This window comes from Gavia stellata, chromosome Z (assembly GCF_030936135.1).
Source record: "Gavia stellata isolate bGavSte3 chromosome Z, bGavSte3.hap2, whole genome shotgun sequence".
NCBI lineage: Eukaryota > Metazoa > Chordata > Aves > Gaviiformes > Gaviidae > Gavia > Gavia stellata.
In genome coordinates, this window is record NC_082637.1 from 51,310,321 (window position 1) to 51,454,499 (window position 144,179).

The 144,179-nt window shown below is 40.4% G+C and overlaps 2 protein-coding genes across 3 annotated transcripts in view; both read right to left on the minus strand.

Annotated features, from left to right (window-relative positions):
* Positions 1–13,767: 13,767 nt before the first annotated feature.
* On the minus strand, positions 13,768–98,247 carry CDC42SE2 (CDC42 small effector 2). Of its 2 annotated transcripts, none has more exons than XM_059833812.1 (5): positions 98,232–98,247; positions 48,957–49,279; positions 20,764–20,865; positions 16,148–16,265; positions 13,768–15,699 (listed from the first exon to the last, which is right to left on the minus strand). In XM_059833812.1, exons 2-4 carry the CDS (start codon positions 49,008–49,010, stop codon positions 16,167–16,169), a joined length of 255 nt encoding a protein of 84 aa, XP_059689795.1. In that variant the 5' UTR covers positions 49,011–49,279; positions 98,232–98,247; the 3' UTR covers positions 13,768–15,699; positions 16,148–16,166. The 2 variants fall into 2 exon arrangements, with proteins under 2 accessions (XP_059689795.1, XP_059689794.1); XM_059833811.1 differs by lacking the exon at positions 98,232–98,247 and adding an exon at positions 85,445–85,479.
* Positions 98,248–131,972: 33,725 nt separating this feature from the next.
* The window catches only part of LYRM7 (LYR motif containing 7), a 14,200-nt gene continuing 1,993 nt past the window's right edge, over positions 131,973–144,179 (minus strand). Inside the window, exons 2-5 of the mRNA XM_059834133.1 lie at positions 142,844–142,916; positions 142,117–142,187; positions 139,577–139,658; positions 131,973–132,615 (exon numbers count right to left, since the gene is read on the minus strand). Coding sequence (XP_059690116.1) covers positions 132,539–132,615; positions 139,577–139,658; positions 142,117–142,187; positions 142,844–142,916 — 303 coding nt within the window. The 3' untranslated portion in view covers positions 131,973–132,538. The remainder of the gene's footprint in view (positions 132,616–139,576; positions 139,659–142,116; positions 142,188–142,843; positions 142,917–144,179) is intronic.

A 144,179-nucleotide genomic window follows, 5' to 3' on the forward strand; every position in this document is an offset into this window, starting at 1 on the left:
TAGGTATTTCTTTGGTTTGGTCTTCAGAGATTTGGGACAGTCTTAAGGGACACGCAGAAGAGCTTTTGTGTTTCTGAGGTGGTAGTTAACTTAGGGCAGCAAAATGCTTCTTCTCAGTGTGTCTGGTGGGAAATGGGTAGGTCACGGGCTCTGGCTGGAAGTGGTGTTAAAATGCCCAAGAGCAAGGCTCACAGCTAAGAAGCAAGGAGACACAGTGCAACAGGAGGTGGGGTTGCCAGCAGAAAACCATGAGCACCGCCAGTTAGGATCTGCAGTTTCAGCTGAAGCAAAAAAGTACAGCAAACAGTAAGATGGCACATATGGCACTGTGTTTTAACCTTTAGAGGGGACGTTGTTGTCTGCTGCCTTTTTTGCCTCTCCTGTGAGCTGAAGGCTCCGAGAGTATCATCACAGAGCTACTTATGGTGGGTTGCTAAAATCTGACTGCTCAGAAGAGGGGCTCAGAAGAGGGGCTCACAGTGTAGATGGGAGCACAGGGGGAGTCCCAGGTTCACTCAGCTCAACTGAGCCAACCATTTTAAGCTGATTTGTAGCAGCGAGAAGCTTAACAAGTGTTCAGGATCTAGTGGATAAGCAATGTTATGCTGGGTTTTTTTCTTCACATACGTGATTTTTCAGGACTTTAGACCTTTTAAAGACTGACAGCCAAATGCTTAGTGAGAAATGGGGTTGCCCTAAGTTTGACATCTGAGATAACCCTCACTGAAGCTGCAGAGTGTTCTGCAATGGCCAGAAAGCAAAGTCAAGGGGGGAAAAAAGGCATACAGTGTTTTATTATTTTTGTCTAGATTCATGTGTTTCTATTTTTCTCTTACTTGGAATAAGAAACCTATACACTACGTCAGTGTGCTTCTCACTAGTTCGTGTCGCCTTCCTCTGGAGACACATGTAGAGGACGAAGGGCAGCAGCACACTGCAGAGACTTACACAGCGACTCACACCGCCACTCGCAGTGTGCCAGGAGACCTCAGAACCCTTGTACACTGCTTTGCTAGGTGAAGTCACCAATATACTCTCAGAGGGAGGTCAGCTGTTAGCCGGTATGAATGGGGGTAGCAGACACCTTACACCACCTGTTCTGTGCAGTGTCTTGAAGAAAGCAAGGCTTGGCACTCACCAGTCCACCTTGTGTGAAAGAGGATAATGCCCACCACATTTTTCAAATAAGCTCTCAGGCGTAAGGGAGAGATTAATACCAGGGATGTGCTGGGTTTACGTGGCAAGGTTTTGATAGCAGGGGGACTGCAGGCATGGTTTCTGTGAGAAGATGCCAGAAGCTGTCCCCATGTCAGACAGAGCCAGCTCCAGCTGGCTCGGAGGTGGACCTACTACGGGCCAAAGCTGAGCCCATCAGCAACAGTGGTAGCACCTCTGTGATAACGTGTTTAAGAAAGGGTAAAAAAACCCACTGTGCAATAGCAGCTGGGAGAGAGGAGTGAGAACATGTGAGAGAAACAACGATGCAGACGCTAAGGTCAGTAAGGAAGGAGGCAGAGGAGGTGCTCCAGGCACCGGAGCAGAGATTCCCCTGCAGCCCATGCTGAAGACCATGGTGACACAGGTTGTCCCCCTGCAGCCCACGGAAGTCCACAGCGGAGCAGATATCCACACTGCAGCCTCTGGAGGACCCCGTGCCCAAGTAGGTAGACATGCCCTGAAGGACACTGTGACCCTGTGGAGACTCCATGCAAAAGCAGGGGCCCGGCAGCAGCTGTGGCCCCATGGGGGACCCACGCTGGAGCAGTCTATTCCTGAAGACTGCACCCCGTGGAAATGACCCATGCTGGAGCAGTTCGTGAAGAACTGCAGCCCATGGGAAGGACTCACGCTGGAGAAGTTCATGGAAGACTGTCTCCCATGAGTCAACCCCACATTGGAGCAGGGAAAGAGAGCAAAGAGAAAGGAGCATCAGAGACAACGTGTGATGAACTGACTGCAATCCCCATTCCCCATGCCCCTGCACTGGTCAGGGGGAGGAGGTAGAGAAATGGAGAGTGAAACTGAGCCTGAGAATAAGGGAGGGGTGGGGGGAATGTGTTTTTACGTTTGCTCTTATTTCTCATTATCCTACCCTGTTAAATTAGCAATAAATTAAATTAATTTCCCCAAGTCGAGTCTGTTTTGCCCATGACAGTAATTGCTGAGGGATCTCCCTGTCCTTATTTCAACCCATGAGCTTTTCATAGTATTTTCTCCCCCTATCCTATTGGGAGGGGGAGTGATAAGGCAGCTTGGTGGGCACCTGGCAGCCAACCAAGGTTAACGCACTGTAACTGGCAGACACAAGGGTCAAGTGCAGTAGGAATGGAGCAGGACTAGAAAACTGGTTTTCAGAGTAATGGATCCTCAGACTACGTGGCAAGGTGAAAGGCAAGTTGATTAGGAAATCTGAGTTGCACAAAGGCTCCTGCAATGGACTAAATCTTTCAGTTCATCAGCAGGCATCACTGCATCATTCAACTTAGTCACTTCTGCACCAAAACACAGTCCTTTGCCCCTTCTGAAGGAGGCTGCTGCAGAGTTCAAAGCCAGTTATGAGTTTTCCATGAGCGACAACAAGCTCATATCACTTAGCCTACCGTCTTCCTTGAGTCCTGGCGCTGACAGCTACCTGCCAGCTGAGGCTTTGCACACTGCCATGTTTTCATCAGCCCAGAAGGACTAGACGTCTGCCCCATAAATGTTCCTTCCTTCAAGGACCAGCCATGGGACCACTCCAAAGACTTTTCCTGTTTTCCTCTATCTAGGTTTACCTGACCAAAGAAAGCTAGTGGAACCTGGAAGTGCAGAAGCTGCTGAATTTTCCTTTTCTCAGTCCCAGGAGCTGCTGCCTAAGCCTGCTTGGTTTTGTGGGCTTTTCTACTGAGTCCTGTGCCCAGCCTCCGAGCAGCTGGGCAGCCAGACTGTGGGTCTGGCTTTTAAGAGAAGTGCTGATCTGGCAGCACACACCTTTTTGTGCACTTTTGCCTCCAGGCAGGCTGGGATTTTTCTGCTGCTTCCCATAACCCGTGAATGCAAAGATCAAATCCACTTGCTGATTAAAGAAGCACAATCAATCAAAATCAATATTCACTTTGCATTTAACCACAGGAGCAAAATGGCAAGACCTGAAGCATTCAGCTCAAATGCGGACATGGTGCTATACTCACAATAGCATTCCTCCATTAATCACCCTGTCTGCAAGGAAAACAGATGGTATGTTTTTGACACCTCTATTCTCAGAGATAAGGGCTCAAGATGGTATAACATCAGAGTGACAATGTTGTGTCATTGGGCCTGACTAAGGGGGCGTCTTAGTGTTGTAAACCACCTCTCTGACGATCACATGCAGGCACACACACAGACAAAGAGATATTAGTTGAAACCATGCGAGGTTGCACAGTCAGAGACCTCTGCGTCTTGCAAAGAGCTGGTATACCAGGTCAGCGTGTGTGAGCAAAATGCCAGATCAGCAGTCTGGTGGACAGAGGTCTCAGTTACAGCAGGCCTGACTGCAGCAGCTTCCCTTCCGCTCTCCTCCCCACTTTCCTTGGAGGTGTTTCTTATAAAAACTAGAGGAAAAATAATTATCCCATCTATCTATGCAAGTTCCTTAGTCTTTCCTCTTGTGGTTTGGTGTTTCTTCCATCATGCCAAGATGTTAGTAACAGAACTGTCTCTCTGCAGCAGATTGGCAGAGGACAGATCTTGTTCCCATGTCCCATCAAATGAACATTTGTGATAGAAGTGACTAAAACCTGTACCTGAAGCTGTATTAGAAGTGAAAGCTTCTCCCTCTGTTCACCCAGGCAACCCTAACTGTAAAGTAAAAGCAAAGTAAAAGTAAGTTGCAGTGAACTCCGATCACAGAATTACAGAATCATTAAGGTTTGAAAAGACCTGTAAGATCAAGTCCAACCATCAACCCAACACCACCATGCCCACTAAACCATGTCCCGCAATGCCACGTCCACACGTTCCTTGAACACCTCCAGCGATGGTGACTCCACCACCTCCGTGGGACGCCAGTTCCAGTGTTTCACCACTCTCTCAGTAAAGAAATTTTTCCTAATATCCAGCCTAAACCTCCCCTGGCACAACTTGAGGCCATTTCCTCTTGTCCTGTCACTCGTCACTTGGGAGAAGAGGCCAACACCCACCTCTCTGCAACCTCCTTTCAGGTAATTGTAGAGGGCGATGAGGTCTCCCCTCAGCCTCCTCTTCTCCAGACTGAACAACCCCAGCTCCCTCAGCCGCTCCTCATCAGACTTGTGCTCCAGACCCCTCACCAGCTTCGTCGCCCTTCTCTGGACACACTCCAGCACCTCAATGTCCTTCTTGTAGTGAGGGGCCCAAAACTGAACACAGTATTCGAGGTGCGGCCTCACCAGCACCGAGTACAGAGGCACGATCACCTCCCTACTCCTGCTGGACACACTATTTCTGATACAGGCCAGGATGCCGTTGGCCTTCTTGGCCACCTGGGCACACTGCTGCCTCATATTCAGCCGACTGTCGACCAACACCCCCAGGTCCTTTTCTGCAGGGCAGCTTTCCAGCCACTTGTCCCCAAGCCTGTAGCGTTGCATGGGGTTGTTGTGACCCAAGTGCAGGACCCGGCACTTGGCCTTGTTGAACCTCATACAATTGGCCTGGGCCCATCCATCCAGCCTGTCCAGATGCCTCTGCAGAGCCTTCCCACCCTCAAGCAGATCAACACTCCCACCCAACTTGATTTCGTCTGCAAACTTGCTGAGGGAGCACTCTATCCCCTCATCCAGATCATCGATAAAGATACTAAACCAGAGTGGTCCCAAAACTGAGCCCTGGGGGACTCCACTTGTGACCGGCCGCCAGCTGGGTTTCACTCCATTCACCACAACTCTCTGGGCTCGGCCATCCAGCCAGTTTTTAACCCAGCGAAGAGTGCACCTGTCTAAGCCACGAGTCACCAGCTTCTCCAGGAGAATACTGTGGGAGACAGTGTCGAAGGCTTTACTGAAGTCCAGGCAGACAACGTCAACAGCCTTCCCCTCACCCACTAGAGGGGTCACCTGGTCATAGAAGGAGATCAGGTTGGTCAAGCAGGACCTGCCCTTCATGAACCCGTGCTGGCTGGGCCTGATCCCTTGGTTATCCTGCACGTGCCCTGTGAGCGCCCTCAAGATGAACCCCTCCATAATCTTCCCCGGCACCGAGGTCAGGCTGACAGGCCTGTAGGTGCCTGGATCCTCCTTCCAGCCCTTCTTGTAGATGGGCATCACGTTGGCAAGCCTCCAGTCGTCCGGGACTTCCCTCGTTAACCAGGACTGTTGATAAATGATGGAGAGCGGCTTGGCAAGCTCCTCCGCCAGCTCCCTCAACACGCTTGGGTGGATGCCATCAGGCCCCATAGAATTCTGAGAGTCCACATGGCATAGCAGGTCATTAACTGCTGCCTCCTGGATCATGGGGAGTTTCTTTTGCTCTCCATCCTTGTCTTCCAGCTCAGGGAGTTGAATACCCTGAGGATGCCTGTTTTGGCTATTAAAGACTGAGGCAAAGAAGGCATTAAGTACCTCAGCCTTTTCCTCATCCTTCGTGACGATGTTCCCTCCCGCATCTAGTAAAGGAGGGAGATTCTCCTTGGCTCTCTTTTTGTTGCCAATGTATTTATAGAAACATTTTTTATTACCCCTTACGACCATGGCCAGACTGAGCTCTAGTTGGGCTTTTGCCTTTCTCATTCCCTCTCTGTATGACCTAATGAGATCCTCATACTCTTCTTCAGTCGCCTGCCCCTTCTTCCAAAGGTGATAAACTCTCCTTTTTTTCCTGAGTCCCAGCAACAGCTCTCCTTTCAGCCAGGCCGGTCGTCTTACCCGCCGGCTCTTCTTATGGCACATGGGGACTGCCTGCTCCTGCACCTTTAAGACTTCTGTCCTGAAGAAGGTCCAGTCTTCCTGGACCCCTTTGCCCTTCAGGACCCTCTCTGAAGGGACCCTCTCAACCCATGTCCTGAACAGGCCTGATGAGACAAGTTGTCCTATCCTGGCTTAGTTCCTGCAGTCCTTGTTCAAATAAATTATTTCATTAAAACAAATGAGGCTTTCTGATAAGACTGCTATGACCCTTATTACTTTTCTCAGAAGATCTGTTTTTTCTTACCTTGTAGTAATTGCTTGAAGCAGTAGGTAACTCTCTTGTTATTTGCTGCTTCTGAAGCAGTCTTAGCTTTCTGGGTACAGAACACAGGCAAAGGACAGGGCAATTAGTTTATTAAAAAAGTTATTAGCTGATTTATATAATTAGTAATAAAAAATAAATTAGTTTTTCTTTTTCAAGTGTCTATTATACCTTGTGTGCTTGTGCACCGCACTAGAAAGCTCTGAAGTGACCTTTCAATAAGTATTACTGACTGAAGATAGGAGGAGGCCTGGGATGCCAGTCATTTGATGCAATGCTACAAAAGCGAAATGTGGCACTGCTGTTATCCTTTAGATGGTGTTAGCCCCCGACCAAATATCAAAAGACTGCTTATGCTACTTCAAGAGCATTCTAAGAGATGTTTAGGGGCAATTTTCCTATGATGTTTGTTATTTCAAGCCTCACTTAAATTCATTAGCTCCTGCTGCATATTCTTGATAATCCATGTAAATGTGGCTATGATGCCATTTGTGATGGGAGGATTAAGACTGACCTCAAGTGGGAAACAAGCAATATCAGTAGCACATAAAGTCTTAAGAAATAGTTCTCAGAAGCCCAAAACCTTAAGTAGTACCCAGTGAAGGAATAAAAATGCAGACGATGTTGTGTACCAGAAATTTGGGCAAAAGGTTGTGCAGAGGAAAAAGCAAGGCAATGAAATCCTGAACCATGCAAATGAATTCTTAGTTTTGCAAAATCCTTTAAACTCTTTGCAGCCCTCGAATTCTGAATCCTCCTGGCCTGATTAGCAAAGGCCATTTTTATTCGCAGGCTCATTTATGGTCAGAAGATTGGATCATCGGATTCTCAACTGGGAAATAGTCCAGTGTTCTGTGAAACTGGCTTCACCTTTGGACAATGAGCTATCTAAATCAACTGTGCATCCACGGAGGCCAGTGCCCACTTTCCAATTATTGAGATATTTATTGCAACTTTTTAAGCATCTCCTAATGTGAACATCAAGATTACTAATATTGGGGTGGGGTGGGGGGTGGGGTTTATGGGCCCTATGGCACGGTTTATCGGATAGTACTGTGGAAATTTCTTACTTACAGAGAAGCTTAAATTTAGAAGGCATGTCAGTCCCGTGGAGGATTTTTCTTCATGGGTGTGGATAGCTTTCCTCGGTGGGAAAGCTATCCAAATGAGCAACTGCACATATTTGATCACAGTTTTCCAAGCAGTGACAGCACTGATTATTGTATTGGTAATAACCAGCTCCAGTCGCCCTTCCATTAGCTGACTGGGCTGGCATAACCCTGCTAAATGGGGGCAGGAAGGAGGAGGACCTGACTTCTTTGCACAGAGTTAGCTAAGTGCCCTTACTTAGAGAATCTGATTCGAGAAGGGTGTTCTTAACTCTGTGCAATACTATGCAAATTTGCACTTAGTAAGGTAGTAGTGCTGCCCAGGAATGTGATGCAAATGACTTGTTCAGTTTGGGGTGAGGCCAGGGCTGTCACAGCTGCCGCTGGAGAAGGGCAGCTGCTGCGGTTGCACGTGTTTGAGCGAGTCTTGCCGTGGGCAGACCCCGCTGGCTCACACAGAAGCTGAGCTGAGGGCACTGCGCTTGCGGCAAGCTTTACCTGCCGGTGGTGGTTGCAACACAAGCCACCCCTGACAAAAACAGTCGCTGTGGAACCTTGGGTTGGGACAAAATGTCTGTCCTACCAGCGCTGCGCTGGCTCCGCATTGCTGCTGGATGGATGTTTGAAGTGATGCTGTGCAGGAGGCAGGTGGATGTCTCACACAGCGGCTGAGAAGTGCCTCGTGCCCCAGAAACTGTTAGGCACTCATTCTTAGAGAAGAAATCATTATGTCTCATTATAGCATGTACATTGGGGACAGTATGGGCCACTGCATATATGTAGGTCAGAACAGTTTAATTTTGCTTTAAAAGTGTTTGGGTATGCAAGTGTGTTTTAAGAGGCTGAAAATCCTATTGTTGTAGTAAGCAGCCGTCTTGATTTAACTTTGCAGTTCTAGGTTTTACAAAGCTGTTGCATTAGCCACAGTGTTTCCTCCTGTCACACATTTCCAGCCCTTTGGTTGTGGTTCAGAGAATGAGTGAGGAAGCTCTTAACCAAAGCATGGCATGGCAATTTAATTCGCACCCAAGGACTGGGCTGGGTGCATTTTGGCAGTCTCTGAGGAAAACAGCATCTGTGCAATCACGGATAGATGTGAACAGGTAGAAGTGGGTGGTTCTAGTAAATAAATACTGGGACTTGGACCTGTAGCAGCAATACCATCCTGCTGTTGTCCAGCTACAGCAAATGGGTTTCGAAACAGGCTTCTGAATGTTTTTTTAAGAGATGTTGAGCTGCATGGGTACCCATTGCACCATCCTATGTATGTCCACATTAAGAAAAAGTTTGCATTTAATACAGACTTTGAAAATTGTCAAAAAGAGTCTCATTTCCCAGCTCTGTTCACCATGCAGCCCTGTTCTCCTGGGCTGCTCCTACCCCGCCTGTTAAAACAGATCCTGCTTATGCCAGCTGGAAACCAAATGTCTGCTGTAACTTACAGAAAGAGTAAGTGGCTTGGAACCTACTACCTAAAACAGTGAAAAATGAACAAGCCTTGCTGCACTGGGCTCTGGTTTTGTGGCTGTCGCCAATAGCTCCTTCTTGAAAAGAGCACCATGGGGAATTGGCCTGGGTACAGTGCTTGGACACCTATCAAAGTTTACCCTCTTCCCCACTTACCCTCCTTTCTTTTCACTCACCCACTGTTAATATCTGCCCTCCCCGCAGTCCTCCATCCTTCCAAACCCGGAGTGTTCCTCACTGAAATGAGATTGTGGATTCCTTATTTCTGCCTTCTGAAATGTTTTTCTCCTTTATGGACATGAATCAAAATGCTGCACAATGCCCCCACATCCATGCATTATCTCTGCTGCTTAAAGCATACACCATATACGAGATGATTGTTACTGCTCCACGAGGTGAAATTGTGACAAGTGGAAAAAACTACGGAGTGCCAAAATGTACATTAGCATTAACCACCTGGAAAGTGTAGTCTTCTCCAAGGATTATGATTCTTTGCATGTTTTATTGCTACTGTAAATATGATTTCCTAAGGAAAACTGTTTCAGAATAGCCATTCTCTAGAATAGTAATTTCTCTAGTGTTGCCACATTTCATGAAATCTGAGGACTTCAAAATCAATTCCAAGTAATACTAATTTTCCTCCTAGAGGTGATGTTTTAAGAACTGGCCTTGCATAACAGCCTCCCTCACACATTTGGTGAGGGATTCTGGTGAGTGACAGCAGGTGGAAAAGGTAAACCCCAGCTCCTGTGTGGTGCCTGAGTGCTCCTCACACCATTGCTGTATCAAAAGGAGTCATTCATCTGAGCTTCCCACCAGGAAATGCACAAATGCAAAATATGTTTATATTGCCCAGCAGATATTTCAAATCAATTATAACCTACAACAGCTGAGAGATTTATAAACCAAACCTCTGTTGCACTGAAGGCATAGCATGGGTGAAACAAAGCACATTCCTGGGAAACAATTGCTCGTGACTCTGACAGGCAGAGCACTGGTAGAAGACCAGCACTCCCTGAATGCTGATGTCAATATATACAGCTATCGCACTGCTCAGCATTTTGAGGAAAAATGACACGTATCCACAGTAGGTGGCTCGCTGTTTCATGCTGAAACATCTCCTACCCTCAAAGTCAGTGTTGGACTGATAAAGTTTATCATGACCCTTGCATATACCAACACCTTCTTGAACTGTTGGAAAATCAGAGTAAGCTAATTTCAGTGTTACGCACCAGATCTCCAGTGCTGCTCTGTGCATGTGTCATGGCATACCAGGAGTGTCTTCTACTGCAAGCCAAGTCCAGAAGTGAAGCATCCACTTCACTTGAAAGAACGGATAAACCAAACAAACACTCCACTTTTATTTTCTGCTAATAGGTTCTGTTACTGTCTTGTGTCTAAAAACAGATCATCAAATTTTTGGAAAAAAAGACAGATTTGGCTGTAGACAATCCATGCCATGAAAACCTCCCACAAATGCTTAAATAACTATGTTGTAATGAATGTGCCTTTTGTATGACAGCTCAATCATTCATAAATGTAGTTATAGCACTCTGCATCACATTTAAGTAAGCAAGCTTGGTATTCAGCACATTATTGCCAACTTGACCAGCACTCTGCGTTTTCTGGGCTTAATAGGAAACCTGCTTGAAGTCTGAACTCGTAATTTCTATTAGCTTGTGTGAAGGCAAAAAGTCATGTATTGTGTAGTGGTGATACATGGAATTAGCACTGATGGCAGAAATGAATCATATTGCCTGAGGTGGGCTGACTCTTGATGATGATGTAGTTGACCATTTGGCAATGTGTTCAATATGCTCTGTACCCCCAAACCAAACTGAATAACCTGGGCAAAGCTGGTGAGCCCAACAGATGGCAATAGAGTTCCCAGAAAGTGGAAGTAGCTTTTCATTAAGCGTATTCACAGCTCCAGCTGTGGCTAAGCTTCGTCACTAGGCTGAATGTTCTGTGGTTTAATTCAGAAAACTTGATGCTTTTCTACAGTCAGGTTAAGCTACTGATGTTCCCTGTAACAGATTATTTCTGATCCCATGCCCCTCACTCCCATACTTACTCAGGATAAGCATGAAGAAACTGATCCAGGTTAAAACCAACCAATTTGGCCAAAAACCCCAACCTTTACTAAAGGTCAGTACCCAATACTTGGTCAGCTGAGCAGCCAAATCAGTGTCAGTGCTAGCACGGACTGTGAGAGTAAGTAGATGCCACCAGTCCCACTCAGTTTTACTGGTATGCCTTTGAAGTACTTCTACTAATCATTGGCAGAGCCAGGACATCATTTTCCATAAGCTTTAATGCCACAGTCACTGTATATGGATCTACAGTCAAGACTACATCATTATTATTTGGGATGCTAAATACAAGTAAGTATTTGTCCATTTATTGAGTAGTGCACATTTTTAAATAATTTATAGCTGATTTAATAATGTTAAGTGATGAGGTGCACATATATGAGCACTTTGCTTCATGCCATGAATACAGTGAAAGCAAATGGGTTTTCTTCTTCTGAAATACTGAAGAGCACAAGCAATTCTTCATTACATAAACTTTTTAAATATGTTCACCAAAATACTGTTTTCATATCTGTCAATATTGCATAAGGTAGGACATATATCAAGAGCAAGAAGGATGTTTTACTGTGTTTTGTCTGGTCATGTGTTTTGTTGATTTTCAAGGAATCTAGCCAGAGCTATACATTCACAGCGATGATTCAAGAAATAGAGCTTGCACATAGAGAGTGTTATTTGCTCAAGTTCACAATAACTTCCAGTTACATTGGCTTATTGTGTCTATGCAGAGAGATTGCTCCTAATCACCTAACTGCAAACACTGAAAGAACCATCTAAAATTTACCTATTGCTACTTCAATGCACAGATTTTTGCCAGCAGGAAATGGTTAAATTTTCATTACATCTCGTTCTGGGGAATCTTGCTCACTGCTTGGCAATTTCCTCACTTAGTATCTCTTAGCTTCCCAGTGGCAAATGTTGCATGTGCCATGGGTCTCAGGCAGGTGAACTTCTTCAGAAATAAGGTAGTGCTGTGCTGATTATCATTTTTACAGCTTCTTGCCATTAGTAGATTAGTTTTATAAGGAATTTGTAGCCTGTGGCTGCAACCAGCATGTTTTTATAGACTTAATACAAAAGAAGCCTCAAACTCTCATCCCAGATACTGAGCCTAAAACGTCAACTCTGAAAAGTGTTTTGTGGCCCAAGGTAACTGTTTGTGACCATGGAATTGCATTGTACCACTAAATCTGCAATTTAGCCCAGATTTCATCATTCTATCATGTTAACAACTGCTTTTAAGGAATAAGAAAATGTTAAAGAGTAACTCATGCATAATAAAATATGTATAATTGTGCATAGTCTTCTGTGATTAGCTGTGATCACAGAAAAAGGGATATGGAATAAGGAATGGGAATTTTACTGTTGAAATTCAAATAAATGCAATATTCCCAAACTGCAAAATCCAGGATTACAACCAGTGTGAAATCCTCACCGAAAGCTTTTGATCTGTGGAAATGTGTACTACCCAGGCCTCTTCCAAACTATTTTCACAAATGCAAAAACCTGATAAAACTTTCCTTGGGAAACCCTATACTGCTTCCTACTAGTTTCAGAAGGGGACATAGTACTTTTTTTTTTTTTTTGAGGCATATAAAGGTATAGAGATCTATGAAGATGAAGATTAGGAAATACAATAAAGTGCTGAAGATCTATAGAATCCTTACGAAGCTGAAAAATCACTCTCCATTGTCTAAGAAGGGGCCCTATTCACATGCATACACACAAAATAGGAACAGATTTAAAAATTAGGCTTTGAAAATCAATATTGTATTTAATTGACTCTTCCTGCCCCGCCCCACCCCCCCCCGCTAAAAAAAGACAAGGAATACTGAAACCAGAACAACTGTGTTGTGATAAGGCATGTATTGTACTTGGTAAGAATGTGTCATTGTGTATACAGGGCAAGATTTCCTAACAACTTAAGTTTCTGGATTGGAAGGGTGGGTTTTTTTCGGTATATTAAATCATGGCAAAGTACAAACCTACTTGGGACCAAGACTATGTTCAGAGACTTGGTTGCTAATGCAGTACCTTCTCACTCAAAAACTAAAAAAGGCACAAAAGGGATGAATTGACTCATACAACTGCTTTAGGCAGCTAAACAGACTAAAGACTAAGTGTAAACAGGCTGGCTCCTTCTCCGAGAGGTCAAAACCCTTTATTTTTATAGATGGTTATATTCAAACATCTGCTCTTCAAGACAAACCTTTGTAGACAGTACTAAGCTTCTATAACCTCAACAATTAAAAGAACCCTCTAGCTGACTGATATCTCATGGTTATCTTGATCTTTCTTTCCCTTTAGAATTATCTTTTTTCCCAAACTGGCAATTTCAAGAACTTGCCATGAGCTAAATAATTCATTATCAGTCTTTAAAACAATTTAGCATGAAGTTTAATGTAGTAAATTAGTGCTTAAGGAATTAACTTTGAGAGTGTCAAATATAAAAATTAATTGAGCCAAATACAGAGTAGACAATGTTGTACCTTACAGGTGTGTATTTAATGCAGACGTGCATATTATGATGGTTAGTTGTACCATTAAGTTTTCTACTGATCACCACAGTAATCTGCATCACAATCAAGAAAGTAACACACATACCAGCTGCAATCAAAAGGAAAGAAATCCTGTATATGAAGGTTTCCAATGTGTTTTTTAAGAAACCTTCCCTTGAAGATCCTTGCAGAAGCCCCTGCTATACACACTACATCACTGCAACAAATCTGCTAATAAAATTATGGTTTAATCCACTTGGCAACAGAAGGGTCAAGTGGCATGAAAAAACCTCAAGCCTGCAAATTACTTATTGACACTAATAAGTTACTCTTAGGACAATTTTGACCACAAATTCGTCCGTAGGCTGCAAGTGTTTCTCTAATGCAAATGTAACTTATGAAAGAGAAAAAGGGTAAGCCACCAACTGAAAGAAAACATTTATTGAATCAAAGTCAATACTTTCCTTTTAATATCTACAAGCCAACACTGAACTGACTTTATTCAAGAATGAACACAATGTACAAAAAAAGGTATGTCTGTTATAAAAATATGTCAATTTTTTTTCCTAGCTATTGAGCTGGAAACATTTTGACAAGTGCAAGATAGGTTTGGCAAGAAAGTTTAAGCCGCTATGACCAATGACAAAGTTTAAATAATTTTGTAACCATAGTATATTTAAGACTCATTGATAAAGTGGCATTGGAAATGTCGACCCCCCCCCCAAAAAAAATGTATCACTGCACTGCCATGCATTTATGCATTCAGACAACTGAACATCTTGATTTTTTGTCATCACAAATCAGTACCTTTATCAGTAAGGACTATCCAACCTAATTCGAACTATTCAACCAGATAATTCACACCCCTCACAGGAATACAACATAGGGAAGGCAAACTACCTCCATGGCCCTGTATTTTGTGTCTTGTTTGTCAACCGATAGAGAAGAGTAGGTAGGTTCATACATGTTTAAATCAACATGACAGCTGTTGCAACGTGAAATCAGGGAATGGATGGAAAAACAATAAAGAATCATTTATGACAGCAATCTATATTTATGAACCCATGCATGCTTATGTATAAAAATGGATCTGACTAGGCTCAGTTATGCCTTATTTGTTTGGATAGATTTTTTTCACATAAAAGTTTAACTCAACCAGGACTCAAATAATTGACTTCTCAAACCACCACCAAGTAGGAAAAAAAGGAACCATTTACAGAGATAATCTGAAAACAGTGCAATAGTAAAATTCAATTTCACAACGTGTGAAAGAAACATGCTTTGGAACCTGAGCAAAAGGCATTTTACTGACTTACTAAAAAGTCACCCTGTATGTTGTTTTCATTGGCATCTGTTCTGCCAGATTAGTATGTTGCTCTTAGCAACTTCCATGGCCCCTAAATATTTAGAACACAGAAACTGCCAACTACTTAGAGAGGTCTACTAAACTTTTCAGCTAATATTGCAGGCAGTCTGACATGCTGCTACTGGAAATGACCATACAGCCTAAAATTAAGAAAAATTGTAGAAAGAAAAAGAAGCAGCCAAACCTGATGCTTTTCTTTTTTAAATAGACTAAAGCGCTTCCACAACACTTAAGATACGGTACTACACTGGTTTACAGTCTCAAGGTCAGCTCTTTCAAAATAAATATACTGAACATTTACAACAAATGCCTCATGAATGCAAGCTCTCTCTTTATTATTTCAAGACCAGTTGGATAAAAATTAAAATAAAGACATAACTCTGAAGCAGCTAAGTTACAAGTCCTTTTTCAGAAACAGGCATGACTTGGTGCCACAGCAAAATTTTTCACCAGTCTGTAGTAAGCAATTTTTTTTTTTTCTTCTAGCACCAAGCAGGCCACCATACAAAGCAACCTCACAAAGCATGCGGTCATCTACTCTGCTGATTTTGTATGAAGTAATCATTTGTGCTTGCAGGTCCCAGACCTTTCAAAAATAGGTATGAACAATAGATGATTGAAGACACTAATGGAAACTCACTCATTTCTGAATTACTTCAGTGGAGAAAAGAGTTAAAAGACTAAAAAGCAACAAAACGTTGCACATTAGTATTTTTGAGGGATGAGGGAAGCTTTGATTTGCCTTAAAACAAACAAAAAGCTAAAAACAATCCTAAACAGCTCTATGTCCATGATACTGGTAGAGGCCAACGTGTGCATGCCACTGAAAGGCACGATCGGACCAATCTGATAAATGGCATCATCAGAGCAGAACAGCAACTTTTCACTGGAATAATCACAAAGGGTGAACAATGAGCCATCACTTCTCTCATCATGAGCACAGAAAGCAGTCACCAAGGCAAAAGAGGGGACACAGGAAAGAAGATACAGGAACTCACATAAACCTGGAAGACAGAAAACACACATTAAACTGAGTTTTGAACATTTGAGTGACCATTTTCCTACTGTTACATTGCTATTCATTGATTTAACACCGTACATATTATGTTTAAATAGATGGAACTGTTGAAAAATGGTACCCTAATCATATCACAAAATTCTTCTGAAATTTGTTATACAACTAACTTCACTTGCAAAGATTTGCCTACAATATTATCCTAGGTATATCATATAAAACAGGCTTATGGACAGACTGATATAGTCAGGACAATCTCTTGTTCATTGTGTAAAAAAATTAACATGCTTACATGATACTGAATTTTTTACTCAGAAAAAAATTTTAAAATTGGGCATCATAAAGGCACAGCTATTTAAAGGGAGCTAATTATGAAGTAGTATGACTGTTCTTCCTACTACTCAAACAGTGCCTAAAAAGCAGAATGTAATACTTACTGGAAAGGTTTCCCCAAGGTTATCCTGCCTTTGTATCTACAAGCTGCATCTGAACATTTGCAGACATGCCACCTCCATAGCCTCCCTTGGACTGCATTTGGTTCTGAATTGAGCTAACCTGGAGACAAAATGGAAAGAGGGCAGAGAAAACAAGAAAGGCAGTTAGTGAGCTATGGCATCTTCTTGCTTCCAGTTTTATTTCTTGTTTAGGTTTGGTTTTCAAGTGCTCCTTTACCATTAAAGCTACATTACTTTTGCATGAGGACATGTGCAGCATAGGTTTGCTGGAATTTTCACTTCCGCAGGCAGCTCAGCAGGAGAGATGGAAGAACTGGTGCTGAGGCAGAAGTTTTTCCTCTCTCCCAAAGAAAACTGGCTGATTCAGGCTTTCAATGACCCTCTTGATTACTCAAAAAAAATTAATCAAATCTCTTACTGGTATCCAACCCCACTCCATCCTACAAGCTGTAATTTATCTTGTCATATGGAAAATGTTCTTTGCCAAGTATGATAAGCCAGAGAAGTTGACACCGTTAGGTTAAAAACATAATTGACAACTTAGAAAATATCTGGATAGTATCTGCACTGTATGGCTAGCTTTAGATAATTAAAAAAGGACCTTCTAAACCAAAAAGGAGCTTTTGCTTTGTGGAAGATTTTGTATCTATCTATTTACGTCACAGCATACACTGCTTTCCTTAATTGCTACTATTGCTTTAAATGGCAGGGCATTTATTGTTTATATCATACTCAATCTATCAACATCCCTGGAAATAGCTTATTTGAAGGTATTTTTAGCCTGATGCAAACAAATACATAAAGAACCCACACACACACAAAGACATGCACATCCCTCTATGGCTTTCATTGCCTTTATCAACAAAAAGGAAAGAAATCCGTAGTTCTTTCCTGCTTGTGTTGCATGAGTCAAAATAATCATCTCCAAGTGCCTGCAGGAAGACAACTCCAACCTTAAAGGTTTGGCCTTTTAACCCAGAGCTTACATAACAAGTACACAATGAGCACAAAATAACGTATTCATTCAAGGCTACAGCTTCTGAAATTGAACTTGCAGCAAAGCCTATGCCTGCAGGGCACCACTTGCAATTATTACATGTATGCTCCTTCATAGCGACCTCAAAACATCACTAGAGAGCTGTATTAAAACAGCACTGGAGAAATATTTCCAAGTAGCTTGCACGATATTGTCCCTCTCTACAAAGACAAAAGAAGTATATTCTTTTCCACAGCAAAGTAAAACACATGCACACACATAAAATGCATCAGCACAACTCTTTTTTTCACACTGGTTTGAGAAACAGGGTGTAAGAAAGACCCTGTTTTAGGATCTGTCTTCACCAGTATGGCGTATTGCAGTGCTGTGCAAAAGATCTGATTTTTATGTATTTAAGTAGCGCAATGTAAAACCATTTTCCACCTTGGCACTTCGCTCAAATACAGCTGCAGCAAAGCAATGTTATATTCACATTTTTCTTCAGGGAAAAGTGTTCAGAGCCAATACTCTAGTGGGTCTGACATCAGAGACTACAAACTCAGTAAGGAAGTGTGGAGAAGTGCAACCACATTCATGGGGTGGTGTTTAAGAACCTTCACATTTCACCAAGCTGATCATCATCTTCACCAAGGATCTTCTGTTGCTCATTGCAACAAAAGGAGTTTGAATTTAATCTTTTTTTCCTCAGAAAATAGTTTATCTACATGTAAACATATTCACAAGAATGACTTGAGGATGGCACTAATTTCACCTAAATGAACCCTGCCTCTAGTGAAAGAGAGCTAGAAAAATATCTCCAGGCCATGTCACCTTCCAGCCTGACAACTTGCCTACATGACTCTGAAATTCCAGAGAACAGAAATTGCAAGGCTAAAGTGTAAATTTTTATGAGTACTTCTAAACGTTAGAATGATTTCTCCGGTACTTGAGTCACACGTGTAGATGTTTGTGTTAGTGGGTAAGGAAGTTTCAGTCTGAAATGCAGAGGCTGTTATATCTAGAGCAAATTAAACTTGACTGCATTAACAGTTCAGTGGCTATTTTGTATATGAAAACTTACACAGGAGACATACAACGTTAAAAACACTGAGCAAAAATTGTAGGCTTATTGTAGGTGGTATTCCTTCTGAAGCATCCTCCTTTTGAGGCAGTCTGAGCTACAAGAACAAGCACCATGAAACGCAATTATTTTTTTCTTTCCCAAAGATGCCATTACCTTCCTTTGATGATACATAACAGCAAGGTTCTTCTCTCTTATGTCTAATTTAGATAGGATAAGGATTTAAAAATTTTGGAAGGGGAAAAGGATTGCACCAATTAAAGATCATACAATCTGTCGTGACGCTTATCTATCTCATTGATTTCCTCCCTTTTAGAATTAGGAAATAGCACAGATGGTGCTTGAGAAAGAAACAAGGGAAAACTAAGAAAAGGATGGAATAAATTAAATCAAAGGCTAAACTGAGGAATATGAAGCAGAAGAAAAAAGTGAGAGATTTCAGCATGCAATATGAAGGTAAAATAAGAAACTAAGTGATGGGCATGAGAAAGAAACAGTGCACAGAGGGCTTCTACTGTTTTAAGTGCACCTTTGACAAAAGAGCAAGGCGCTCTATAGAGAAGGCAAACAAAAAAGCAGAATATTTCACTAGTCAGAAAACTACTGTACTCAGAATCATAAGGATATGTAATGAAGAACAATGCTGATGAAAAAAGGCACAGAGCAGATAGTGGATGAAGAACCAAATTTATATGGGAAAAGCTAATGAAGTTGCAGAAGGTCTTCCTAAGGTATTCAGAAGAGAGAATGCACAAGGAGGTTCATGAAGGAGTGTAACGTCCATGCTATAAAGGAAATTAAGCAGCAGAAAAACATGTGGAGGTTAACAGTGTAATCTTGGAATTTACACTGTGAAGAATAAACAAGGAGACTGGATGAAATATTACCACCGTAAGTCACCACAGAAGAGGCAGGAAAATAAGCAGTGTGAAAAAGTAGAGATTTGTGCTTCTGAAGAGCAAGAGGAAGAAAGGATTATTTTCTGCATGTGGATCCTTTCTGGCTGGGATCAGAAAAATCACTCTGGCCACTGATGCAGCACATTATCCAAATGAAAAAAAAAGTAAGAGATAGATATAGCCAGTTATGAGCATTCAAAATGAAAAAGTCCATGTACAGAGACCATAATGATAACCTACTATCTGGAGATGAATTGGATATTATGCAAGACAAAGGTGAGAGCAAGCAGGGGGAAAGTCTGAGGTGAAAGAGCAAAGCTTCAGGCCATCACCTCACATAAGGCAGCTCAGCTGTGAGAATGAGGAAGGTTCTCACAGGAAGGACAACAAACATTTAAAAAGCAAAAGCCATGCTTTAAAAAAAATAAAGAAAACTCACTTTATTATCACTTTATTATTTCAATTTATAATGGCTTTAAATGTTATGTAATATATTGCATTAAATAAGTACTTAAGTGTAACTTAATTTTATCAAGTTGAAGCTATGTTTGTCCATTTAACTTGTTTACAGATGTTTTAGTACAAATCACTTCCAATCCATTATGTTGTTTCTGGGAAAATGCTTGCCATGTCAGATTTTCTAGCTTTGTCCTTCCCCAATATGTACTGAGTTACAAAAGTTTTTGTCTGATCTCAATAAGCTGTAAACTAGTTGAAACTACAAATGACCTCACTTGCCTACATTAAAAGTGTTTCTTTCCTTTACAGCTCTGGTCTCTATTCTGATACCTCTGACAGAACTCCTTCTTCTCTGTCAAGAAGTATTTTTCAGCATTTTAATCTGAAAACATTTTTTTTCCTTTAAAGAGGACTATTAATGTCCAGAAGTATTTTTCATCTTTATCTATGTACAACCCTTTTCTAGACTGCATATTATCAACCTTAAAAACAGATTGACATTTCATATAAATATGAAGCTGTACAAAAGAAATCTATCCTCATAAGCTGATTTTCACTATCTATCTTAGCCTCTGTTTTTCACTTTCAGAGAGAGAAAAATATTTATTGCTCCTGTCATCTACAGGAAGCCACAAAACCTTGCCTGTGACATCATTGCTTGCTCTGGAAATAATTCACACTGCAAATAGGACTACAGAGTATAGAAAAACCTCAACAAGGACATCCAAAAATATTTGTGTGCACCATAAACCAAGGTAAGTTAGAGTTCTACATGAGCTATATTTAAAATAGCTTAAAGCATTTAAAGAAAGAGACATAGTAAATTTTAAGATACTTTAAAATCTTTTCTCTAAAATATTCTAGTATATTTTCAAATATAGCTCTATTTTAGTTCATACATACCATCAGAACAACTTTTTAAAGAGTATTCTACACATAGCCTGTACAATTTATACAGCATCTACTAGGTATTGTCAATAAATATAGGAATTTTTAAAATTATAGTCCATAATCTTGAATGCAAGTGTTTAGTACTTGGAATTAAGATGCTAGCAGATTATTCTTCAGTTTTACAGACATTCTTTCTTACAGTTGAAAGACTCATTGCTTCGGCCACAATATACATATACAGTGTTCCTGTATTCAGTCTAAGATGAAATATTCTTCAGCTGCTCATGCTTACCGAATTCATTCCACTGAATAAGTCTCCTGATCCTACATGAGCTGTGTGAACAAAGTTTGTTGGCTCCCCAATCATGCTTCGGTCAATTCGCCGACGTCTTTTCTGAAAGGAAGGTAAAGAAACCATCTAACTGCGAGTCATTGAAAAGGCAAAACCAATTGTGTGTCATAAATTTAAAAGTTAACTGTCCATAGGATATTTCATACACTGTAAGACATTTTCATAGAGTCAAAAAGCAGAGTCCAAATTCCCAGGTTAACCAAGACATTGATAATACTGTCCTTTGTTTTCACTTGGAGGATCTACAGCAGATCATTAGACCCGCACTGATACGACTCCTAACATTCAGGCCAACAAAACATTTGTAAATAACCTTACAACATTCCACGATTTATTAAGCAATATTTACAATGTTTCATACAGTAACTTCTGCCTATACCTGTACTTAAATCATGATGTAACAGATCAAATTTGAGGTTTAGTCATTCAAAACAAGAATTAAGGATCAAAGAGCATTAGTATAGTTTATGAAACCACTAACTTCCAGAACTTCTTATTTGCATGCCGTGGGAACTTACGTCACCATTTGTAATATACTTCATGGTGATGTTCAGAACAATGCTGTGAGTTTGATGAAGGTTATTCACAGACATAAAGATACTGAACCCCATCTATTCAGGTAACTTCCAGTCTGCGTGGTTGTAGAGTGTGAGCTGAAGGGGTGCAGTGTGACAGGAAGGCAGGATGCCAGATTAGGGGCTCCAATTCCTGTGCCCTGAGACAGAAGGCAAGAATTGCTTAACCTCTGCCTCCCCTTTCTCAGAGTCACAGCTTCATTTTTTATTAATGTAATAACAGGCAAATGAAAAATTGGAGGCAGTAAGGATTTCCTCTAACTAAAGCTGCTTTGCTCCAGCTAAGCATGGGATCTAAAGGAATGAAACAAGAAAACTCTATCTTCATTTCTTAGGCCAGAGCCAGGGAGCTTACACAGAGCAAACCATGCAGCGTGCGGTCACTGTACACCCATAGCCTGTATTTGAAAAAAAACCAACCAATAGCCATGAAGCACAGTATGAATATCTCAATTTAAAGTGTGTCATACAAAATACAGTGTAATAGCTAAGAAACTACTTGAGCTCAATTAAAAGCTTCCCATCATCTTGAAGTCCACTCAGTCTCATTTTTAAAGGGATCTCCATTTCTAATCTGCAATAAGATCATAAGACCACCCAAACTCGAGACGCAAAGGTACATGCCTCACGAGTGGGCTAGCTGCTATTGAAACACAGCTACAAATTAAATCTTTATGAATCAGAGCCCGCAACTATGAGAATACATCATGGTGTTTAGCCAGCAAGTACAAAACACATTTAATCCTTTCCTGTACCTTTTCCCTATTACTAAAACCAGATTTCAGTAGGTTTCAGTACCTTACTGCATCATGTTAATAGCCGGGGTGAGGAGAAACACACAAAAACGCTCCCACAGAAATAGCAAAACAAAATGGCCCGACCTATGCCAAAACTATTACTGAATTCTCTACTCCCAACAAATTTGACAACATCAAACAAATAAAATAATCATAGCTATAAAAACATCTTCATGTAGTTTGAGGGCTTTCACAGAGAAAATGTATGTGGAAATTAACCAAAATGTCTCAAGTACAGAAAACATTTCAGTAGAGTTCATAGAGCCATAAATAGCCACAACAGAATTTATTACCCTGTCCCATCAATGCATTAATATTTCAATCTGAAAGTCAAGCTCACTTATACATACAGCAAATGATTTCTTAAGTTATGCATTATATCAGCTAGTAAAGCATACGTGACTAACTTGGGGGGAGAGACCCCACACCAGGTTTATGCTTCCATTGGATAAGAACTGCTCATCTGACATGTTCAGGACAAGGCGCATTTCCACCAGGTGTGATGATTATTTTAAATGCATGTTGCTGTATTTACACAATATACTATTATAATATGCTGCAACTCTGACACAGAAAGAAGCTCTACAGAGCAATATGAAACACACCGCTCCAGTTAAAACACTTAAAATTGTTTCAGGTCTGCAGTAGTTGCCCCTCTTCCCGTCTAAAAAAATAACAGCCAGAGTCAGATTCATTTATATATCTAAACAATACAGCCATGATTTCTTGGTTTTAGTAGAGTTTTGGAATGCAGAGTTTTGATGTAGAGAAAATGTAGACAATGTCAAAGCTTTTGGAGTTTTTTATTTGTTTTGCAAACAACCAAACTATTTCTTTGGGCAACTCAACTTATTTTCCTCCTTTTCTTGTTGCATGCCAGTAACAGAATTAGAGTGCTGGATCTTATGAACAACTGTAAATGATTCTCCAGTAATCATCAGCTAGTCAACCAGTAACCACTAGTTAGAAGTGAACTGCCACCAAATCCTATTTCTTATCTTAAGCGAGTTTCTTATCAGAGGCCATCAGCCAGTTACGCCCTGGTGTATGCCCACAGATCTGATCTTCTTGAAGCAATGGAACAGTATTTAAATGCTCTGCTCTATTAAGACCACAAGTAGTTCACTCTGAAAGCAAGTCAAACACTGTTTTTTTGCTGCAGGAGCACTCATTTTGCATTTACATTAGTGTTTTAGCTTGGATCACGAGCATGCTTTTGAAACAACTTTGCCAGTCCCCATTTATTATGCTCTAATTTTAATTTCAGAGTAATCTTGGAGTGTATAAATTAGGCTTTTTTTGGGTGAAGCTAAACTGCAAGACTAGCTGATGCACTCCAACTGCTAATGGACATTGAGGCCAATGGACCAGGTGAGCCAGTCTGAAGCTGACTACAAAAGACATCTAATGCACATCATGGTTCCCCAACACCAGCTGTTCTGCTCTACTACATAGCTGCTCCTACTAGGATGCGCCATTTCCGTAGACACAGCCTCAGCCAGAACCAGAATGACCAATTAGCACAGGTGAAGGGACGTGGGGAGCGCTGGAAAGTCACCCCTTTTTGAAGAACATAACACAGGAGACAGGAGTAGGGGAGCATGCCTGGAACGGTTACAAAGCTTTTACAGAGGACACCATAAGCATTAGCTTTGCCAGGATTTTATTGTGGAGCTGTATTTTCTGAGGCCCTGTACCTCTAAGAACACATGCAATACTACTGTTCTATAAACAATAAGAATTAACACACAGATTGATTCTTCAGTAAATTTAGTATATTTAATCTGGAAGAAGCTGAGAAGCATCACATTCACCTCTTACTTAAGAAGACATGAATTGTACAATTATGCTCATTTCCCTCTATGTATCACTTGTGCCTTTCCACGCTCGTTCCTAGTTCAAGTCACGCACCTGAGCTGACAGAGCCTGGCAAAAATGAATTCCCGCTAGCCTTCACCCATGCCCCAAACTCTGCTTGGTAACATACCATAAAGAATTAGCCTTACAATATATATACACCACTAACCATTGTAGTAATGAGATCTGACTATAGAGGTGATCTTTAAAACAACTGCATGTTTATGATGCTAGTGCAAAGGACTTCAACATACACACATGTGAATATCTGTATCATCTAAAGGTTTGTTTCAAAGGTATTTCTGACAGAACACATACATGTCCCAACTCTGACAGCCTAACTGCAATGACACCTTATGTCCTGTATCTGTGTTTCTTGTGAATGTTTTCTTAGCAGGGGGGAAGTAAAAGAAAGCTCATGTTATGGTTAGCTAACTTGTCTGTTATCTCTCTTGTTAGTTTGGGTCAAGGTACTGAAACATTTGATATCAACAGGCAAAAAAAGGTTAAAATCTGAATTGTAGTATCTGACTTCCCTCCCCCCCTTGCCTTGTCCCAAGGCACTTCCCCCTTTAATAAGGGGGGAAGGGGTGGCAAGGAGCAAAACAGAGGTGAGATGAGAGGAAAAGACCTGTAAAGGGATCCTGGAAGTGGAATATGAAATGTCATCATTTAATGGCTTTACTCAGTTTGTTCCCTTGACAAAAATCTGCAGAATCTGGATTGCAAAGTACACACCAGCTAATCTTTACTCCACAAAAAGAATAAATAATCTTTAAAAAGAAGTAGAAGAGATGCAGGTTTGTGTGTTGAATGTTTTGAGAGGAATGGAAGCAGTCTGAGGACCCATCTCAGAAGCTTTGCGTTGAACATATACTAGATGCAGTGAAACTGGATCACATTTCAGTTGCCATAGCAATGAAGTAAAGAATTGATGCCTCTTCTATTCTTAATCTGCGAGTGATGCTTTGCACCCACACAGGGTAGCATCTCTTTCAAAGTACAAGATCAGAATTCAGAAAGCCACCAAAAGCTGCATCACATAGAAATTATTTTAACCCTGCAACTTTCTTGAAACTTTTCATAAACAGTTTTAAACTAATTATACCATGTACTCAACCTGCCCTTCAGCAAAGTCACAAGCATTTTACTGAAACACCGTTTTCATAGTTCAAAAACCTACTTATTGCAAGAAATTAAAAACTGTAATTTCTTTCTTTAAACAAGTAATAGCCACTGAGGGGTCCAGAGGCATGTAAAATTTCCTTTTTATTCCCTTCTGGTTTCGGCTTGCAGGGAAGAAGTGATCTTTTTTGACTATCTCCAAATTTTGTCCAGAGGCTGGGCTGTGCTCCTCTAGCTCAAGCCACTTCATAGTGATGACAACAGCTCTGAATTAGAAAAGTTCTCTGCCTGTATATATACATACAAAAAAGAAAAGTTTTGGAAATTTTTCTCCTTTGCACAGTTATGCAGCCCTCTCTGCCCTTCCTGACAGGCCCTCTCAGGAAAAAAAAAAAAAAAAGAAAAAAGACACGACATTGAGAGTAACATCAAGGTCTCAAATATATCACAAAATATTTGAGTGATGTCACTTAGATCCTAGCAGGCTGACAATTATTTTTCTGGAAGATGCTAAAAGTAGAAGTCGCAAGTGAAGTCAAACAAAATATCATACAAAAGTATCCCAAAGTCAAGTACCCGCCTACATATGCTGGGGATCAAATGCAAAGAAATCTCTTCTGTTTAGCTGGCAGAGAAGCATTTTCTGCTAAATCTACACCAGATTTTTTCAGATAGCTGCTAGATACATATCCCAGATTCAAGTCTGAGTGAAATGTAAGTGACACACAGCACTTCAAAGGATCCTGCAACACAAAAGCCTGCATGGATTTGACCTGCAGAAGGCTCCATCTTAGCCCCTGTCAGCCCTCAAATGGAAGTGGTATTGCAGGTGCAGATGAAGAACGTGCTTTCTAAGCATAAAGCACTACATGCTGGAAACTGAAGAAATTCAGAGGGGATTATAGGTTATTGCCATATTGCAAACATGTAGACTTTCTGAAAACAACGCTTCTTTATTAAAATTCCCACATATGGCACTTTTCTCCTACCACCTACCATTTAATTTATCTCTACTTTACACACAAGACAAACTGCCAACTCTTTTTCCCACACAGCAATGCTATTCACCCAGCTGTATGTTGTCCTAGCTTTTTATACCTTAGGATATCGTCAAGTAAACTGTAAGAAATCAGGCAACAGAAGACCGACTGCCCTCAGTGCGAACCCACTTTAGGGAACAAACAGAGCATGTCTACACTAGCAACGAATTAGTGGTAGGGGCAGACTGGAACTTTGCACCTCACAGTAAGAATAACAAATTTTGGTATTTAAGTCACAAGGAGTAAATCTTTGGTTTGATCATTCTTCCCTAAAAGTAACACAGATACAGTTGCTTTTCTATTGAGGAGAACATTCTATTACTTTTTATTAATATCATCAAGCTACCACAAGGCAAGGATAACACTTTCTTACTGCTAACTTTGTAAGACTTACCAAAACTTTACAGGTGCCATTTTTCATGACTCTGCTTCCATATATATACATAGTTTTGTCTTATTTTATATGCAGTAAAAATATATTGCATATATTCATGTATTACATAACTATACATATTAATATATCATATATTGCATTTCAAGGGATTTTTCTGTCACTTCATATTTATCTGTGTTCCAAAAAAATGTAGGGCACAGTAAACTAAATTAGAAAGGAAATAGCACATTGATCTGATCTATCTAGTCTAAAATTGCGCAGCTTGTTTCCAACCAGATCCAAATCAATATGAAATGATCCATATAAAAAATGTCAAGTGAGGTACCTTCCTTTTTTTGACACAGTTCTTTCTGTCTTTCATTCTGTCTGTAGAAGAGGAACTTTGGTTCAAATCTGTCATCATTTCTCCTTCTTCCGCAAGACAACCTCTATTATTTTTCATGACATGTTATTTTGGCTTCTCTGTTATTTCAATACAAAATTTGTAAGCTTGCCACAAAGACTCACATGCAGAACATCTAAGAAGTAACATTTATTGAGGCATAATCCCTGTGCTTTATAGTGTCCCTTTCTGAATAAAATTATGAGAAATATCTTCTCTATTTTAACTTCAAAAGAGCCTTAATAAGTAATCAGGGAAAAACAAAAAAACCACCATGCTTTGGCACCTCATCTGATGCTGAGTAAAAGCATCAACTTCCGAGATTCATTTTCCAGTCTTGTATCAGTCTCTTCTCTACTTTCAGATTTTTTAAAGATTGACTTTTTAAAAGGAATGCAGATTGTGTAAATCAAGGTATTCATAATATTCCACATTAGAGTAGGCTACCACAGCAGCACTTGAGGCTTCAGTGGGCCCCATTCACCTGCCAGGATTGCCTTCATCGAGACTGCTGGCTTGCAGGATCAGTAACCTAGCTAGGACAAAAAAATAGTTTTTCCCTTCACTTAAATGATTACTGTCATAAACAGGCTTATCTTTCTTGGCAAGAAGGTAACTAAAGAACGTGTAATTCCTCTCTGAAGCCTGGTTCAAGACTCAATATATTTACTTGCTAACTCCCTACTGAGAAAGTCTCCCTGGTGAACAGAGAAGTGAACGATCCATCTGGATGCTATGAAGAGTTGCTTTTCCGAGTGAGCATCTGTGGTCAGAGAATGACCACTTACATTTATTACCTCCAAAAACGTTGCTCTTTTGAAAGCCGAAAAATGACTGTGAATGCATAAACACTAGGCAGTTACACAGCTTTTAAACTTGTCTCCACAACATGAGGGCCAGTTTTTCAGACTGCTCAGTCACTGCATCTCAGCCATTAAAATGGCATCAAATACAGTAAGAAGCAACTCACTCTCTACGATAGCTCTTTGCAAGCTTGACCTAAATAACAGCAGGGTAATCTGAACATAATGAAGTATGATAACATTTAACCACATCATCTGATCCTTTGCCACACTAAGAGATCTAGAGTTAATACATCTTTCCATAGTAAAACAATCCAAATCCCAAAACTCTCCTAAAATAAAATAAATCCCAGTACATCCACCACAACTGCTGTTCTTACGGTAGACAGGATGAATGCAAACAAGGAATACACTCCTGGTTCTCCTCTGTACCTGCCTAGTCCATTTGTTTTCATGATGAGGAGCTAGTCTGCTCATACATCCAAGACTATATGATAGCAAGACAGTGGTAAGTATGTGATTTGTTTTTGTTTTTTTCTTAAATAGGAACTAACAGATTTATATGGAGGCTCACAGCTATTATGTTTGACCTTCTTTCACAAATAACCCTCAAAACAGCAAACCCTTTTTTGGAGAACTTCTGTTACCACTCATTCTAGTTTTAATTTCAGGCTAACCCAATGCAAAAAACAAGCTGTTTTCATCTGCTAATTTACTCTCTGGGATCTTCACCACCAATCAAGATAGGTGTTTCATAACTTTTCCCTGAGGACAAAGTGATCTATTAAACAATGATAAAACACCCTGTTGAAATAGAGCTGTTCACTAGCTTTGTATTCAAGAACTCAGCTGAAACTTCAAAAGCAGTGCAGGTCAAAGATAAAACTAAGAAACCTAAAGAAAGGATTTAATCAAAGGCAAGATAGTCAACCATTTCAAGATTTGGATGGTTACAGGAGAAACTGAAAGAAAGAAAACACCCTTCATTTTATTTTCCTTCTGTGACCTCTCCTACTTTCTATATCTGCTCTGAAAAGAGCACCAGCAGCAAAGCAGTCCCTATGCTGTGCCACCCAGCCGATCCTCCACAGGCTAACATGCAGGAAGAGCTAGGTACTGGCTCAGAATAGGAAGTATCAGATCACCCTTCAGAGGTGGCTTTCTGTCCTCCCACATACATGCTGTTCTGCTCCCAAAACAGTCTGATGTGCACAGGATGGCTGTCTGTCTCTAAAGACAAGCTGTGGTCTAAGTGACATGTCTGGGTTGCCAATATTGACCCATCAAAATTACCTAAAAAGGTCTTAAAGAGTGTCTTTCACCAAACCCTACATAAAGGGGCTGCAGGGGCAAGGGTGTCCCTTGTATTTGTTTTTGTGCGTTGTGTGTTTAAGATGCATTTCTCCACACTTTCCTCCCTAATTAGGAACCTAGAGATTCATGTGAAAAATAAGAACAAAAAGCATGTACACCTATAAAGCTGGAATGCTAACACACTCCCATCTCTAGCAACTGGATCATTATGTAGCAAACTAGTACTGTGAAACCAACGGCTGAATGTATAGGATCATCATATAGCCAGTGTGATATTTTTGAAGAAGAAAAGGCTGCATACCACCTAAACATTTCCCTGAATATTGCAATACTGTCCATTTTTTTCAGCTTTTAAAACCCATGAGCTTACACTGCCAATTCCAACATTTATACAATCCACAAGTACTATGCGAAAGTTGATGAAATTAAAGAGACACCATCCACAGTAATGTTAAAATTCCAGCCAGGCACTAGCATATGTTTTAACATTTAAATTAATTTTTGAACCATACAGTGAAACTGACTATATTGAACTGCAAGAGACAACATAGTCTCTGAAGAAGCAAGGATGAAGAACTAGACCTTTAAGTTTCAAATGCCTTATGTCAAGAGGTCTACTATACAGAAGAAACAGAGAAGCACAAATAACAGGCAAGACAAATTAAAACGTGAGCCACTCTCTCCAAAACACCGTATTTCAGTGACAGATTTGTTCGAAAGCAGTAACGTGGTATCTAAGCCCAGTGTAATGATGTTCTAACCAGCGTTGCGATCTTCATCAACTGCAAAACACCAAAGCTGCTACCATTACTAACACCTTTTTCTCCGTCCCTTACACGGGCAGTTTCTAGCAGACTGCTGAAAGTCTTGATTGCTTATGGATCTTACAAACTACGGCTTCCTCAGAACAGAAGCAGGAGGAAGCCAGCACAGGTTTTCCTGCCAGCTTCTAAGCAATAGAGATAAGTAGCAGGCCTCCAGCACACTCAGCTTTCATCAAGTTTTCCAAAAATCCAGGATGCCACCTGACTTCTCTAGCTAAAGGCAAGTTAGGAAATTGAGACAAAGAATTGAAAATATGTTAAGTTTTTAAATAATGTAAGCTGTTATAATTAGCATCTAATAAATTGATTATCAAATATACACTGGATTTAGCCTTTAGGCAAAATCGCTCAGCATTTACTGACTGACTCAAGTGGCAAAAAAGAAAATGAGCAAATCTGCCTGATTTCTGAACTTCCAGGCAAAGGAACTAGCAGTTCCATTCATATTTACAAAAAGACAAAACTAAAGGGAAAATAAGAGAATCTAAAATGGCAGAGAAGCTGACTTTATTAAGTCTTCCAGCCTGATTTTAAGTACAACTTCACATCAAATTAATCTATTTTGTAAATGAATACCTCAAACTGGATTGCATATTGTCCTCTCAAACAGCTCCTTTGCTTTTAGCAAATTCAGCACCTTCTTGAATCTTTTGAAGTGTACACTTTTTGATCTGTTTACACAATATTCCATTATATTATGACTGTGTTAGTCATCACATGACAGAACTGGCAACTGTAGCCTATGTTTTCTAAATAAACATGAAAATTTGCCAAATTAGGTCAAATGACTCTGAAAGACAATACCTCTTTTAAGAAACATGTTTAGCTCACATATTAAAGGGAACTTCTTCCATTCCAGATGCTTAAACCAACTTTAAGTCACATAGTAAATCAGAATCCCTTCCTTGATATAGCTAGTAAGTACTGTCCTTTTCAAAATACACATTAGCTTAGCACAGTTTAAAGACATTTACAACTTATAACTTGGCTGTCACATTATACCATGAACTAACTTCTCTTTCCAGTAAGTTTATTTTCATCACTTTTGGTGAATAATGGCTCTTTAACATAATTTAAAAACCAAAACAGTCATCTAAGATAATAATACTGGTTTTCTACTATAGCAACCATACTTCTTTAATGTCTTTAGACAGACTATGCAGTCTGATTGTAGAGTCACAGGTCATTCATCAATGATAATGACAGCAGGGTGTGATGAAAGGAACAAGTCTGTGATACTGGCTTGTGGTGTTCTCAGAAAAAAAACAGAACTTAGCATTTAACATAAACGCTCTTCTTACAGTTGCCAAGCTGCGTAACTTCCAAGACATTAGCTTTTCCTTGGAATAAGCGCTTATTACCAGCCCACACAGCCGGAAATAAAGTTTATCACTGCACCTTTTGGAGTGAATCTAGAGCTGTGACACAAGTAAGGGACAAAAACTCCACTGCACGTGGTACAGAAAGACAGACTGAAAGAGTGCGCTTGTTCACCCTTAAAAAAACAAGAGACATCTGCTTGTGGTCTTAATGGTTTTCCACTACCTAACAGGGAGGTACAGAAGACAGACAGACTTGGAGGTGCACAGTGGTAATGTAAGTTGTCACAACTTGAAGTTGTAAAACAAAAAAAAAAAAATAGTAATTGTTATGTAGGTGGTCAAACACTGGATCAAGAACCTAATGAATCTTAATGTTCATCCTTGGAGATCCCCAGAACACAACTGGACATGGCCCTGCGAAAGCCAGTCTAGCTGGTTCAGCTTTGAGTAAGTGCATTGCGCTCGATGGCATCCAGACATCTCTTGTCACCTAGATTATTTTCCAAATCTCTAACTTCAGCTGGTGATGAAGAGTAAGAATGTAAAGTGGGCTGGAATTGACTTTGCTGTAACACAGATACAGTAAATTTTTCCCAGTGATCAAAATCATAATGTTAAAAGATAGATACAGATTAAACAAATGATGTAAAGATACACCACAATACAAACGTCCTGGAAATTTCTAATAGCTTCTTAAATAAAGCAAATCCCAAAGTCCTCATAACAACACACTAAGAACACATCATGTTGAGCTCCTTTCACTCATTGACCTTTTCCAACAAGAACATAGGAAATACTTCAAAGGTCACCTGGCACGATGAGAGCTGTAGTTCTCTGGAGGACGTTTGTCAGCATTACAACATGTGGCCCCTCCTGCTCAGCCAAATGAATGTCACCCCCCAACTACAACACAAACAAAAGCTTCAGATGCCCTTAAGTACACTGCGTATTGAAATTCTTTTGTTAAGGAATTATATTTCATGCTCACAAATCCTGTAGTAAGACTTCCTAGAGCCAGCTGGCTAATATAACAGGTTTGTTATGTCCTGCATATGCAGTCTGCACACGTTTGCATCTATATGGAAGCATACATGTTGCATAAGATACACTACATACAAGCCTTCTGTACTCCTATGTACACTCTGTATAATCTTCTAAACCAGAATGACAGGCACATAACAAACTACATTACAGAAAAGTACAAGAACATAAAAAACCTCTGAAATATTACCTCCGAACAGGTAATAGCCACTGCCAGATACAGGATCCTCAGTCACACTCACCATACAAAACCAATCACTTAACAAGTCTAAGACTTTCTCTGGACCAGCTAGTTAAAACATCTATTGCTCTGAAGATAGTAGCTCTAAACGCATTGTTGTATGTGCTTGCAAGCAGCACTTTGATACTGCACGTTGTGATTCACCTGCACATTGTGATTCACCTGCACATTGTGATTCAACAGATCAGGGCACATGTGGTATTTTCAGAAAACCTCTGCACACAACTCAGAGTAATTCCCTTACTGGGAGAAGAGGGATCTTCAGGAGTTATGGCACTGATCATTTTTCGCAGTAGGATTCACAGGTGGAAGCTCTAGTACCTGCTCCTCAGGCAAAAACAAAGCCACAATATTTAATAATAATAATATCCTCAAGAGTAAACAGACACAGATACAGTGAATTCATCAGCTTTTAAATACATCTGTGAATGTCATCTTAGAAACTTGACATTAGTTTGCACAAAGAGCAGCAGCTTCTTGTTTGTTTATATACATATGCAATGAAATACCTAAATATTCACCCAGTTTTCTAGTGGTGTACTGTGCTACTTACTTCTCAGTGAAGTTTTATGAAAATGAACTTACTCTGAATGAAGATACTTTCTTTTTTTGTACAAATCGTTTTTTAAGGGAAATAATCCCATTACAGTTTTGTGTGTGTCAGGTCTATGAGACACACTCCTGACTGCTGACCTTTCTGGCAGTCTTCCTGTTGGTATTTCCTTGCTAAGTTACTTGTTACCTGTGTGAACTCAATTATCTCTGGGTTCTCTTTGCTGCTCTAGAGGCATCCTGACCAGTTACCTCATCAGCATATCAGCACTGTCACACAGCCTCAGGTATTCCATTTTGCAGTGGGAAGAAGCATTCATAAACATGGAATCATGAATTTGCTTCAGTGGCCATCCCACTTCTTGCTCCTGTGAGGACTTTTGCAAAGCTCCCAAATTTGACTGTTGAAAATCTGTTCACCCAGTTCATTTTAGGTAAGTCACTGGAAGAAGTGCATCCCCAAATACGCTATGATGTAGTCTGTCTTTGTTTGCTCTTGAAATATCGAAGCAAAAAAGCAGTTACAGCCTACACAAGGGAAGCAGGAACAGCCTCCCATATTCTTCCCATACTATGAAAAATAGTCACGCATTTGAAAGGTCATCCCACTAGTGGATGTGGAAATGATGGCGTTATATACAAAATAAAAAAAAAAAGACAATACAACAAGCGTGCAAGGCAATTTAGCAATGGATGGCCCAGTAAATATTTTAGGGATGCTTAGATGCTGAGCCCACACATAGCAAGGCTAGAAGCATCTCTGCAAGAGTAGTCTCCCAGCAACTCTTAAGAAATGTTCAAATCAACAGCTGCGCTCAGACAGAAAATAGCTTTCTGCTCAGTTTTTGACATATTCAGAATAGTATCTCACACAGAGCAGCAACTCAAAAGCCTGTGCCCAAAGTGTGGCAAATACCCCAAAAAGATGGAAGGGAAGTTGATCAGGAGCTAATTATAAGTCCCAACAGAAGCATGGGGGCAAAGGAAGAGCAACATGGTGTGCCATTGCAAATCCATAGGCTCGAAAGACAGACAATGAAGAAAAAAGACCATTGTGAGGGAACACTTCTAGTCAAGCACTGTATTCCTAACTATTTCAGTTCAACAAGGAACATAAAAACCAAGTCATTTCAAGGAGTGTTCTGCTTTCCCTGGCAAAACAAAGGAACCTTTGCTGCCTTGTCCAACCTCCTACCGAAAGGAAAACACCAATTCCAAGCATGTACAGGCACTCTTTGCATAGTCTAGCCGAGGCATGCCACAATTCCACAGGTCTTGAGTGTAAACAATCATTAACTATTTGAATTTCATCAAGTCAGAAAGTGGCCCATAATCCCAATTTATTTGACAAATTCTACTCTTCTAAATACAGCCTTGTTGAAAAGCAGTATTCACGAGCAGTAGAATAGCTCCTTACTCTTCCACTAGTTGCAAACAAATTTTGTTGAGGACAAAGTCTCAGGTACATTATTTATTCAGAATTTACTGCCAGACTCACGAGTAGGATCAACAACACATCACACAATAATTTTCAGAGGCAGTGTTGGTTGCTCATACTGTTCAGAAAAATATTTCTACTTACTAATCTATTTCTGCGGCAAGCCTTTCCCTCCTTGTCTTGAAGGTCTTCTGCCCTAAGTTATCTATGACAAGTTTATTACTATGAGAGTAGAATTTCTATTATTGTATTATTGTGTCTCCTACGCCCATACTTTTTGACTCCATTCCTTCAGTCTCGTACTGACAATTCTGAAGTTGGATCCACTGTAGAAATCCAGGAAACATAGAGGCTCTCTTAGTGTGTCAGATCTACTGGTCTTGCCAGAATAAGCCCATATTTACTAGCTTCTTAAGACACGAAGAATAGGAAAGCATGGTTCTTTAACAGTCAGCAAAACAGGAGAAGCTTTGGCATTGCAACACTGAGCACCATGGAGATCTCCCTGACTCCTCCAGGTTCTTGCATTATTGGCAACTTAAGGCAACTGCTTCCCAGTTCCACAAGTGTAGTCAGCTTCTATCAAAAACAAGAAACGGCCAACATTAGCTGTTGGCTACAGATTACAGTCACTGGCAGTTAAAAAAGAAAAGGCAGAATGAAGAGGAGAAAAAGCAATAAACATACAGAACTACTCCAGGTTTTCTGAAGAGCTGCAGGCTGGGAATTTCTAAACTGGGTGCATAACAATAAGCATAGATTATTTTCTAGTAAATATTTTTCCTTTTACTCTTCAGCAAATGGAACCATATGACACCTAAAAAGAGAGGTACCCAACTCCATCTTCCCAACAACTACAGCTATGAACACAGAACGAAATAGTAATTGTTGGTAGGAAAATATCTATTGTTCCTAAACTAAAGAAAAAAACCCCAGTAACTAAGCTAAAACACTACCACCACCACTACTCTATGTTTCACAGCCTGAGTGCCAGGTGCCATTTACCAACACACAGGTCTCCAGTGGACTCTGGCAGCTATGCCAATAAAAGAAGCTATTTTTGAACAGCTGGCTCACCAGCATGACAACTGCTGAATTCCAATCATATCAGATTAAGAGTTCCTTATGCCACAGTGTCATCAGGCTACACCACCCAGAAGCATGCTTCCATGATCCATGCACAGAATTTGCAAGAAGTGCATTTTCTTCCCAGATTTCCTGCATGGTTTCTATGCCTCAAACTCGCTTCACCATTTCACCGAGTTTTCCTGTAGTTCTGTGAAGATCCATGGACACAGGAGTAGAGCAGCCACCTATAACTGCTGTCCGGAACAGGCATTGCCACTTCTGTGCTTCTCAAAAGCTTCAAAGTTTTACATTAAGGAGAGCTGCATACTATATCAAAATAATTTAGGACAAGAAGAGATGCATCAAGATAAAAGGTCTCACTTTTAATAGGCAGAATCCGAGTTGCCTACCATGGAATTGGTAAAATACCAGTTGTCACTTTATAGTTACCCTACAGAGAGCTTCTCAGAGCCTCTTTAACCTTTCACTTCAGATGTCTGGAAATAGTGCATTAGAAATATTTTTGAAAATCAGAAGGCTGTGGTGGTCCTGCTGTCTCTCTGTGTTTACTCCACATCCCTTTCTTCACTGCTTACTAGAATGAACACATGCGCAGGCACGGACAGCCAGAGAAATTTCATCCTTTCAGGTGACTGGCATTTACAGCCCACTGCACGCTCACTTCTCAGGAGCCCTCCCTGCCTCTGCTCCTTGCTCTTCTCTAGTACAGTAACTTTAACCTCTGTTCTGGTCCCCTAAAGGTATCGATCATCTTTGTCATTTGACAGCCATCCAGGCAGGAATTTCACCCAAATGCTGCTGTTTTTTCTTACCGTAAAGAACAACCGATTTACAAGTTACCTTGATAAAGAATCCCAAAGGCTGCATAGCTAGAAGACAATAGAGTGGTACTAAGAAATGCTGCCACTTTACGCTTGTGGCTATTCCCTCACCTTTCTTTGTCTTAAATCATCTGTAGCAGCTATGTTAAAGTCCCTCCTGAAAAAAGGGAATTGCTATAGCTCTTCAGAAGCTTAAAAAGCTTGTCTTCATAAAAAAGTTGTATACTTGGTTTATGCTCCAGTTGCTTTTATGCAAAGCCAAACATTACAGCCTCAGAAGTGACCCTAGTTCTCTCTATAACATAATTCTAGACAATTTTAAACATAATTTCTTAGGCTTTCAAGTGTTAATTTCAACATATTATACTGAAAATGCAAATACATTTTACACTTTAAAAATCTAATAGTCTTTAAAACTCAAGAGCAAATATAAATTTCTCCACTAAGAAGAGCACAAAGGGGTTTTGTTTTCCAGCTGCAAAACTAAAAAAGTCAGAAAGCAGAAAGACACATTCATTATCAAGACACTCAACATTCCCTCTTTGGGATCACTAAGGAAAAAATTGAGAAACCCAAACCTTTCTGCCATTCCCAATTGTTTCCCTGCAGGCTTCATTTTCAGACCACTATTCTGTGTTCTGAGATTATATAATTACAGTTCATTTTTGTTTAAGAAACTACAAGAAGTAAACTCGCATAAAACACAATCTAAAACTTAGGTGTGGCTGTTAATCTGGGGAACAGTAACAGCATGAACCATACCACAGTTTGTGCATCCTGCAGCATTTCTTGTCTTACACATTGCAAACGTAAGTGTCTGCTATGCTCAGTCATAAAAAAAAAAAAGAAGTCAGTGATATTCACCCCTGCAATGCCTGCAGAGCCAACATTGCTAAGAGCCTAAGTTGAATTCTATTCCTTCTTGGGCATGACTAAATTATTTACTAAATTCCAGTGAGCTGAAGCAAAGAGATTACTTGCAGAAAACTTACTGTACCAGTGTGGGAAAAAGATGCAGCCTGACTTTCTGAACACAGAGTGAGTTTGTAGACCTGGCAACTGGAAGCCGTACTTATTTTCCAAAGTGGTTCCTTGTAACAGTCGATCACTTGATGTACATTTATTGACCAACAAACAATTACATGGTAAAACAGGTTTTCAAGTTCTATTGCAGAGCATGCTTCAAAGGGAAAGTTTTGTGTGTTGTTTTACATAAAAAATACAAGGACATCAAAACCAAATAAAATCCTCTCATTCCCTTTATAATTTTTCCTTCCTTTTCACTGGGTAACAATGTGAGCTAATTCTGGAACACTAAATTACATAAGTTATTATATAATGTAAGGTACTGTTGAGCACCTGATCACTTTTCCTATTATATTAAGTATAGTTAGACCAGACTGATGTAAGCTCTTCTGTTCACTCTGACTAAACAGAAATTAGTATTTATGCTGGTGTTAAGTTCAGAGAGAGTGAGCAAGAGACAAAGATATTGCAGAATGTCATTTTGGTGACATGAAGCACGCTACCAGCAGCATACAAAGAGACTACCTTTACTGTCTTCAAAGGATGATCAAGATGCCCTCACATTTGTAAAATATTATGGCAGATGTTACAAAGCAGTTATTTCACATGAGTATTGTGCACTTCAGAAAACCCTCTTGTATTATAATCTCTTTAGATACGGAAAAGCTGTTTAAAGTGAACATCAAGTAAGTAGTTAAGTCTAAAAAATTATATGTGTAATCTATAATTAACATAATCTGTTTTAAAATCTAGCTAGAATAAATTTTTGCCTTAACATTTAAGCTGTGCTGCCTTCAAAAAAAAAAATCATGATGCTTATACACATGCCCCATAAAAACCTACTACTAAACATCCAAGAGTTTTGTATTTTTTATTATTTGGTAGTGCTTTTCCTCAGAGGATGTCAGCACAGTTAGCATGATCCCAGGCAAGCACTCAGAAAAATACTCGGGCAGTTGGTTTTTGGTATAGTTCCGTAGATTATTCCCTACACACCCACACAAAAAAAACCAACACCAAAATCCAACCCACCATTCAAAACATACTTCACAAATCAGAGAAACCAGGAACTACAGTTTGTATGTCTTTGCTATGTAGAAAAACACTAAGTGTTGCAGCCTGCAGAAAACCCCATAACCTTCAGTTCTTTAACCACTAAATCAGCTAACACACGTGTATCTTCACACATCAGTCAGCTCCTTGCCAGATTTTAATCGAGGTGTATATGTATTAAAATGCGTACATTTCCTCTTGATTATCTTCTCTGTGTAGGAACATTACTCTCCTTTTATAATGGAAATGTTGGCACTTTATTCCTGAATTAAAAAGAACAGCTGAATCTCACTGACCTGAGATATGTCCTTACACTTTATTTCTTTAGGGGTAGGGTCATACAAAGAGTCCTTAACTATATCCTTTCTAGTCTTCCAGCAGTCAGTTTAATCCACACTGCTTTCACCGTGGCCACTTTAATCACCTCTTCTCCCTCATACTCACTACTGGTAGCAGCCTAGCATTGGTCGCATAGTGTTTTACAGATTTGCACTGTCTTCATGGTTAGCTTACAGAAAAGATAATATCCACGTAGGATAATGGACTTAGAAATCTTTGACAGGTTTAAAAATAGTTTTTAAAAGCAATAATTAAGTAGCCCCAATTCTTCTCTTTCACATATAAGTCCCATATCTTTATTCTCTGAAGTACACGCATTGCAGTTATTTTCTTTCCTCCCCCAATCTTCTTCCTTTGCATTACAAATTGAAGAGACATTTCATTTTCAAAGCTTAATTCTGATGTTAAAAAAAGAAAATATCCATTTGATATTTTTCCATGGAGAATAAAAGGCCCTGTAGGCTCTTTTGCCTGCTATTCTGTAGATCAGCATGCTTATTCCTGTGTTGGCTTTTCTTCTTCTCTTTACAAGTTCAGCAATGCCAAGCTGCTACCACAAATACAAGCAATCCAGTATGTTACATACACACGCACGCACATATGTGTGTGTGCATTTGCATATCCTAGTAGATTTGTTTGGGATATGTGCCTAGCAGGATTTATTGCCCCATTTCAACAGTAACCTACTATTTGACTATCATCCTAGAGCCTAGGAATTAAATGTTTTTTTTAAGTAACTGGAGTATGGCAAGCTGTATTTAAAGCAATACTTGTTCCAAACAGAGTTAAGTAACACATTGTCCTATATTAATTTTACTCAAGTCTTACAAGAAATCTACCTGAAGTGGATTTGGCTTGGAAGCCCCCTACGTTTAGAGGAACTTGATGAGTCATAAGAGTAATTTCCTTTTAGAAATAATACGTTCCCTTGACACACAAGTTTAGTTCCCAGTTGAACATGGCCAAGCGTGCTTTAGATAATTTAATTCCTGATAGCATCAGTTTTTCAGTTCACAAAACTGATAAAGCACTCCAAAAGGCAAGTTTTATGCAAATACACATAATGAAGTAAAGATTAATAACTACAGTTTACGCAACTGTCTTTTCAAAAGCCCTGATGTGACATCACTTCTAAAATTCTATCATCCTGGCGTAATCCCCAATTAACATCTATTCATCAATACTGTTGAAGTCTTTTCCTCTACTGTATTCGAATGTGATTCATTTTTCTCTACCCACCACATCATCCTACATGCCCCAAACTATTTTTATTTTTTTCCTCATTTAAGGTCAGAGGCTCTTAAGCCACCAATGGACTACCACGCGGCTCCCCAAGTAACCTGCCTGATGTCCTCCAGCTGTAAAACAAGGATAGCAATGCTGACCTCTCAAATGAGTCAGGCCTGAGCTGCAAGAAAACTGAACTCAACAGAGATGGACGTAAAACAGAGGGAAGGTAGCATCTGATAAACAACAGTATTTCCCTCTGTGCACCATGATGAGATGAGCTTTGCACCTCTGCTCCAGAGATGGAGAGCTCCAGCTGGCCAATAACACCATGCTAGAGCAGTAGAGCATGAAGTGCCACACTATGCCAGCTAAGAAGTGCTAGTCTGGGCAAGCTTAGATGACAAATCACGATTTGGTCCCAATTTATTTCTCAGTCTCTGAAGATAAGGCAGCCACATACTAACTTGAAACCGTCTCGTGCAGGTTAAAAACACCTAAACCGTAACGCAGGCCGGCCAAAGATACGGTCAAGTTAAAAGGTTCTGGTTTGAGAGCATCCCAATAACAAAACACACAAACTATGAACTAGGTAGTCCTTTATGATAAACCATCAAGCAGAACACAGAGTGTAGTTACGTTGACACTGAAAAACAGTCATACCATAAGCATGGGAAATAAACAATTATGAAGACCCTGTGTCTGCTGAAGACAGCATATGATAAATCCACACTATTTTCTGAGACTGAATGAGCTGAAAAACTATTTAAAAAAATTCCATGCAACTTTCTCCCTTTTAACGTCAGGTCACTCTCAGAGCATGACGTCAACAAATCACTCAGTGTCGCACATTTATTTGAGCAAGAAAACACAAAGAGAGATGCTATCTTTCCTCAGCTACGGTAAACTACAGCTCTCTTAAGGGTACACCCAAGTAGCCAAAAAAACCTCTGAAATTATTTGAAAAATGAGTAAAACCAATGGGTTCAGAGAGGCATTGCTTCCCTGAATCTACGTCACAGTGCAGTTCACAGCTTCAGTTTTTCTGCCTAACCTCCACTCTTCTATTCTCCTCACTCCGTGGCAGGGTATTAACCCAGAATTATAGAAGTCAGCATTTTAGAGTGATCAGCTAAGCGACTCTGAAGATGAAAGTGAGAAAATCATTGCAAGTGATATATATTAAAGTCCATGGCTTAATGGGTACCTTATAATTTCAGGATCCCTGAGAATACATGAAGAATAACTATAATATAATTCAATGGGAACTTTGATATTATGCATGTCTGATGCGTAAGTAAGAGTCATGACAGAAACTGCAGAACCAAAGGTTTGAAGAACAGTCTAAAAAAGGAAAACTTTCATCACTGTGAAATGTTAATGTTGGGAATTAAAAATGTAAGTGCAGGCAGAGATCTTTAAAATAGCCATTTAAAAACGCGTATTTTGTGAGTTGCATTTTGGTCGTAAGAATTATCTCCAACAGAATATCTCAGATTCATTACAGAAATGTTACAATAAAAATACACTAAGATAGCAGCAGAGGAAACTTCTAATCTCAATATTCCCTTTTATATCAAAATCAGTTAAAGGTAAAACACTGAACACTTACCTTCAGGGCAACGACTGACTTCTCTATTCACTAACACAAAGCATACTACCATAAGGAGTCAGTGAAAGTGCACATCTCCCGGACTATGTGAGACCTCTGCCTCCAGCTGTTGGCAAGTAGACATGCCCCTAAACCTATATGCTTGACCATCCCCCCTGCTCCAACATGAAAAGCAGAACAGGGGACAAATACCTGAACTGCCAAGCATTAAAATTAAGGCACACCAAAAATATCAGGGCTTTGCAGTGTCAACTTCCATTAAAAAAAAGAAAAAAAATTACAAAAGTGCATTGGATTTGTTAATTTCAGAAATGCTTCAGCACAGTCTCCAAGGGTGGCTGCAAAACTATCAAATTTTGCTAGGTAGTATCAACTATTTCTTGTGGCAGCTCCTTTTGTCGGTGACTCATACTGGCTTTTGCTCTTGAAGATGGCTTCTCAGTGAAAAATTTTGGGATTTAAAATAAAGAAGTGATTCAGGGGCTCTAACAACAGTGTCCAGATCACCAAAGTCTACAATCTACTTCCCCCCACCATGTTTAAGCAGAAAGCCTGAGCTCTGTAGAGCCTGTAGGTATTTAAAGCATATTACATCCTTCTTCAAATATGTTGATAATGGCAAGACATATTCTTATCAACAGAAAGCTGCCATAATTCTTGTTTTCACCCCCCCCAAAGAGCTATTTTCCATCCCATCAACTAGTATTGTATTAAATAAATAGCACCAATACAGCTAAGAGGTCCTAAAAATTTCGCAGCCATAATGAAGGATCACAAAATATTCAGTTAATTTTCATTCAAGTATTTACACATAAATACAAAATACTGCCTTTTTTGTTTTCTTCGTAAACATTTTAATACTTGAACATCACAACAGATATTTTAAGATGTGGGGGGGGTTAAAGGTAAAAGAAAAATCTAAAGCAGCTCTATCAGGCTGAAAGCAGCACAAACAGATCAGGGTTGAGAAATAAAAGCCAAGCATTTTGCTGCTTATTTATCTCTGCCCCCTTTGATAAGGTGTTCCCTGAGGCTATTTCTACAACAGCTGTGAATAGGAAAAAGAAGGAATTTGAAACATCTGAACTGGCAGCTCAATTATGTAACTCAGTATACAACTCTGAAATCTGAGGGCTCTCTAGAGTTGTCACCTTTTACATTTGAGTCTTTCACAGGCTTACTGAATGTGGTAGGCTGATCTAATTTAATGAATAAGAGAGCCTGAGTTTCAGTCATTTCAAGCCAGAAAGCTCTGCTTGCACAGCACTACCATACTGAACGGGGAGCCTGGCCCAGTACTTCTTCAGTAGCAAACACCTGATTTACTGTGCATGCGTGCAGAGGGTGATTTATTCTGCATTTCATATGCATACTGAATGTCTTATTACCTTTACTGTGCTCAAGTTTTTAAGAGTTGCAGTGGTAGATGTATCCTTAGCTATATCTATGACTCCTCTAGAAAAAAGCTAGAGCTGACAAAATCCATCAGTGGTTAATTTCCTTAAGTAACCAGAGTCAAGATCATTTATATCTTCTGCAGCATTCAGTTCAGTTGATAAACACAGCAATATGTGCAGGGTTTTTTCTGCCTGTATTTTAAGATGGGCCTCCCTACTCTAAATACAGACCTGTCAATCCTCTTCCATACATCAAAAAAGACATGAAGGGAACTTCACTTTTCTAAACCACTTCAAACATTTATGGCAAAGCATGCAGCAAAACCATAATAGCCCTTTGACAAAATATAAAATGGAAATCATCTAAACAAGAGACAAGCAACAAACCAGAAACTAATTAACTAGAGAAGGAAGCTCAGAGCAAGGACAGCACAGTTTATTCTTTTATAGCAGAACAGTAATTTTCCTGCAAGGTCAGGGGAAACTGAAGAGCTCAGCTGTATTGGGTGGTGGCCCAAACCAGGTGGGAGTGCATCAGATTATGACCAAAGGCGGCTCAGACCAAAATTTAACTTTGAAAGTTAAAAATGCACCGAACACAAAAAAAAAGGGGAGGAAAATAACAGATTTCTAGTGTCGGCGATGAACTCAGCCCAAGAAAAAAACCACAGACATGTTCTCTGAAAACCTGCAAGACAAAAGGCTCTCTAAATTTCTGTTACCAAGCAATGCATCAGGTAGTGGGGATTTGGGAGAGTTTACTGAAACGTAGCAGTGGATGGGACAATAGCACACAGGAAGCATGGGAAGAAAGACTCATCTTGTCACTGGGAAGTGCAAGATCAGCTTACAGAACCTATAAATGGTATTAGTGGGAGGTGTAAGAAACCTGGTGCAATCACAGGAAGTGCTACTTTTCTCAAAATAAAAAAGGTTTGGGTCAGATCGTAAGAGATTGAATTCAGGGTATTTAAACAACCAAGAAAAACTGAATATAGTTATTAAGGGATTAATATCACCCCCTTGGTATCATGAAAACAGATACGAAACCAAATAGTTGTCTGAAGTCTTCATTGTGGTAAAATACGTTATCAATCCAAATCTGACAAGAGAAAACTAGAAGTTGATAAAAGAACACCTTCCCTTGGCTTTTGTTTGCATTCTACTGTAGTGAAGACCTCAGGCTATTCAAGAGCAAGACCTAAGCCACCACCAGCAACATGCTTCCTTCAACTGTATCACTATCTAGTTTTGTCTCTTTGCATACTCAATATTTCATTTATCACCCTATTTCAGGCAAGCATACAGACCCATGTTCAGACATGCCCCTTCCATGATCTTATTATGAATACTGCAGCCTTGGAAACACCAAATGAAATATTTAGCAACCAAAGTGACATTAGGAGAGAGAGTAGAGAGAACACTGCTTTCCAAGACACCGATATTTTATTTCACAGCAACACAGTGCATCCATTTAGTACTGACAAAAGACAAAAAGCTGTGCCATGATACATTTCAATAAAAGATGATGGTAACACTTGAATGCTGTCTTTTAATTAAGGAACCTCTTGAACTGCACTAATATGTAACTGCAACATTGTTCTCTTGCATCTGCTCTGGGGTATGCTATCAGGGAAGAGATGGCAGTGCAATCAGGTAAGTAATGTGTTCTTCTTGCCATAAAGTGTGCAAACCTTATCTAAAAAGACATGGTTCAAAACCATGAAAATGCACAGGAAAGCACCAGTATGCAAGTCTGGAAGGCATATAGAATATTGGCAATAACCTAGAAAATGCCTTTGTGTACAGTCCGAATAACAGTCTTCTATAAAATTGTCTGAAAGGACTCAGTGCGTGCACATGTTTTTCATTTTAAGTGCACTATAGATGCAAAGAATAGAGATGCCGTACTGAAGATTCCTAATATAACATGCCAGAAGTTTGCCAGAAGAAAGCAACAGAGACAGTTCCTGCATCCTGGATTTCAGGAGAGGAGGAAAACTACTTAGCTCAATGGAAGCTATAAATATCACAGAAACATGCAACTACTAAGGGTTTTTTCTTCAGTGACGAGGCTTAAAATTTATGTCACTATCCATGACATTAAAGGTGTCCAAGATATCAGCTCCTGACAAAGATAATGAGAAAAAAGAATCATGTTTCAGAGAATGTAAGTTTAAAAACAAAAGGAACATTTTAAGCATTGATCAGATCAAGTAGCAAATTAAGTAACTTTCTACTTTCAATGTCTTTATTCTGAGAGGCTGGTGGTTGTTAGTGTTGCTACAAGACCACCTTAATCCTTCCTGTGCTGGTTTTGGCTGGGATAGAGTTAATTTTCTTCATAGTAGCTAGTATAGGGCTGTGTTTTGGATTTGTACTAAAAAAAGTATTGATACAGCAGGGATGTTTTAGTTACTGCTGAGCAGTGCTTACCCAGAGTCAAGGCCCCTTCTGCTCCTCCACCACCCCACCAGCGAGTGGGCTGGGGGTGCACAAGAAGTTGGGAGGGGACACAGCCGGGACAGCTGACCCCGACTGACCAAAGGGATATTCCAGACCGTATGGTGTCACGCTCAGCATATAAAGCTGGGGGAAAGCTGGCCGGGGAACTGCTGCTTGGGCTGGGCATTGCTCGGAAGGTGGTGAGCAATTATTTTCATTTGCATCACTTGCCTTTCTTGTTTGTTGTTGTCATTTTCCTTTTCATTACAATTTTTATTATTAGAATCATTATTATTGTATTTTATTTCATTTCACTTATTAAACTGTTCTTATCTCAACTCATGAGCTTTCTCGCTTTTACTTTTCCTATTCTCTTCCCCATCCCACCTCGGGGGAGTGAGTGAGTGGCTGTGTGGTGCTTCATCGCTGGCTGGGCTTAAACCACAACAGTCCTTTTTGGCGCCCAACGTGGGGCTTGAAGGGTTTAAGATAATAACAGATTCAACAGAACTTTAGAAGGGCTTTCTCTCTGTTAAAAGTTACAGGTCACAATATTGATTCATCTGTTCTTGACATCAGTTTATTTAATCTGCGCCATGCTCTTTACTTTGCTGTACCTGATAAAGATTGGTGCTGGCTTTTTCAGTTTGCTGTGCTCTGTAGTGATTAGTGATGTTTTGCTTGGGAGATTCGTTACTAAAACACTGACCTTGAGCTTAATCTGGTATTTGGTCTCTGCACTGAAGCCATTACTGTACTTCAGGTACCATCTCATGGAGACATTTAACAATTATATTTTTCCTCTGAGAGGTTTTTTGTGGAGGAAATACACAACGGCACCCTTGCAACCTTCTTTTGTGATGCTGTCTCCCTCGTTCCAACGACTTCTCAGTATCTTGGACATCCTTGGGTAGTTAAAATACTTCTATTGGTATTTCTTAGAAATACTGCTTTAGTTTTGTCTAAGGTTAACAAGCAATTTAGGAATATGACCCAGGCTCCGCGAGAGTATGGTCATGGGTGGCACAGCATGTGGGAGAATACGGGCAAGTATCTAGAAACTTCTCACCTCCAATGGTCTGGAACTTCACTCCCGAACAACTACAGGATCCTGATGAAGTGATAGAATGTTTGGAAAAAAAAAATGCCAGCTGGGCTTAAACCACGACACTTCCACAGAAGAAGCATGCTGAACATGAAAATTATGGCTGGGACACTGTTAGTCAGGCCATGAAGAACTTGAGGTGGAGGAGGTAAAATGAAAGAAGGCACATGAAAGAGATTAGATCGGGCAGACAAGGCATTTCTCCTGAGAAAATGGACTAAACTGACAGCTTCAATGCATGGTAGGGGACAGACAAGTAGCTTTTGCGCAACTTTGCATGTTTCACCTATCTTTTGATACAACAGGGCAATAAGTAGCGGTATTTTGGGGCTAAAAACTAGCATGTTTTTGAGCATGTAAGTCTCCCAAACATGCAACCACACAACACCTGCAGAGACAGGGAAAAACTGCTTCCTTACCAGTTGTCCGGGCTTATTAGTTTGGTCACACTGACAGTACATGCTTTGCTACACATCAGAGAGGAAAAACATTCCTATATTTACTCATCTCAGATGTATACTCCACTTACTGCAACAGTGTGTGGCAGAAAAACAGCTGTACAACACAACAGAGCAAAATGAGCTGAGTAACTGCAGGGGAAGGACAACTAAGCGCCTATTATCAAGCATGCCAAGGAGGGCCCACAAGTCTTGCGTCCTGAAGACTTTTGGCACTTCACAATAAGCAAGAGTCCTACAACATTTGAAAGGCAGATTTCAGGAACTAGGTCAATGCTCAGCAATGTGCTATTTGTATCTTAAACATAAGGATGGTTTTAATTTTCTAAGCAAATGCACACCACCAGATCAGTAGAAACATACAAAAATGGGTTGTTTCCCTTTTCTCCACTTCTGAAGTACCTTCTTCACCCTTTCCATGAGTAATGACCCACAGATCACTACATGCTCTATTAACATACCATGTATTTCTTGGGCCATAACTTAACTGTATCATAAAGTGTGAGTCAAGATTTTGTAAGGACTGAGCCTCAGGATTCTTAGAAAATGGCGTATTGTTTGTTTATATCTCAAAGATTTTTTACCTTATTTTTAATTGAAATATATGTTCAAAAAAACTAGGCGAGTAACTTTATATATGGACACAGCTAGCATTTTAACGACCGCATGGTATTCAAGGAACAGGAGACAATTGCAGCTTCCCATGTCGGTATCTCAGAATTCATCTCCCACAACTCAATTGACTAAGAGTGAGGTAAAGATGCATTCATTTCTTAGAAATGTTAATGGTGACACTTCAGTATTTGCGTTTCCACCCAAGGATCAGTCTGGTATTCAGGCTCTGTGCAATGACAATGCCTAACATCAGATTTTTTTAAAAAATATTTTGGCTTCCCTAAAGCCAAATCCTATCATCTGAGCATAATAATGTGAGTTTGCTCTATTCATTCTGGGATTCTCTTGGTCACTGTAATTCCAGCATATCCTTCACTAGTAACTGGGCTCTTTTCTATGTATTTGCAAGATGAGTGTCCCGTCTATACACTCATTTAGCTTGAGCTGGATGCCACACCATACAATGATTTTTCTCCCAGTGCTAACCGTATTGCTGGTTAATTCCACCTTCATGCAGGCAGACTTCCTCCCAACAGCACTGGACTCAGGAACACATTCTAAAGGTACTTAGAGTATATGAAACCCAAGAATATTTCTGTACTTTCTGTCTTCCCTACGTATGCTTTGAAATGTTCTTTTATCCAACTGTTTGCTATGTACTTTTTCACACCACAGCCGCTCCAAATTCTATTAAAAAAAAAGTATTTACAGTATGAGTACATCTCTTCACTCTCCTAAGGTTTCATCTAAAGATTACCAAAACAATTAAGGCTGAAATCCTTAATCAAATTAACATGGAGGAGGACTAGATTTCACTCCAGACTTTTTAAAAGAGTAATTTCCTTCCTTCATCATTGTCCAGCCACACCTGAAGGCAGGCCTTAAGCCATACAGAAGCAGGACATTTACAGATCTCCACTCAAAAGTGAGTTATTTTAGAATGATACTTTAGGTCCTCCTCACCCTTCCCTTCTTTCCCCCTCCTCTTCAATTCAAACAAATAAAGGCTCTTTCCAAAGACCGTGGATAGATTTGATCTTAAGGACAGGAAAATACCTGTGTGACAACAGTCTAGAACAGACATTTTTTTGGTCCCCACTAAGCCAGGATGTTAGTTAATTCCTTAATTCTCACTGAGCTTGGCTAAACATTACTAATTTAAAAAGCCGTAAGAAAAACAGAAAATGTGAACAATGTAATTAATTACACAAAAACAAAGCAGTGCCAATATTCATACTTACAGGCTGAGGCTGTTCTGCAATACAGCAGTTGAAACACAACCAAAACTCACTCATTGTTTACAGTCTGAAGTGGGAGCACAGATGAAAAGCAGGACTCGGCCTCCGTAAATCTCTCTCCAGGTAGCAAGTTCTTTAAATAGGTTTATTTATAATGGTTCCAATGTGAAAATCTTTTCTCTGTTGAGCTCTTCTCCAAAAACAAGTTAGTCCCAGGACAAACAACTTGAAGGCAAAAAGTTATTTTAGAGTCTTCTTTCAGAAGGTTGGTCCCAGCACCACAGAAATGCTACGTATGCTTCTTTGGTCCCCAGCGTTTTGTGAACCTGAAAATAGAAGTACATGACATCAAAAAGGAAGAATATACAGAATCTCGTGCTCCCAGGCAGCCACCCAGACCACTGATTTCTTGGTAACATCTTGAAGCACAGACTGAAGAGACCCTAGCAAGCAAATAATGTGCTTATTTCTACAGTGACTATCAAAAATGGCATATACCAGAAACCCATACGAGGCTTACATTCCAGCTTAGGTTAGACGAAGTGATATCAAGAAATGGTGTCCAATCTCACGGCAGCCATCTCTGTTTGACCTGTTTCTAACTTTCAAATGTCATTTTAGAAAGTGACAATTGACCATACACCCCTTTAAACTTCTTAGGGAAGTGTGCCTATTGACGCTTCATATTTCTCAATGGAAAAGCTACCCAGTCCATTCACAGCACAAGATTTGAATAGTATTTAACCCCAAACCTGCTGCACAGCTGTCAAGCAAAGGTGTGCTTGTCTAAATGTTGAGGAAAAAAAATAAATAAATTTCTGTATATGGAAAGTTTTCAAAATGACTGGACTTGGTCAACTAAAGGTGTTTTCCTTCCACTCTCTCTACTCTCCTGCTTCATTGTACAGTTGGCTTCAAAATAGGAGATTACTTGTACAACAGTTTGAAACTGTTTTCTTAAACCTCTAAAATTCCTCATGTGGAACAACTGAGGCTCCAGATTCCAACCATTCCTTTGCTTAAATAATGTTTATTGGTTAATCTCCAACCTGGTTTCTTTCAGTAAGAGTGCAATAAAAATTCCTGTGAGATTTCACCCTGGTCATTTATCTTGCCATCTATCATAAACTTTACTTGCAGAGAAAGTAAGATAACGAGTATTCAGACGTTTTTACATGCATACTCCTTAATAATTCTATATACAACGGCATCTTCATTCATAGAAACGTGTGCATACCTATGCATCATTATTTGTATGCAATTTCTCACAGTATGAAGTGTTTTGGAGACTCCATGGGATACATAAACTACATATATATCTGTATACACACGCACGTTCTGTGGCAGAGCAGTCCCACTTAGCTACTGCCTTCATCAGTTCTCTACATGCTGAGCACATAAGCAATGAGGTCCCTCATTTACTATATACATGCCAAGTTACCGTACTGTGCAGCCACTTCTACTGTTCCCTGCAGTCTCAGAATTTTCATGCTACACAATTCTTTCCTAAACTTGATTCAATATGTAACAAAATTGGAACCAAAACATGATTAACTCCTGTTAAGCATGTAACAATTGACAGTTTTAGTCCAGTAACTGTACAGCCTCTTTCTCCTTAAAACTTGCTGATTTTACTTCTGAGAAGATAGGCTCCAAGTTGTTCTGAAACACAGCAATGGTCCCCCAGTGCTAGCTGCCCAGATTATGGGAAACTGAGAAAGCAAGTACTCAACGTTAGAGCATTTTGAAGTCTGATATACTGTAAACTGCCAGAGCTATAAGCCGATACATTGCAGTGGGCTTCTCTTGCTGTGCAACTGACCCAATATTCTGACCTGTAGCTCCTGAAATTCAGACGCTCATATTATTGCTTCCTCACAATCTCTTCTTGACAAAGTCCAGATTTAACATATCAGATTCTTGTTCTCACAGAGGGTTAACTTCCATCCTGGTGTTACATCCGTGTACATGGGAAGGGCAGGAAAATTCCTCTGTGGATCTGTCTCCTCAGTTGCTCACTGATGGCTGGCATGCTCCTCCAGCTCACTACAGCGTCAAGTGCCGTGTTGAGCTGAAGCCCTGGGACCAAACCCGAAGAACTTGTGCATGCTCCTGTCAGCCTGGAAGGCTCCCCCTGGTTACAAAATACACATGGGTGAAGAAGGCTTTCTCCACCCAGACACTCAGGATGCAGGACTTGTGCCCTCCATAGAATGATTTAGGTTGGCTCCAGGAGAATTTTCTTTCAAACTGACTCCACCCCTTAAATCAAAAGCTGCTGAATGACAAAGCCAAGCTAGAGATCATGAATAATAGTCTCTTATAACATGGTCATTCTTAGAAACGTATTTTATCTTCTATAGCCTGTACAGTGCCACATTTGCCTTTAATTTTATAGTTCTGCAATCAGTACCATGCAGTTTTCCAATGTGCTGTCTTTTAATTAAAAACAAACAGTGGTGGGAGGACCTATCTGTAAGTCTGGAGAAAACTGACAGTAACTGCACCTCTTAAAAGGCAAACAAAAGATTGGCAGTATTTGTTAGAGCACTGAAATGTTATACACCCCTACTCTGCTTAACAAATTATTTTTACAGTGGCCAAGTTAATATAAAAGATTAGGTATAAATCTGCCACAGCAAAATGGAAAGAAAAAGCAATTAAACCGAAGGCAAAAGGGCATATCAGCATTGCGATGTCAACAGCAACACACTAGGACTTCTCTTACACTGCTAGTTGCTTGTTTGAAGAACAAGCTGAAACAGGAAAATTCTGCTGTTCTTTTCCGAATTATTGATTATAAAGAAAGAAAGAAAGAGATAAGCACCATACTGACCTACAGCTACCAGTCAGGTAATTATGTAGTATCAGCCCACTAGCAATCTCGTGAGAAAGTGTTCCTGCAAAGCCTGGACTGCACCCCAAACCTAGCTGCAATTAATGAGATCCCAAAACAGGTGCAACACTTCACAGCTAGTTCTCTGCTTTGTCCTAGAATCAAGCTTTTAATATGGCGCTGTTTGCAAGCGTTGCTGCATTCGTCTGTGTAGGCTTGCCACAGAGTCTGAGACAGCAGCTCCGTCACTCTTTGGTTTTGCCCTTTACACAGTTTAAAGCGCTCAGAGTGGCAGAACACCATACACCTCATGTCGGAAAGACAAGGAGCTTATTCTGTCTGAACCAGAAAGTTAATCAGAGTGATGAACGGTGAAACACCTGTTTGCTTTTTCCCATTTAAACTGTCTGAAGTCTGAATGCAACTTACTTTAGAGCGCATGATTCACATTGCAAGAACACACAGGACTATCATGCTGAACAACTTTGTCACATTTTAAGGCTTTTATACCTTAAGTATTACTTAAAATTTCTACAAATAGGATGAAATTAAAGTAGTATGAAGAAATGAAGATATTAAAAAGGATACATTGTTTAAAATTTAAAAGTGAAAACCAGTAAGGTAATTTTCATTACTCTGAAGTTTATTCCACAGTAGCTAATCTAGTGCAAAAACCAAAACTACTGCTTATTGTTAAATACTAGTCATAAAGGCACTAAGTGCAAACACTGCATTAATGAATGGTCAGGGTGGAGTACGTTCTTTTACAGTATCAGCAATTTTTCTTATTAAAGTAGTACTAATTTTTCTGTAGGAAATAAACAGAGCAGGAAAGGAGGAAGGGTAAAAAAAGAAATCAATCTCCCCTCTAAGCTTGTCATGTTTACTGGCAAAAAGCGGGTTAGAGAGCATCTACCTTAGCTGATCCAAACAGGAATATGCTGCACGCTGCGGAGGGTCAGTTAGAATAAAGCTACTTATTAGTTATATAGCTTAAGAATAGCCCACTGTTTTTAAAAAACATCTATAAAGGTCCTTTTAAGGGACCTCTATATGCTTTGACTGCATACTGTTCACTACGGCTTCAAACAGGAAGTGCGGTAACAACGCTCTCTGACAATTACATGAAGCAAATAAAACCACAGGAAGAGAATGAAAATGACTGCAGGTATTAATACCTGAATTTAACTAGATTTGCTCCAAAGCTCAGACTACTGTTTAAGGAGAAGGGGGGGGCAAAAAGAAAAAGTAAAAAACCCCAAAACTGAAGTATGCACAAAGTCATAACTAAGTATGCCATGTCATGGTATGTCATGGCACGATGTACCATGACATGCACATGTATGCACAAAGTCACGACCAGGACTACTATGTTTTTTAGTCTCAAGTACTTTATAAGAAAGAAATTTACAATTATTCTTTATACGGAAGTATCATTCCATAAGGGACACTTTTCTTTTAACTTAAGGGCTCTGAACAGCTACCATTTGTCTCAATCCCGTAAGTGCTAAGTAGAAAATTATCATTTCAGAGTGTATTTTTAAGACTTGTCTCATATTTTTCACTTTCAATTTCTATTGTAGCCATACAATTTCCTCTTGCTGCTCAGCAGATAGGGTGAAGTGGCAGCAAGAAAGGCGGGGGGGGGGGGGGGATTAATGTGTATCCAAACCAACAGAGAGGTTGTGCTGGTGCGCACTTCCATACACTTACAGCTGTAGCAATTGGAGGACGCTCTCCAGATCTCAAAGGAAGCAAGAAGTGTTTACTCCCTTGCCAGGTTCATATTTTGAAATAAAACAACCTGTACAAGAAGCAATAGAAGTTTTAAACAAACACCACCTATAGTGAAAGTTGCCTTCATGCATGAATTTTGTATCAGAAACTTTATCTCACCAGGGCAGTGCACCTGCAGAAGCACTCCCTTCCCCCCCAGGAGAGCAGGCACTTCTGAGAATTCTGGCACCGCTTTTAATGCACCGATTATCTTTTGCACTTTCAGATCCTGAGAAACCCGAGCTGCAAGTAACTCTTGCCAAAGGACAACATTCACCATAAAAACAGGCTGAATAAGACTGAAATCCCTTTTTCACTTCCTTATAACTTTCCCATATCTATTCTGCCCCTCCCCCAAGTGCTTTAGCGTTTAGTTTCAAGACACTGAAGAAGCTTCTTCCCGTGCATTTTCAAACCCTGAATGCATAGGTCATGACTCTGTAAAAAGATATTTTATTCATGCCTTTATGATACAGTTTTTGAACATTATGACTAAAGCTATTTTTAAGATTTTATTACTGGGTTTTATTTTGGGATTATTGGTCATTTGGAGTCAGGTCTGGTTTTTTGCCCCAATTTATGCTGCAATGGTTTTCATTAGTGTATTTCCTTAAGCAACTTAGGCATAAGTTGTACTTCAAATCAAGCTCAACACAAATTAATAGCCATGAATGACTACATAATATGACAGTGCTTTGCTTCTTAATTAAAAGTTTCAAAGAATATTGAAAATGGTGGACAGGATAAAGGTACCCTTATGGCTTACTGAAAGGAGAAAGATGGGGGGGCAGGATTAACTCTTGTTGTAAATAGTACGGAGTCTACCTTTAGGAACAATCTCCTCTTTCACTGGAACCAAAACACCTCCAGTTTTTGTTTGTCTTTTTAGTTTGTAGGAAGCCACCTACAAGGAATGTACCCATCTGAGATATTACACGGGAAGGCAGCAAAAGACAAAAGAAGGGTAACACAGGAAGTCCATAAGGAGAAATACTAAGCTTTTCGTATCAGGTCACTGACAGCATGAGAGGGAGACGTAAAGCAGGTGAAGTCAGGAAAGCACACCATTTGGTCCAAGAAAGAACAGCTCACACAGTGTGACAGTAATCATGTTGTTTGCAAGTGCCAGCTGGGAGCTTAAAGCGGAGAGCCTTTAAAAATCTTTAAAACATCTTGATAGTGTGAAGCTCAAACACTCAGTTTATCACTGACAAATGTCCTACCCTTTTTTTTTTCTACTTTTAGTTTTACACTCCCTCACCTGCAATTGCCCAGGTTTTATTGTCTAGCCATCCTGTTAAAATTAACTATTTCAGCTAAGTGGCCTGGCCCTTGAAAGGTACTTATTACTTTGTGCACAAAATCAACATATTAAACAGACAGTATTACACCAGTCCCGTTAAAACTCCCCATGCCCAGTTTGAAACATAAAAGCATCGTTTTTCAGGACCAAACCAAGTTTAACAGGCAATACTGTGTCAGTGGCTGAGCAGTGCAGGTAACCTTTTCCCCAGCACTGATATTTCAAAGCTTCTCATGTCTTCAATTAATAATTGCTTTCAATATACATGGGTTCAATGCAGCTTTCTGAAACAGCTCATACATAACTCATACTATTTCCCACACATACATGCAGACAGGAACCTACTTCTCTGAAAACCACAGCACAGAACAACTCATAGTTCTGCACTATGAAAATATAGAAAGACTTACAGAAAACTAATGGTCCAAATTTATTTACTAAATAACAGGAAGACAAACCAAAGACAAAATAATAAATATGTTTCGTCCTACCTAAGAAATAGTCTAGGCATAATATATTTTGCCCTACCTACAAAAACTGTCAGTTAAGAACAAGTGAGAAGCCTGAGAAGCCTTTGAGAATCCACTCCTAAGGTTAAGAAATCTGATTTCATATTGCCTGCCCATTCACATTAAAAAAATAAATACTCCCTGTTAGTCGAAGTTCTAATTGGTCAATAACATTATCTTATTAAGTGGCAAGCCCTATTGAAAATAATACAAAAGAACACTTTTCTCAGCTGGCCTCCTTGTCAATTCTAACAGGTAATACCAGTCAGAGAGAAAAAATAAACAAGGCAAACCAGTGGTCTAAGGCAGGGTCTGAACAGGGTACCATTTCCATAAAGTATAGAAAAAAAAAACAAACTGAAAAACCAAAACCTGCCTGAAGAGCTCCCTGTTATTACTTCTAAAGTGATGACAGGAAATGTTCGACATTGGCAGTCCATCATTTTAACAACAGTGTAGCATTAAAAGGAATGGAATAGTCTATGGGGAAAAAAATACCCATGACAAACTACATGACAGACCATACAAGATACACAAGGGACCCCAACCTGTTGTTTAGTATGACAACAGGTAAAAAGCATTATTCACAGCATTTATAATATTCCTTTTTCCGCAGAAAACTAAGACACCAAAGCAATTCCTACAGAAGGTTTAGGATAGAGGAAAGGAGTAAGTGGGAACAAGGGGCAAAAAGGCCACTAAAACTGTCAGGAGTTTACAGAGGCAACATCTCACCTGTACAGTAAGCGTTTCATATAAAAAAATTCAACATGGCACATTGTTATTGCGGATTTTAACTACTGTAAGACAGCCTTGCAATAGAAGTCTGCCATTGTATCTAAAAACATTTTAATGCACTTCAGTAGGTTACTGCTGTCACTTTATCACTTCCTCACCTCCCACTCAAGTACAAAACAATCATAAGATCAATCACAGTAAGCAAAGCAGCATCACATTTTGTGGTACTGGGTAAGTTAAGTTGTACTCAGTCGCCCAGTTACGCTAGCTAGGGTGCACATTTGCCTGTTTGAAAAGCCGGACGAATCATCTCTGTTGAAGCCTTCCTTGACACATGGCAATGGTATGTTTCAAATGGGAAGAGTGCATCAGCTCAAGCAGCATGCTTCTGCTTTAGCTTTTATTTCCATAGCTTGCAAGCAACAAAACAGCAATAGTTTTGTGTTCGAAGTGCAACAGAACAGCATATTTTTCTCCTGCTAGCATTTAAGGCCCTACCATTTCTTTATATTTATTCTCTAGCCCTTTTATAATTTCTGTAATATTAGCTGCTATAGATTACTTGAACTCTGTGTGTGCGCTTACATGTATACACATGGGAGGTTGCTTAAAGAAACTTAACAATTAAGACAAATCACGTTTTCAAAGATAACCTGGATCACTCTAGAAGTGAAATTTAGAACACTTGGAGTATGTACTTACAGAAGTTATATGCAGAGACCTATTAGTTCATGCAGCCCACCTTCTCAGGTATACCAGTTCCCAGGTAGCAGTACAGTCTATTGTACTGTGCAGTCTATTGTCCTTTCAGCGCTCCTATTATTTCTCCTGAATGCCCACTCTGCAGCTTAATACGGACCACATTTGCTGGCTTCAACTTCTACCACCTTTAGTGGTTGCTCATTTAAACAGCACTCCCACAACCACCACACATAGGCATGTGTAAATTAGGCTACCACTGGTCTGGAGTGGTGTCCGTTTTTCCTGACTAACCACTTCAAAGCAGTATATTATTTGGGTTTTTTAATAGAAAACCCATCATCAGACAGAAAATGGTGCAGAAATACAAGCAATACCACCTAAGTTAGGCAGGAAAAGCAGGATGTTACTGGAGCATATGGCGCAGCCAGGAAGCACAGAAGTTTTGGAACCAGTGAGAAGTGGCGAGTGCTAACTGGACCTGTTAAGATTTCAGTCTAAAGATGAGCATGGGGAGCTGCACCAGTAGGCTGACAAAGCAAGTCTCAAAACGAATGCTCTAGTCAGAAATATGTGTACATATGAAAATGCTTACCACAGCTACATATGCTTTCAGACCAGAGCACGTGGGGCGGGGGGGGTGAATCTGATAAATTGCCTGGTGTTTTCCTCTTCTCCCATCAATAGCCAGAGATCTGCTGGCACAGTACTGTGTTAACACACAGCACAGAGTGACACCCGGACAGGAGGGTCAGGTGTCATCATTACCTAGTAGCATACAGCAAGAGATGGTTCTCTTCCTCTACCTACAGACAATTCTTAAGTCACTTAAGGGAAAGGAAAATCTAAACATAACTGTGGCAACAAAGTCAGGTTCATGTATCATAATTTAAATATGCCATAATGCAGAAGTGTACTAATTCTATAATCCTTCAACAATTGCAAAGAAAACAATGAATTGAAATACAACTACCAAGCAAGAAGAACACACAGAGGGATTCTAGACTTCCACAGCACAAATAACGCCTCTTATCCACTTCTACACACCAGAAGCCTACCAAATACCATGCCTATGTGTGCATGCACGTGTCCATATGAAGCCACACACGCAACCTATAACCCAGTAACTGCAGCAATCACAAAGTATTTCATTCCTATGGCTAAGGCTATCATGCTATATACAGCAAGTATGAAAATAATCAGAAAGCTAACAAGCTTTTACCTCTACAAACCTCAGACAGCTAGTCTGTATTAAGGAGAATTACAAACTGAAAAAAGTTCCTAGGGTCAGCTGGTAAAGAAAAATTTCATATATTAGAGTTGCAGTCAGTATGAAATGACGTTTTGCAGGTCAACAGCACCTTTTTTTTTTTTTTTGCTAAAAGGAACACTCATTTTTCAAAACAATGAGATTTAGGGAGGGGAAGAAAACAGAGAAAAACTCTTCAGGAGATCTTTTTTATCTCTACAATTGTTCACACTAAGCCATTACAAATGCACACATAGACATAGCTCATTAGTAGCAATAACACCAGTACCTATACAGGGTTGTTTCATAGAGGAAATCGTGTAATTCAGTATCCTATTTCGGGACCACCTTCAGACTGCAGCTGGATTCAGATAATGCATATTAATTAAGAGGAATTACTGCTCTTTCCTTCTCCCTCCCCCAAGTTGAGAGTTACTGCAAATGATCCTTACTATTCAGTTGAATTTGAGTATTTACTCTTTAGAAGAAATACTTGACCTCAGAGAGCGCTTTTTTTGCAAAACACTGATAAAACGTTTATCTGCACAATCAGAGGCAAGAGTATAAAAAAAATGTAACTGCAAACAAAATCTTGAAAATCCTCACTGATTTTCATTTTGTGATAGGTATTTGCTTATTAATGTTTTGGTTGGAAGAGCAGATCAAGTTTGTTGTTTGGCAAGTCTGTGATGGCTGCACCTATGCTGAGTGAACAGTGCTAAAACTGCTACAGTTGCACACCTGCACATAGACCAAAGCAGGGTTTGACTACAAGTCAATCACTTTACACCACAAATACCTGTAGCCTCCCTGAGCCCATTGGACTCTCCTGTATGGCAGCAGGCTGCACAGCAGTGATCTCCCCCTTGAGCAGGGACACCTCTCAAGGTTACTCCTCAAGGTTGAGAGACCCCTTACCCAGCATCTGATATCTATAACAAGGTAAATGATATTTTACATTAAGCCTGAAAGTATCATAGAATCATACAGTATCTTGAGTTGGAAGGGACCCATAAGGATCATCGAGTCCAACTCCCTGCTCCTCACAGGACTACCCAAAACTAAACCATATGACTAAGAGTGTCGTCCAAACGCTCCTTGAGCTCTGCCAGGCTTGGTGCCATCACCACTTCCCTGGGGAGCCTGTTCCAGTGACCGACCACCCTCTTGGTGAAGAACCTTTTCCTAATGTCCAGTCAGAACTTCCCCTGATGCAGCTTCATTCCATTTCCTCGTGTGCTATTGCTGGTCACCAGAGAGAGGAGATCAGCACCTCCCCCTCCCCTGCCCGCCTTGAGGAAGTTGTAGACTGCCATGAGGTCACCTCTCAGCCTTCTCTTCCTCAGGCTGAACAAACCAAATGACCTCAGCCACTCCTCCCAAGTTTTGCCCTCGAGACCTTTCACCATCTCGGTCGCCGTCGTCTGGACACACTCTCACAGTCTGATGTCGTTCTTACACTGAGGCACCCAAAACTGCACACAGTACTCGAGGTGGGGAGGCAGCAGTGCAGTGTGGAGTGGGACAATCACCCATCTCGACCGGGTGGCTATGCTGTGCTTGGTGCACCCCAAGAGACAGCTGGCCCTTTTGGCTGCCAGGGCACGCTGCTGACTTGTATTCAACCTGACATCAACCCAAACCCCCAGATCTCTTTCCACAGGGTTGCTCTCCAGCCTCTCATCCCCTAGTTTGCATGTATAAGCAGGGTTACCTCGTCACACGTGGAGAATCCGGCACTTGCTCTTGTTAAATTTCATGTGGCTGGTGATTGCCCAGCTCTCCAGTCTACCCAGATCTCTCTGTAAGGCCTCTCTACTCTCGAGGGAGTCCACAGCATCTCCTAATTTAGTATCATTGGCAAACTTACCTAATGTACATTCAACTCCTGCATCCAGATAATTTATAAAAACATTAAAGAGCATTGGCCCTAAAATTGAGCCGTGGGGAACCCCACTGGTGTCCAACTGCCAGCCTGATGTAATCGCATTTACTGTAACTCTTTGAGCCCAACTCGTCAGCCAACTGTTCACCCAACATGTTATGGATTTGTCTAGCTCTATGCTGGACATTTTGTCCAGAAGGGTACTGTGAGGCACTATCAAAAGCTTTGCTCAAATCCAAACCCCCACATCTCCTGGCTCCCCTTGGTCAACTAGATGTGTGACCTTGTCATAAAAGGAAATTAAGATGGTTAAGCAAAACTGTCCCTTTGTGAACCCATGCTGGCTATGACCAATGACTGCACTGTCTCTCAAGAGTTTTTCAGTAACTCCCAGAAAAACCTTCTCCATAATTTTACCAAGCACTGAAGTGAGACTGACAGGCCTGTAATTACCAGGGTCTTCCTTCTTACCCCTCTTGAAATTTGGGTTAAATCACTGTTTAATTACTATTCAATTATTGCTTAACTGATTACCATTTAATTTTCATTCAATCAATTATCATTTGATCACCATTTAATCATTAGTAAAACCCTTTTAGTTAACCCCATAACGATGACTTAATAATTCACCTGCAACACATTCTTTTTATGAACAACTTTACCAAATGAAGTTTAAATATAAGTTAATGAAGTTTAAGAAATCAGGTAGAGAAATGTGCAATTTTAAAACCAAAAGACACTATGCCGTAACATATGTAGAAAAACAGCCAAGCATACATATAGTCAACTTGAAATAAATATACACCGTGCACAAGACAAATCTCCAACACTGAAATGCAATTTCAATGGAGATACCACAATTATTGACCTAGTTAAGAAACAAAGTGCTGTACAAAACCAGGAGTTTCAAAATGTTCCAGAAACACTTTAACAAAGTCTGTATTCTCAGCAGAACAGTTACTGCTGTTCTGAAATCTGAACGCACAGGAAGCTAAATTGTCTCCTCAGAAATGACCTGCCTGTCTTGCCAAGAAACACTGAACTGTGTTCCCTGCGTACCCACAAAAAGTTCAAGGCCATTACTGCTGAAAATACCCATTTGGAAAATGACCTGTGGGTCATATCTCAGTGGTGGTTAAGTCACCTGGAGTTTTACTGCCAGTGTAAAATCACTGTAAATCTCAAATGGTTTGGCTTTCCTACGAAACGCCCATGCATACAGAGGCATATGGCTTACCTACACTGACAGGTATGCAGTGAGCAGAAAAACCTTGAAGAAAGGTATGTCAAGGCTAAGAATTATTTTTCCAATGAGTTTTAAAGAAAGTTGTTCATACCTGTAAATGCTAAACAGGTTCATTTCAGCTTCCCAAACAGAAAGCTGCTGACAAAGCCATAAGCAACTTGCAATGCTTGTCTACTAAATACGAAAGAAACTTCATGTATCTTTATTCTTAGTCAGTGGCTCGCTGTAAGGAAGTAAATATGCAATGTGAAAAGTGTACTCTGACACCAAATAATCACAGGATGACACTATTTGAACTCCACAATGAACTTCCAGTTACATCAACTACAGCTATTCAAAATTGTACTCTCATACAATAGACAGACAATTCCTATACAGCATGTAGTTAGATATTTTACTTCCATACATCCTCTTAAGAAAAACAGGCACATCACAGATAAGATATGATTTTCTGGATGCAAATTCAGTCTGCCAACAATTTAAAGAACTTTCATTTATAAATTGCAGAGGTTATCCTATGTCACAAACTATCCAATCTCATCCGCAAGCCTACTAACAGAATGTGTTTAAAAATGCTTCACAACATTAACAACTGCTCTTGTAAATTCTGAGTTTTGGGTTTTTTTAAAGAAAAAACAACCCTCAATTTCTAAAACACATCAAAAAAACCACTCCCATGGAATGAACGGTGATAAATACAAACATTTCTCAAACTAAAGACCTTTCTGTTCTTTGTGATGCAAAGGAAATATTTTCCATGTATTACACTAATATGCAAGAGAGGACTGAGACAATACACCTGGCCACTTCTGGTTTGTTCCTCAGGACACAGCCCGACAAACTTTTCAGGATACACCTGGATTCAGCGGGTAGTCTCTTGCCCGCCCTCAACATATCCACCTTCTCGATTGTGTCTATTTTCACCATTTGAAAGTTTTCTGTGAAATAGAAGAGTTTGGTTTGTTTAAGACTCCAGCTACATGCCAGCAGGGGACGACAACCAGATGAGCTGGTAAAATGGCAAGATCTGGAGCAGCTTCGTGGCCAAGGGCACAGGATGGGCAGGTGGGAGCAGCCACTGGGCATCCAGCTTGCTGCAGGCAGAACAGCTTTCTCCAGGGGGCAAGCCCTGGGTCAGGGATCCCCATTCAGCTTCCTGCCCCTCAGGTACAGCCTCACTGATGTTACGCACATCTGCAAGTACCCTCCAGATAGCTGACAACTTTTTACAGAGCTGAAGAAGATAACAGATGGATACTTAGATTACTAAGGTTTTCTTTTTCTCCCCAGTCAAAAAAAACCTGATTCACCTGTACCTCATTTACTCATTTATTCTGACTGCAAAAGTGCTTCAGCCAGTTGGCTTTGATGCACTTACGCATCTGCTGTTAATTTTCCTTAAAAACACTGCTTTTTATTTGCTCTTAAGCACATTTTGCACTAGAAACACCCTTCCTATTCTTTTCCCAACACATTCTAAACTAAGCTCATGTCACACAATAAAAATTGCATTCACTAGAGGCAGAACTACTACATGACATTTGCAAAACAGAGTCATGCCAGCTATTCAATACGACCTAGTTGAAAATTAATCAGAACAGCATAAGCATAAGCATAAGCATAAGCGGGGGGGGGGGGGGGGGGCGGGGAGAAGTACACCAAAAGACATTAAGAATCATTATGAAAGAAGACTAACTTTCAGGCTCCTCAATCCAACCAGTGGATTGAAAAGAGAATGTACACACTGCCACTGACATTTCCTCCCAAAAATCTCAGTGCTGCAGCTTTCAATGCTGCCTCCGCTACACTGCAAATGGTTTTACTTTACATGCAAGAATGCTGCAGTATGAAAAATAAGCCATTCTAAAGCAAAAAGCACACACAGTTGTAAATCTGCTCTCTGTTTCTATCCAGGGCAATAAAGAAGATTTAAATAGCATGACATTTTTTGCTCAATTTACCTTCACAGTCACTGGTTTGTTAACCTTCTTGTTGGTAGAAAATGTTTTTTGTACACTAAAACTCAACTCTCAGCAAAGATATCTGCTTCTCAATTTAATGCAGTTTGAAAAACAGTACTTTCAATCATGCTACCAGGTGTTCAGAAACAGATGTTGTGAACGTAAAGTCAACCTCAGTGCTTGTACTATCTGGAGTCTTAACTAGGCTCTAATTTCATTAAACAAAAATTAACAAGCTGACCAGCTCTTCTTACCAGGCTTGGTTCCCACGACGGACTGGAGAGCTCTATTCTGGATTAGCAAGTAGCTACCACAACAGCACAAGACCTTCCCAAAAAATCCTAACTCCCCCCAAAAAAACCCCAAAAACATCCCTCAAGCAACCACACCACAATCCTCCCCATCCCCAGATGAGGCTATTTCACTCTTCAGCTCAAAGCCAGACAGCATTTGCTGCTTACTTCCTATTAGCTTTCAGTTACAGTTATGTTCCTACACTATGACTTCTGCCTTTGAAAGTCTCTTATCTGTGAATTATGTTAAGAGAAACTACCTTACTTAACAAAGAAATCAGAAAACCTGTTCTGGAAAGAAGAACAAAAAAGCAACCAAGAACATGATAGATATGATACTAGATTTGCCATTTGTCACATACACTATGTCTACAGAAGAAAGAGGTTGGTGCTTGGTTGTCCGAGATGTGATTTCATGCATAATCATCTGTGCTGGTTTTGGCTGGGGTAGAGTTAATTTTCTTCATAGCAGCTAGTATGGGGCCATGTTTCGCATTTGTGCTGGAAACAGTGCTGATAAAGCAGGGATGGTTTTGTTCCTGCTGAGCAGTGCTTACCCCGCGTCAAGGCCCCTTCTGCTCCTCCACCACCCCACCAGCGAGTGGGCTGGGGGTGCACAAAAAGTTGGGAGGGGACACAGCCGGGACAGCTGACCCCGACTGACCAAAGGGATATTCCAGACCGTATGGTGTCATGCTCAGCATATAAAGCTGGGGGAAGAAGGAAGGGGGGACACTCGGAGTAATGGCGTTTGTCTTCCCAAGCAACCGTTACGCGTGATGGAGCCCGGCTTTCCTGGAGATGGCTCAACACCCGCCTGCCGATGGGAAGTGGTGAATGACGTCCTTGTTTTGCTTTGCTTGCCTGCGCGGCTTTTGCTTTCCCTATCAAACGGTCTTTACCTGAACCCACCAGTCTTCTCACTTTCACTCTGCTGATTCTCTCCCCCATCGCACCTGGGGGGAGTGAGCGAGCGGCTGTGTGGTGCCTAGTTGCCAGCTGGGCTTAAACCACGACGACATCATCACGCTGCACTTAATCCACTTCCCATGTGGGCATCTCAGGAGGTGCCAAGTGTGGCTGTATGTGAGGGAGCTCACAAGCCAAACAGTCATACCCAGACCTGACAGGATTTTTGAGCAGAAGTAACTTTACTTCCTTTACAGGAAGTAAATCAGGACTAGCTACTTCAACTTCCACATATAGACATGACCCAGACTCACCTAACCTCAGAGCATGGCCCCTTGCCAAATGTCTCCCCCCTACCTTTCGGGTGCTCTGTACCTCACCCGCTGCACAGGCATCTGTGTGGAAAAGGGGATTGATTTGTGCACAGTTGATACGTGGGCATCAAGAGCTAGCTCTAACTTTGTTTTTAAGATACAGCCTACAATGCAGTGTATTGCTATCTTGCATGAAGGAATCAAAGTTGCATCATATCAAAACCAAAATAACTATTTACAGGCTATTGTAACAACAACTACAAAAATATCTGGACTTAAAGGATCTGTTTTTTCACCTTCTTATTCTAGGAACTTCATGTATGAAACGCATTTATAGGTATGGTGCTATTATAAAACATTTACTTATTTGTCAATAACTAGTATGTATTACCACAAGAGGAGCTCAGAGCACACAGCCAACTCACTTTTGTATGACACTTTCGTTTCAATTTCACAGAAAGATTCTGTTGCCCTGAGGAGAAAGAGTCTGTGCTGAACACAGACATGATTTTCTTATTTAGTTGATGCCAGCTAGAAAGCCCCCTACCTATTAAGTCAATATTTTTAATCAGAGAGAGCAATTAAGACACCAGTGCAGTGTTTTCACCAATGAATGAAAAATGTTAAGTTACAAAGAATAAACATGAGATCAACTAACCTAGCTTACTTATCAAACATGGCAGTTTTTTATTTACGTGGTCACACTTTCAGATGACAGATGGAAGCATAAAACACACCTTTAATTAGAAAAAAAAATATGCCCAAAAGCATAAATGACATTGTTGATACAACTGGGTAATTACACTTTTGAAGATAGGTTTGCAAATCAGCACTTCTCTACTCTGACACCCAGCCACCAGGTCCCCTTCCTACTCTAACACAGATTTAATAAATTTAACCCAAGTTAAATGCATATATAGCTTAAAGGTAAAAGCTATAGGGGAAAAAAAAGGAAGGTGATTGTCAAAAAAACACTTCCTAGTTGTTTTTCTAAATTGTGGAACAGTCTCAGTAGACAAGTATTGGAAGTTCCAGCACATGAGTCATTTAGCACTAAACTGCACAGAGCATTAGTTAAAAAAACAAAAGAAAAGCCCACACATGAATAGTCACATCTTGGCACAGATATCAACAGATGAATGAGCAGATATCTTCCATTCCATTTTTCTTAATGATTCTATGGGAAAGAAATCAAAAGGTCTTTAATGTATGTTAAAAAATTTCATTACCAAAAAAATAAAATGGATTCAGTAACCTTTTAAAGACTTGGCAAAAAACTTTGAGAACAGTATCAAGCAGGTAAAGTAACTACAGCATTTTTCCTGAACTTAATATACTCCCAGCATTCTAACACAGGCATAACTCTTCATCTTGTGCCATGGTGCCTTAACTGATATACTTTGTGAAGTCAATTTTGTGACAGGATTGTCATAGGAAAGCTGGTAATTACTGAACTACAGTAAAAAATACCATGCATACATACAAAGATCTTTGAGGATAATCCATTATCATGAATCATATTGCTAACTATTTAAAAGGAATTAGTTTTATTGTTAAAAAAAGACACATTTAGGAGGCTCATGGCAGGAACAGGCTTTGCCATAAGCACTCTTGACTTGAGGAAGTCTCCTGACCTCTTCCACTTTACATGTGTGGGAAACTGAGGCATAATGACAATATTATTTTATCACTCAAGATAGCGAAGGACGTTCTTACTCAACATAGTTCTAAGCACATGCATTTCCACCAATTTATGGATTTCAGTGTATGACTGCTCACAGAGCTAGGACACTGAAACTCCTCCATGATGCTAAAGACAGAGGGCAACCCTTTGCCCTACAAAACTGTCCAACAAATGTTCATTAATTTTTAGAATTCTGTATGTTAATCTTTTACATTTTTATAAGCAGGCATTGGAAAGAACACGATAAATATACAGTATCTTTTCATATCAAGCAACAGGTATGTTTCTCAGCAAAACTTTTTCTGAACTCTACTCAGAACTCTGAAGTTGCCATGAATGGTCTGCCTTGAAAAAAAAACCACTAAATAGACACTGCTGATAACTTTAATCTGTGATGAATTTTTAAAAACCACTATACATCTGTCTTGATATCTGCTTTCATTGCATTCTATCAATATAACTATAAAGTCATGCACTCAGACCATTTCATGATGAAATCACAACATTCCTTTTAAAGGGAATCTTTTCAGTTATTCAATTTTGCTGCTCAGAACAAACGTAACAAGCGGTCTTTTGCAGGTCTGGCAGTAATACAACATGTTGGTTCTCAGCGAACATTATCACTTTAAGAAAAGACTAGTTTAAATCCTTCTTTAGGTAGGAAAGACTGACTGCAGTAAGCTATGTTATGAATATATTGCAGTGGCTGCAGTATCCACAGATACTACTTCTCTACTAGACATACGAAATTACAGTATCCACGTAGGGAGTTAAGAAGATGATACCCATCAAGCTTTATGTACTTTTAGTAGTTTCATTTCCCCTATGTCAACCTTGTCGTCCGTATTTATAAAAGCTCTGCAGTATACTTAGCAGCTTTTTGACAAAACATCATTGTACGACCTTCTTAAAAATCCCTAATGGGTACAGCAAGTCTTTTTTTTAGGTAACAGATTAATATATATCACATACGCAGTTGTTATACTTATTGTATACATTGTATTGGGATTGTTAGAATCCCAAAAATATGAAAGAGAAGATTTGCCTTCTTTGCTACAATTAGGCAACAACACAGGACTGTAACTGTGCCAGATAGCACTGCACTTCTTCATGTTTATTAATACACAGGTTTCCATAAATCACTAAAATGTTGTATTTTATTTTGAACGGATTTTTGTACGATGTAACAGGATTTTAAAATGCTTAATCTTTTTCTCAAACACTTAGTGCTTGAGACTACACTTTCTTTACACTTAGGGCTTGAGACTACAAAGAAGAGGCAAAAGTCTGGCAGATGAGACAAGTTATACAAAAAAAAGAAGCTAAACAAAACATGGTTTGGAAAGAAAGCTAACTTACTAATGCTGACCTACAGAAGTTACCTGGAGAAACACCACCATCGTGCTTACTGATGCATGTATTTTCTAGTACACCACCGTGTCAAAAAACTGCATTTCTCTGCATGATTGTTCTCTGCCAAGCACTATTAACTTGAAAGTAGATTATTATTTTTAATCAGTCAAAACAACAAATAAATATATAGTTAAGTCATTGGTTGATTTGTGGCCATTAATATGCTTCTACTGCTTTGTATTTAGCCAAATTTTCAGTCTTCTTTTGAGTTTTATTTTTTAAACTAAGGGCGAAAAAATCCCTGAAGTTTGAAGGTTTGTTGCATAGACAAATGCCAGCTAAACCAAAGACAGCCTGCTTTAGAACTTCTAGATACAAACAGAAATGGTGATAAATGGACTGGTGATTCTTCCAGTCTGAAGAGGCCTCTACAACATTGTTATCCAGTATTCTACACAAGGAGACAAAGTCATAAAATCTCTAGTCTGTTTTGTGATCTTTTTCTAAAATAAGCATTCAAACGTCACTTGAAAAAAATTATGGAGAATCCAGGAGTACCTTTAGAAAGTTATGCTGATATTAAGCAATCTAAGTCTTAAAAGTATGCTCCTTAGTTTCCGTATAATTCAGAGTTATACAAAAACTTTATCAGCCCTCCCCCTCCCCTTTAACTTTTCTCTCCCTTTCTCAAACAACATTTTCTCAACCTCCTCACTTTTCAAAAGGCAAGATACAGGAAGCAGTACAAGTAACCATCTGGAAGGCGTGCATGTGGGGGAAGATCACACATCACTTGCCTTCTACTGTTATTTCACTATGTATGACATTCTGAGTAAAGACATAAAATATATTGTTTTCTTTTTAAATACCTTAATCAAGGCTTTGTAGAAATTTTCCCTACTTCAACAATCTACCTTGACATTTTTGCCATGCATGTATTCTATCAGTTTTTTTTAAAAAACGTAAACAATATTCTGCCAGTCTTGCCTATGTATCTAGCTTCTGTAGGATTATCTACCCGTTACAGCTCAAATCTTAAAGTAATAAATATGTTGGAGTGACAGAGGAATCAGCAATTTAGGAAAAGTGAACCCCTAACTAGTAAACGTCTTCCTCCCCAACCCTTCCTTCAAGATACTTGCACTATTATGCTGCTGTTAAGGCTGAAACTGCTATTAGCTTAGAGTTTGGTGCACCTTTCATCTTTCTGCCAGTATTTCAAACAAACAAAGCCATCGCCCTCGAGGTGCATCAAGCTGCCAGATAGTCAGCCTCCAGTGTTTTTCCTCTTTGTGCTTACTCTGTTGTCCTCGCTGTGAAGCAAGCATGTCGAATCCTGGGGGCAGTGGGGAAAGGAGCCAAAAGTTAGAAAACAAAATAGAAAGAACAAGCCAAGCAACCCTTTTGTGCAGAGTCCACCTCTTCCCTATAGTAAAGGTGAAAAACAGCCCTTCGAAGTGATTTGAAGTAGGTGCTTCTTGCTACAGAGTCCTTTTACACTTACGTTCCCAGAATTTTTGCTGAAAGAGGAGGCTGTGCTTCCTGCTCCTGTCCTGTGTTGTCCAGGGCTCCACAATAGCCCGGCAGAGTCTTCAGACATTGACCCTACCTACCTACTTCTTGCTTTCTCATCCCTTCCTCAAGAATATCTATGCTTCTCTCCTCCACGCACACATATGGTGAGGAAAAAAGATACACTAAATACTGCATTTTGTAATGGCCAAAATAGTATCTACTTACAGCACGTTAGCAGCGTGAAATAAAAATGTTATCACTGTAAGATAGCACAGCAATGAAGTTACATTCTTTTTCCCATCGTGTGCACTTCAATTCCACTGTCACGTTACCCGACAATATTTGCTTATCCACACTGAATGAACACGTTCAAGTGCAAAGACCTAGCTCTGGGGAATTTGTTTGGGAGGGAGGAAAGGGAAGAAATGAGATTATTGACAAGAAAACACATCTGAAAACAGTATCAGCAATTGTGGTATGGATCGGAAGCATACTGTCTCCAAGCAATCTCTCTTGCATCATTTTAATTAGCTACCTGCTTGCAAACAGGTAAGGAAGGGAAAGAAAACACTCACACAAGATACTACCCTCTTCTTTCCAACCTTCTGACCTAAACAAAACCCTTAATGGAAGCCTGAAAAATAAAGTGTGTTTTGACGATGGTATTTCCCACGCCAAAACAATCACTAGACATACAGCACTTCTGCTGATAAACTTGAAAGGTCCTGAATAACAAATATGAAGTACACTTATGCTTCCTCACTATGAAAAGAATGCTGCTGCTGCACAGAGTAATAATCTCTGCAAATACAAGCACAAAGACTCAACTGTTTCTCACATCAGTCAAAACAATTTGCCCACTTGATACAGGGAAATACAAGTTCCTTTACTCAAGATCAACTACATTAGTTTTTCAGACAGCCAACGCCAACAGGCAGTCTTTTGGTAACACACATGACAAAGCCATAAGGAAAACGGCAGCAGCAACCATTGCAGCCCTTTGTATCAGGAAGAGACTCTCAGGTTCCTCCAAGACCTCTTTTGTAAACTATGCTGATGAAGACTGCAGAACAAGCCACAGACAGTGAAGTAAATTCCAAGGCTTAGCTCATGATGGATTTAACATCAGATGCTTCCAAGTCTAAGCTTGGAAAAAAATGCTTTGCCAACACCACCTACTCTGTTCTCTACTGTCTGTTGTCTTATTCTAAGTTTTACCTGTCAAAAGAGTAATCAGTTATTTCTCTTGGCAAAATACTTAGTTCTCTAGACCACAAGGTAAATATATATTAGCCATTCAGAAGGATCATCCTGGTTCCAAGTGTTGTTATGGAGAAACATGACAGACCCTTAAAATTTCCTAATACACAAATCCACTACCTTTTCTGGTACTGCCAGGGTCAGGAAAGCCTATGGATGCTGGTACATGCTTCCCTTTAAATGAGACTAGGCTTGTGTTTTAAACACAGTGGAACTTCGTCCTGTGCCAGGATCACAGCAATTCGGAGATAGAGAGCACTAAGTAGCACAACAGCCTCATTTTCTCTCAAGAACTGCTGTGGCGAATGACCAAGAAATAGGAATTAAACAGACAAGTTTTGGAAAGATAAAAATAACCCAAACTAGCACACTGCCTTTTACAAAAGGGGTAAAATGGCAGATTTTTTTATTTTGAGAGATTTTCTTTAGTCCTATGGAGACTTTTGCCCATTTCCCCTGTTACCTTGAACACCTAAGAAGTTTTGCAGCCACTTTTGAAGACAAGATTGTAATAGCTTTGAAGTATATACAATTGATAAATATCTTCATACTGACCTTTACAAACTTTGTGGTGAGCATTCTTTCTGCACGCTACAGAACTCCTGGCAAACTCCATTATCACTGAAAATTTAATCTGTAAAATTCAGTGGAATCCTCTGTTCAAGGGGAAAAAAAGAAAGGTCTTCTCTGCCTTCACATTTCTCTTAGTTCTGTTTGGTTTTGTTGTTTTTTTTTTTTTGTAAATTCTTTAATAATATCATAGTATTTCATTTGTATAATCCTTTCCAGTGAAAGGTCTAGAGATGAGTCAGTAGGGTTTTGCTTGAGGGTACAATTAAGTTTGCATGTAGAACTGACTTAAGTAAATCAACTCAAATGAAAAGCAAGCAGCAACTACTTTGACTAAATTGTCAAACAGTTGTTAAGGTGACAGTTCAGTTTACCATACAAAGTTTCCCTATTTTGAATGAGATCCTATCTCCTCCAATGCCACACAACTGTTCATTTTTTATTTTCTGTGTGTGGGTGGGGTGGGGGACATTTGCCTTGAATCTGCTGACAAAGATATCCTGTGTATATCTGGAAACAAAAAAACCAAAAGCACACATCAATTCCTTTGCCTAGGATAACCATTTTTATCTGAAAGTTAAGATTAAGGTGTAAGAAGTATGCATTTAGATAAAAGTTACAGTTGCTGTTTAACATGTTTTTCCATTATGGTTACTCTTTCTCAAATAAAGGAAAGGTCTGTTAAAGGGGGTGTCAAGCTCTTTAAACCTCTAACTTTGCTTTCACTAGCAACTTCTGCAAAAAGCAGAAGATACAGTTGTTAAATCTAGCATTTAACTACAGCCTCAAACCCTATCCCAGTCCAAAACATTTCCCTCATTTTTCCTACCCCTCGAAAATACAGAGAATTCTAAAATTTGAAACTCAAGGTGTCTCCACATATTTTACAGGTGCCAGACCCTTCCCTTTGCACTTTACAGCAAGTCAACAAATACACCTAGCGAGGGAACATGTTCTTCCTAGCTTTCACCTTCAGTGCCCTTTCACTGCTCAGGCTGAATACAGAACTGAGGGAAGAGGCAAAAGACAAAAAAGGAAAGCCAAGAAATGAGTAACTCATCCCATCTACAATCAAGTTCCAGCAAATCTTGCTTGAACAGTTTAAGATGATGTTGCTCTCTCTAGCATTACTGCCCATGTAGCAGAGTCAGTGGAAGGGAATGTGCTCGTGACTTGCAGTTGCCCCAGGTCAACACATTGGCCTGATGAGAGAACATCCAGGTACCATCACATCTGCTGCTCCGTTTGCTCTGGGCTCTGACTTACAATCAGCTTGTAGCACACACGTTAAGACTGCATATAGGAGGTAAGAAAGTGAAAGAGAAAACAAAACAAAAGAGCTGTACTTATCTTGCCAAAAAATGGCTACTGCATTTGTCAAAATACTGGAAAACAGAACCAGAATAACCAGACTTCCACATCACCATTCTTCGTTACAGTAACTAGACGAGCATGATGCAGTAACAGCGCCTTCAGTGCCAAGGTGCACTTGCTTCCTAAGTGGATTTGACTTCCCCATTTTCTCCCCAAAATGAAGGGGTGATGGCTCACATGCGAGGTTCAGCATGAAGGCCAGCTATGGCTGCGATCCTTTCACGCAGGATAATCAGTCACTTCCCCAAAGCCCTCTTTGTCTGCCACTCAGCCACAGATCATTTGATTTAAGGTATTCATTATTCAGTCTCTCCCCCAAACGCACGCCCCCTCTCTCCCAGACGTGCAACCAGAACCGTGGCTGGTGAATCACCATCCACAGCTGGGTAATTAATGAAGCCTATTGTACTCACATCAGTACTGTTATTGTAACTCATTCACAGGACTTCCCATGCAAATAGATCGGATTGCCACATCTTACAAATTAAAGATTTAACGTTAATTTCTCTAGAAGACACCTGTCACAATAAGCATAAGCACTTTAGAAGTACCAATGCAAATCTTGCAAACAGTCCCGTGAATATATATACATTTTTTACAATAAATTAGTTTCTCAAACCACTGCTTCTTTAAGGATTTTATACATCTATACTACAAAAAGGAGCTCGAACTGAATTCCTTCATGCTTTTTAACTGGTGACAATGAATTGTGCGCTGTATCAAACAGGACTGTGAATTCTCCAGGAAATACGCGATTAAGTTAAGACTCTAAAAATCACACACACACAAAAAAAAGGATTTGTATTACTCGTTATGAGAACAAACTTACAATGTTATGTTTAATACCGGAAATTCCTAAAGCCCAAACCAAGATACAGTTAAAAGTAACAAAGACACTGGCAAGTCTGAAGTCATTGATATATCTACGTATTAAAAAAACACACAGCTACCTTTCAGACTAAGGGTTAAAATTAGAAAATGAAAAAAATCCCGAGGAAGCGTAAGAGACACAGAGGTTCTTCTAAATACTATGCTACCCCTTTAATGTGCTCATCTTCAAACGTGGCCATCCTCCACTCGGAAGCTGCCCTCATTCTCTTCTCCAGGCCCTCATTGCTAGGGCTGCAGCTGCTCGCCCGCTCCTGCTGAAGCACATGCCTTCGGAGGGGGGCACAAAGGGTTTCATTATCTGCTCCTCCGAGCAGGCCGGGCACCGCCAGCACAGAGCATTCCCCTTTCTCCCCCCACCAGAAAGTCGGCAGGCAACACCCCCCCCCCCAGCCCGGTCGGGCCCATTTACAGACGAAGAGCTGCGGGAGGCCTCGGGTGCCCTCGCCAAGCCGCCTGCCACCACCGCCGGCTGCTGCGGGCCAGGGAAGGGTCTTCAGAAGCTGCTCGGTTACGATCCAGTCTCCTTTACCCACGACTTGATGAGAGCTTCACACTGCAGTCTGACGTAAGAACTAGTGATATGATATCTGGTTTTTTTTTTTAAAACCAGTAAGAAGAGTCTAATAGTATTTCTAATCTTCCAGAAAGTTGTGTTCAGAAGTCAAGGCCTTCTCCGGGACGCGCTGATTGAAGACACAAAAGCGAAGAGGACACAACAACCAAACCGGCACAGCGTGCTGTGGGCTGAAGCGCTGTTCATTCACACTGAACTACCTTCCCAGGGCTTAATTTAAATCTTTACTGACGTTAACAGCTGGATTCATTCTGTGAACACGTTGACACAGTTGTGCCACTTGGGAAGGGGAGAGGGATCTGGGCAGTGTTTCCATTCAAAAAATTTCGCAAAATAAACAAATTTTAAAAGAAACAAATTCAAAATAATTAAAAACTAATTATTTCTTGGAGTGGTTCTGGCACCATCTTGCTTGTAAATGCCAGTATATTCTCAGTAAAAAAAAAAAACAGGCAAAAATAATTGGGTTTCACTTTGGACTCCTCTTCCTCAGGGCAAAAAATTCATTGTTGAACAGCAGAAAACGAACAGAGAAGAGAAAGACATTAACTCTCCACGAGAACCCAGAGTATCAATACATAACAACTCATAAAACATGTTTTTTGAGGCTACGTGCAAATAAGTATTTTACAATGGAAACTGAGAAAATTTATTTTAATGGAAAGCAACCCAAAGTGATCATCAGTTTTACATTAATAATCATATGCAGAGAGTACATGGGGTGCAAAAGCATTCTCACATAGCGTGTCAGACTATTACACAGCAAGAGATGGAAAAGAAATCACAGTTTTTCTAGGCCCTAACTAAAGGTCAGACTGGTTTTTCACTTAATGTTATCAGATCAGCAGTCCTATACCTGACGGTCTGTCTCTTTAGCAACAGTGGAGGAAACACTTGGGATTTGTGCCAGCTCTGAGGAACCCAACTTTCCATAGAAGGTGACAGGATTTGCAGCGTTTGCTGTCCACGAGATTACCAGAGGGTCCTGGCAAGGTTATGCACTTAACCACACTCCCAGAGTCAGCATATGACAACTTCCAGATACAGTCTGAAACTAAAAGGCTGCTACCTGTCCCATGATCTGACACCTGTGATTTAACAGTGGACCATAGACAGAAGTATGATTATTTTAACTCTGTGTTGACACAGGACATATGCAGACAGTCTAGTCTACTTCCTGGTAACCTTTTGAGAAACAGGTTAGATCTTCCCTAATGTGTTTCCTCTCCATACTTCTACTGAGGCCTCTGAGCCCCATGTGATTATTTCTGAATGGGCACAAAGGAGAGCAGGGATGAACAAGCCTAATTTCTGCAAGGGCACGTCTTTAAAAGTTCACATTTTGAAAAAAGCAACACATTTACAGTAAACTATCTCAGTTCTGTGTGAAGCACTTAATAACCTGTGGGAAGGGGGAAATGGTCAGGAGTTTAAATAAAGCTATCCCAAAGAATAAAACTGGTATTATTCAAGGACCATGACTCAAATAACTTCTAGTGCAACAGACGTATTAATCGTTCTTCTAATCCAGAATTTGTGATGCCTTAACCTACAATAGTGGGTGTTCTTCCATGTGAATCTCTCAAATATTTAAAAGTAGGAATACAACAAGGTCAAAAAAAGTACATGTACCATGCTTACTATGGCAATACTATGTATTTTAATACTTTATTTCACCTGCTCTTTTTTCTAGCCTGATCTCATATTTCTCTCTGTCTCCTATCGCATAGCTCTGTAATTGGGATGGCAGAAGAACTGGTGGTAGGAAGAACAACTTCCGTGTTAAAGGTATGTATTTGCTAGAGCCCAAGAAAAAAAACAATACACCAACACACGTATTTCACATTAGGCAGCAAATAAGCCAGAAGTAACTGGAAGAATAAAGAGGGGTAAGAGTCAGAGGAGTGGTAAAATAACACACAGTGGTCCTGAAACAATTGTAATTCTTGAACATGCAGTGTAGTGAATAATGCTGATATTTGTTGAGAGAGCAAATCTGCTTTTTATGTCACTAGCACATCCATTTTTTAACATGTGAAATTAACTACTGTGTGTGTATATTATATTTTTATATATAGATAGATATCTCAAGCATCCCCATTGCTTTAGTGAGATGTGCACAAAGCTATCACCCTCAACTTGAGACTGAGATGTCAAAATAAATGCTGATTTAAACTTGCTTTATAATATACTGATATCCTAGACAGCTGCGAAGTTTAGACAGTGCTGGCAACACCAGTAATAATAGTGAGTGTGGTCATCAACTTTCACTCATTAATTCTGTACTGGTACTTTGATGGGGAAAGAGACAAAGTGTTTGGGCTTTTTGCAGAAGTTCTGAAAACAATAACCTAAAATACTTCATTCTACTTCTTGATGAATATCCTATTTTACTGTAATACTGAATTTTCAATACCTCAGAAATGAAGTACTTTCTAAGATGTACAAATACTAATAGCAGGACAATGAAATAGTGAAAAGCCTTTTAGAAGCTTTCTGAGAAGTTGCTACTCTTAATTTGTGAAGTGACAGACGTTTCTTCTTTTCGTAACTGCTTGTTATTAATAACTCTGTTACTGAACACGTCCTCAGAATATAATTGGTTTCTGCAAAACAAGCTGTTATTTCTGGATATATGTGAATGTATCTTCCTTCTAGAGGATTCTCAGCTATGTGAAAAAAAAAAAAAGCAGTGAAACAAACAAAAAACCACTTCCACACTTGAGTTCAGTTTGAACTACCAAATTAGTAATAGCTGCAGTGCTACCGTACTGTAGAAGCTTCCGGTAAGTAAACGCTACAGGACTTTGTTAAACATATATGGAAATGAAAGTATATCAGTCTTTAGAGACTGGAACAAGCACATGCTTTTGTAACAGTCCGTTTTGGGACACAAAGTCAGACTTTTCTGCAACGGAAGCTTTCCATTTGGGAATTTGATGCCTTTTTACAAGGGGTTACTAGCCACAGGAATACAATGTACGAGGTTAACAAAGAGCATCCAAGAGCCTCCACTACTACATTAGTAACGCATACCAAGCACCTTGTCCTTAAATGGCACTATAGTCAGTTTCTGCAGAGCTAGCAACTTTTTCCAAGGCTTTTAAAACAGAAGTAGTTACAGTTTTCTCCCATGCCATCCCACAAAGGACTTCATAATGTAACGTTATCCAGAAGCCTTCAAATTCTGGGTCCATCTAACAGCATCACCACAGCTATTCTGAGGTACAAGCAGCTGAAAGGAACAGACAGAAAGGTAACAGGAAAGGTTATAGTGTTATATTGGAGGAAGGAGAGGGAGAGGAGAAGCAAGGCAGAGCAGAGCTGAAGAAACAATACTCATGAAACAGGCCTGAAGTTCACATACAGTGTAAAAGAACAAGGTAGGAGATTTGTTTGGTTTTAAACAATAAAAAATTGAAAAAATGAGAAGTAAAAGCACTTGTAATGATACCACAACAGATAACCCACTGCACTAAGAAGCACTGCTGAAATGTATCTAAACATCCAGAGGCAAAGATAGTGCAGGAGGTATTGAGGAGGTAGATGGAGAGCAGAAGAAAGAGGGTACAGAAACAAAGGAACCATTGTATTTATGAGAGCACTTGTTGACAAAATAATTTTCTAGACTAGCTTATCTGAAGGTAAATAATGAAATTTTGACAATAAATCATATTTTTCTTCTGTGGCAACTCTGTTAACAATGAGAAATTTCAGTGATCTTCTATGAGTTTGTTTTCCCTACAACAGATAAATCAAGTAACAACATCTGTGTACAAACTAGTCTGGAGATCTCCACTTCAAAAATCAGCTGGGACTACAGAAATCCATGTCACAGTGTGGCTTTTCATTTACTTGTTAAGTCACAGCCCATTAACAGGCAGAAAACACTCAATACAGCAGCATCCCAGTCTCTTACGGCATCTCAAGTTAGGAGCCTTATGTTAGAAGCATCTCAAAATACAACTGGAAAGTTAGGGAGCTAGATTTTCAGAAGCGCCAAGTACCCAGCAGTTTCCACTCAAAGCCTGACAGATTTTTGAGAAGCAGGTGCTACTCAACTACAGCTTTGGCTTGCTCTTTTACAAATCAAAAAACTCCTCTGGCACCCCCGCCCCCCAATGCTTCTCCATGCTTCGACTCCCTCTTCTGCATAAGGAAATTGGCATCTTTTCATACAAGTGTATAGCAAGTAACTATCACCCATGCATTCCTCTTTACATTTCCACTTCACCACAGTAAAAGCATCTTCCCCAACAATACTGGCACCGACTTGAAAAGACTAGTCGTAAAAAGGAGGCTAGGCTGGCATTACCATCCTCATTTTTTAATTCGCTCATATTAACCAAAAAGCAAACAAAAACCCCAGTGAAGCCACTGCAACTCCCCCACCACTATCTTCCTGCCTGAGTGAATTCAAAAGCAGCATCCCTCTTCTGCCGGTCAATGGGATTTATGGAATTTACAGTCTGAGGCCACTCTTCAGTTCTTCAAACTCCTGCACCAACAAGTCAATGTGCTCAGGATGCACAAATGCAGTTCAGCCTCCAAACATCACAGAATCCCTAAGGTTGAAAAAGACCTGTAAGATCATTGAGTCCAACCATCAACCAGCAAACACCACCATGCCCATTAAACCATGTCCCACAGTGCCTCATCCACACGTTCCTTGAACACCTCCAGGGATGGTGACTCCACCACCTCCGTGGGACGCCAGTTCCAGTGTTTCACCACTCTCTCAGTAAAGAAATTTTTCCTAATATCCAGCCTAAACCTCCCCTGGCACAACTTGAGGCCATTTCCTCTTGTCCTGTCACTCGTCACTTGGGAGAAGAGGCCAACACCCCCCTCTCTGCAACCCCCTTTCAGGTAATTGTAGAGGGCGATGAGGTCTCCCCTCAGCCTCCTCTTCTCCAGACTCAACAACCCCAGCTCCCTCAGCCGCTCCTCATCAGACTTGTGCTCCAGACCCCTCACCAGCTTCGTCACCCTTCTCTGGACACGCTCCAGCACCTCAATGTCCTTCTTGTAGTGAGGGGCCCAAAACTGAACACAGTATTCGAGGTGCGGCCTCACCAGCACCGAGTACAGAGGCATGATCACCTCCCTGCTCCTGCTGGCCACACCATTTCTGATACAAGCCACGATGCCGTTGGCCTTCTTGGCCACCTGGGCACACTGCTGCCTCATATTCAGCCGGCTGTCAATCAACACCCCCAGGTCCTTTTCTGCAGGGCAGCTTTCCAGCCACTCTTCCCCAAGCCTGTAGCATTGCATGGGGTTGTTGTGACCCAAGTGCAGGACCCGGCACTTGGCCTTGTTGAACCTCATACAATTGGCCTCGGCCCATCCATCCAGCCCGTCCAGATCCCGCTGCAACATGATTCATACTTAAAGTTGGTTAACCCAACTTGACTGACAGAATAACTGTTGACAAATACTTGGCATGAAGTCTAACAAACCAGCCTTAAGTGGTCGGTCATGCATAATCCAGCCAGAGAGAGGCACAGATGTATTATGCAACAGGAATAATGGAAATATCGGCCTGCTTACCCTTCCTCCGCCATTTACTGAGTAAACAGGTAACATTCCTGGTAGGATTAACAACTGGGAATCAAGAAAGACTAGAAGGATTAAAGACTGATGTACATTTCAATACAGAGAAAGACAGAAAGACAAGATGTGCTTCTTCTGAATTGCCTCAGTTAAAAGAAGAAAGCAGATTCTTGAAAAATGCTGCAGCTACTAGCTCATGCTTAAGGAAGCCAGAGCAGCAAGAAGTTACCTTGCTCATTATATTTTAAAAAGAAAATGACATCGCTGAATGGTGTCTTGTGAGAAGCCTAATATGATTTGAACGAAGCATATTCCAAGAAACTAGATCAGTGTCTCCTGGGCACAGGGCAGCATCCAAATGGCTCAACCAAACTGCAACAATTCTGGACATGAGTAAACAGGCAGACTAGGTGTCTGTGAAACTACAGAAAGGAAGCAAGACACCTGTGAAATCTGCATGTCCAAAGCTGAATGTTAGTAAGACTCTCAAGACAGTATTTTTAATCTATATGCCAAAGTCCTAAATAAGCTTTTACTGAACACATACCTCCTTCAAGGGTTATAGCTTAACGTGCTTTTCCTACTTTTCCTACTAATGGAGTACCCAGTAAGCTGTACGTAATTTCAAAAAACAAAGCTAGAAAATAATCCATTCTCCATCCTTCAGTGTGCTGTAACAACTGTTGGTCCAAAAGCAGACATCAGAGTGCAAAAGTATTTTCTGTAGCAAAGATCAACCTGAAAGTTAAATTGTGCCATTAGCAAAAGTCTGTTCATTACTTCTTTCCTTCTTCATACTAGAACATTGATACAGAAGAGAATATTATCCTTTTCCTCCTTTTGAAGAAAATGGACAGTGGCCATGGTTAGAAGTTCCACCCGGAATTCAAGAACAAGATTTCAATATGGTAAGGGAAACAGATCTCCTCCACTTATGTTCAGTTTTGCATGCAGACTGCTGTAAAGATCAGATTCATAGACTTCAAATGAGCTCTTCTCTGCCTCTGAGCTACCTAACTTACTAGATTTTAAATATCTCAAGTAATGTCATGCTGTAGAATAGGGTTTCTTAGTTATTTGGTACCTACAGCAATCTAATTTGACTAACACATGCATCTGGTAGCTATTCTGAATGGATATGCATTGCTTATTGGAGGGTAACTACGAATCTGATGTACAGAAGATGGACAGTAAGCACTAAACAATTTGTGACAAGGACTATTAACACTCAGCCTGGGCTCTCCCAGGAAACAGTATGCCAGCATTCAAGTACTTGGCATTCTCACTGCAGACAGCACTTTGTCCTGAGTGTTATGTACCTTGTGGGCTTGGGGCATTTTCTGTGGAGATGTGATTATTCATGCTGGTAAAAGCTGGAATTACACTCTTGGGCTTCTTAGGCTTTCTGCCTTAATTACAAAATGGCAGATTTTTTTCTTGCATAAAATCACATATAAAAACAAAAATATGATTGCAAAGTACAGTGTAATAGGGCAGGAAGCACTCCAGGTTTTTCAGGATGCTGTATTTCACCCTGTACATAAGCTTAGCCAATTTAAGGAAAAGATTACAGCATATGACTGTACTTCCAGAAAGAAAAAAAATAAATCTTCTAGAACAGAACTTCCCAATCTGTTAGAGATACTTTAAGTATCATTATAAATTACATTCTATAGGTAGTAATAAGTCTAAATATAAAACCTCAAAAATGAAAGCTCTCTCAGGGCGGATATTCAATATTTCAAACTACAGTAACTGAACATCATGCAGGTGTACTTCCTAGCATCATTTCTTCGTGGGCCTCGCGCTTCCCTTCCCCATTACGCTGCAGGACGGCTTACCCACAAAGGAGGACAAACCAGTTTAAGCATCTAATTTAGACATCAACTGATATTCCTGACACATTCCTATCCTACTTTTTGTTTACTATTCTCTTCATCCAGACAGGTGTAATGAAAGCTGGCTTCCATAACAGCCATTTTCTTACTGACAGTCTTTGATTCCTAGCTTTCTTCCATTTTATGGTTTTCACTGGCCCAAGGCTTCAGTGACTTTGTTCCTCATGTTCCACTTTACTGTGAGAAGTGACAGCAAAAGTTGCGCTGTGGACTTCTGCATTAATACCATTCAATTGGATCAGCTGTGTTCTACTTCAAAATGCAAACAAAATGTTTCAGGGAAAAAACAAAACCATTTTTGAAAACCTATGTAAGACGACCTACGTAAGAAGCCGAATCAGTCACAAGATCCAGCTACAGCCCAGTAATGTGAGCCAAGTTTAACAATGAAGGAAGTGGAGGACAGTCAGATATAAGCACAGCTGGTGCAAGAGACAGTAGTAATTAAGTGTGAGTATTTGTACAAACAGGCATCTGAAATGGAGTAACAAGAGCACAGTTTTGCACCTGTTTTACTCCAGAGTTATTCTACAGGATTAATGCAATGATCAGAACTCGGGAGTTGCAGGTAGAAGTTAAGCTAAACTGAAAAACAGAAGTAATACATTAAACAAAATGTTAAAAAACAACATCTTATGTGAATTTTTTTCCTTTGCCCTTACAGTGAACAGCACATATAAATTTCAATTAAATGAGTGAACCAAAACTTCTCTTTTTGCCATTGCTCCAACTTCAGGAATCAATTATTAAATTGAAAATTAGAGTCATACAGAATTGATGAAAGTGTGGTGGAGGAAGTCTAAACACTTCCTTACAGGGGAAACTAAAATCCATTAAAATCTTACTCAGAAAAGACGCCCCATGAACCAAATTTAAAAACCATATACTACAAAGGCAACATAATAGAAAAGACCTATTTCAGATTTTGAAGATATGCAGGCTTTTCTGTGGTGGTATCCAGATACAAACACAACACATGAATAGTCTGCTAACATTTTAGGCTAGGAATTCTTGCTGCAAGAGTGTAGTGCAGAAGCTTTTAGTGCTAGATGTGAATGGTGTAAGGGTTTCCTTAACAAACTCAAGTCATTTGCTGGTGTAAAAGCATTTATCTAAAATCCACTACCATTTTGACACTACCTCCAGAAGGGAGAGAAGACTTTTTTCCCACCTTCTCCCCCACCCCAGTATTCTAGACCTTCAGTGAATTAAGTGATAAGTAGCAATACTAGAAAAGTTACGGAAAAGACACTTCTACCTTTTTTTCAGGTTGTTCTGGGTTTGCTCTAAGCAGCTGCAAAGTATATGTTTCAGAGCATCGTAAGACCAGATGAGGATACTAACTATGATGAAGAGCCACAAGCCTTAATGCCTTCTCCTTGACATGACTGGAAGCACATCCACCCACCACATCGTCAAAGTCATGAGTCGAGAAATACTGGCTATGTCAATAAAGATAAAAGTCCAGCCACACAATTGCAGGGGAATAGCGGAGGGAAAAGATGCAGAGTTCTAGGTAGACGGACAGCAGGGAATGGCCCTGGTGCACTGTCCTGAATTACTGTCTTACAAACTCTCAGTTTGAAACTCAAAACACTTAAGATAAATGAAGAAAAATATTAGGACTTCAAGCATGTTTTTTTAGGCTGGAATAGGACATACCGTGACATGTTTATGAGGATTATATACTCCCCAATTTCACAGCTGCCAGCAAGGCAAGTGAGGAAGGCTGTACTTCCTGACCTGTGATTGAAGCTTCCTGCAGCACTCCTGGAGCATGTACAGAAGGGCTGCCAACAGGCTGGAACACCCATTGCACTTCACTTGTTTCTGGCATAAGAATGAAATACACGTATTTTCGCACTGTGGAGTCCTCTTTGCTCCCTGCCTCCCCCTGCTCTGGGGGGGATCACCACTGACTGATGCCAGTGCTCCGGAAGTCCTGTCTCTTCCCCACTTGGTCTTCCTGCATCAGCTGTCTTCTATGCCCGTGCCCTCCTCCTGCTGCTTGCAGTACAGACCTTATTCTCCTCCAGTAGTAAATATTCCTCCTCTTTTCCTCTCAGTCATCTTCTTCAAAAAGACATCACCATCTTTTACCTGCCCTTATCACCACTACATCTGCTACTCAACTGCCTGCCTTCTCTTCTCCCCCCTTCATCTATATCCACAGGGTGGGATTTTTGGTTGTGGGGTTTTATGGGGTTGGTAGGGTTTTTTATTTATTTTAAAATTACCTGATGGGGCTACCATTTCCTTCTTCTCTCTCCCCCCTCCTGACAGAGTCTCAAGGACAGAGATTCCCCATCCCACACCCCATTATCATTCTGCAATGAAACGTTTTTTCGCAGGGTGGGTATATAAACATCTGTGGATGCTCCTGAGGCATAGCAGTAAGAAGCAGGCCAGAGGAGGAACCGCAGGGCCAGCAGGAGAGGCTGCAGCCCCTGCTCCCACTTTGGTATGCCACTTACACTTCCAGTTTCACATGCTAGTAATAAAACCACCTCCTTGTCACATACTTCTCAAGGGTAAATTCATGTGCAGACTCTTCCTTCCCCAGGCTCTCTGGCAGAAAGATTTTACAAGTAACAGTGAAATCAGAGCTGAAAAAAACAGGTGTGTTCATACAAAGGAAATGCACAACATGAAGGATAAGCCCAAACATGTCTGATATCGTCAGTCATACTGAAAACACTTCAGAGTTGTCAAAGGAACAGGGGGATAGGGAAAGAGAAAGAAGGAAACAGAAAATGTGACGTTAGCCATTTACCAGTATTTAAGTTAAATTCAGCATACTTTGAGTATTTTTAGGGTAAAGCATCGTTTGACTGCTGCTTTAATTACATACTTTGTGAATGGTGCTTAGAAGCACAAAGAATAAGGTAAAATAGAAATATATTTATTACGTAGTGCCTGAGAAATGAAATGTTTTGCAGGCTTTGTTCTCAATGCGGAGAATTGTGCAATATGTTCCACAAGTTACACCTCCTCCTGAGGAAGCAGCACGTGTAATATATTTTTATGCACATTTCCTAAAGTACTGTTACCTAACAGAATCCTTCTCCACAGTTCATTTGGATTTTTAGACAGTAAAATATGAAACTGTAAAGGAACACATTGAAGTAGAATTTACAAGCTTCTAAAATTACAGTTGCTGTACAGAACTGAGCTTGTAAGAAAGCAGCAGCAGTTTCAGGGTTTAACTGTTCCATCAGTACTCATGTAATCCACAGAAATTAACCCTACATAAATGTGTTGCAATTGTATCACTTACTAAAGTCGAATAGGAATAGATCTATCCCAGGATTTTGCTGGAGGCAAATTCTGCTGATAAAAACACTGGCCATTCATCTGCATTATTTAACACCACACCAAAGCATGTGTACTTGATGATAATTAGAAAGTAGTAAAGTCAAGCTGGATGGGTCCTTCAAAGCTGAGCAAACCAGGACAAACAGTAGCATATGATATTAAATTGCAAGTTAAATTATTAAAGCCATGAAAGGTATCACACATAGAACACCAAAGGAGTTTTGTCATCTTATTGAAGAATTAGGTATTAGAGACCTATTTAGAAGCCTTACTTTGAAGAAAGGAATAGGAATATGAAATTGACATAAAGTAATTAGTAAATTCATCGAGAATATACTTTGGTAAGAAAATTAGGGAAGAAAATCTAGATAAAGTATATGTGGCTGCCTATACCATGAATACCAGAGTCTGTTGGGGCAACAAGACAATTTAATGCTGTAAAAAATAATTCATTAAATTGAGGGTCACAAAGTACCTGGACCTCCTGTCTAAGTTAGTCTGAATTAGATATGAATATTAATCAATCTATTTTTATTATGAGCACAAAGGACATTTGCATATCATAATTCTGCTGGACTTCTTATTAGTGGCTCATCGCCAAGGAGGCACTTGAAATGCTGCTTAGAATTAATGAGAAGAGCCATGAAACCAGATCCAATCTACTTAAGGTTAAAATCCCTATCATGCTTTGATGGTCTGAGTACCACAATGAATATTCATACATGTGTCATCTATGTTTACCTCAACATTTAAAGTGAAAAGTAAACTCACAGTACTGCCTACCTGAATTTCAAAACTTCAGTTACTCTAGTCCTTTCTCTGGGCAGCAAGTTATTCACTGAAGAGATCCCCAATTCTAGAGAGCAAGGAAGGAGGGAAAAAATGGCATAAGTAACTCTATTACAGCTCCTAATGCAAGTTATTTGTAATGAAGAGCAATGTAACTTCATGTTAGCAGGAAGAAAAGAAAACAGCTACCAGGAGGGAGAGTCAGGAGTTTGTCCAACTATTCTCCTTTGCAGAGCATCACAGATGGCAGAATGGCTGAGCTACTGCCATTTCTGAATGAATTCAAGGATTAGAGGCTACCTTGTTCATTGCAGTGTTGGAAGAAACCTTCACTGACTTGCGCACTCTTGGGTACTCTTTATTCTTAACCTAGTATGTTTACACACATATATAAATATATATAATTACACACTTCAAAATATATGTAAAATTCATGTATATAGAAATAAGAATGACAGTCAAAGGAAGTAAATAAGAAGCACGGGTTCAAAAGCAGCAACTACTTAGTTTTGGCTGCTCCCTTTGCTAGGGTCAAATCTTAATATTAGCAGGGGCTGGTGGAAAGGCCCTAAACCAGATGTATATTCCAACATTTCTGTGTGCAAGATTAGTTAGATAATTGTTCTTACCGATCAGCCTTCCGATCACTGGCAATACCGGGTAGTTCAGGAAATAACTGCTTTGTACTAAGTGCCCAATAAGAATGTGTAACTTGGCAGTTAAGCCTCATGACATATGTGAGATTCAGCAAACAAGTTTGTTGTTGAATTATTGTCCATGACATCTGCTAACAAGTTCAGCAGTTCTCAGTAAAAGGAAGGATGGATTACAAGTACTGCAGGCAATAAACAGAAAGGAAACACATTCATAAGAGCTGGCTCTGGGTGACAAGAAGAATCACTGCTCTAGAATCTGCTGTTGAAGTAGCAGCTGATTATTTACTGTTGTTAAACCTGTATTGAAAAAACCCAACAAACCAGAACACCCCTGTATTCAGAGAGCATCCACCTGTAATGACAAGTTGTGACAGCATTCATATATCAGAAATGGGCTTCAAAACAGACAGAAGCGGTGAAAACTCCAAACAATCCAGTTCACACTTCAAATGTTCATGTAAAATAAAGTAAAAGTAGTAGTAAATTACATTTTATGCATTTCCTATTTTAGGTAGGGCAATGTTTTGTAGATTTTATTTTTAAAAGAAACACCAAACAAACCACTCTTTTCTACACTTGAGCTCCCTGGTGTTCTATCTTTCACACTACATGGCAAGACATTTGCTTGCTGACTTTCAGTGGGGGCTTGTTTGTCATGTTTCAGCCCTTCCTTGCTCACAAACTAGGGAACCGAGTCTTCTGTTTTTTCTCAGACTGACACAAGCCAGATTTAAAAGGTAAAATTAAGGGGTTTTTATCTTTATCCCTGTAGTTTTCAGAAAAGACTGTCAGCAAATTTATGGACTAGAAACAAAAAGCTGAGCCAGATGAGAGCAGGTAAAATAGACTATAAATGAAGAAAAATGGTAAATCAAGAGAAGAATGCTGGGGAGGAAAAAAGGGAAGGGGAAACTTGTCTGGACAGCGTTGCATGTCATAGACATAAAGCTTTGATCACCTTTTTTGTTAGGATAGAAATCTGGGTGGTCAAAAAAGAAAGACTTCACAACCGTGGATTACTAAGAGGAGCATTATTAGGAATTGGCTATAACTGCCTTTGTGAAAATAATGTTTTCTGATTGCATAGCCCTGACAATGACACAGGGAGACTCTTGGAAAGAATGAGATTTGAGTCTCCTTCCTTTGGCTAAGGAATCAGACAACAGCTTTTTACTCTTTATCTTTAGTTACCTCAGAATAATGAAGATGAGACAAAAGTAAACTTTAACTGACAGAACAATAGCTTGACAGCCTATATAAAAGGTGTAGAGTTACTGGATGAAGGGCTAGAGAACTACAGGTCCCAAAGATGGGACATCTAGTCAGAGCAAAGCAGGAGGCTATCAACATAGCAACAGAGGCATACAGGGAAAACACTTCAATATCATAATACTTGGGGTCCACATAAACTATATTCCAAATACCTGTAAGTAGAGTTTTGATGATTTTTCTTTACCCTGGTAAAATAACCATATCACAATAAGCAGTTCCTCAGACAAAACAGCTGAGCAACCAGTTTTAACACATGACACTGCATTGGTTGCCTAACAAATTCAGGAAGAAAGTAAATAAAATCCTTATAGCCCGCAAGGCAAATATGCATTTTTAGAGTAGATGTCAGTTTTGTAACTGAATTGTCACTGCAAGTTGGCTACCTTCTAGTTAAAGACTCCGTGGACAAAATCTGATATATAGATACGAGAAACAACTGATTTAACTGTAGTTAAACATGGACTTCCTCATCCAAATGCAATGCAACTGAAATCGAAGTGGAGAAAGATTCATATTAGCAAATTTTACTGCGAGAAAACTGAGACAATTCTGCATTATGAGATGTTAGCACAGAGTACACATTAATAATACACATAACATCCTAAAAACATGTAGAGGCTGCAATTCTGTATAAGCCATTTCACTATGTAACAGTATTTATACAAATGAGGTAATGATAGATTATAAGAATGTCTATATTTATTACTTGCAAGGCAAATGTTTTCCTCCACCCCTCTCCTTAAAGAAAAACAGACTAAGTAGAAAATAAATGAATTACACGTTCCTAAACTGTAGCATTAGAAATCTAGGGCCATGCTGTAAGAGCAGCAGGACAGAACAATGAAAGCCGTTCTTGTACAATAACATTTTTAAAAAGTCAGTCACAAATGAGATCTGGACCAGTAGTTGTAAGTCATCATGTCACAGCTATTTAGAGTCCCAGATGAATCAAGCCTGTAGACTAAACCCACGTCCTAATGGACAATTTAATTCACAAAACCACTTCTATAAATAGTAGACTTCTGGCTTGAAAGGCTTTTAAATGAACTGGCATAGACTACCAGCCAATAGAGTGGAAAGAACAGTTGTCTGCAGGTACTGCCAATGCACGCTACTAATCAAACTGTAACCACTTTCTACGAAGCCTGGACAGCTTATTGCAGGCTTGCCCACGTCACTCATTCATTAAGAATGTCAGTTATAAACAGCAATTGTCTAAGTGTTAGCATTTGCATGAGAATTTGAAGCTTTATGCTTGTCTGAAGCCTTGTTTTCTGAGCTAACAATTCTGTATACTTCCTGTATTTCTAAACAATAATTAAATTACTGATTTAACCAGTTACAAGAAATTGCTAATGTTGCAACATTAGCAGGCAACTTCATCATTATCCTGACATTATCTACTCAGATGATTTCTTATTTTACTTAGTTCATTGCAGCTTATAAAAGTCATGCCAGCCTTTTTGAGAAGTTCAGATTATAACCTGTGTGTGAAAACAAAGATGACAAAGTACAAATCAATATGATAAACGACAATTAGATTACCTTAGAAAGGTGAAACATATCTATTAGTACAGCACTTCTACTGAAGGGATACAGTTCTTTTAGGGAACCTAAATGCCAAAGACGACTATTTTGATGGGGCAGCCTGAAAAATGTCATACGCATTAACAGACTTGAGAAAATTAATTCTGTTATTACTAAGTGTGTTAAATTCAGAGAGAAAATCATTAGTGCAGCCCCATAACATTTTCTAAGTTGTTTTCTTATTACACAGAACAGGCTGAAATTTGATAAAGAACTTAAAGACACTATATATGCAAAGTGTGAGCTTTAAAAATGCATTTGTGTCTTAAGGAAAAGTATTTTCTAAGCTAAAGAGGCCATGAGTTTGACAGATGAAGAGTTAAATAACCTGCAAACATGCAGTCCTTTCCACTAAAAAAAAAAGTCCAGACATTGAACTGCAGCAGTTTCACCAGTTTATCCATAAGAAAATGATAATGTAAACTTTACATTGGGTTTTGTTATCTTCATTAGAAGATCTGACTTTTTCATCCTTTCGCAAGCTATTAAAAACAGAAATGGAAAAAAATACCAAGGATTAGTTTTGCACCTACTGAGTAATTTTCATGTCTCTAGACATACATAGTATATACACACGGATTTACAATCATCCTTCCATTCCAGTCAACGGCAAAGTCACATATATACAGAAAACTACAGATAGTGAGAAAAGCGTATTTTATAATTTAATTATGAAGCTTATAACTGGTACACCAATTCATTTAAAAGAGCCATAATGAATGTGAATGGACTTAGTAAGTGTCAATGAGTTCAGAGCTGCGCACATTTGGAAGCAAAAGAGACATAAGGTATGTAACATTAAATGTAAATTGAGGCACAAAGAATCATGAAAGCTCGTTTTAGTTTCTCCTATTCCTATCAGCAGAATGTAAGTCTCAAAATTAGAGTCCTTTACAGGACAATGTAGGGATGAAGTCTACAGTTAGATAAATCTGAAGGAAGATGATATCTCTATTCACCAACTTAGCCTAGAAGAGGACTTGGGACAGTAGCCTACTTGAACTTACCTCTAAATACCTTTTCCCCACCTCAAACATTGTTTTTGAGAGATCCTTAGAAGAGAGCAACATTAAGACATTTCAATATTTTACAATGTTTACATTTACCTCCATTGGCCTCCAGAAATCTCCCCAAGAAAAAAGCAAATAATCCTCTTGGAAGCTACTAGAAGTCAGACACATAGAAGGCTGACCTCCAGGTCATGTTTATCTGTGCAGGCATCAAGCGTTCCTATTTCTTCTCTGTTCTAATGAAATTCTTTGACTTATCAGTGACATAGGTGTGTCTACTTGGATGATGAATGGACAACGCTGTATGAACACACGAAGGAGAAGACTGAAAGACACCTGGGTCAGCGGCTGGGAGTGCAGAAATTCAGCTATGTAAGGCATGAAATCTTATATTTCATTCCAATTAGACACACTGGATTTTTAGTATAGAGAAACTCACTATGTCCTACAATGTTTGAGATGCTAAGCCTTTCATAAAGAGAAGGAAAAAGTATCTGTGCGCTAATACTTCTTTCTCAGATTATTGTACTACCATACAACTTAAATCTAACAGTGATCTCTTTTGCTGTATGTAAAGGCTTTCTTTTTTCATAAGGAAATGGCTGAAATAGGCTAATACTGTCAGGGGTTTTAGTGGGAGGAAAGGTGCATTTAATAGTATGCTTTTCAGAAGCAAGTACTGTGTTTTCATACCTGCCAAGACTTTGAGGACCTGACATGAATAACTTAACTGATTTATCAGATAAAGGATGTATTTTACTTAAGTTTTTGCTTCAAAATCCAGTATGAATAATCCCTTAGCTGTGCGCTTTAAAGCACACAGGTGACAGTCAACCTGTGTGCTATTGCAAATCTTGTACATTACTTCAACCTGTCTACTTCTGTTATCAACAGAACAAAAAAACCCATCCAAAACTACAATAGATCATTGTTTGAAGTCCTATCGACCCTAAAGTTTTGTCTTTTAAAGAACTAGAAAGAGAGATATCCTGTTACGGGACATTAAACACCTCCTTCTTCAACATGCAAAGAAAGGACTTAGCAAGTCACTAGCTATATAAACAGCTCCACTGGCTATACAGTGGAGTCCAGCCTTCGCAAAAACAGCCTTGAAAAAAACGCAACTTGTTTTCCTAAGGCAAAGACTTTCAAAGTCATCACTTCCCACACTTACCCCCTCAAAAGCAGACCTAGCATTTTGAAGAAGAAAAATGCCATAGTAATAAGCATTATTCCTATGACAGACTGCATGTAACAAGCGAATAGTGTCGTAAAAACAAAATACACCAAGTGATGTGAATGCACACACAGATGGCTCAGACCTACAGTAAGTTCAGGACAGTCTGACTGAGCATTCCTGTCACACCAGGCTAACTACTCCACTCTGCCGGTGGCCCAGGCAGCTCTCATGAGCCTCCCGACTCACCTGAACTCTGATGCAGAGACAGCATTTCAACTCCACATCCCACTTGGTGGTTTTGCTATAGAGTTTATCTATGCCGTGAAAGAGTGAAGAAGCCCATCTAACATAAGTCATTATAACTTCGTCTGCATTTTGAACCAGTATTAATGCCTCTAATTCTCAAGAGCAGTGGGACATTATTTTTAAGCTAGTAAGTTACTGCAACTCATTAAAATTTGAGACAATCAATATAATAATGGTGAAAATATATCATAATTCTTCCAAGGCTCCCTTTTTTTTCAGTTTACTTAAACTACATTAGTAAAGAGTCAAGAAATGTCAGGTTTAACTTCTCTTGTCCCTCACACAAAGCAACAGCCAGTTGCCGTATAAATTCATAGCAATTTATAAGTTTATCTGTCATCAGGACTCACTGAATAAGGGTAATTATTAAGAACCAGTTTCAGCACTCTAGAGCAGAACACAGTTCCTCTTAAAAATCTTTTTTAAGTTTTTTTTATTTAAACTAGCATTGACTACACTTCAGAACTAATTCTGTGTCTAAGGCAAGAACTGCATGTACAAAAGCATCCAGACAGGCTTACCCAAAACCAAGAACCTTAAATATTCACAATGACTTGGCAGAAATCACTAGGACATGAGCTACCAGTAGTAAGTGTCCTTGATATGTAGCTCCAGTTGTAAAACACTGACTTTTAAGCCTATCCATACATTCTCAGAGAGGCAGCAAAGAAGTTTTTAAGTTTCTTTGCTAGATTACAAGACTTTATATGCCATTTCCTGAACCGAAAGACTCAATGATTACCCACATATCTGATTATTCCAGTGGATTAGTTTCAGAATCACAAAAAAACCCATCTGATTAAAAAATCAGACTATAAGCAGTATTACCTGCATCATATTACTTTGTTTTTAATTAAGCAAAGAACATATCTACATCCAAGAACAAGCAGTGCTAGTGGCACTGAGCATATGCCATATTAACAGATCCTGTTAAAGCAGATTCTGACTTTAGCCTTCCTCCCACACACACATATTACCATGGTGATTTGCAAAATTTGCTGCCTGGGATTTTGAAACAGTACAGTATTTGAAATGTCCTCAGCATCTTTGAATAGATGCAAACACAAGTTACATTTAAAGAAACAATAAGCCACAAATAGTTTGATAAAGCTGTCTTTACAGAAGAACACTGACAAAAATATCTTAATATGACCTCAACCAGTAGAAACAAAGCAACAAAGCTTTTACATTATGGTTTCTGTTCCTGAAAGAAAGGGAATAAGTTTAAGGATCTGAGAAAAGAAATAGCATACATTCAGTATAAAAAGCATAATCTAGAATCGCCCATTATCTCTGTCAACGTTTCAATAGCTATCAGTGGGAATGTCACTTTCAGAAAAATATATTTTCTTTAAAGGAATTCTTAATTTACATACTATTTCACTAAAATGCATACTTGTTTGGACTATAACAGGTCTATGCTGTTAAAAATTGTTCGATCAGAGTGGCCACCACCACATGTAATCTTCTCCCACCATTAGGAGCCCCTTAATGCTTAGATGAAAGCTTCTCCTTTAAAATACGAATCCTCCTAAATACGAATTGCAGTTTCTCCTCTATGTAGAGGCAATGGTTTGTACAGCGCAAACAAACCTCATCATGGGCCATGACACTTCTGCTAGAATTTATGTATGGTGGGGAGAGGATTCAAATTCTGTCCAGTGAAGGACTGAGGCGACAGTTTTCTAGTAACCACAGTATCAGATCAAGTGCTCACGTAACTGCAACCCGATAGACCTTTGACATTACTAGATGTTGGCCTATACCATGATCCATACTTTTGACATCAGCCAAATAAGCAAGACATCCATTGAACACAACCCACAGAGATCCATTTAAGTTGTCTGTCGAACATACCTTAACCATAACTATGAAGCAACCTTAACAGCAGTTTGTAGTTCTTCAGGTAGTGTAACTGTCAGCAGCTTGCTTTCTCCCATGTACCACTCCGACACACTACTGCACATGCGGAGAGAAGGTATCAGTTCTCCCTCTGTCATACCATGACAAATATTCCCAATCTGACTGGACAGAAAGCTAAGTCAGAGAAGGAAGTGAATACAGTATACTCATGTTTCCAGGAAGAAGCCTGCAAAACCTGCTGATGATCACATTGACACCTTATGTCTTCCTCCTTACATCTCCCTCGTAAACCCTTCTGTTAACGTGACAGTGACAAAGAAGCTGGAAGAGTGCTCTGAAGTAAGTCTGCACTTCCTTAACTGTGCCTTCATTACAGGCAGGAGAGCTCCTCATCCTCTTGGAGTTGAGGAGAAGCGATCAAGAGAAACTTCTGTTCCTCTTGGGACAATAACTACCCTTGCGCTAGTAATTTCATCTCACACATCCACTTCTAACCGCACACAAAACATTGAACTAGAAAGAGACCAAGGGGTCCTCAGGCAGAGTTACCCAGCTATGTTAACAGGCACCGAGAACAGACCCTCTTGTAGAACACTCACCAGCCCAACTTTCCTACGTTCTCTTCGATACTAACAGCCAGCTTTCTCACTGCTGAACTTCCTCTTCAATCTGCTCTTTACGTGAAGCTGCCACTTCAACATGTTCAGTGCAGCTGTTCGACTGCTCTCTTACCCACTTTCATTTGTTTCAGGTTGCGTGTTCCTTGAATTTGTCATTATTTCTTGACATCATCACCAGGCATGCAATAAAACAAGAGACAGTAATCACACAAGACAGACTTGTTGCATCAAAATATCCTGAAACCTTTAAGTGACTGAATACTCAAAAGACTCTCTTCAGATTTACTGACTTGGAATCCAACCCACCCATCTCAGCATCAGCATCCTTCAGAGATGCATTTCTCCTCCACCCTTTATTTTCCTCCCAGGTTTGGCTACAGGAAGGAATACCATGTCCCTGCTCTTCTAATGCATCTCCATCTAGTCTATTCAAAAAATTGTTCTTGGAAAAAAATAATCATTTAGTTGTGCAGTCATGTACACTTACCTTCCGTACTTTTAATGCAACAGTAATATAGCAAGACAGTTATAATAGTAAAAATGTTAACCCTTCATGTTAACCCTGCTAAGTATACTTCAGGAATTGATAAAGTTGCATTAGAAGACAGGCATACATGTACCAGCTACGTTTGTTCAGTAAATAGCAACCAATTCCCTACAATCCTTCAGCATATACAAGAAAGCATTTCTCTGACTTTTAAGGTAGCGAAACAGTGACTAACACTTTCACAACACCCTCAGTTCTTTTAAAACTCAGTTATTTGCTTTACAGGCCAATATTAAGATTAGGAAACACAAGACGACTAATATTAAACAGGCATGGTAGTTACTAGCAAACACATTTTAATGAATATGGCACAGCAAGGTACAACAAGGCTCTATGAAGGGCCACACTAGTCTTCACCCATTTTCTCTATCTGAGCACACAGAGATGTACAGCAAAAAAAAAGATACCCAGAGGTAAGGTGGTGACCAAAGATAACTGGGTCATTCAGACACGTTTATGTAAGGCGACAGACCTTAATATTAGCTAGAACCATATCTAGTAAAAAACATGCGTTGCAGTAATGAATTTGATGATAAATTGCTATTCAGTTCCTGGACTCATGTTGTCAAGTGTAATCAAGACTTGCAATTAAGTTGCTGAAAGCTAATTTGAATAGTGAAAGTATCCCTCAAAAGTAAGTGAAAGTTAGTCATACTTTAATTCTATACAAGTACTCAGTGACACTGACCAGAACCCAGTGGGTTCTCCACATAGAGCTAGTGCGAATCATGACAGAGTTTGCAAAACAGACTGGCAAGAGATTTGCTTTAGCAATATGGTATACTAAGCTTACCTGTAATTTGCCACTCCACAACAAACTAAGTTCACCAAAAATGAAACAAACAAAAAACCTGCAAGAGAGGTACTTCCAGGAAGTACTTTTTTTTTTTTTACATTATTGAATAATTTAATTTCACATTATGCTTCATGCCTAAAGGGTGGTCTATAAATCACATTAAGCAAAGCAAATGTCTCAACACTGTTCTTAATAGTTTGAAAAAAATTCTTGAACTCCAAGAAACTGCCACCTCAGTCATATACCACAGAATGAAATATATTTTCCGTGTAATTCATATGTCAATAGTGTGAAGAAGAAGTGTTTTTATAGTAGTGTATTGTGATAAAACCCTTCACATCCCACCTTTGAAGGTCAAAAGGTCTGGCACAAATATCTAAAAGGTTTGTGCAAGTTTGCTCTAAAAGGCTTGCCCAAGTTACCAGGTGTTACAGGGACTCCTCCCCAGTGGACAATGAATTATAGCAGCAACTGCTGATTAACATTATTTCATCACCACAAACCATTACTCCTTCTAGAAATGCAAGAGTGTCGATTACACTTCTTGTTGGGGAAAAATATGAAATGAGATGTTTAACACTTCTTGCTTACTGTAATGCCTCCAGATGACACGATCTGATTTCTCGACGCTACTCTAATGTTTTATCACTGCAATGAAAGCTCTGATACCTAGGTAAAAAAAGTCACAGTAAAATACTTAGAAAGCCACTTGGAACACACACTCAATTTCTCTTCTCCCCTTCCTGTTTCTAAATCAACTCAACTTATTTTATGGACAGCAGAAACTATGATGGGATGTTCAAAACATTTGTAACTGTCTTTTCCCTATTGTGACAAGCCACCATGTCCACAAGGCTTCCCACTGACCACCACACTGCAAGCTACCACAGAACCTGACACCCTCATAAGGTCAGAATTACTAGCAAGCTTCAAAACAATTTGTTTTGTCTGGTTATATGACAGCATAAGTAAATTGTCAACTGTTTTTCAGTGAAACAGCCTTTAAATCAAAGATAACATAGGACACAGATGTAACATCTCTGGACAAGCTACGCCTAACAACAGTTTCAGAGTTCTTCATCCCTCTGGTGTACAAATACATTATAAAGTTTTGTAGACTATACACTGTAATTTCTGATCTATACAACTTTGGTCTAGATATACAGAAACTTGACGAGGAAGTTTCTTGGACATAGAATAACTGATTTACTGCTGCTTTTCCTTAAAGCAGAAAGCGTATAGAAAGTACTACCCATCAGCAAAGTAATTTTAGATATCTGGACAGCAATATCCAGATTCTAGTTTCTCACCCAAGCTAACGGAAGAAATTAAGAACAATGATGCAACTATTGACACACAATTAGATTTATGTACACACTAAGATTTGTACAGTTAATTATTATTTGAGCTGCTACTTAGTTCATTAGTGGTAGTAATCATTTGCTTGATCACCTTCTACAATTTCATATACAATAGCCCTTTTCACCCTTAAAAAAAATTATTACAATAGAAATTTAGTATATGTTACCTTTTTCAAAACTGCATCTATATTTCAACAACATAAAAGCAACTTTCAGAAGCATATCTGAAGCTTCACTGAGCTATTATTAATCAGATTACCTAAGCAAATTAATTGACTAAATATTCCCTATGAGTGAGGAAAAAGCACCATCTAATCTCAGTTACCAGTATTATTTCGTTATATGTAACCGAAGTATTACACTTACAGGTGTTTCCTATACGTTGTTTTAAGCTAAAAGGTGACTGCCAGCCCTTGAGGATTAAATAAGACTCATCACCAAAAATATACCTAAAAAAAGAGCTTAAGGCAACCCCTGCCCCCAGGCTTCACAGATTTTCTTCACTTTTCTATTTTTTAACCAGATGTCACAGCCCAGGAGGGATGTATTTACAATGGGCGTGGGAAAAGTCTGCTTAGGGTTTCATTTAAATTAATTCTGTCTCACAAACATGAAGTAATTACTCCATCCATCCAAGTTCAAGAACAAAATCACAAGACTTACGAGTTTAATGCATATTCAACTTTAGAGCTGAAAGTTGCAGGACCTTATGTTCTCCTGGGCTATGAAAGTAAGATTTATAATTTCGGTAAGAGCACAAGGTTACACACAGAATGACTGCCTGAAAACCAAACGCTTAACCCAGGAGACAAGCGCCACATTTCAAATAACCGCACTGAGTACGACTTCGCCTCTCTGGATGCGCAACAAAGTCATAGCTGCTGCACCCCAGCGCACCCCCCGGAGCGGCCTTCTGCCCCTCACGCCGCTGCCCGGGGCTCCCCACGGCGGTCAGGGAGACGGCTGGCCGCGGCCCGGGGGAGAGGGAGGCGCCCCGGCACCCCCGGCACGCCACCACGCCCTGTGCCCGGCACAGGCCGAGCAGAGGCCCCGCCGCTCCCGCCGCCCACCCACCTGCTCACCGCAGCACCTGCCCTCTCGCCAGACGCTCTGCCGGGGGGAATAACAATACTGCCAGAAAAATAACCCCCCTTCATCTTTTTTTATCGCCCACCAGAAACGCTGTTGCTTGCTCCTTTTTTCCGAGTGTCCGGCGGGATCACCGCCGAGCATCACTCGCCGCGCCCGCGGCACTGGCCAGCCCCGCTGCCCGCTCCCTGCTGCCCGCGGAGCCGGAGGCTCCCACCGCAACGCCCCCCCTCGCCCCCGGGCACCTCGCCCGGCCCTCGCTCGCCACCGCCCAGCAGCGGGGTTGGCGGTGCGGGAAACACCGGCGGCCTCAGGCGACGGCGGAGAGGCAGACCCCCTCCTCCGCCGGCAGCGGCCCGAGCCCCTGCGCGCCCCCAGGGAAAGGAGCGGCCGCGGCGCAGCCCGGCCCGCCGGCAGGTACCTGCCCCGCGGTCGCGCCGGGGAAGAGGGGCGGCCACAGCAGCGACCCCCGCACCCCTGCCCCCGCCACTCACCGCTGCCCACGGCGGCGCCCGCTCCTTTGTCTGCCCGCCGCGCCCCGGCACCTCCGTCCCCTGCTGCCGGGCGCCCTGCGCCCCCTCCCCGCCGCGCTGGGGGCGGAGGAGGACGCAGACGAGATCCGCGGAGGAGGCCGCTACCGCCCCGCCGTCATATGCAGAGGGCGGGCGCGGCGCAGGCCCGCTCCCGCGCACCCGGCCGGCCCCCGGGTGCCCGGCCGGCAGGGTCCGAGGCGAGGAAGGGGGTGAAGATGGCGACCTCGGCCGCGCGGGGAGGGAATTCCCAGGCTGGCCCGCTCCGCGCTGCCGGCTGGCCTGGGCGCGCCGGGGAGGGGAGGGGACAAAGGAAGCCGGGCGGCGGCGAGGACGGCTGCCGCTGCCCGTCAGCCCTATCGCTGTTCCGCCCGCTCCTCCTCCGCTGCCGCCGCCGCGCTTTCAAGCCGCCGTCAGGGGCCGGCGGCGCAGCGCCCCCTGCCCGCCCCGCTCCGACCGCCCGGACGCGGCGGCTCCTGCCCGCGGGCGGTCGGAGCGGGGCGGAGCGCGGAGCCGCCGCGGGCCTTATTGCGCACCCCAGGGGGACATCGGGCCCGGGCCGGCGCGGGCGTGGTCCCCGGGATGGGCTCTCCCTGTCCGGAGCCGGGCGAAGCCAGCGCTCCGGAATCCTCCGAAGCCGGCGGGGTCGTCTCACCTCCTCAGATGCTTTTCCTGCCTTCGTTTGGTGAGGAGATAGCATGACTCGGGGCAGTTGGCGCGAACGGCTGACCGCTCGTTAGCTGGCTGTCCAAAATCTTGTGCTGGCACTGCAGGGGCCTTGAAGAAGTGTGGAAAGCAGGTCACGACAGCTGGTGCGGTTGGTGTTGGACCTCCAGGAAAAGAGAAGGGGCTCTGGCTTCTGGCCCCCGGCTGTGGACAGCAGCAAACCCCCTCTGCACAATGGTAAACTTCCCCATCCCACGTGTCCCCCAACAGTCACTTCAGTCCATGACAGCAATATGAACCTGACCTTGCAGAGAGGTGATGGCTCGTCATGAGTGCTCCACACCCGTAACTGATTTACTGATGCGAAATAGGTATGGCACCACTGCAACTCTTGAGAGCTCTCTCCACTCCATTCCACTGGACCATATATTGTCTTTTAAAAAGAAAAAAGGGGAAAAGAAAGCTAAAGGTGGCAAGCATGATTCAAATATGAATCATGACGAAGGTGCAAGATCAGGCCTTCCTCACTGGGTGACGGGCAGCTCTACCCAGTGACACCTTAGTGCTGTCGAGCTGCAGTTCTCCACATAGAGACAGGCTGCCATCCTCCTCCATCTCACCTGTGCACTGCTTGTCCTGGTTTTGCACATCATCCGTGGTTCGGCAGCATGGGTTAAAATGGAAAATGTGGCAGTGCTAGCAAGTTGCCAGTAAGCTGAATGTGGATAGTATCACATGGAAAGAGACTGGAGAGACCAACTGTAGAGTGGAAAATTTCCTGATCTATACCTAAATCTGCAAACTGTTATAAAACAGTCTGAAAAGGATATCATGCATATAAAAAAATCATTCAAAACCTTTTGATCTCTGTTTTTAGTCTGTATGAATCCCTGATATTTACGCTTGCTAACAATATAGATTTCTTGTCATTAATAAGACCTGCATCAACTGACACCATGGTTGGTTTTTGCTATTTTTCCACACTCTTTTTTTACGATTTTGGACATTTTTCTAAGAGGTCTTTCTTTGTGCCCACTGAGGTACCAGATGTGGTTATGTCTAATTTGCCTTCAGAAGGACACAGTGCGAGGAGTGTTTGCATCAGACATGCCCAGCCACTGATCTCCCCTTGCACAGACAGGGACACTGAAAACCAGTCCCAGTTCCAGCCCAGTGCCCTGCCGGTGGTGATTCAGCTGCACGTGTTTAGATGGTGAACACCCTTATCAGATGCTTGCAAAGACCAGCTGCGATGGTTGCATCCATTCTGCTTGAGCTTCTCATTACTGTTAAGGGACTTTACTTCACAAGAACCCTGTCATGTAGGGAGTATTATCATCCCCACTTTCAAGATGAGAAATTGCAGCATAAAGAGGCAGTATAGCTTGCCCCAGGTCATACATATAGTATGTGGTAAAACCAGAAACTTAATCCAGAGTTTGGGTGCAGATCCAGTCAGTCTAACCACAAGTTCATTTTCTTTCTCAAGCTCTGTTTCTCAGGACTCCACTCCTGAAAAATTCTTGGGAGAAGGAGCAGAGCAATATTGAAGAAGACACACCAACAGAAATTCTGTTGAGCTCGTGCAAAAAAACATGTAGTTAAATAGAAATGTTGCAAGTAGGCATATTTACACAGAAAACTTCTGCAGAAACGTTATGCTGGTTTGGTAAGTGTACAAACCAAGAAGGGGAATGCCCTGCAATATGGCGCTTCAGTTTCGTGCATTTAAGACATGATGTGAGAAAGAACTGGCTTTTAGTGGCCAAATTTCATGCAGGAGCAGGTGACTCACAGGAACATCACAGGAACCTTAGGCTAAAGCTGCTAGCACATTATGATTCCCATGCAGGACTGTCCACATTACGAGTACCACTACATTGTAAAGACTTGTGGCATTTTTATCAGCCCCTGTGGTAACACACAGTTTGAACAGTTTCCCACAGCAATTCCTCTCAAGGAACAAAGATGTGTCAAGTGCATGCATCCACAGTCATCTGTGTTAGATGGGTCTGGTATATCTTCAGCGTTTCAGGCATCTCCCCTGCCACGTGTCTCAACAGACACTAGAGTGCCCAAAGGCACATCATGTTGCCCAGTAGCATAAACCCGTAAGAAGGCAACCTGTCCAAAACAGGTCAAGCAGCAGAGTCAGGAGAGTCATCTACATAGTAAAGGCATGTGCCAAATACTTGTTAGAAGACAGTCAAGTGCCAGGCTGCTTCTGGCAGCAATGGTACATATTCAGCTGCCATTAGTTACTAAGAAAGTACTAATCATGTTGTGTGTGAGAACAAATGGTGTGTAGAGTCAGCCATGCTTGCAAATGAACTCAATTAAGCCTTCAATAGATTGAACTGAGTTGGACAAATGAATTCTGACCAACAGTTTGTACTCTGCTTTATTACGGTTAGTTCCTCAAAAGCACAGTCATGCTGTCTTTACCACTTTCCACGTATCTCTCTTGTGTCCTGACTAAATACTCGCCATTCTCCTGATTTCTTTCCCCAATAACAGTCTTGCCCATATTACTGACTACATTCACTAATTACTTCTTCCATATCCAAAGCTAGGCCAGAACTTTATCTTTCAAAAACTTTTTCCTCTCCTGCTGTCCTCAGGGCCTCATGCTGAAGCATGAAAAAATGGTCAGGCAGAAACAACTCAATATTTATAAGAACCTTTGATAACAAATGACATTCTTCCCACCCTGTGGGCCAGAGGGCTTGCTAATTAGCATACCAAACACAACAAATAGGAATCCATCATTGCTGGCTTTGATGGTGTCTGTGAAAAAAAAGATTGCTTTTTAAAAGGGAATAATTACTTTATAATTCCAAATTTAACAATGCATTGTTCCCTTTTTAAAATGAACAGTAAAATGAACATGTTAGCTGTGACCAAATAGCAGTGAGGGGGTATAACACTCAGAGACACCACGGGATTCCTCTATTTCTAGTGTAGCCATATACAAGTCAGTGAAGGTGTGGACCAGCAATTACAAGTGGTTAAGGTAGCTATTCACTGAGCTGCGGTAGCTGACCATACCTGTATTTCTTACCTGCGGCAACTATGTACCTTCATGTCGGCAGCCTAAGCAAATGTGTTTTGTTTTGCAGTTGCCACAGGCAAGGAATGAGGAGTACCATCCATTAATGTGGCTCAGCTAACAAGAGGCGACATGTTATGCCCCGCTCGTTCAGTCAGTTGCTAGGGTCTGCTCATGACCAACGCTTAAGGTGAGTCCAGTCATAACCACCAGATTTAAGAGGAGCTCAGCCCAATGATTGTGGGTGGTGGGGGTAGAGAAGAAGGGCTAGCTTCTTACTTGTCTTCTCTGCTAAAAGAGAAAGCTACTGGGGATATTCACTTTCCAGTGTTTTCTCTTAATGGTTCTTCTCTGTGAACGAGTCCAGGTAAGGGAAAAACTTGTTATTTTCCAGAAGAGGCAGATGTTTCACCTGGAAGTCCTAGCAAACTCTCTGAATCTGCATGCGTTTTGGATACAAGCACCTTTACATGGCCTGATAACTGTCCCTGTGGCAGCTGATGCACCATGCCTGCTCCCTTATGACTTTATAGGTAGTATATGTCTTTTTCTGAATTAGATCCAGAGACCTGAAACACAAGCTGAGGTGTTCTTTCACCGAGTAGTGTGAGGCAGATTTACTACTCACCAGAAAGTGTGGGGAGAATGGGAAAGAATATGTGTCCTCTTGACTCAGTCACTTCTCACTCAACATGTAAAGACCTGAACTTGGCAAAGTAGCTCAGAGCTTTTCTACATAATAAAGAGAAGATCCTTGAACAAAAGAAGCTCACCAAGTGAAAATCCAAAGGGATTTTCTCAGATAATAGTACTGTTTCTATCAGAAAGGAACTCTGCTAAATAGCTGCAGTGATAAAGTTGCTTCACAGTGAGCCTGCAATGAAATCTCCGTATGATACCTTCATTCATTGTCCTTTTTTCTGACAGAAATGCAACCACACAAACAATAGTGTTTTTTACTTTACTTGCAAGAACCAGGGCTGGTAATTAGGTTTCTAATATATTTTCTTCCCTTAGTTTTCATTCTGTGCACATACATGGCTTTGGAAAGTCGTAATTATTTAACATGCATCTCGGTTTCCTCTCTCACCTTCTGACTGTCTGGTCTGTGTAGGTTGCATATTTCTGTTATGTTTGTGCTATGTTTGCACGTTGCCCGGTATTAAGCAACTCCCAATTTGTTTGGCTCCTCTACTTGCTATTGTGATACAAATAATAAATAATTCTACACTTTTAAAAGTCATTATTATTTCAGAAGCTCTAGGGATTAACTTTGGTTTCCTGTTTATGAAAATACAGTTTTATTGGTTTTACCAGAGATCACGGGCATACCATTAGGCACTGTAAAAAGCAGGCTTTGTGTTTTACAGGGTTTGCGACATGCTACTATGAAACTGGGTAGAATGGTTCGGGAATGGGAGGAAACCCCCTGGAATCCTGTGTGACGTCTAATTTTTCTCACCATTGCTGTTAGTATTCCTAGGTGCCCTGCTAATGGCACGGGGGGGTTTACAGACTTATCTCATTAGTGCTGCTGGCTAGGTTCAAGTGTTTTCCTAGGAAGCTTTTATTTATCTGGGAAAAAGTCCTCTGAAGTCAATAGGAGCTGTGGGTAAGTGACTTATTAGGTCTCTGAACCATTTACAATCATCCTTCCTAGCATCCAGCCAGCATTTTGAAAGCTGACACTACTCCCCTGTTTTTGTTCTTTTAGTTAATTTTCTTCTTTTTCTTTTTGATTTTTTAATTGCCACTTCCATTAAAGATTTATACTCACTGTTTTTTGAATGCAACCTCACCAGCCCTGTTCTGAACTGCAAACCAGGTGGACTCACATTCTCACTGCGATTAACCTGCCTGTCCCTGGAGCAGAACCAGCTCAATTTAATTGAGGAATGGTGACAAGATGGCAACTCTTCATCTGATAACAATATAAACCCCCATTATTTTTTCTTACTTTAAGCTGTTCAAACCCATTTCTCTCCGCATCCCCCCCCCCCAAAAAAAAAAAAAAAAAAAAGAATGTGAAAAGGAAACCAGCATTCCTAATACTTTCAGAATAATTCTATTTCTGACTTCAAAAAAATACAATAGGATGCTGTATCCAGTATCAGGGGTATTTTGTGCGTCTAAGGTGAAGTGTTCTCTTGGTTCTTAAACACAGGGACGTACCCCAGTCTGATGCTGACCTTAGAACTTGAATGACTTAGTGGAAGACATGCCACTCTTTTCAGTGAGACCACACAGTACTTTGTGTGTCTGGGTCTTTTTTCTTTATGCCAGGAGCTTGCATATTCAGTTTCACATTATAAGTTTCAGTTTATCTTTCACATTTTCTGTTTTTTTTCCCTACATTGTACAGTATTTATTGTAGCTAGTTTAATTTTGTTATTTAATTTTAAGCAAGTGAACAGAAACTTACTCAGCTGATGGATAGGTAGTACTAAAAGCCTGCTTGCAACAGTATTTGGCTGTGCCATCAGCCACTCCATTACGATGCCTTCCTTGTTTATGTAACTGGCAGTAAGTTGCATCAACTCATATATTGTTGGTATTTTTGGTCTCTTGCCAGCCTGCTAGATTAATTTGGAATTGCTTTCAGTCCTAGGCCACCAAAGATTGACGACATTTGTTTTGAACAGGACATTCATGAGAAAAAAAACAACAGCCCTCAGCATCTGAACAGTGACTGTATGCTCTCAAGCATACGCTCTCTGAACTTGCAACTAGGATTTCAGACAGTATTGTCATTAAGTACTGGTGTCTATTTTGTGTCCATAGTACCGGTCAAAAGAGGTGGGGCTCACAACAGAACTAGATGATGTGCTAGGAAAAACACGCCGAGCTTTTCCTAGAACAGGAATCCCACTAACTCCTAGCAGAGTTGGGAGAATTTCAGAAAAATCTCAGGTCAAGCCAGAGGCAGGATACATATGAAGTTGCCTCAAAAATTAAACTAAAATGCTGTCTGCACCAGAGAAAATGCGTGTGTGAGGTTACACACGTTTTTTTATTGCCGTGCCATCAGCCTCACTGATTCATTCTTGGGGAAGGTGCAGTTTTGCACATCCAGCTGGACTGCCAGACAGAGTTTGCCACAATAAGGCATGTGTGTCTGCACAGGGCTGGGCCCAAACACCTGCCTTTTATTCCTGAATTGAACAAGCCCACTGCTGTAGCAAACAACGTTGACAATGGGGTGCAAGTCATGTGGATGTCACCCATAGTATTTGGTAGGAGAATGTTTTCCTGAAGTGTAAAGATGATAACATCCATTCTGAATGCTAGTCTCAGATTTGCAAAGGGAAGTGAAATCTCAATCTGTGCCAAAACTACGAAACAAAAGGACAAAAGTAAGCATATAGGTTGAAATATGACTAAGATGCAGTAACAGTAAGAGTATAGTATGAAGGTCCATGAATGCTGGAACCCATGAATTCTAGTTTCTTAGCGTTTCTATCCTGTGATTGATTCCCTGGTGTCTTGTAAAAAGTCAAATGACCAAAGTTTTTCTTGCAGTGGAGACATTCACAAAGTCTCTACTGTGTGATTTTTCCACAGTCTAATAAAGGGAAATAACATTCTGTAGTTTTCCATCTCCTGGGCAGGGTTTCTCTTATCTCTTGGGCTACCTCTTTTAATGAAGCTTATAGGGACTTAGAAAGCTGGGACTTTACATTTTTAGGACAAACACACAGACATACACAGCATGCACAACTTGAACTGAGGTAAGAAAAACCTTACTTACGCAGACACAAAGAAAGATAAACTCTAGCGTAAAACTGAAAAAGACAGCAAATAGAGTAACAGGAAAATAGCTTTAAAGAAATCTCAGATTTTCAAATTTATGTATTTGGGAGAATTGGCATTGAAAATGGGACTATCCAATTGCCCAATTGACATGATGAAAATCGTAGCTGCCAAAGGCAGCCAGAATACATTTTTTCCAGCTTTATGCCTGTAGCAATATATGGTTGCAATAAGGTCTGCCAGCTAATTGCACTGTAAATCCAAATATTTTCTGAAACTCTATTTCCTCTCTGTCGTGAGTGACTGCCTTTTCTCCCTTATAGCACAAAATTGAGAAAGCAGCATTTAATCAACCATTTTCTTTCCCTTTCTGGTCTATATTTAATGTCAATTTATTTCCTTTCCTCACAAAACCGTGCAAAACATGGTAGCAGTTGAGCTCTCTGGAGCAACATTGCCGTCTAACACATCAAGCATCAGGATATCTAACCTGAATTAAATACAATCCTGCTATATCCAAAGACAAAAGTAAATATACATATATTTCTCCAATAAGGAGATTTAATTCCTTGGAAATTGTGCTGGGGAAAAAAAAAAATAGTTCACCTGTATGAATTAATTGGTGAGTTGCAAACTGAAAGATTATCAAGTACAGCTTTCTGAGAAGCGGCAGAAGAAGTGGGTTTCAGAGGTATGAGCCCTCAGTGGAAGGAGCTTGCTGCCGTGCCTTCAGGGTTTTACCTGGCAGCCAGCAGCAGGAGCGGTGCAGTAGGTTGGTACTGGTGTAATGAGGGTGAGATGGGCCAAAGCTTCCTTCCCACTGCAGTGGCATTTGTATTAGGCCTCCGTCCAGTGAGACAAGACCTTAGATGATCTTTATTATGATCGCCAACACTTTGAATGGCACTGGAAGTAGTTTTAACTAAGGTTGCTCTGTGTTGTATTTCACGTATTTCTGGAACCTGTTTTTTTGTGGGACAGCCACAGTAGCACGGCAGGAAGCGATTGCAGTGCCAAGAAACATCTTCCCTGGCAATCATTCAGCGAAATCTTGGGCCATTCAGAATTCACCACTTGTACCCAAGTCTTACCTCCATCATGTTAAGGAGCTGTTTAAAGAAAATATGAGAGATGAAAGTATAAAACAACCACACTAATTCCTACAAGTAAGTTTCTGTGAAAAATTGCAGGAATGCAAACCTGATTTTGCCCTGTAAATAGAAGCATTCAGCAGCTGCTAATTGACATACCTGTGTCCTGCAATTTTAGTAGAGTTGGTGGATTCTGAGTAATTGCAAAGGGAAAGCAGGCACTGCATGTTAAAACTGGGTGGACACACTTAAAAACAATCTAGGCTTTAAATGATACTAAATATAATTCAGGTTCCAAATTAGGAGCCAGATCTTAGAGGTGCTCCAGGTATTGAACTCCCACTGAAATTTACAGCAACTTCAGCAACATCTCTTATTAAAAAGCAATAGGACTTTTATTGTACATGAGTAGAATTCACCTATTCATTCCAGAACAGTTCATTCTGTAAACAAAGCACACTAGTGTAAGTACTATTCATAAGCAAAGCAAGTATGCTATCAGACCAGGTTCAGGAGTTTGACAGGCTACCCCTTGCTAAATAATATACCTGTTACTTTTTTAACATCCCAAAAATAGTCCAAACAAAATGTTGATGAATTGTTTTCCACTTTGAAAAACCCTGACAAAGAGACTGATTACAGTGTGCATAAATTAAAAAAAAAGTTAGAGTGAAAACATGGAGGATAGCAGCAGGGAACAACTATATAAAATGTCCCAGCCATTTATATATTTAGGGAAACATTCCAAGGATTTCTATGCTGAATACCTCATTGAAACTGTAAAGGGTCCTTTCCTCAAACAACCCACAGCTGAGCTGTATGTGGCAATGATACCTAAATAGGACTGTGCCCCGGAGGATAAAAGGATGTATAATTTTGAAAAGTGAGTATGTACTTTGGTGCTTTGTGTCCACCACGTGATTGCTTCCCTTTTGGTTTCTGTATTTTTAGCCCTGCTGGTCCAAATACACGCTTGGAAGCAGGTTAACCACCACTTGTTTCACCGAAACCATATGCAGCCAACCTGCACGACAAAATCAGAACCAGCTGAGATGTCCTGGTTGTTAACACACTGTGTTGCCCTATCCGGGGAGTGAGGAATTCAAAACAGGGAGTAACATCAGTGTATCACACCGGCCATTGTTACGGGCTTTATTTTGGTGGCTTTATTGGGTAGAAGAAGGTCTATAGGACACCAAAAGCAAGTGACTTGCTACGGTGTGTGGAGGACTGGCAACAACGTTCTGCTTCATGACTCCCGCAAATGTTTACAGTTTTGTCACCATCTGGTTATATATAGTGGTTCTATTTTGAGGCCCTGTCCCTAAGGCACTGCAAGCGCTGATAGCCAGATCTGGGCTTAAACCAAAATCTTGCTGGGAAGTAGCTAGCACAATTTACCCGCGCAATGTGGGATCACATTTAGAAACCATCTAAATCCATTCAAGCACTAACCTTGTGTTTAAAGGTATTTTTTAACCTACACGTTGCCAGTGCTAGGGCAACTTCAATAGTGGTGAGAACAAGTAGGAACAACAGCAAAGACATGCTGCTGGCAACCAGTGCTGCTCAAACCTGTTCCACATGGCTGTCAGAGCTTTCCCTGTAATCTTGCACCATTCCCACCACTCAGGAATGGTTGGAAAGTTTTGACAAAAAACATTTGGTAGCCTCTAGCAAAAGTTTACAGACGGGTATTGTAAGATACTTTATCTATAAGATATTTGTAGTGGCAAACTGGGTTTAATATGTAGGCATGTATCAACGGGGGTTTAAACAAAAAAATGTACTAACTCATTTGGGTCATAGGACAGATTTGGAGTGGCCTTCCAGGTGTTTTCCCCAACCCATTCTAGATTTGGGAAAAAATGAGAGATTTCCTGGGAAGCGAAACTCTTTACTCATCTCCCATGCCACTTCTTCAAGAATGCAGAGGTACTGATGATATAATCTGATCAAAAAAAAAAAAAAAAAAAATAATGCAAGGATGTATCCTAGAGGCCTATTTCTGTTCCCAGTGAAATCAATTTAAAGATTCTCACTGACTTCAGTGGAAGCTGGATTAAGCTTAGTTAGTTTTAGAGGAACTTTAATAGGAGAATAGAGGTCTGCCTTGGGCAAAAAGAGAACGAAGGACTTTCAAAGTATCAAATCAGAGACAGGAGGCTTATGTTCCATTTACTATGGCCAGACAATCTAGTGTGGGAATAGAACAATTAAATATGCTCTGGTCTTCCTTTACAAATTTGCTTCTACTGCTTCCCTCAAACGAGACTTAAAAAGAAAACACACACCCAACCCCCCACCCCCCACCTCTCGAAGCTATAAAATTCCGCCTTCCCTCCTCAAAAATCCCTCTGTAGCAAACAGTTCTTCCACACACGTGAATTTATAACCCAGGAACAGGCCAGATTCTGTTTCAGAAAGCGCCTCAGCTTTGCTGAGAATTTCATGTTTACCTGCCACCATCAATTACATGCACTTGACCATATATTATTAGTTGGGTCGTGATTGCCTTTCTAGTGTCTCAATCTAGGAGTGCAGACTTATGCCAGGATAGAGTTGGGATACAGCCAGGGATATGGGAACACACCATACCTGCCTCTTGTTCCTGGCTGTACCTTGCTTATCATACAAAGCTAACCAGGATTAGCAGCCCGTTGGGGACTTGCAGTGTGCTCCAGCAGGTCATATGTTCAGCATGTTGGTGGACTGGTACATGGGATGTGCCACAAAGCACACTTACACCACAGTGAAGACACAGCCTATTTGTCCCATACTAATGTTAGAAAATCTCACAACTATCAAATTTCAGTTCAAATTTTGTAACTACTGATATGTATGCTGTATGTGCCTGAATAAGATACCAGTTTTTCTGGCTTTTCTGTCCATTTGGAGTTCACCCATATATGACCACTGCAATTTTTACAAGCACAACAAACTGAATCTACAGAAGTGGGAAATGGCTATGTATTCATTCATTTTCCAAGGTGGTCAACTGCTTTGAAAACAGGGAACAGGAGCAGGCTGAAAATGTAATGGAAGCTCAGGATATTAAATATGATTACTGTTAGTTTTGTTGTTGTTTACTGTTTGCCTTGGGCTAGCATCCAAAAGTCCCACTATGTCATATTTAAAACCAAAATGAGAAAGTTCTCACATATGTAGAAATAGATCCTGCCTTGAGGAGCTCACCGTCAAGATGAAGAACAAGATGGAGGAAATAAAAGTAAGAAACAATCATGAAGGAAGAGGTGAGGATGGTTAAATGACCAGTTGGGTGGCCTTGGTACCACAAATCTTTTTCCCCAGGTTTTTGTCAAAATGGTCTGTTTCAACGCAATCTGAAACTGAAACAAATGCCTTTGCTGGTGCTCAGTTCCCGCAGAATTATAATCCAAAAGAAAAAAAAAAGAAATAAAATTTGGCCATAGGCATATTTTCCAGCAGTTTCTTTTTTTCCAATTGTGTCTTTTGCTTGTAATAATTTTTCCTTTAAAGTACTGAGGGTTCAGGAATTTCCAATTAGTTCGCACCTGCATTTGTCTTCCAAAACCTCCAAAATGTGTGTAATGCAGACATGGGGTCCTCTGCACTGAGTACTTTGCTCTGCTGCTCCTGCACCAAGCTGCTTGCTCATGTTGAAACTGTTTCTGAACTATTTCCAATTTAGAGTGAGCACATCACGCAGCAGACTGTAGCAACCCATGGACAAAACTTGGCTGGAGCATGTTAGGCTTTCTGTCTCTTCTAAGCAGCCCTGACATATTGTGTACCCTATTATAATGCCTAAGTATGGATTTACATATGTAACTTTGTCATCGAAGTTTGGAAGGGACTTCCAGTCTGGCTCAGAACTCAGGACCATTGGCTTCCCAACCTATACTGAGGACATCTTACAATCCCACCCTGCACATAGGAAATTTATTTATTTTCTATTTTACTTGTTTGAAAAAGATAACTGCTGGATCTTCATTTGGCAATACAGAAAACTGCATTCATATATACCTGTTTAAGTTTCAGATAAACTTATTGTGACACAGAGACCTCAAAATGTAGAAGTGCCCTAAAAATTAACTTAGGCCATCTGAATTCACTGATGTACAGCAAAAGGAGTAAATTGAACAGCTGGGCGTAGAACGTTTCACTTCCATATTGTTCAAAAATTAGACTGTTGGACCCTGGCCATTCAAGGACTGTTCAATTGTTGTGCTTGTATTCTCTACAAAGAATTAATAAATATTTACATCGAATACATGTGCATGCATGCGTGGTTGACCGAGAGAGAGAACCAGTTCCATGGGGCTCCAACAACCGTAAACTCCTGTGAGGGCATAAAAAATGTAGAAGTGCCTTACAAACTGAGTCACTGTTGCGTACTAGCAAGAACAGATTTGCAAATAGCAGTGTATAAATATAAACTAATCATAAAAATAACTTTTGAAAACTGTCTATAACAGGGCAAGTGGTTCATTAAAAACATCCCCATTGGGTTTTTTTATTCCCTTTTGTATGAGTGGTTCTGCTGTAATGCGTTTTGTATTCTTGAGTCATTGCCAACGGTGCTATCTGGAGAGAAACACTGAAGCAACTTTAGAGATTGCTGTCTTTATATGGCCACAAGATGCTAATACTGCAAGGCTGCTAATTCTGCAAGCTGACTTTCTCTCATTTCATGCTTCTATTACCCCAGATAAAATAACTATTGCAGAAAATGTTGTGCACAGCTCTATAATTTCTCCTCAGGCTGGCAGCAAGGTGCTGCAGAAAGCTGTGTTCTTAGCTGCTACTTCTGCTACACATCTTTCCCAGTTGTCTCTTCACTCTGCTGTCAACGGTGAAGTGGGTTTGCAATCATGAACAGTTACAGACCTGCAGCAATGCAGAAGAGAATGGCAGAGACCTACTGACAGGGACGAGTGAAAGTACCCATGGAAGAAGGGGACCCTTCTTCAGTGTCCTCTTCCAGCAAGGAAATAATCTCCTTGGCTTGTGCTTTTGACTGGGCTAGACTGAATGAACGTCCATTCTTTGACGATGCAAAGGGTCCCTTTTTACCCACAAAAAGGGAATAAAACCCACATTCCCTAACTTGCTTGAAACAGATGTTGCGGTGGACAGACAAAATGCACTCCAAGCATTCCCCTGTGATTCAGGCCTGCAAATAAACTTGGGAAGATGGTATAGCACATTGCTTGGGTTTGGATCTCAAGAAACGTCTGTAGGATTTAGCTTTCCTTTTTAATTTTTCCCTGAAAATATCATTGCAATAATGCTAATTCATTATTAAGGCCTTAGCCTTTCACACAACCATGTCAAACTTCACACAGTCAAGTTGTCTCACTCATTTAGCGTGTTTGAAAATGCAAAGATACTTGTATCTGACAGTGCCTGTCACAGTGCTCTACCTTGTGCTGCTTGCCCTCACCGAGTGCCTGTTCTTAAGGGAGTGCAGGTAGCCCAGCCGTGAAGCCTGCCTCCATGACTTGCAATTTCGCCAAACTGCAATTTCACCAAACACATGACCTGTGGATATCTCTAGAATGGCAATCATCTGCCTCACAAGTAAAAAAAGATGGATTCTTGTGCTTTATCCCCTTGTATGGGAACAGTTCGATTGCTTCAGTGCGACTGTTCACAAAGTTGCATGTAGATTGAAGTCCTGCTGCACACGGAGAAGAAAATATGAAATGCTGGTACTGCTCTAAGTTGTTTCACTTCTCTGTCTGATAGAAGAATTCAGATGTAGGGTTTAGGTTTTTATTGTTGTTAAAAACTTCAGTGTGAAAAGAAAGTTAAGTGTGGAGAGAAGTAGCATTCATTCCATTCTGAGTTGAACTGGTGAACACGAGAGGAGGTTCAGGACGTTGCATATGTTTTAAGTCTTAAAATGTCTTGTTACTAGCCAGAAACTTTTATTATGCAAAGAAATATTTCTCCTGCCTCATGTAATCTGACGTAGTTTATTGAAAGTCTAAGTTTAACAAAGCTATTTTTATTTTCAGGAAGTCATAGTTTATATGCTTTAAAACATGAATGCATGGAAGACAGCCCTGGGGAAACTAAGCCCATATCTGGAAATGCAGCAGAGAAGCCCTTGTGCCAACTGCCAATTTAACAAAGTATGTTTGCAGAAGTCAGAACTAATAGTGTTCATGCTCCTGACTTATTCAACATTGTACTAGTCTCAGTAGTAAACATCCTCCTCTGTTTTATTAGTGATTTTAGCCTTATTCTCATAATTGACCATTTCTTACAGTTCTCCTTTCCTGTAATTGTAGTTAAGTATCTCTATTATACAAAAAAGCAGATGTGAATAATGAGATGCCTTCCAAAGTGTCACTTAGATCAAGGTCATGAGGCTTAGACTTCTTGAACTACACTCTCAGCTCTGCCACCTGCTTCCTCTAAGACCTTCGATAAACCACTTCGCCCCTCTGCATCCATTTCTCCACCTGTAAAATGAGAATGGCAATACTTTCCAAGCTCACTGATTAAGAGTACCTTTGCAACTCATGAAGACAGAACGTCTCTCAAAAGCCAGGTGTTACTGCCCAGGCCTTGATGAACTCTGCATAGTACGAGGGAAGGATGCAGCCCTGGTCTGACTGGGGGGATTATGCAGCTGGCTGGCCACGACTGCTTTACATGTTGATACTAGTGGAGGCCTACAGTCACGTTATTGCAGAACTTGCTTGATAGGTTTGTAGATTTGGAGGTTATTGAAAAGATAATTTTGTTGGCAGATGTCATATACTAACCTGGCAGAGAATAGTTTAAAAACCTGAAGTAAAAATACACCCAATTTTTTTTCCCCAGGGATTTAATTTATTAAAATTGTCTTAGGCTCATTTTTTTGGTGCATCTTGAAAATTAACATCATTTTTCAGATATATGCGATTTGACTCTCGATTTGAAGAGCTTCTGGAGTTAAGAAACATATGGAGGGTTTGGGGAAAGTTTAGGATTAAAAGTGGAGACTGATGCTGAGAAGAGGTACTTGTCACTCTGCCAATCTCCCCTGTCCCTCTGTCTTCCTTGACTCACTCAGGTAACAACAGCTGGAACATTTCCATCATATGTCTTATTTAGGTACCTTACGGTAGGGAAGGGAGGTAAGCAAGGAAGAGAAGAGGAATCACATATCAGTCACCAGAATCATTTTTATCATGTATTTAAATTTTATTTTATTAGTATTTATTACCAGCAACTTCTGTATATGGTGGCTGCTGTTAGTTCCTTTAATGGGCTTATTTCACTCCTCTGCCCACATATTTCCTTTGCATCAAGCATGCCTTCCTGGCAATATTGATTATGAATCAGTTTACTCCCGACAACTATTCTGAGTACAGCTTTTAGAAGGGCATGAAATCCCTTCTTTCCCAAGGTGTTGCAGGCACAAAGAAAATCTAATAATATAAAACTTAATGTTTTCTACAAGCTCAGCTACAGTGAACAAAGAGAAACTGCTTCATACTGTAACCAAGGCAGCGACTGTAACCAAGGCAGAGACAGAGTTATTTTTGTCCGATGGTGTTCACTTCACCACAGGGTAAGCGAAGAAATCTTTATGTGATAGATGTCCATCATAACTCTCTGGGACCATGCAGGCAGAGGTCACAGAGCAAGACACCAGGCCCACGAAAATAGGTGATAAGATAATTTTAAATGGAGATGTAGGCTGTGAGGGCTGCTGGGAGGGGGTATGTCTAATGTTTGTTTATTTTCCCTTATTTATTTTCCCTCAATAATGAGGATTTAAGTCTGTCTGTAGCTGTACCAGTTTAGTTAAAATTTCCATAAAGACTACTAGTACCTTCAGAGGACTTGCAGCCAGCCTGCAAATGACCCCAGCTGTAGCTGAAAGATAAAAAGAAGGATTCAATTAATAAGAGTCACATCCAATTCACTCAGGAAATGCAGAGACATAAATGGTACCTGTGGCTGTGGCTTCTTAAGACTTTTGCATCCCAAAAGAGACATTTCTGAGAGACATCAGGAGCTGTTTTCCCAGGAGCCCTGTTACCCCCCCGATATACAGGAGCAGCACTGAGCTGAACCAGGGGGGGATCCTAAGTGAGGGTATGGCTTCAGTGTCACCCTGAGCCAATCTTAGGCCACGCTGCTGTTAAAAGGAGCAGTCCTGCTCCTCCCGTGACATCCTGCTGCTCAAGCTCGCCATGCATTTGCACTGGTTGTAGTGACCCCTCAGCCACAAGACATGTCAGCCCTCTGATCTTACTGAAGGCCAATATTTCTTTCTTGAGGGCATAGTTTTCAACCAGATCAACAAGCTGATCTGACTTGCCAAACAATTCCTAGTTTTGATAGGAAAGAGGTAGCAAGAACATGTACCTGGGAGTAAGCCATAATCACCCTTTTCAGTGGCAACTCCATCTCGGAGCAGCTTAACCCAACCATGGTATTATGCTGAAAAAGTGGCTTGAACACATGTTTTGCTCTGCCAGAGCCACCTGGTTTTATGTCGTGTTCCCTTGTGTAACTTCCATCAGCATTATGTTTTTTGAAACATGTTTTTGTCAAACACAGCCTGATAGTGTCAGCATCTGGTTAAGCCAAATTCGAGCATGACAATTACACCTACATGAGACACATGCACGTAGCAGCAGCAAGCCTTTAGGTCTGTCCTTATGCCCCAGCGAGAGCACTAGCCCTACACAGCTGAGGTAAGGGCTAGCTTGTGCTGTGGAGCAAGGAGCCTGCAGAGACGCAGTTCAGACCCTGAGTTGCGCTCCACGCTCACAAGTGCAGCTACACAGTGTCAGAGCTTCGTGGGCTATTATTTTGTGATCAGCTCCTCTAAGTCCCACCTGATGGCTCAAGACGTTCAAGAATTACCTATATATGAACATGCAAGCACGCACACAACATGTACCATTACCTAGGCGTTTTATTAACAGCATAACCATAACTTTCAGAGCTGCTTCTAGGACAAACTAAAGGCAAACATGCTGTGTTTTTTCTTTATGTCTATGTTGTAGAAGTATACGACATCAAAGAGCACACCCGACAACTATTAAAGTGATTTATAAACTTCCAGCATAAAATTTTTCATACAATCATTGCTATCCTGTTGTGGGCATCAGCAAATTCTCCCCAACTTTATTCTGGATAGCGCAAGTCTGCCAAATGGTTATTTCTCAGAATTTTCCATGTGAAATACTTATTTTCTAGCACAGTGTAATTCACCAGAGAATTGTAGTACTGTACCGTATCTCACCAAATTAACTTTAAAGAGTGATTTCTAATAAAAATTTCTGCTGTGAGAAGCAGAAAAATTAGAACAATATTGAGTCCCCACAGATGTATTCTTCAGCTCCCAGATTTGCTATTCCAGATATAAAGCCCTAAAAATACTACTGTAAAACTGTAAAAACCCCTTGAAAGTAACCTTATCAAGCCTAATATATGGCAAGATGACAATACTGCTATCAAGACTTTTTAGGTATAAGATGTGTTTGTGAGTGCATATACACACATGCAAATCATATACATAGGTACCAGTCTCCTCATATAAGGGAGGAGGGTACTAAAACTGGGGATTACAAGAGGAGTAAGACAAGGTACAGTTCTTTGTACAAAAATGGACAAAAATAACAGGGACATGACCTCAAGCACTGAAGCCTAATGAGAAGTATGAGCAGAACATTTCTCCCTCAATGGTATTGTTACATCCTTCTCAGATACACACCGTGAAAAAGGACTTGACCTCCACAACATTACCCCGAGTCCCAGACCTTTGCCTTTCCTCCAGACCTTTCATCCAGGTGTTAGATCTGCTGACATATCAAGGGAAGGCCAGGTAAAGAGGCAAAGGCAGGCATTTTCTTCTCACCAGACTAGTGGAAAAAACCCACGTCATTTCATGCAGCCTTCTCTTTGTGGGCAAATTAATTTAAAGTTGAGAGACGAGAACTGCCTCTGCTGCTATGCCTCCACATCAGCTGTGCCGAGCAGGCCATTCAGGTGCACGAGCAGGTCCTGGAGTGTGTACTGAAAAACAGGGGTTTTAAACAGGTAGCCTTACCCCCGTCCCCCTGAGGGCCAAGCTCTTGATTCCTCTAACAACAAGGAGATACTTCCTCCTAAGGAAACTCTGTAATGCCACCATAACCATTTTCTGCCTCGTAGTCCACTTTCTCAGGTCTGCTTTTGGCTAGCTGTGAGCAGGTGCTATTCTGCTTCTTTGGCTACTCATGTTGCATATTCTGTTCAGTTTAAGAAGTGTCCTCTTGTGCTCTGTGGTTATGTGTATAGCTGCTGACCACTCATATTCACTTCTTCCATGGACCTACTCCCACCCCACTCTTTTGCCCTGACATTGTGCAGGGTACTCTGGCGAATAACAGAGCAATCTCTTATTATTCTGTACAGCCACTATATTAAGTGCACACTCATCGCCACGCTGCTGCTTGAGTGCTGTGGATGCAAATGCACTCCCATCACGGCTAAGTTTTATAGTGGTCCCATTCCTGCAGCTAAATGTAGAAGACAAAAGAGAGATGTAGTCTGAAATGCATGCAGCTGTTGTGTCACACGGACAGCACAACCTGACTGTGGCTTTCTGGCTAGCAATCCTGCTTCCTCTGCCTTTGGGAAGTATAACCTGCTCTAGTCCTTTCTGCTGATAGAGTCTATTTTTTACCCTCAGCTGCCATTAATGCATGGGCCATTAATGTGCTGTGGATACACAGCCAACATTCATCCCCACACTTAACCAGACATCTGGCAGCTCAGTGGCATCTGACCTCTCCTTCGTTCTGGACCAGGCAGCGTGGGCAGGTTTCATCACACTCCCCAGTGCCCCCGTGCTGCCAAACAGATGGACCTTCCAGTTCCTGACATGGATACCTCGCTCCTGCCTCAGCTCCAGACGTTTTCTTCAGACAGTATATGCAAAAGAATCAACAGCTAATTTCAAGAAGGGAGGAAGGGAAGGAAGTTATTACTATGAAAACAATTTTGTGCTTGCAGGGAAAATACTTTGGATACAAGAACTTCAAAGTAGGACAAAAGCGATAAGAAACAGATCTCAATCAGAGATTAATTTCCTGTTTTCTATTCAAAACAGTCCTATGTCACAACCAGTGCAGTATTTCCACCCTCGCATGGCCAGAGAGATTTTATCCTAAACACTTACCCATTGCTATATGCAGAATACGAAGAAACAACAACACACAAATTGTTTTTTCTATAAAAGATTTTAAGACCTGCTCTCTTTTTGCTGTTCTGGTAACCAAACTGCAAGTATAAATTCCCACAATCTACTACCATGGTTACTAAAACTTCTTTCCCTTTGGCTCCCCACTGCCATTTAATCTATAAAGCAGATCTTAAAACTGTTCTCCTTGGCTATAAACCTGACTTTGTCCACCCTCTTCATCACATTTAGCTCAAGGCTGGTGTTCTGACCTCCCAGCCAGGTGCAAGCCAGCTCCCCTCCAGGAATTCAGCCTCTGCTGCATCTCACCCTCCACGATGCTGGGCTGCTACCCTCAAATCACAGTTTTCTCTTCCTATAGCTGCCCTTGGTCACTTTCTGACCATCTCTGGGTTTTTTCTTCATGAAAATCTCTCCTCAGTCCCCCTTTCTATTGCACACCTCAATCTCAGTTTATGTGTCTCTGTTAACAAAATATGCACACATGTCCTAAAATAAAACTTTCTGGTGTTAGGCTGAGCAGCAAGGTCAAGTTTTTTTTGTGCCCAGCTCCATTTCTCCCTTTGTTGCATTATGTTTTAAACTAGTCTATAGTCTCTTCTTTGCATTTTAATACTTCCTCCCCCGGCATTTGCTTTTACTACTGTAAAAAATGATAAATAATTGTAATTGTTATTAATTTATACAGCAGCTTTTGGCTTTGCAAAGTTTGATCTGAACTGCTAAATTAAATCTTTTTGGAGACTATGAAGAAGCAGTCAAATATCACTGAGTAATGAAATTCAACAGACTACCATTTTTGAGACCTTCCACACAGTTTCTTGATACATTCTTTGTCCATTTAATAACTATAGATTTACCCTCGACACCTGGCCTACCAAACTGAGACTAGGATAAAAATCCTCCTTTGAAGTACCCAATTTAACTAGTTTTGCAAGTGTGAGATTCATAAAGACTCACAGACACACACTTACTTTTGCTTAATTTATTGGTATTGACATTCAAAGTACAATACAGTCAACCGTTTTAGCAGTTTGCCTCCAGCAAAAAATCCTGAAAATCAAAAAAAAAAAAGCCATGTCCCCTTCCTTAAAATAGTTTCTAGCCTGGAGTACTGTTCCTATCAGGAAGGAATAATGAAGAAATCCTCAGGGAAATGACTGTACCTAGTCGTCAGCCTGTATGCTGGTTTCAAAATGCAAACATAATAATCTTCCTAGTTATACAGTGTTGGGAACTTATAAACAATACTTGCCAACACCTAATGCAACAGCAGGGACAAATCTGGGCTTCCTGAATTGCATGTGGCTTGCAAACAGTCCAGCCACAGGCCGTACCTGCTGTTGATAGATTGTGCAATGAGAGAGGGCTGCAGGGGCCCAGAGGCTGTTAGATGACACCAGGTTCCTTGGCTAAAGGAAAAAGAAGTAAGAAGTGTCTGTGGTCAGTATCATCACGTAATCCTCTTTTCCTAACTGATCCTCAGGTTGCTGCACTCACCTGGCTTAACTAACAAAGAAAAACCAATCAGGAAGCTCTTACACCACTGAAGGGAATTACAAAACCACTGTGGATTTCCAGGGGTCTGGAAGGAGCCGTTGAGAAGCATTTTGATATTTTCAGAAATCCTTTGCAATTTTGCCTTACCCAGATCTTCATCTCGGGGTGATGTCTGTCTCCCATAAACCCCGTCATCTCCCATGTCTTCCCCAGTACCTCTCTCCCTCTGCTTGTGTGCAGACACTGAGAACTGCCATGCAGAGGGCTGGTCCTTGCTAATCACCCCTGTTTAACAGGGCTAGGGACCAGCCTGCAGCCCCCTTGCCTCTACCATGCTCTAACGACCAAGGTGCTAGATGATGTTGGGAGGATCCGGTCCTGCCTGTTAGATTATGGGACTGGCTATCAAGGCAGCAGCAATATTTGGAATATTGAAACTGTGACTGGTGTGGGGACTGAGGATGACTGTGCAAGGAGGCTAGGACACTGAAAAGTGCAGCACTGCCAACTCCTGCACAACAGACTCCTAAATGCCAGTAATAGCAGCCGTGGGCTGAGCAGGGGTGCAACTAGCTCTCCCCGCTCCCATGACACGCACTTCTCTGAGCAGTGCCCAGGGACTGCCCCGCTTGCTGCCATGCCATGCACTTCTCTGAGCAGTGCCTCAGGGAATGCCCCGCTCACGGGACCCATCCTCACCCGGTTTCATACATGGGACAGCAGATCGGGCTCCTTAAGGTCTGCTGGAAATTGGCCAGAATACCACCTGCCATTTGCAGCTCTGAGAAAGCAATTCTAAAATACGGAATCAGGTTTTTAATCAGAATGCCAAGGATCAATTCTCCATTCACATCTCTACTTTTCCTGTCTTTCCTGCACGGACACATTATTACATACAATAAATGAGCCTAAAGGACAGAGAAGGCCATAAACCACCTGTGTGTTGGCATTTGATGCGTTTGTGTTCATCTAAGGTTATCTGAGGATGTTCAGGTACACAGATGAATGGAAAACTACAATACTTTATTATGTCAAATACACTGTTCAAAAAATCAAACACATTGTTCAAATTACTCAAGTCAGGTAGTATCTGTTATACCATTAATGCACCATACTGTCATGGTTTAGTCCCAGCCAGACTAATCACCACACAGCCGCTCACTCACTCCCCTTCCTCAGCTGGACAGGAGAGAGAAAACATGAAGAAAAGGCTCGTAGGTCGAGATAAGGACATAGGGAGATCACTCACCAATTACCATCATGGGCAAAATAGACTTGACTTGGGGAAATTAGTTTAATTTATTACCAATCAAAATCAGAGTAGGATAATGAGAAATAAAACCAAATCTTAAAAAACCAACACCTTCCCCCCACCCCTCCCTTCTTCCCGGGCTCAACTTCACTCCCGATTTTCTCTACCCCTTCCCCCCTCGAGCGGCGCAGGGGGACGGGGAATGGGGGTTGCGGTCAGTTCATCACACGTTGTTTCTGCCGCTCCTTCCTCCTCACACTCTTCCCCTGCTCCAGAGTGGGGTCCCTCCTACGGGAGACAGTCCTCCACGAACTTCTCCAATGTGGGTCCCTCCCACGGGCTGCAGTTCTTCACAAACTGCTCCAGCATGGATCCTTTCCACGGGGTGCAGTCCTTCAGGAACAGACTGCTCCAGCGTGGGTCCCCCGCGGGATCGCAAGTCCTGCCAGCAAACCTGCTCCAGCGTGGGCTCCTCTCTCCACGGCTCCACAGGTCCTGCCAGGAGCCTGCTCCAGCATGGGCTTCCCACAGAACCACAGCCTCCTTCAGGCATCCACCTGCTCCAGCGTGGGGTCCTCCACGGGCTGCAGGTGGATATCTGCTCCACCGTGGTCTTCACCACGGGCTGCAGGGGAATCTCTGCTCCGGCATCTGGAGCCTCTCCTCCCCCTCCTTCTTCACTGACCTTGGGGTCTGCAGAGTTGTTTCTCTCACATATTCTCACTCCTCTCTTCTCCGGCTGCCGCTTCCCGGTTTTTCCCCCCTTCTTAAATATGTTATCACAGAGGCGCTACCACTGTTGCTGATTAGCTCAGCGTTAGCCAGTGGCAGATCCATCTTGGAGCCGGCTGGCATTGGCTCTATCAGACATAGGAGAAGCTTCTAGCAGCTTCTCACAGAAGCCACCCCTGTAGCCCCCCCACTACCAAAATGCTGCCACGCAAACCCGATACACATATGTAAAGGCATAAAGATGAGCATTACCAAACAAGGAAGTTAAAACACTTGATGCAGCAGGTAACTTGGCTTTTTGAAGCAGCATGTTCACAGCTGCACAGCCGTGCAAGCATTCAGTAGTGTGAACCTTTGTGGACTTTCTTTGACAATTTTGTTGCTCCATACCAAAATGCCATGTGCGACTGCAGGTTAGAAGGTCTGAAAAAGGATTTGCTGGTGCTCTCTGCAGCTGGTTCTGTGACTTTATCTTTTTGGACTGTTAGCATTATATATATATATATATATATATGTGTCGTGGTTTAAGCCCAGCTGGCAACTAAGCACCACACAGCCGCTCACTCACTCCCCCCAGGTGGGGTGGGGGAGAGAATCAGAAGAGGAAAAGTGAGAAAACTCGTGGGCTGAGATAAAAACAGTTTAATAGGTAGAGCAAAAGAACACTGCGCGGAGAAGCAAAGCGAAAGAAGGAATTAATTCACCACTTCCCGTCGGCAGGCGGGTGTTCAGCCATCTCCAGGAAAGCCGGGCTCCATCACGCGTAGCGGTTGCTCGGGAAGACAAACGCCATTACTCCGAATGTCCCCACCTTCCTTCTTCCTCCCCCAGCTTTATATGCTGAGCATGATGTCATATGGTCTGGAATATCCCTTTGGTCAGTCGGGGTCAGCTGTCCCGGCTGTGTCCCCCCCCAACTTCCCGTGCACCCCCAGCCCACTCGCTGGTGGGGTGGTGGAGGAGCAGAAGAGGCCTTGGTGCTGTGTGAGCCCTGCTCAGCAGTAACTAGAACATTCCTGCTTTATCAGCATTGTGTCCAGCCCAAATCCAAAACACAGCCCCATACAATCCAAAACACAGCCCCATACTAGCTGCTATGAAGAAAGTTAACCCCATCCCAGCCAAAACCAGTACAATATGTAAAAACCTGTACTAGATACATTTCTTGGATAACAGCCACATTGTCGGTAGAGTTAGAACATGCAAGCCACAAAGCTACTTTCTTTGAAAAGAAATCAGTCACCATGGTGAAGATCTATACAGATATTCTCCAGGGTAAAAATGTAAAATGGCTCCAGAAATTAAATGAGTGGTTACACATTCTTCCTATTGATTTCTATATTGCTTTTAGGCTACTACTTACCCAAACACACCCAGTGCAAACAAGAGCTTGGCACTTTGGAGGATGCCATATCCTCCTTGCTTTACACACAGAGGTGAATTCAATGAGATTGCTTCTGTGCACAAGGCAGGAAAGATCTACTCCCAAGTTCTTTATTTCCTTGGCAAACTGTTGTTATGAAACTTGCTGCCAGTTCTGCAAACATTTAAGCACAGAATTTAATTCGGCTGTTCATATAAGCAGGAACATGTATTTGCTCAAATGCTGACCAGATCAAATTTTATGCAATAGCTGGAATTTTCATATACAGTCATGCTTTATGGAGGGTAAGACACTCCTTACTGAAAGTCCTCTCCCATTGCTACAGCAGTAATGGTGTGGGTGAGGGCTACATATCCAGGGGTTTTAAACCTGCATTTCCATATAGCATCTTTCTACTTCCTTGTTGTGAGACTGATGGTTAAGGACAAGGCAACAAGAAACACTGGCCTTTTTGGTTTAAATGGACTCAGGATATCCACAATGATTTACAGGTTGCATATACAGCTATCTGGCACAGAACAGGCTGCTGTTAACTCTTCTCACAGGTCAGCAGGGGCAGAAAAAAAATCAACCTCTCAAAAAGAATCATCTGAGATATTTGGCACACTGTTAGCATCAGTCCCCGTATACTGACATAAAATGAGCATTTTGGTTCTCAGTCAGCAAGAGAATGGCAAAACTCTTGAGGGAAGAAGACCAAGACAGATGGCGGCCAACCGAAAGAAAAGACAGAGAAAAAAGACATTTTTCTGTAGCTAGGCTACGACTGCTCTGATTATTGTACCCAACTTAGAGTTTGCTGTGGGCCAACACTACGTTGGTAAGCAGAACCAGAACTTCGGACTTACAAGAAACCCTCTCACAATCCTGGAATAGCTGCTAAATGAACTCAAAACATGCAGAGTGCTTCCACTGGTTCAAGTGGGATTGAATCTCCTCACATTTAACTTGGTGGAAGTATCAGCAGAGTCCCTGGCAAATGATTTCTAGCTGATTTTTTTCAGGGTAGAATATTCAGAATCCATCTGCTGGATAAGGATTAAATAACCCATGCTAATACAGTGTTAACAGTTAGTACTTGAAAACATCAGTGAAATCGGCTCTGCACAGAGTTCCTGAAGGGCATGGATAGGAGAGAAGTCAAATGTGCAATGTTCATACATAAACTATTAAGACAAAAAAAGAAGACTAGCAGCCTACACAATTTTCATCTTAAGTCACCTGGCAGGAAGACTTCCTGCTGTAGAGACCGTAAGTACAGAGAGGTATTACAGAGAGGTGTACTCCCACCGAACCAAGTGCAGCACAAAGTCTTTTTTTGTACTATCTCTCACCTTGCCTCCTAATTTTCTGGTAAGCAATGGTGGAGGTGTAAGAATCTGCCTCCCTTTCAGCTTCTGCTGCCTTCGGTGTGGTTGAGCACATTGCTTCTAAATTACTTTAACATACATAAAATGTAGCTGGTACAGCTCACTATTTTCCCAGCACCCAGCTGAGTCCTCATTCCTACTCATTCTAATGTGTCTGCTGCATATGCTTTAGTATTGTGGGAGGTGAGACTTCAAACATCCTAACAAAAAGGGTGTCCACTTTTCCTGGAGGCAATGCTTCCCTCAGAGAAGATACTGAGCAGAGTCTAACTGACATCAGTGAGAGCTGCACTTCATGATTTTCTTGATACTCAGCCTATATTTTCCCCACTTCCTCTTAGCCCCAGTTACAGGCTGTCAAACCATCCCAACCTTACCTTACCTTCTGAGGGCATACATTTGAAGGGTAGTCATATTGCGAAAGTATGCTATTTTACACCAGCCAGAACTACGTATATGGATATTTCCTTGGAGACTACTGTTTAGCTAATCCTAGTTTATTCCTAACTTTAAATTGGAATGGATATAAAACATTCTCTCTTGATCTGTTTTAATAAATACTACAGTACCTCTTTGCACCTCTGCTTAGTAACCCTTCGCGATTTCCAAATACAAAAAACTCCTCTAAATAATTCATAAAATAACAGAATTCTTAATATTTCTTTTCTTCTTGCTAAAGTTTATAGAGTCCCATTACTTCCACAGAGGTTGTTTTTCTAGGATTCAATGGGATTTTAGTTTCAAAACCATGCCAGATGTTACAGGTAGTTCAGTTCAGATGCTTTTGTGCTTTTTTGTTTCTTTACAATTTCAGCTTTCCCTATTTATTTTCTTTCTTTGACATGGAGTAGAGAAAATGGCACTTAGAAGAATTCCCTGAGAGATGACCTGACTTAACTTCTGTGGTTTGAGTTACTGTATATTTGAATAAAGTACTTAGGTAACTACTTCATCTGCTAGAAAATTAAGTTTTAAATAAATGGAACTGTACAAGAACAAGGTGATGAAATCTGCAGCAAGCTTTACTGGATGTCTTGATCACACAATGTTGTGTACTTTTTTCCCTGGTTTTGAGGGGTTTTTTTGCACTCCTTTTCTCTTGCCTGTTTGGGGTCTTCTGCCCTGAAATGATGATGGAATGTATGTGCCAGCCTTTGCATGCTTTTTCTCCATTTTAAGTGTTTGTAGTTTCAAACATTCATTGAAACATAGTTAAAAAAATAGTGAAAGAAATCCCAACATGCATCTTAAAGCAGAATTTCAAACTACAAATCTGTTGTAGGGGAAGTATTTCAAACAGCATGCTGTGAAGCATGATCCATCATTTGATGTAACTGGTGCATCATAACATATGTTTCCCATCTGACAAAGGCAGATAATGCACCCTTTACAACTCTGTCCCAGGTCTTTTGTCCTTGGAGTCATAAATCCCCTAAATTTTGTCTTTCACACACTAGCTAAAGCAAAGCAGGTACTGAGGAGCATACCTGCCACATTTCTGCCTGCCTGCGGCCTTTCTCAATGGCTTCTTCTCTAAACACACATTAGAGGCATTGCAAAATGAACCTCACAATTTCTAGAGTCCTTTTTTCTTTTCAAAAAATGATTTGTATTGTTAGTCTGACATTAAGTTGCCACGTTTCATTGTCTTGTATCTAACATGCTTATAATCTAATTAATTCCATATTTTGATGAAATTGTGAGAAGCTGTGAGCTTACTACCTCATGTGTGCATACCTACAATTGTTACCAGGAAGTAGTATAGGTAAGTTTGAAGTTCTTGTACGATCCTCCTCATTATAACATTTAAGAGTTTTACAGTTCCCTTTGAGTGAAAATTCTCTTCCTTCATTCTCTATAAGGAATAAAAATACAGACAACAGTCTCTGCAAGTCATAGATAAATAAATACTCAGCTGCTAAGTCCCACTGAATGGAACTGAAATAAAGCAAAACCTTAGGCAAAATGATACAGAAAAATGGCTGCAAAACAGGTAACTGACCCTAAATCTTTTTATTCAAAGAAGTTACTTTCTGCACATGCTGCAGTCCTAATGATGACTGCAATGAAGAATAATCAAGTGCAAATTAAATAAATTCTTTGCCTTTATTATTTCACTATTCAATCCTCTGTTCCTCTTCAGTCCACGTATAATCAGTCTTCCTTTCACCTCCAGTCTGCACTGCAAACTATAATAAAACAATGGAAATCTGACATGTAGTTATAGTGGAAAATTGTTTAAAGAACCATTTAGTACACTGACATTTTTGTTTCACTAGTGCAAAAAGTTGTCCAAAGAGTTTATTCCATTTGCTCTTCCATCTATGAATTCTAATGCTCTAATACTCATTCATATGCTCATTCATTTGGCATTTCATTATAGGTTTGACCGGAGGCAGCATCACCTCAGCTAGGATTGGACAACACTGCAGGGTCCAGTGAGACCACTTGTCTGCTTGTATTTCCACAAAGCATGTTCAGAGGCAATTTACTGAGGAAAACACATGCATAATTAAATACTAGTGACTAAAAAAATCTGGCTTGTTCTTAACATTAAAAGGAAATTCCTTCAGGGACTATTTCCAGCTAGGTAAGAATTCCTTCTTTGCCCTTTCTCAGTACTATGTTGTTATATAGGAGATCTCTTCCCTGCTGATCCAGTATAACATGTTGGCCTAATTGCTACAGAAAGCCATACTCTTTGTGTTGTGACATAGCTAAACTCAGCTAACTGAAAAGTGCAGGTTTGTTCCTTCTCCTTAAAAGCACTTGTTTTTCATGGGCAGAGTTTGTGTTAAGTCTCCAAAAATCCTCCAAGAAACTGACTTCAGGCTGTACCTCTGCAAGTGTCAGGAGGAAATCTGAAGCAGAGGATAGCAACCCTCCTAAGCAGAAAATGTATGAATGGACTGACAAAGATCTACACAGAGACATCAGTGCTGGCTCATCTGCAGGTGGACAGCAATGGACCAAAGATTTTTATCTTAAATACACACTTAAAAAGGGAAGGAAGCATTGCAATGACATTTTCATTTTTTCCTCTACAAACTGGCTGGAAAAAGTGCAATTACTGTACTAGTCACTGCCTGTTTGTTTTCACTACCACAATTCTACTGCACAGAGAGCAGAATGACAAAATTCCTATGCTCAGCTACGGGGATGTCTTTCAGCTGGAAAGGGCAGTTCGGGAACAGATCAATCAACCTCTGTGCATAGCCACTGACCTCAGGGAACAGGGCTGCTACTACTACAGTAGCAGGTGAAACAGTAGAACTGTCACCATTTTTATGGCCTAATGCAGAGAATGCTATCCTCCTTTGCAGCTTCTACAGCCCGTAGTTTCACCGGCTGTTTATTTAATCCTGACTAAACCTGGGCTCAAGCCATAGCCTTTCAGGTAGATGAGATGGAAAGCTGAAGCACATACTGCAAGAAAAAGGAAAGCATAATTTGAAAAGTAGATATTTTTACTCCTCTGTCTGATGCAAACCAGATTACTGAAGTGCTAACTAAATGGAAATATTTGCTTATAAAAAGAGCAAATTATTTAAACTCATTGCTATTTATCAAAGTATAAAGATGTGCCCTTCTTCTCTTTTCCTCTCCTCAGATTTATCCTTGCTGGCAGAAAAAAAAAAGTCACAGGAAAAACAAACTTCTAAAAAACTGAATAAAACTATCATAAAAGCTTCGCTAGTGAAGTCTTTCAACAGAATTAGAGAGATCTGGATATCTACACCACAGATTTACCCCATACAAGCAACATATACTTTACCCTCAAAGATGACTGGATTTCTACTAGAGTTATCAAAACATCACATCTTTGTAGCTGTAAAATACCAGCCTCAACACTGAATTTATGTTGCAATTTGTACTTTGTGTTAAGTAATTAATTTCCCATAAAGCTAAAGATCAAAGATTTGACAGCCCACTGAACTCCAGAGTTTAGGATTAAATTGTTGCAAGTAGTGTGGAAAGTTATCTGAGGCAGGGAAGTACTAGGACTCAGCTCTTCCTGTAAGTTGGTCAGCCTTTATTTTTAGTTTTCAGTTGTCAATATTTTTTTCCCTTTTGTAAAGGAAGTGTAAAGAACTGCCAGTACTTGAAGCTAAATTACTTTATTTACAGGTCCAGTATGATACAAACAGGACTGATGATGCTATGCATAGTTCAGCTCCTTCAGCTGGCATGACCTCTAAGAAAAAGAGTAAATGCTAACGCTAGATTTAGTCACTGAAGTTGTCACAGATTTGTTCATCTCATATGATGTGAAAAACTGCCTGAGAACTCGGCACCTTGAGGAGAAACTACAGGCCACTTCTGCAGATTAAACTTCTAATGCTACTTCGAATCAATTCTTTGTGGAGTCACTTTGTGGTGTACAACAGCACTCCCTGTAAAAATAGCAACTAAATGCTTCCTTTACCAAACTGCACAGGAACAGAGAAGGGGATTAATTTGGCCCCGTTACATTAGAAAACCCACTTTGTTTCACCTGAAGACCATAAAGACTTCAAAACAAATCCTACCCATGCAAACAAAATCAACTCATAGATTAAATCTATCACCTGCGTTTTATGAACATCAGGCTATAGCAATACCACGCTTGATCTCTATCCCAAGCTACTGCTTGGAGAAAAAAAAATCTGAAGAAACCTTGTATTTTGAAACTGTTAAACAAAGGAGAGGGAAAGATGGTTAGAACAAAACCAAAACTTAGTATTTAAACAGGAGATATTCCTTGGCTGTATTTAATGCTTTCACTAAAGCTACAGTGTACACAAAGTCAACACTTCATGAAGGAGAACAGAGCAGAAGGCTCTAACAGACACATCTCCAGTAGATGATGTCAAAAGCTGAAGTGCTTAGAATTTTCTTACGTGTAATCATTGAGATGACATCTGTTCTGCCAAACCCCATGTAAGCACGTGACCATCTCGAGTAGGCCTGAAAATCACCTTTAAAATACCAGGTCCTGCTAAGCAGCACTGCTAGTGTACCTGTACAGGTCACGAAGGCACCTGCAGACAGCAACACCCAGTAGTTAGACCATACTGACTTCTTCGCTATAGCAGCTGAACTGTAGCAGATCTGAACAAGCAGTGGGCCCTTTTCAACAGAATTTCCTACCGGCCTGCAAAAGATCTCTACAGATTTTTTTTTATATAAGACATAGTTAAACTACAGTTTGAAGAACTATTACTTTTAAGGCTTATCTTTTAAGACTGATGATGCATACTCTGGAAGAAAGGCACATACATCTGCTCTAAAATTCTGCAGTTGCAGTAAACCTGAACAAGTTTAATGTGCCTGAATCGTGTTATTGTGAGCCTATTAAATTACAGTTTCTGTTGCAAAGAATCAACTTTTTCCCCTCCCAAGTCATTAAGTGAAAGCCCCTGTAAGGTTTTAAACAGTTTCAGGTAAGACTTCAAACTTTGCGGAGGGAATGCAACAATACTTCCTATCTTTTTAACAGGATTTATTATTGATATTAAAAATAAAGATATAGATTAGCACAAAGCCAGCAGTACCAAGAATAGATTCACACTCAGAGTGAAATGAAAATTGAAATGGAAGCTGGGGAGATGACTGGATACTGGAACATGAACCAAACAGATACACATGGAATCAGGGGAAGCCACTACCACCAACTAGCACAGAGAAGCTTTTAGGTACCAGCTGCTCATTAAGCAAGTTTGTGAGAGTCTTTCAAGGTTGGAAAGTTAAATTTGCAGAAAGCAAACACCTGCTGGGCCCCGACAGTGACCAACTCTGAGATACTTTTAGGCTCAATTCCTTATTTGGATTCCTATTCATCCTGGTCTGGATACCCCCTGGATTCCTATTTAAGATCACATTGAATCAAGAGCAACAAATAGGCCTGTAAGTCTCTGACATTAGTAGTCTTTTGCCTACTAACTTGATTTTCCTCACCTCAGCACTGCAAAATCCAGCTTGTCTTTGCTGCCCAGGAATGCACAAGGACAGCAGGAACATGGAATGTTAACGCACAGACCATAAACATAATGCACAGGAGTCTAAGGAGAATTGTTCTAAATTGTTTTAAATTCTACCAACTTTTTTTTTTTTTATCATGTCCTTTATTTTCAACAGTTGTGTATGTTATTCAGGTGACTCATTCTGTATTTTTAGTATGAGTATTCAAGATATAGGTAAGAGGAAGCACACAATTGCCTGTCGAATCCCAAGCCTGATCCTGTAAGTTGACATTACTGCACTATCTTTCTGTTAATGTGTTAATTCTTGTTAAAAATAAAAGCCTAAAACACATGACAGCAGAACAATACTGAAGCAAGTCACATGAAAATAGTTTCTCCACTTGCAGTTTCCTCAAACATCATACAGAAGACTGCCATCTACTGTTGACACCACTAAGTCTTTTAGTATGTATTTCACATGGTGGCAGGCAATACTACTTTACATCACTACCAAAAGAGTGAAGACCTACCAGGCCTCAGTTCTACGAAATCAATCGGAAGGATAAAATCACTAACACGCTAGTCCCATAGCCTAAAGCAATGGGTCTATGAGAGATTAATTCCCCCAATTCCAGTGTGCCATGGGATGTATACTTTAATGGTTGCATAATTTGTCATTCTTGCCAGACTCCTGTTTAATTATTTCTGCTTAAAAATTAGTCACTTCGCTTGAGGTAATGTTCTGTTTTGTTTTCTCTTTACAGCAGCAACTACCCTCTATTTTCTCTCCCTTGCATACCCATCTCTTATGCTCCTTATGGAAAAAAAAAGTCAATGTAGGCAGGCTGCAGAGGGATGGGAAGCCATACATAACACACCTTCTCCTTAGGGAAACAAACAACACAAGATGCCTAGAATAGCACATCCCGTACAGACCGAGACATGTTTTGTACTGGAGCCACTAGACCACAACAAATAACAAGAACTGCACTCATTCTATTCTACCTCACATCATTTGCCTGCTGCCTTCTAGCTGCAATGCAGGCAGTATCACTGCAATTGAAAGAGGGCTACTGACAGGGTGTTTGCTGCTGGCTGTGCTGCCCATGGCAGCCAAAGGCAATAGTTTTAAAGAAAGGAGTACTTACTGTACTGACATGCTGTGTCAGGAAAAGACTGGATGCAGGCAGTAGTTTTCAGTTTTACTCAGTCAGTGAAGCCATGTCAGAACCCACATGGATATGCGATATTGACATCTTGGACGCTTATTAAAAATAAACAGGATCACTGGGACCTGAAATAGAGCTGAGAGGCATTACAGGGCTACCCTACTCCTGTGTGAGGTATTGAGATCCTAGTGCCTCGCCCGTTACCAGTTTCACACAGAGAAGATGCTATGTATCACTGTAGCTGTATCTGGTTCCAAGTAAAATGGAAGTGAACAGATCATTGTGATGAATTCTGCAAGAAGCAAGTAAATTTCCCTTAAAAAAATGGAAGTGGTAAGGGCTTAGTAAATAAACTCACCATAACTTCACTCTAGGCAAGTCACATGACTTGCAACTAAGCAACAAGCCTCTTTTCTTTGGAAAATGCCTCAGGAAGTCACTCTATAATCACAACATAAAACAAAAACCTTAAATTCATAAGCCATATGATCTAAACCAACATCCTTAGGTTAGGTTGTGGCTGGGTTCTCTTGTTCTGCTGTCACCTAAGAACTCAAAGCCTGCCACTCCTGCTCGTTCAAAGGTGTGGGGGAGAAGAAAAACACTACACATGCTCTCCCATATGTAAAACCTGAATAATTTATTCAGATAAACCTTAATAACTCTCTCAAACATGACAGTATATTAGTGTACAATTAATGACAACTTCAGAAATCATGCTTTTGGTGCAAAGCATAAATTTAATGGTAAGTACCACAAGATGGTTTTTCGTTACTTCAAAGCAACATATGATTGACAATAAACTTATAAATAAATATTATCAGGATTAAGAACTGCATTTAATTTGTATTCAGTTTTGAAAACTCTGGATTGCTAGGAAACAATCTCTGTCTGATGATTGTCATAATTAAAAACATTCCTGGCAGAAGTAACACAATTCAGCAGTGTATTTTTAAGAGAACTGTGCGTCTCGAGTTTTCATGGAAGTATTACTATCTTCCACAGAAGAGGTGCATGATGATATCACAGCACACAAGAAGATCGGTGATTTGGTTTCAGACTCTGTTCTCCTCATAACAATATTTAATTGTTTCTAAAATTTAGCTTCAAAACAGGTATCCACGATTGGTATCAGAGATCTCATTACAGAGTATTAAACTTCTGGGTAGAGGGGCATATTTTCCTCAGGATTCATGCTTTTTTGTTGGTTTATCAAAGTAAGGAGTGTTGTCTTGTAGCAGATCTTTCCTGGGTATGAGCACTGTAATAGAAAAAAAACCTGTAAGAATATAATCTTATGGAAAATACTATTTGAAATTCTGAGGTTGTTTTTACATTTACAAACAAAAAATCAGGTTACCAAAATGAGAATCTGAATTTCTGGTAAGCATACAAGCAGCATCATGGTATCTACCCAAGACAAAATTACATTAAAATTTTTTACCTTCTGTTGGTCAGAATATTGCCTTCTGCTTTTTCCTTTTAAAAGCACTGAAAATATTTTAATAGCATTAAGAATCCATAAAAAACAGTAAAGTGTTGCAGCAAATTTTAGCAAGAGACAGAATGGCAATTTTATCTTGCCTGAGTCAGATTATGTTTACTTCAACAGTTTCAAAAATGAATACTAAATTTGACTTAGCCCTCTCCCCCAGCGTCCTGGAATCTGATCTGTAATATTAATCTTGTCACACCTGTTTTAAAGGCCAACAGGAAAAGCAAGCATCAAATGAAAATTATGGTCACTATATCATCACAGAAGTGCAGTGTGTTAGGGTTTGTCTAATTATACACCATTTTAACCTCTTCCTGACTCTAAGTTCTTGCCATCTAGCTCTTCAGAAATCAGCTTGTCCTTTCTTCATGAAGGGAAGGAGCTGTGTCATGTTGGATTTGCTCCAGCAGAAAAAACTAAAGCACAAACACCTAAAATCATAATGCTGTACTTTGACTAGGTCAGACAGCTGTGAAAGGTACAGTAAACCTGTAAAACTGCATGTGCTTCTGTGCATGTGTGTGTAATGAGTAACATTCTGACCACAGTGCACTGATACCCCGTATCTTATAAGAAAGAAAACTGATTTCCTTGAAGGTATGTTCCTTTTGCATCTGTGTACTGATACATTTAGTAAGTTTCTAAGAGCTTCAAGTAAAATTTCAATTGCATTTCTCTTAAATAAAATACTTGTGAAAAAATTTATGACAAAACACGTTGATCTACACACCTAGGATAGGCACATGAAACAGAAATACCAAAGAAAACCAGAATTGGATATAAAGTAGTGAAAAATAAAAGTACAGACAAATAAAAATTGAAAGAAGAATTTTTAGCCTTCCTTTTCAAAGCTAAGTTTTGAACATACACCGCTAACACACCAAATCAGAATCATCAGAACATACTGCATGTGCAATATATTACTAAAATGTAAGCTCTACTTGTGTCAGCTTAATCTGAAATTAAAGTGAAATGAATAGAACCGAGACATCTGTATAATACTGAGTAACGTAACTCAGACGGAAACATTAAAAAAAAAAAAATTAGAAAAATTGTCTAATATGAATAACAATCTCCAAACTGAAATTGTCTTCTCTTCAGTAAGAAAACCTCTGCCTAATTTTTTCTTTTTTTTAAAGATTTACCAGTGAATCTCAACATGACTATATACCACCGCATCTCAAATTCTTTTTAAAGAATAACATTGCCCTGTGCACTGCTTCTATGACAGCACAGAGTAATTTCATTTCATTAAGGAAAATGTTCCCCTTACCAATATTTGTTCTCACTAATACAAGTCTTTGGCTTTTTCTTTTCAGTTATTAAATAGTTACTCTAGATATGCAGGATTGCAAAAAAAAAAAAAAAAAAGAAAATAAAAGAAGAAAACAACCATGTATAGCTACATTGTATACTGTCAGCTATAATTAAAAAAGTTAAGAGTCAGGAGATTCTGACAGTAACCCACTTAAGGAAACCAGCTGCAGCAATAGATTTCTGAAACATTTTACCTAGTTTCTTTTTTCCCTGCTCTTCTTTCATACAATATAGCAACTAGTGACTTCAATCTTTTTTGGGCAGGGCGAAGATGGCTTGGGATGAAGCAAGGACATAATACTAATTTAAATACAGCCCAAATGTAAGTATTTTACAACATTTTCTTTTTTTCCAAATAGGCCAATGTACTTTCTATCACAGCAACATAAGCCTTCACCTACAAAGTTTCCAAAACAAACACGTAGCACCTAAGATGAAGCACTATGAAAAGTAAACTTTTCAACTGAGGTTGCTTATTTTCATTTACCAACAAACAGCAACTCAAGTAGCCACCTTAGGGCTGCACTTCCACTTTTTTTTATTTCTTAATTGTTAATAAATCTGTTCCAAGCCTCTCATTTAATACAAGATGATACCATAAAAGCAATGAGGGAGCTAACTGTAATTCTATTGGCACTATAAAAGTTACCATAGTGCATAAAGATTAAGGATCAAAAAGGTTGATTTTGTTCTGCTAAAATTTCCTTAATCAAAGCTGTACTGGAATTGAATACCCATTCAATGTGCTACCTAAGCAGACTCATATACCTACACAGGCATTTCCTACAACAAACTTCCACCAGAAACTGGCTCCTAGGTGCCAAAAAGCAAAGGCAAGTGAGAACATCCACTTGGTATTTTCATCATATCCATGCACAAGATGTTCGAAGGGGACACAGCCGGGACAGCTGGCCCCAACTGACCAAAGGGATATTCCACACCATTTGACATGAAGCTCAGCAATAAAAGCTGGGAGAAGAAGGAGGAAGGGGGGACGTTTGCAGTGATGTCATTTGTCTTCTCAAGTAACCGTTACATGTGACGGAGCCCTGCTTTCCTGGGGATGGCTCTGAACGTCTGCCTGCTGATGGGAAGTACTGAATGAATTCCTTACTTTACTTGCATGCACGGGTTTTGCTTTACCTATTAAACTGGTTTTATCTCAAACTACGAATTTTTTTCCTTTTACCCTTCCGATTTTCTCCCCCATCCCACTGAGGGGGAATGAGCAAGCGGCTGTGTGGGGCTTAATTGTCAGCTGGGATTAAACCACGACAACACCTAGCTATAGATTCCACTGGAAATTGAAGTCCCACTTCCAATGTTTTTTCTCTTTTTTATCTCAGACAACATTTCTTTACAAACAAGAAAGGATGGAAACAGTAGGGTGATGGAGCAGCAGTGGAAACCACACCTATTTATAGGTACAATTTCACACAATGCACTGACCATGCTATTCAGCATAAACTACTATCAAAATATGGTGACGATTATCTCAACTCCCTAAAAATTGAGTTTCTGGTTTCAGAAATTTTCTAACGGCATACTCTGTGCTACCAGTGACATTAACAATATAATAAGAGCTATACCAGAACTGCCTAGTTCAGAGTGCTATCTGACTAATCAAAGCTGGATTCTTAGGAAAGATGCAAACACACTAGAAGCCTGCTCAAAAAACGGCACTTAGGAATAACGTTCTGTTACTGATCAATTTACCATGGTATAAAGGTCCTTCCTTCTGTAAGGAGATTTGCTTTTACTCTTTCATTACAGTATCAAGCTAAGCATCAAGTCTGATCTTCTGCTTTTTTGTATTTTGAGTAATACCTTGCTCCTGGCCACAAAGATTTTTCACTGCCATGACCTTTAAGAATTATTTATTGTGTAAAATAAAAATGCTTTTTTTGGTATTAGCTTTTAATGTAAATTCCAACTCCACTGGATACTCTTTACATTTTAATTATACCAGGACAGGTAAGAATATCTATCCATTCTATACATTTTTTTATACTGTCCATTTTTATTCTGTGAACAACTATCATGATGCTCTGGATTTCTTTTCTAAGCATTCCTGAGTTTTTAATTGGTGATTCACTACATTATCAAGATTAAATATTTCTCACTTCAATATATATTCCAAACACACAGCTCTCAAACTGTGATGGCTGTTTCAAGATTATTGTTTTGTTCTACTGCAGTAAGATCAATTACAGAGTGAGAAGCAAAGCTTAGACCTATCTAAAACAGATACAGGGGAAAAAAAAAAAAAAAAGAACAGGCAAGAGACCGCATAATGACATCCTTTGCATTCATAACCAGGTCAAATGCACCCTATGCACAGATGCACTCCCGATTTTTTGCTGTAGGACAAAGTTTCCCTGGCCAGTGCAAGACTCTGGAAGACCTCCTTCTTCCACACAAACCTCACTGCCACCATTTCTTTAAGAAGTCTGTAAAATTAGGTGGGGGCAATTCTATTACTTTTTGTTTATGGAGATTTTAAAGGAGACAGCATTAAAGATCTGCTACAGTCAAAACAGACAATCGCCACTACTCTTCCTCTGTCTGTTGAGTCAGCTCATTTCACTGTAAAAGGGTATCAGATTGATCAGAGAAGATCTTCCCTTCATAAATTCTTGCTGACTACTCTCAGTCCCCATTCCGTTCTTAGAACTTTTGGGAACAGCTTCCAGGATTGGCTGAGCCACCTTCCCAGGGATCAAGATGAAGCTGACCAGTCTCCCAGATCCTCCCTTGTGCCCTTCTTGAAAAGAAGAGTGACATTTGCTTTCTTCTAGTCCTCAGACAACTCCCCTAATCACCACAACCTTTCAACGGTGATGGAGAGTGGCCTCGCAATGACATCAGCCAGCTCCCTCACCACCCATGGCTGCATCACACCAGGTCCCATGGATTTGTATATGCCCCGCCTGTTCAAATAAATGTTCCCTAGCTTTTTTCTCCTCTACCAAAAGTAAGTCATCCTTGCTCCAGACATTCCCAATGATCTGAGGCCCGCGACTCCTGAAGGCAAACCTTAGCAGTAAAGATTGAGGTGAAGAAGGTACCAAGGACCTCAATCTCTTCTGTGTCCTTTGTTACCAGGTCCCCTTCCCTATTCAGCTGTGGGCCCACTTTTTCCCTCCTCTTCCTTCTGCTGGCAATATACCTGTAGAACCTATTCTTGCTGTCCTTCACATTCCTTGCCAAGATCAACTCCAGGTGGGCTCTGGCTGTCTTAACCCCATCCCTGCACACTCACACAGTATTAGAATATAAATATTTGAACAGGAATTCATGTGGCTTTTGCAAGGGAAGTTCTGCCTTACAGTCCCTGTTAAGAGTTCTCTGAACAGCAGCAGGGGGGCTGCCACAACATGCTTGGATTTCCAAAAGTCCCTCAGTGAACGCTTTTAAGAAAACACCAGCCTTATTATGACAGAAGGTCTTGCATGGATAAGTCATTGGTTAAACTGTAGGAAGTGAACAATAAATGAACAGTCTCCCAATGGAGGGATGTCAAAAATGGAGTTCTACAGGTATTTTTGTTTGCATCTGTGCTGTTCAACAGATTTGTAAGTAACCTGGAAAAAAATAGTTTTTAATGATACCATCCTGAATAAGTTCTTTAAGAAAATGGTTTACTGTGAAGAATTGCAGGACAAGCTTAAGACTTGACTGAGTAACTAGTAAAATGACAGACAAAATTACATGTAGACACATGCAATGCACACAGGTCAGAAAAAATACTAACTTCACAAAAAAAGTGGTTCAAAACTGACTACAACCATTCAGGTGAGTTTAAAGAATACAAGATAATTTTGTAAAAATAAGCAAATATATGTACGCACAGCAGCCAAAAATGAAATTTATAATTAGGAATGACTAGCAAACCAATTGAGAATGAAAGAGAAAACATCATTGTGCCATCATTGTGTGTATAAATGCCTGGTTTGCCCAGTGTCACAGAGAAGCTGTTCTATAGGGGGGGAAAAAAACAAAAGGGGGGAAAAAAACAAAAGGGGGGGAAAAAAACAAAAGGGGGGGAAAAAAACAAAAGGGGGGAAAAAAAACAAAAGGGGGGGAAAAAAACAAAAGGGGGGGAAAAAAACAAAAGGGGGGGAAAAAAACAAAAGGGGGGGAAAAAAACAAAAGGGGGGGAAAAAAACAAAAGAGGGGGGAAAAAACAAAAGGGGGGGAAAAAACAAAAGGGGGGGAAAAAACAAAAGGGGGGGGAAAAAACAAAAGGGGGGCAGTAAGGGCCTTAACTCATGAACAGTTTGGTGAAAATTGGTAGTAATTGAAGAGTAGGACAAGATTTAAAACCACAGCAAGTGATTCTTCATAAAAACCAAAGAACATTCTTTGTCAAAGGTTCTTGGATGCAAGAAATTTGCACAGGTTGACAGAAACAAGTTCATGACAGTGAAACCCACTGAGAATAACTAAAACAGAAACCAACCCTGGCTCATGAAGTGCTGCAGGGTGTAAACAGCTGGAAGATGTGAAGGTTCACTTGCTTTGTTCCTACTCTTCTACTGTCATCTGCCTAGGATCACTGTGGGAGACTCAACACTGGTCTAGACCCATCTTTGGTCTCAACCATAATGGCTATTCTAAAGTTAAATGCTTTACCAAATCCGAAACTGAAAATAGTTACAAAGCTTTACAGACACCACTAAAGAGAAGTGAAAGGAAACAATGTACACAGTTGAAGATTTCTCCTATCCTCTACCACACAGGTGTACGCTAAACCCTACTACTTGTCTTGTGTTTGACTGTAAGATAAAAGAACTTCTAAACCAGCAACCAAAATTTCAGAATTTGATAGGCTTTGCACCAAGGCGATCATTGTGTCACAGATCTTCCAAGGCATAATCTGAAACGTAAATTGGCAGAACAAGGTTTTGGAAAACAATACTCAATCCTCAGGGAAAAAGCTATTCTACGGACACTGTACATACTGCATTTGCTAACTCTCCTCAGGCAGCTTCTACCTATTTGGCAGAGCAAGCACCTACAGATACTGTGGCTACTACATTTAGACATACGCTGACTGACTAGCCAGTACATGCACGCTGACTTGCTACCTAATTGCTGTCACTCCCAATAGTCAAGGTACCAAGTTGTAATTTCTTTCTCTCAATGAGGGCATTGAATGCAGTCACTGCCTCTTTTCTACCAGCCTCCGTATTTCAAAATATTTCTGTAGAAACTTTGTACCTTCGAAACTTCCGCCTGCCCTAGGTAGTAACATTAGTCAACAGGCTTAAATTAAGGGTTTGGGCAGAGAAATGACAGATAGACAGACTTTTGCCCTCTAAATCCCTTTACTTAGTTTTCAAGTTTTTTATTTATGTACTGAACCACAACATTTTTAAACAACTTTTTAGCATGCAGCTTTACTCACATATTTTGTCGGAATCTGTGTGAACTGCCTGAATAACAGAAGTTCTGAGAATCACTTCAACATCTGAAGCTATTTTCAGAAGCTAGTAAAAGGAAAAAAGAAAAAAGAAACAACACAGATCAATTTAAATTACATGTAATTATTCCTGAAGGTATTTTCCATACTAGAGAGCTATTCAAATAATAAAGCCAGTCAGTTCTATCATTCAGTTAGTTATGCACTATCTATACGTAACTTTTACTTTGGGGATCCTGGAATAACTTACAGGTTGATATTTAAGCTACCTTGACATACAGCATGAGAGGAAGGAAACTTCTGCTCAATAACATACAGCAGTATGAAAATCTATATACCCAATTAAAACTGCAAACTAGTAAGGTAGAATGCAACTACCAAAACAAGTAACTAGTTTCCAATGATCAAAGACATTGGTGAATGCCTCAATAACATTTGGCTACCCCTAGTGAAAGGGCAATCTAGTTCTTTTAACATTCCTGCTCTTGAAATAAGGAGACAAAAATAAGGGCAAAACACAAGAAGAATTAAGAATACTGAGGTTTCACAGAAAAGCAGTACAGGAACAAGGCACCACCTAAAGATTAGCAGAGGCATTAATATTTGGCAAAAGGCCTAGAATTCCTTCCCTCATTAAAAGGATAAGCAGAAGCAGCCTTGCTAGTTTTGCTGAGCAATTAGGTGAAGCCTAATACTTGTTTGCATGATACCTGTGTCAGAAAGAAATAAAATTGCACAAGTGAGACACTTCGGGAGACATGCTTACACTAGGAAGTAGTGTGTACTAACAAAAGTGGACCTTTGCAAGAGTTAGAGCTCAAGATTTGACATCTACACTGAATTTCTCCTCCCCCCTTTCCCTTTGAAGCATTTGGACGAGATATCCTCCAGTCCCCCCTACTGAATGCCCATTAGCAGCCAGGCTGCATGCTCCTGAAGCACACCTTCCACTTCAGATTCATCTTAAAGGAATTCTGCCTTCTGGTCTGAGACTGCTTCACAAAACGAGCCAAATCACATGAAGTGGAGGTAACCAAGGTAAATTCAGAAGCGCACTCCTGATCTGAACTAAAATGCTGCAGTAGATTCAGCTGCCACATCTCATTCTAATACTGCAGATAGTTACTCCTACCTCCTTAGGTCACTACATAACTAAGTATTTGACGTCGTATTAGAGACATTGCAGCTTTCTATTCTGGCAAAGTAATGCACATTTGGTTGATCAATATTCATTTCTTTAGCTGCTGTCCAAAGCAGAACACTAACACCCCCATGTTTATGCAAGCAAGTGCCCAAATTCTCACAAGTCCTGTAGATCATTTGATTCAGTTCCTCTGCATGCAAGTCTATTCAGTATATCTCTCTCTCTCTCTCTAATAAATATGACAGCTTCTGTGATGTACTAGGATTCTGTAATTGTGAAGAAAGTCTAGAATTCTTTCCACTGACATATTTAATCAAGATTACTAGTAAACCCGTATTAAAAAGTTACATAAGTGTATTTTGTAGGTTGTCATTCCTAACAAGTAAAGATTTTTAAATTACAGTATTTTTCCTGTACATCTATAACAAAAAGAACATATAAACATATAATTTAACAGATCAGACACCGGGAACACAAACACAGAGGTATTACTATAGGAGCCTGATAACAAGCAGAAATGCTAGAAAGGCCTAACTAAATGCTTAGAACTATTTACGTTACTGTCCAGTGGCTGGTATGATGCAAAGGTTTACATTTACTTCTGCAAAGGACAGATGGAAGCACTGTCTTCCAACTAGTGCCCAATGAAATACAGTCTGTTAAAAGGCTGAATGACAAGGACTAAATTATTCACTCTGTATGGATGTTAAGAACTAAAAATATCTAAAATACAGACGTTTCATTTCAGGCCTCAGTAAGTTTTAGAAAAACGACTCAGTGTTAAGATAACAGCTGAGCAAAGGTAACTAACATTGTGAGTTAATAGAATGTTCTACTCCTTTTAATGAACCATGACGAAGGAAGAAGCAAAAAACTCAGCAGTATAATTAATACCTCTATATTACAATAGTCATCATCATTTGGCTGGTTTTTGCCTCCCACAAAAGATGCTGCCTCATTTGTGATCAGGAATCAATACAACTTCTCATGTATGCCAGTAACCTAGCAGGTTATTTAATGTCTCTGTATCTTTCTGTGCTTGTCTGTACAACAAAGACCAGGTAAACTTAAGTGACCACAGCTCAGATAGGCATCATGAGCAAAGTATACAACATATTTACATGAAAATTGCAACATAAAACATTTCTTCCAGAATTTTATTGTAAGCTTCAAAATAAGCATACTGAACTACCAGAAGACACTTTCTCTTCCTGTATTTTTGTATGTGCAAAATTCTGTAACATACTATTAATACCAATGGAGATGTCAATATATTTATAAAGAAAGATCCATGTAAAAGCCTTTTGGAACTCAACTGGCTCTCACAATGTCTCAGTAAGTATTCTTACATGAAGTGGAAAAAAACAATGAAAAGAAGTACCTCATTTATCTTCTCTTCAGATGTCTCATCTTGGTTATTTTTGAATTCTTGATTTATCTTTTGTCTTGCAGCTGAATAAAGTAAACCAAAAAATGAAAGTGTGAACAAAAAATTACATCTTGTCTTTGTCACTGCCTCAAAGCTCAGAATCCTAAGTCCTTTATAGCACCTTCCTCGTGCACTCTGCCTGAAGTATTTTAATGTAAGATTTCCATGGAATTCAGGTGATGGTCATATTTTAAATTGACTGGCATAAGAATAAAATATGATTGCCTATCAAGCATTCTGATCTTTAAAAATAACTAACATACAGAAGCCAATACTAAAAGTTGGTTTACTAAAAAAGCAGTATTTATCCCCTGAGGAGCAACCGTACATTAAGAGAATCAACTCAAATGCTTAGTGCAGTTAAACACGCATTGGCTGGACTGAAGAGAGGAGGTAAAAAAAAAAAAGGCAACAAAAGTCCCAGGAAGATCACCAAGGTTCCAAAGAGAGATGTTTTCCTTACAAAATATGACTTGAACACTTGAGTCTAACAACCAGTTTTTTGTTTCAAATTAAAGGATGTCTGGTTATTGACACACAAGTTTTCCTAATAATTACTTATAAAGAAAGAAATAATTTAAAGGAAGATTATGTTAATAATTCTCTTTCTCCATATTCGGAGAACGAAGTTGCACAGAACGATAGGTAAGCATCCACCACAGAAAAAAAAGCATCTCACCTTCAAGGGCTCTGGTATCATTTTTGAAAACTTCTTGCCGGGTTCTGTGTAATAATTTGAAAAGCTTCAAAACCTGTCAATACAACATCAATAGAATTAGTTTGTTTGCTAGCAGGATTCTTAGTTAAAATGAACATGTTGCAAATAAGAGTGTTGTGGCTGATCTTTCATGTTCTTTCCATTCGTACAGAATTTGGTATGGAATTAGCATCTAAGATACTTTACCTCAATTCCTGATCAAATAACTTGTAGCCAAAGCAGATGTGACGAAATCAAAATCCCAGACAGTTCCAGATGTTTCAAATTAATCTAAGAAGCTAGAGAGTATCAGCACTACACTCCTAAATAATCATTTGGCATGACGGGAATATAACCCTGAAAATACATTGACACAAACATATTTATTGTGCGAACATCAAACAAACCCAAAAGAATCGAAATAACTCTAAAACTCAAGTCACCTGAAGCGACTAGTAAGGGTATATCACTGGATATTCTCTGATTACAAAAAAAAGATAGAAATATAAATGGCTAAAGTATTGTCACACTTACAAGCCACTGTGGGAAAAGTGAATTTCAAAAGGATCCCAAACTGTGTATTAAATTAATTCAACAATTATTTTTCATGTTTCTCTATAATAGCTGAGTATAAACTTCTACAGGTGGTGCGGCAAAACCAACACAAAGCGAAGTCCTTCCCTAAATATAAGTGCCAGATCAGCAAATAAAACTTCAGTAAAAGCAAACACTCAAAAAATTAGGATTTACAATGTAGAGATGACATGCCTCAGTATGTACTTAAAGCAAAACCACTGAGAATCACAGCTCACAGTCATGTGGTTTTGGCTGTTTATTCATACAGACTGTAATGAATTACAGAAATCCTCAAGTCCTTATCAGACTTTTTTGGTGTTTGTCAGAGACTGACAGGAGCCTCTGACAAGCACCAAAAAAAAAAAATTTTGATAATGAGATATCATTTGAAGTTATTTCTAGTACTTCCTAGTGTGTTTTGGCATCTCTAGAAGGCACAATTCCAGGTACTTCATGATAATCTTAAATTGTTTTCTCACCATTAATATGCCAAAAATTTCTTAGAAGGATGCAGAGGAAACACAGAACTGTAACTGAGAAATTACCATCTTCTTTATCAGCATGCTCTGTATCTGTGAGCTGGAGATGCAAATAAGACTGTCCCCTAAAAGTAAAAGGCCAATAAACACATCCTGGCAGGGCCCTGAAAAAGGTGTTGCCTCTGCTTTAAATTTGCCAATGACAGAAAAATGGCAATCTTCTCTGAAAGCTATTAACTTTCAACAGATGTCAACGTATTTTT

Excerpts from the sequence above, each read along its gene's own strand:
- CDC42SE2 (XM_059833812.1), bottom strand. The coding sequence starts at position 49,010 with ATGAGTGAGTTTTGGTTGTGTTTCAACTGCTGTATTGCAGAACAGCCT. Across the intron at positions 20,866-48,956 it reads TTGCAGAACAGCCTCAGCCT|AAAAGACGTCGGCGAATTGA; the intron begins GTAAGTATGAAT and ends CCTTCCTTTCAG. Across the intron at positions 16,266-20,763 it reads TATTCAGTGGAATGAATTCG|GTTAGCTCAATTCAGAACCA; the intron begins GTAAGCATGAGC and ends TTTTGTCTCCAG.